Raw genomic sequence first — 142,691 nt, forward strand, 5'->3', positions numbered from 1 at the left:
ACGTAAATTGTTCATTTATATTTCGTTCGACACATTTTATCGTAAAGAACGAAATTTAAAAAAAAGAAAAAAAAGAACAAAAATGACGTATACGTCGCGTTAAACGTTACGGTTGAAATGTAACCTTCGCGAAAGAGAATAATCACGATTGAATCATCTTTAAAATCATATGCACAGACAACAACGCCTCGAGACTCGTCGAACGAGTTTGCGATCGCGTAATAATCCACGAACCTAATCTATCCTTGGTGATTCATGAGTCAATAATAATGACACACGAACGCTATATGCGATTTTTGAATCTTAATTTCTCTCTTGTGTGTTTATATAGGTTTGCCTGTCATGCAATAATATAATGCAATAATATATATGTATAGATCGTGTTGTAACATAAATATTTACATATCTACATGCATACATGTATTCATATAAGTAAGAATATAAATTATAGATACCAACGTTCTCAATTGCATGTGTCAACTAGCATGAGATGATCTAATTGTTCGATAATATATAATCACCTAGTATAATTGCAACATAATTTTTAATAATAATTAGATATATTGCAAACATAAAAAAAAGAAAAATAACTCGGAAATACGAGTCAACGAATATCAAAACTTTCTTATATAAAAAAAATAATAAAAAAATGTAAACTAGTTAACAAATTAATTGATTTATTTTTATCGAGTACTTTATATTCATTGTTTAGTTTGCTTTATACAATTTGCCATACTTTTGCATTTAAATTAACTTCAAAACAAAAAAAAAGGGAACGCAAAAAAACCGTAGACAAAGAAAGCAGAGGATGGGAGGAAGGAGAGGGGGTAGGAAATAAAACTAAAAATAAAACTTGCGTAGAAACATGTTCCTAGCCTTTGTTTTTTAAAACGGAGAAACGTTTAACGAGCATAGGGAACTAGTCGAATTCCCATAGCAAAGATTCAAAACAATGGAGAAAGGGGGTGGGTTGGTGGGGTAAGAGCGGGGAGAGTGGGGGCTAGGGTGGGGAAATGAGTATAAAACAAAATACCACCAACTTTGTAGTATTTTTAGTTATTTTCATTATTCTCCCACCCGATAAAAAACTATTTACATAATCAGTTGGTAAACCAATTAATTTCACTTTATCACGGCAAACAAAAGAGAGACGTATCAGAGAAAAGACGTTGCGATAGGGCAAAAACAACGAACGTAGAGAGAGAGGGAGAGAGAGAGAAAAAAAGAATCAAAAATATTCTTCCGATAAATATTTGAAATTCGTACGTGCTTAAGAAGTTACAAGGAGAACGGTACGAACGTTTTCCCTACTTTATCAAGGAACAAGAAGACGTGACATTGATTTGAATACGTATTTCCCCCTACTTTTCGAACGGGTTACGATTCGTTTCGCGCACACACACACATCATACCCCCCCCCCCAACCACCTTCCCGTCCCCATTTTGAAAGTGAAGAAGAACAAGAAGAAGAAGAAGGTACTTCGAAAAGTAGCCTTGTATGTACATATATAATACCTAGCAGTAGTAGTAGCAGCAGCAGCAGGAACTCGGATGGGTGCATGCGCATATCGAGCTTTAATCGTAGCTTGTTTTAACTCGGTTCTCGTCTCTCCTTCGACTACTCAGCTACTCGAGCCTACTCGTCGAGGACACATACGTGACTTTAATTTTGATACGGGGAGGAATTCCCATGCTACGAACACGCTCCTGCGGTTTAATTTCACCAACGCAGCAACAGCAGCAACAGCAGCAGCAGCAGCAGCAACCTGCCTACGTTTCCTACTAACCATATACCTCTCTCTGTCTCTCTCTCTCTTTGGTACTTGATCTATCCTAAGTCATCCCTCTTTTTATTGATACATAACCTATACGCACGTACCAACCAATTCAATCATTCGACAATAAAAAGATGATACATGGAAACGAGGATCATTCAAAAAGTATTCTTTTCATACAACATAAATATTTACTTTTTCTTCCCTTTTTAACGTGTGTATCACTCTCTAATACCGTAATCTGAAATATCAAACGTTAGAAAGAGAGAGAAGAAGAAGAAAAAAGAAAATATATCAGTTTCTCGAGTAGAAAAAAAAGAAGAAAGAAAAAAAACAAAATGACGATTCGAAGAATCGTTCTTGCGTTTATATACGCGCCTGCCTACGGCCACGCATCTTTTTGCTTTCTTTTCTTTTCCATTTTTTTTTCTTTCTTTCTTTCTTTCTTTCTTTCTTTCTTTCTTTCTTTCTTTCTTTCCTTCTCTTTCTATCCTATTCCATTCTATTCTATTCCATCTCTTTCTCTTACGTACGCACACATTTTCCCTCCAACCACCCTCCTCCCCTCACACCACCCACTTCCCATTTCCTTCTACTCTTCCACGCTTCTTCGTAGGTTCCTTTTTCCTCCTTCATAGACGAACACAATTCCCCCCTCCCCTCCCCGCCGCCGCCTCTATAGGACGGCAACCCTAGACAATAACTCTTTTGTCTATGGCCGAAGGCACGTGGCGCAGGAAAATTACTACGCTGCCAGTTTATTGTAAACATTTGTCCGCGCAAATAGACTCAGGAGGGCGAGATCATCTCTCGATTTTTACCTTTCTCTTTTACTCTCCCTCCCTCTCTCTCTCTTGTTTTTACCTTTCTTTCTTCCTCTCCTTATCCTATCTTTATCTTTATATTTATCTTTATCTTTATCTTTATCTTTACTTTTATCTTGATCTCTTCTCTTTCTCTCGACGCCTCCTTGGCGTGTAACGAAAGAAAACGAGGAGGAGGGAGGAGAAGAAGCCAAGACATCCACCACCCCCACCCCCTCTGCACCGCCTAGCCCCGTTTTGTTTTCTCGAGAAAAACCACTCGGATAATACGAGACTGTCTGAAAGAGTCTACGTAATAACGGCGAGACGTTTCTTAAATTTCTTTTCGACCAATGAAAATGGAGGAAAGAACGAGGATCGAACTAGAGTGGTTGGTTCGGGGGTGGTGGAGGGTGGGGGTGGGGAAGTTACGAACACGAGCCCGGTCTGACAAAGTACGACTGCATTTATATGTTTACACGCGAACTTCGCGTATCGTATTGCTTGGAAAAAAAAGAAGAAGAAGAAGAAAAAAGTAAAATTCGCGCGACCGTTTATAAATATAAATATAAATTCTAATTTAGATTTGTATTTTTTCTTTTCTTTTTTTACCTCAAATACAATTTTCTTTAAGAAATTTATCGAAATGGAATTTCGTGAGAAAGTTATAGGATTGTATTAGAATTAGGTAATTGGGTTGGATATGTTTTAAACCAAATATATGTTGGAACTAAAATTTCGATGGCCATTTGAATGCATTCAAATTGGAAACGAAGTTCGTAAAAATCGTATGTCCTATGCGGTCTTTGAGAAATAGCTTTAATTCGGAAACGAGATCGTATCTCGGGGGTGGGTGGGTTGGTAGGGGGTGCATATTACGATCGTACGAGCTTTTTTGTTTTCCTTCTGATTTTTGCTAATCGAAACCACCCACCCCCCATTCCCCGAAGTTACGCCGAAATGTTGTTTTTTCAATGTCTTGTATATCGTAAAAATAAAAAAAATAAAAAGCTAGAAACCAATTCTCGCATGAATAAATTTGAATTACGCGTTATCTTATTAATGTTAATTTTTCGCGAAAAATCATTCCCCCTGTTCGATTTGATCATCGGTTATAACAGAAAACCCTGTACATTGTCGTAGTGCATTTATATTATGGATTATTATACGTAAATGCATATTTACGTGTACATATCTAGTACAAAATTTCGTTACAGGGATTTAAAAGAACGGGTTAAATAGAGTGAAAATATGGAACACGACGATGAGTACGTTCGTGAAAGCTCAAATGTTGCTATGACAACGATCCATTTACGAGTAACATAACAAACTACGTACCTCGACTTAATAACTTTAATAATTCTGCTATTGTGTTAAAGTTTCATTTCTTTACACCACACCGTGTAAATATACACTTTTAGACAACAACAGATTTTTATATTATTGTATATCGTACTTTACTTTTTTAGAAAATATTGTTTCCACCCGTTCGACTCGTTATCAACTCGTAATCGATATTATAAATGTTTTTCAAACCTCCCTTCCCCATCCATAAATCAAATATGAGCACCAATCGCGTTATCTTTTTAAAATAAATTTTACAGTTATTTTCTTTCTTCCTAACAACTGGGACAGGATTTTGCGTTATTATTTCTAATTGATGATAAAGATAACATTTTTCGAGTTATATTTTTCACAAAGGTATAGATACCTTTGACACTTATTGGATGCACGAATACAATTGTTTATTTCATAAATTAATTTTTTCATTTATTCCGTTTGTAAATGATTTATAAAATAATAACTTTTGCTTTTCATAGATTATATTTTAATTACTTTAATTTGTCAAGTGTAAAACCTTTCTCGATTAATATTTGTACGAACATTTTTGTTTTTTTCTCCCCTTCCCAAAAATGAAATTTCCTATAAAATGTTCAAATCTTGTTGAAACGTTTCAAAACTCACTCCGAACGTGCGAATCTTTATACGGATGATTAAAAAAACCTGTTAAACATCAACATTAGGATGGATTAAACCGAAACAAAAGCAATAAAAAAAAAAGAAAAGAAAAATTATGAATTTAATGGGGGGGGAAAGACACTATCATATTTAACCCATCGCGTCATTTGCGCCTTTTATTTGTGCGTCGCGTTATTTCGCTATCTGTCGTAGACACATTCGTTGGATTCAATCTCGTAAGCCGGATGTTGTCGATAAGCGTGTAGTATGTTCAGAGATAAATCTAAAATACTGGAAGAATTCGAATCATATTTTGGCGATGGTCCGAAAGGAAAATATATACCATATTATAAGAATGAAATCCTCCCCCTCCTCCAAAAAAAAAAAAAAATTAAATAAACACAAACAAGGAGAAGAGATCTCAAATTTTTGTATATTAATTTTCAACAATTTTTCTTTTCATTTATCATATGGGAAAATAATTAATAATTAATATAATCATTTGATATAATGAAATTTAATATATAATTTAAATTAAATTATATTTGATAATTATATCCGATCGTTTATATTTTCGAAAAATTTGTTTATGCATAAAAATGAAAATAATTAACAAATAAACATAAATAAAACGAGAAAAGATCTCAAATTTTTGTATATTAATTTTCAACAATTTTTCTTTTCATTTATCATATGGGAAATAATTACTAATTAATATAATCATTTCATAATGAAATCTCGACAAAAAAATTTGTTTATGCAGTAAATTAACCATCTCAGACACACTCTCTCAAACACCCTCTCCCTCTTACCCCTGCCCCCTTTTTTTTTCTTCTTCTTTTACACAATGGTGATACGTGATCTATCGCAAGGAACGCGCAGGATTTGGGGTGATGGAAGAAAAACGTCAATCCAATGCGAGACATCGAGAATGAGGAGCGAAAGCAGGCAATTTTTTAAGTGTGCAAGAGAGGAGGAACCCCTTTTCGAAGAAAAAGAAGAAGGGTGAAAGAAAAGGGGTGGCTCGAGTACCCAGGCAAGATCAAGACATAGGGAATACATTCGACAATTTTTCTCAAACATCTTTCTATGTTTACGAACCTATGCATTAGATATATATACATATATATATATTTGTATATGTATATGCAAATTATTATAGTCACATACATATGTATGTACGATAAAGACATTTCCTTATCGCCATAAAAATCTTCCATTCTTTTTCTTATGTCATTTTTATTATACCATTTTTACCACTATCCTTGATGCCATTTCGATAAAAATAATCAAATGTAATATTTATGTGTCTAATTTTGTTCGAAATATTTTTGATTATTCTATCAAAGAAGAAAATAAAAATAAGGACAATCGATACTATCTTCGATCGAAAACAAAGAGATTTATACAAAATTAATTGTCACATTTGTGTTTTTAAACATTTACATAATTAAATTGAATCACCGATATATAAGAAATATACAGAATGATTTATTATTTATAATTAAACATTATTCGTATGGAAAGATTAATGCAATTTGGTAGTAAAATATTCTCGATGGAAAAGTAAAATTCGTTTAAGATGATAGACGAATGAAATTTCACGATGCTGGTAATTAACGTTAATGAATACTAAATATATTTCATAAGTCTGCTAAGCGTGAAATATTACGCGTAATCAGGTTAATATTCTTCTAGTATAAGAAAGTCGAGGTCGATACAATTTCCCCTCACCCCCTCTCTCTTTCTCACTCTCTCTCTCTTTCTCTCTCTCTCTCTCTCTCTTTCTCTCTCTCATCAAATGATTCTACGAACATTTGGAATTTCATGGTTGAAGTAGAAATCTTGTTTGGTGTGGTCGCATTTACACCGAAATTTAATTCTACCAGCTCGGAGGAGACAGACAAATCTAATGAAAATAATTTTAAACTTTGAACGAGACATCAGGGTGAAATCCAAGGGTCAGTTGCATCAAGTACGTTCATTAGTGATCCTTGATCACAAGGACTAAATTCAATGTTGATTCAGGAAGAGTTTATGGTTAAATTTTGATTCAACCGATCGGTTATTTGGTCATCGTTCTACGAACTGAATAATTTCTACATAATCTGATATTTAATAAAAAAAAAAAAAGAAAAAAGATTCAATTTGAAAACAAATAATTTCTCTTTTTCTTTTTATTTTTATTAACAATGGATTATCGCGAAATAATTTGTAACGAAAAATCGAATTATTTTATCGAATAAAATTGATGATCGAAGTTTTAAATTTAAATTTCGAATTCGAAGAACGAAAACAGAAAAAGAGTGTCGGGATTATTTAATGAATTATTTAAATGACCGTGCATAATCCCTCCCCCCCCCAAAAAAAAAGAAAAAAACGGCAACGAATCTCGTTTACAATTTCATTCTCTCGCAACTCGGATAATATTTTACGTACTTATTATGAACTCGTTTGTGATTTCTGTTTTATCGGTCGCGTTAAATGTTGATTAAATATTGAGAGAAATTATTTACTAACAACCAATCCGCGAATCTTTCTCTCTCTCGTTGGGTAATACGCACAAAGTCGTTCGAACACATCGACGATGTGAAAACAAATTGATACTTTTTATTTTCTCGAACGCTCCATCTATCGAAAATAATTTGATTACTCAACACATTTCTGTATTATCGATAAAACAGAATACATTTGAAAGCGGCGATTAAATCGGTGGAATAAACCAAACGATTTTTTCTAACGAAAATCGATCTCGACCCAATTTCTCGTACGATCGTTCGAAAACGATTAATTTATTTATTTAAAAACGTGTACGAACTGATACGAATGTATCGATTCGTTTTAAAACAAAAAGATAAGTAGGAATTCGACAGGAACTTTTTACTCGTCGCATTGATTCAACTTACAACCACACACCTGTCCGTTGCAAGCACAAACTTGCAACTCTAATTTAAGCGCATATATGCGCTCTCAAGTACACCGTGATATTTGTACCGTCAAATAATTTTTTTCTACATTTATATATAAAAGTTATTTCATTCTACTCAATGCTAAATAAACGTTTATTAATAATTTTTAAAAATAAAAAAATAAATAAATAAATGTTTCAAACACGAATGTTGAAAGATCGTAAAAATTATCCCTTTCTTTAATTACACCGATAGGCTTTGTAGCTATGAAATAATTTCTTTAATTTACTAAATAAAACTCATAATATTCTTTGATCTATAATAAAATAATAATAATCGAGGGATTGATTTTAATCGTAAAAAGAGACGTATAAATATTTGAATCGGAAACATTTCTTATCCGATTACTCGATGTGACACACCGAATGATTTCTCCCACTACTTCTTCTTCTTCTTGAACTCTGATGTGTAATGATGGTATGTAAGAAGAGGTAGGAATGACATAGCAACCGAGACAACCAAAAGAGTCCGCTGAAGTAGAATGAGTCACATTCGTTCGTGAACGAACACGCTTTTCCTAGCTATTCGTGACCGAGCTCTTGGGATTGTATCAGTCTGCTAGTTTGCTTCGTTTGTGGTAGACCCGGAACGGTACGCGTTCAATTTTTTGATAGAAAAATAGTTAAGAAACAAAACAGTGAAAAAATAACAAATGTGAAAGTACGTGTTATCGTTGAATTTTTTAATTTAAATTTAAAATTTTTAGAAAGAAATTTGTAAAAAATCAAACGTTAATCATCCAATGGCATATGACAGGATTGTTAAGTTTATCCAACTTTATCGATCATGCGAGTGCCTTTGGAATGTCTCTTCCAAAGATTATGGAAGCAAACTTTCCCGTAATGCTGCCTTCTACATGATATCCAGGAAAATGCAAATACCAGGTTTGGGCCCACGCGAAGTCGCCCGGAAAATAAAAAATCTTAAATCGGCTTACCAACAGGAGGTAAAGAAGATCGAAGAAAAATCAGTAACGGGAGTTTTTTATCGACCGAACGCCGTATGGTTCAATTTGCTCGACGAATTTCTTCGAAAATCTGAGAAATCGGTTAAACATAATCGTAGATTGAATGATCATCAATCAACCAATCGATCTGAAACGGTAATTTATTTATATTCATTCGTCTATTACTCGTTTATTCAAATGAATAATTAAGAAATCTATTTTTTATTGCACACAAATGTTGATTCGAACAAAAGAAAGTTTAGGAATATTTGTAATTTTTTACTTTACACGTAAAAATTTGCATTCCGATTTTAATCTGTTGCAACATATAAAATCTGTAAGAATACAAAAGCATTTATTTTGGAAGTTTGTTTGTTTTTTAATGTACTATAATTTAACCACACAATTCGTTTGTTATACAAATCTCGTACTCGTCATAAAACACTGTTCGGAATTTTGTTTGTTTTCAATCGAAGTACTAATTTTTTTTCTTATGCTATAAATATGAACAATAATAATTAACAATTCGTACACCCGATATTCTTAACCGATAAGAATAAGAACAGGATCGTCATAAAAATGTGAAACAATTGTTTTTCAGAGTCAGCAAATTGTGTCGAACGTTAACGATAAAAATAATGTTACGAATTTAACGAAAAATCTTTCTAAATACGAATCTAGCTCGGATAATGAAAGTAATTCTTCCTCGAGAAAAAATAAAACATCTGTAGTCGATGTTCTTTTAAACGGAAGACGAAGAAAACGAAGGAGGAGGGAAAACGGCAGGATAAAACTTAACGAATACGAAAGTTTTGGCAAATACGTTGCTACGAATTTGAACAAAATGCCATTCGAATATGCGATAACAGCAGAAACCGAAATTCATAGTATAATAATAAAATACAAGATTTATGCTATGCGAAAAATCGTTTGTCCGACGAGTAAAGAAACGAATATTTCTTCGATACTTCGTCATAGAATCGATGAAATACGACCAACATAATATAGTTTTGTTAATAGGATCAGAGATACGTTTGATATTAGAGCCAAAGTTTTTTAATCAATTATTGTATTTATATTAAACGTTTATAATGGCATCCAGATGACAATTCCAGTCGACGTATCTTTCGTAATTTTTGATATATTTTTGATAAAATATAAGCACAATATATTTATAATAGGTATTATAACTAAATTATATTTAAAAAAAATCCTTTTTAAGCATAGTCTGATTACGAATTTTTAACTGCAATTTATTTATATACAGAGTGTCCCTGTTCTAATTGGTGATAGAAACTTAGCGGAGAGTAATTTTACATGAAAAAAATAGTAAATCGAAAATTTATGATAAAATTTGTTCGGATGAGGAATTTGTAATAATTATTTTGAAAATTTGTCTAATACTTGTGCACTTGATTGAGCATGTAACTTTGAATACTAAAAATCTTGTTCGATGTGTATAAGATAACCGATACAAGAGATTTTAACAATGTTTGTGAAATATAATAACATATTACGGTTTATGCAGTTTGCATGAAAATTATATGACGGTAGAGGGATCATTTGAATATAATCATTGATAAACATAGTATTCATCTAGTCAATAAGAAATATTAATTTTAGCATATATATTGCAACAAATATTTATACGTCGTCGATATTTAATGCACAATGCATAAACCCTTATTTATGTCTCCGGTATTTCACGAACGGTCAATAAAAATGATATTTTTAAATCTCCAAACGTTAATGTCTTAAGAAAACACAAAAATGATCTCGAAAAATATTAAAGAATAAGATAATAAATCTACAAGAATCAAGAGTGCACTCTTATTTAAACAAATTTTTAAACGTATTAAACTAAATTGTATTCTACCTTTTCTACTTGCCATTAATTTATCATATAGAACAATTTCCTGTTCGTTTTTACGAACACCCTGCATAATAACGATAGAATAAGTAGTCTAATTAAATTATGTCACAACGATCATATATACACATGTTCCTAATAAATACAAATTTATAGATTAATAGATAATATGATATGAGAAAATATTAAATAATTGCATAGAGAAAATAAAACTAAACACGAAATTATTTAATTAGAAATAATTTTTTCGATTCGAGTCTTCGTTGTCGAATGTTAAATAAAAAAGAAAACAAAAAAAGAAAAGAAGGAGTAGGAATAGGAGGAGGAGGAGGAGGAGAAGGAGAAAAAAAATGAACTTAAATTTCTTGCTCAAGTGGATTTTCTTTTCTTTTTTAATCGTCAGCGAAGCGTCTCGTATCACAAAGGGTTAACGATATTCCATTTCTGAGCGATCGCGCTTCGCCGATAACAGGGCTTTCCATTCTCAACAGGCTTTCCGATTCTCGACGGCGTAAAATCAACAAGGAAGTGCTTTCTCTCTCTCTCTCTCTCTATCACACTCTCCCATTCTCTCTCTTCGTCTCCCTTTCGCGAATATATCTTCTATCAGCTCTTATTTTATCGTTTATCGATTACGGCCGCGCCGTTCTCTTCTTCGGTGTTTGTAATGAAGTTGGCATAAAATTGCAAATGCGCTTTTACAATATCGTTACCTGTAAAATTAAATGAACAAAAAGAAAATAAAATAATATATTTTATAAAATGAAAAACAAGCTAAGCTAAGCTAAGCTAAGCTAAGCTAAGCAAAGCAAAGCAAAACAAAAACAAAATATAAATAAATTACAGAACCAATATCCTGTTCATAGTCGAGCATATATATTGAATGAAAACTAATCTATGAAAGATTTAATTTTATATTCAAAATTCGAAGAAAAAAAGAGATAGAGAGAGAGAGAGAGTAGAATACAAAAAAAAATAAAATAAAATAAATCAAACAAAACAAAACAAAGCATAAATTACATGAGCAATATCCTGTTATAATCGAGCAAATATATTAAATGTAAATTCATCTATGAAAGATTTAATTTTATATTCAGAATTCGAAGAAAGAAAAAGGGAGAGATAGAGAGAGAGAGAGAGAGAAAGAAAGAGTAGAATCTGTCCCGTGGTAGAAAAGAAAAGGAACAAAAATGGACGAACGTGTGTTAGTGGTGCGTTTGATCCTTGGAATAAATCTCGACTATACGTTTACATATATGTAATATGTATCAGATCTATAGGAAAGTTCTGTCAGTTTTTAGAATCAAACAAAAATAATAAATTTTGTCATACCTCGAATAAACATTATTGAATAATAATAATTGCCTATCATTATTTACGATATTTTGTCAATTTGATAGCAATTTGTATATCTCTATTTTTAAAAAATGCTTTTTATACCTAAACGTGATACAATAATAAACGCACGAACTTTTGGTTCACCCTAATAATAAATATAATATATATATATATAAAATATAATAAAATAATACAATTATTTTGCTATTGTGTAATAATTATAACAAGTTAGAAAAAACTTGTGATTCATCCGAATAAAATAATATATATTTACTAGCAGCAGATGGACTTACTTACACCACTTTCAAAATAAACGGTCCATATATATATATATAAGAAGAAGGTGATGGGTGAAAGATCGAGTAGCGTTCATAGGGCTAGTCTTTAACGTCAGCAGGTCGCCTTGAAGACGCGTTTTCGTTGTAGCCAGGGATATCGACCGAGCCGACTCGACTCGACTCGACTCGACTCGACTCGACTCAACCTTCTCCACTCGGCTAGGTGCTAGGGAGACTCGGGGGTGGTTGGGGGTGGAAAGGCTGGAACACCCGGGGGAGGGGGGAGGGGGTTGAGTCTCGACGATCCCACGCGTACCACCACCATTACCACCATCACCAACCACCCACCCCCATCCCCTTCCAAGCCGCCTACGCGTCTCCCTCGATCTCACCCACACACACACAGACACACACGCGCGTACCTATATATACATACTTTACGTTATACCTCTTCATCCAGAGGTATATATACGATCCCAGCAGCAGTACTACTCTCTTCTAACGACCATAGGAGTGCGCGCGCCCACCCAACGAGGAGAACGACCAAAGAGAGGCCTCCTCCACCAGACAGGACGTAGGCCGTGCAAACATTCTATGCAAAATTCTCACCACTTTTATATTTCTTCTTCTTCTTCTATCCCCGGGCATGTGTCTGTCTGTCTGTCTCTGTGTGTGTGTGTATTTTTTTTTTCTTGTTTCTTTTTTTTTCCTTTAATTTTTATTCCTCGTCCTTATAATCTCTCTCTCTCTCTCTCTCTTTTTCTATTCCTTTTTTTATTTCTTTATTTCTATTTTTTCTCTATTTCACTCAGCGAACTTTTACCTCGGCAACTTCCCCTTTAGTTAGTTCATAGCGTTTGGGGGAAGGGAAGGGGGTAGGGGGACGAGGCGAATCGTCGTAAGCTTTGCGTAGAAAACATCAGAGTCGTTAGGATATCATCCCATTCGTTCGTTCGTACGTACGTACGTTCGTTTATTCGTTCATTCGGTCGGTCACGACTGCATCTATGTTCTTTTACTCGGCTTTCAATGAAAATCGATTTTCTACAGAGGCTTTTCAGTAGGATTTTAACAACAATTGTTAAAGCGTCAGACGTTATTTCACACCTGTTCTCGATACCAATATACATATATATATATATATATATATATATACAATGGTATACTTTTTGTGTATTATTTATTGTTAGTTATATAAATACAATAGGAACTCGATTTAAATGATTTATCAAATATCTTGATTGCTTGATTATTAAATAATTATATGAATCTTTTAAATGTTTACAATAGGTTCTTGGATTTATCATTATCGTTTGATTAATCAAAGATTCAAAATTGACTTAGAAAAACAATCCGTTCGTGTTTCTTTCAAAATTAATATAAGCTTTTGTTTATTTTAATATCAAACTTATCTAATCAATGATATTCGTAATCATTATCAAGAACAATTAATGGTGACAATCTAATTATAAAATTAAATAAAAAGAAAAAGTATAAACCTGATCTTGAAGGAAACTAAAATTATTCATCGCGTTAACAGTAGATTTACGAACTGAGCCAATTTGATTCATTAAAAATTTGATTACTATATATTACTATATATATATATATATATAACTTAAATATTATTTTTTAAAAACATATGTGTTGGTTTTTATAGTTAACTATTGAAATATAATTAATAATAAATATAATAAATATATAATAATATATAATAATAAATAGTAAATATTAATTTCTTCCCTGTATTAAACCCTTCCATTCAAACAATGTTTCCAAGTCATTAAAAAAACAAATAATCAATCACAAATGTCTGTAAATCTAACGTTAAAAGTTATTATTCGTTCGATAATAGTTTGCCGATGTTTGATTTATTGTTATAAGACATTTCGAATTTGCTGAAAGATATTATAGATATCAAACTAACTAGCTAGCTAGCTGTTCGTCGGGTTCGCTTCAGTCTGACAATGAGTGGAGGAGACTGTCTGCTACCTACGACTATCATCCATCCTTTCCAGCCAGCCGTTGCACGAGCCGTTTCAACCCCCCCCCTCCCCTTTCGTTCACCCTCCGCGAAACCCTCCGCGAAAGCCACCCCTTTTCTCCCTTGCATGTACGCACTCACACCTATATATGTAGATATATATATGTATAATGCGCCCAGAGTTCTCTCCCCACTCTACCTCGCATTTCCCCCACCTTACCTTGCATTCCCCCCACCAACTTACCGCTCGATGCTTTACGCTCCTTTGTCACGAGACATAATGACGCGATGCCTACATCTCTCCATCCCTAACCTTCCTCTCTTACCTCTACTACCCTCCCACCAACCCCACCAAGCCTACACTCACCCCCTCAACCAGGACAGAATTCACGCCGTCAGGAAGATCGAGAAAACTACGCGAGTTTATTTTATTTTTATTTTTATTTTATTTTAAAAACCGAACGGATTCTTTGATAAGATTTTAAAGTGTATGTGTGTGTGTTTTTTTTCTTTTTATTTAAATTTAATCGCAATAAGTTGGAGTTTTGCATAATTAAAGGAAAAATAAAATTGTCGTGAACTAAAGTAATATATTCGTTCTAGTTGAGAAGGTCATGGATACGCGCGCCTCGTTACTTTTTTTCTCTTTCGTTTTGTTTTTCTTTTCAATATTTAACGACATTATAATATTTTATGTTTTTTTTTCTTTTATATTTAAATTTCATTGTAATAAAGTTGAAGTTTTGCGTGGATTAAAACGAAACCAAACCAAAATAATTGTCCTAAATTAAATTCAAATATTCGTTTCAGTTGATAAGGTCAAGGATACGCCGTGTTACTTTTTTCCGTTTCGTTTTTATTCCTACTTTTTTTTCAATTAAATTCAATTCAAGTTTTTATATTTAAATTTCATCGTAATACGTTGGAGTATAATTGCGCGTTTAAACGAAAACAATTTATCCTCGACCGGAACGACAAATTCGCGTTCCATTTGGAAAAATTGTAGAAAACCTCGAGTTTCTCTTTATATTTTTTCTCTCATTCTTTAATTATCAACTTCACGGTTTAAAACACTTTAGTTTTATTCGTTTCGAAAACATTTTCCCCTTACCAAAGTTTGCGCCTGATTTTTACAGGTAAATTTTAAGGGCAACGCTTTAACGTATTTATAAATCGTTACTTTCCGATCTTTTCAAACAACCGATAGGTGTATGCAAAAATCCTTATGAGAAAGAAAGAGAGAGAGAAGAAACTAGAAAGATATCAACGACACTTTCAAAACTCACTGACGAAATCGATATTTAAAAGATCCTCCGAGGGGGTGGGGTGGGGGGGAGTTGGGAGGGAAAGGAGTTGAAGATAAACTCTGTAAGAAGCTTCAGAACTGAAATCTAATTAAGAGAGATCTTACTCAAAGAAAAAGAATAAAAAAAAAAGAGAAAAAAAACTCACGAATAGGTCAGACCCTTCGAAAAGAACTTATTAATTTCGATATCCTCGTTTCTTTTGGCGCCCCTTCTTTTTTTTATTTTTTTTTTTTTAACTTTATCTATTAAACGTTGCCAGTGAAGAAGAAAGTATCTTCGGGCATTGAAAAGAAGTACGAGGAAGGGAGGAGAAGGAGTAAGGAGGGAGGGGGGTGGTAATCGGAGAAAGCAAAAGAAAAAAAATACAAAACAAGAAAAAAAAAAGGAAAAATAAAATTATTCGCAGTCGTCCGCCTGTTCGTGATATGATTGCCTTCGTCGATGATGACAAACCTTTAGGGCGAGATATGGCGCGCGCGTGGCTCGTCTCGAGTGGTCGACAAAATAGCCGCAATTTAAAAGAGAGAGAGAGAAAACCGACCCTCCTGAAAAGTACTCGTACAGATCGGTGCTACTTTAAAAAAGACTTTCATCCTTCCTTCATTCTTTTTTTTCTTTCTTTCGTCCCCCTTCCCTCTTTCCTTTTTAATAACAATTTAAGAGAACTTACTCCCCCCCACCACCACCACCGCCACCACCACCAATCCCGACCAATGCCCCCACCACCACCACTTCTCGGCCACCAGCAGCCACCAATCGAGACAACTTTTCAAATCTCGTTGGTAAGATCGACACTACGATTCGCACTTGAATAAAAATAATTTTCTATATTTATAGACACGTTTTTTAGAATAAAGTAATTTATATCACATTCATCACAGTCATAATAAAATGTTACATTATTCGAGATAACACACCAATTATAGAATTATTATCATTTTTATATTATTTAACCTATAACTTTTGAATTTCGTTGTTGACATTAAATTTGCGAAAGTTTCGTTCATTATTTTTTAACGATTTACAAACATTGTTTGAATAAAAGAGCTGAATAGAAGGGACGAATTAATATTTACGTAACCAAAAACTAAAATATGTTTTTAAAAAATAATATTTAAGTTTTACATATTATAGAGTAATCAAATTTTTAATGAGTCAAATTAGGTCAGTCTGTAAATCTAGCATTTAAAAATCAACAACGTATCCTATCTAATATAAAACATTAGTTTATTTTTTTTTTACTTTTTTTTACTTACAAAATATGATGACAAAATTGATCGGAAAAAAATAAAAACAACTACGGGGGGGAAACATACTTCACATATATATCCGTGCTTATGGTTTATTGTAAATTCGAGGATAATTTAATTCCACATAGGATAATATGCAAATGAAGCTGACAGGAGGATAACGATCAAAAGGCGATAATGAATATGAACGTTTGTGGATATAGATTGGTGAGGCCTAACAGTGTGAAATCTCTAAACCGAAATCTGCAAACGGTAATCCCGTGCGGCGGTGGCGGCACTCTCAAATGGCAATCCAATGGTGACCCATTTTCACGTTCCTCTCATCTCTTCCCGCAATCCAATTTAATTCTGGAAATGACCTAAGCCATTCTCTTTGTTAATCGAAACCGTTCTGTTGTTGTACTGACGGACAGACGGACGGATAGACGGAATGATCGAAAGAGAGAGAAAGAGATACACACACACACACGCGCGCACAGACACACACATATACATACGAGATTGCGAACGTTTGTAATCCAAACTCTCTTTCTCCTCGATGAAGATTTCCTGGATAAAAGCACGCGAGAATATCCTATTGGCCACGTACACTACAATGTAGGCCCAACAATTTAATCGTTTGTTTAAACTATCCATTCTCTTGGTTTACGGTTAAATCGGTTAACCCCGATCGTAGAAGAAGAAACGGGAGAATAGTATTTTTTTTTTTTACAAGAAGCAAAGAGCTAGATTTATTGTTTTGTTAAGAACTGATAATGAAGACATCGTTTATTCGATGTTACATTTTTTTCCCAACATTTTTGATAGATTCGAATGATCGTTTAAATTGTCCATTCTATTGGTTTCCGATCGTAGAGGAAAAAACACGATTTTTTAATTTTTTTTAAACCTTTCAATGCCATGGGCGCATATATGCGTCCAACGAAAATAATCTGCGTAGACTAAGGGCGCATATATGCGCTTATCAATTTTTTCTACCTTCCTTAGCACGAGATGTTTTTTCTGTTTTTCTTTTTGTATTTTATCAAAATAGTTAAACATAAAGAAAGAGAGATATGGTATATTTAAAATACTGAAAATAAATATTAGTTGAAGAAGCATATTTGAAAATCGTTGATGCTAAATCGGTAAGTTCTTAAGAAAAAAAAGAACAAAAAGGTAAGAAAAGCTCGAGGGAAGAAGAATTTCCTATTTTTGGGAGAAATAATCAACAGCCATTAATAATTTTGTTAGATTATGAATTAACTAAGTTATGTTCCAGACTAGTCGAGTTAGGTGTTCGAAAACCGTATCTAACGTACTATCACTTTCCTTCCCCCATTTAGCGCCACCCCCATTACATTTACTTCTCTTCCTATTTTCAATAAAGATCCAAAACTAAATTATCGTTGAAAATTCTTACAACGAATTAATAATCAAATTATTAAATATTAATTAACGAATCTCTATAAAATATATGTATAAATGTTTTAGTATATATGTTTTGCATAGAGATTATTCTTAAAGAATTTTTATTAGCAATCGTACGATCCCAAAAAGTTTATGCCAATAACGTGAATAATTTTCGTTTGAGAATAATTGTTATATGAAATATTTAACAAGCCTTATTACGTTTCCAAAGAATTCTTAACATTCTTTTACGTTCACAATGAATAAACTTTCCTACTGGGAGAAAATTTTGCTAATTTCGAATAATTAATTTCCAATTAATTATGTTATAAAAAATGAAAGAAAATATACTCGTACATTGATCAAAATGTAAAACATATTGTTCGTACATTTTTTTATTAATAAATAAATAATTCTTCTGTTCCTTTCTCGCGTAAACGTATAGTTTCATCGTAATACTTCTAATAAATATTTTAACCAATTTAAAAATATTAATAGATCTAAAAATCTTTTCAAGCAACTCAATGCATACCTTAAAAGAAATGTTCGTGAACAAAACGAACGAACTACCCCCATATTTGTCCGTAAATTCGTAGTAACCAATTGATTGGAAAAAAAAGAAAAAGGAAAGAAAAAGAAAAAGGAAAAAGAAGGGAAAAAAAAACCAAAAAAGGCTGACGTTCGACAATTTAGAAATGTTGCCGTTAAAACCTAAGGTTTCCCTTATCTCAGAGAAAGGGAAAGAGATTGGAGCAATGGACGCGTAGTGCATAACTCGGCAAGAAAATACATAGGTACGTATGTTCAGGGAGACTTTGCTTGATCCGCGGATTAAACGACCTTCCTCCTTCTGCCGTTGGTCCATTGCCAACCTGATCCCAAGAACCTTCTCTTATCTGAATGCAGCTTGGCAAATGACATTGGTTTCCCCTTGAGATGGTTTGTACTTTCTCTTATCCCCTTTCCACTACATATCGATTCCCATTTTACCCCCCACTCCCCACCGTCACACGTCATCTCGAGGAGAACTATTTTCATCTTTTTATATTATCGTTCCAAGTAAACATTGATTCTTTATTTTTTATTCCTGAGATTCGTTGTTTTACATTGGAGGGCTCTTGTTTTTTTTTTTATTAATAATATATATATATGCAATATAATTTGGCTCAAATAGGTTCATGAGATTTTTATTATCCGTTTATATGTTTATTATTACTATTTTTTCTTTTTTTTTGTTTCTTAATTCAAACAATCGATCAAAAATTACACGCACGGATTTATTGACGTAACCCTAAACGAATTCGTCACCTTCTAATACGTGATAGGGTTATTCCGATGGACACAGGTAACTAATATTACGATAGCAATTCACAAAACCAAACGTCTATGTTAAGTGGAATTAATTAAAACTTTTCACTTTTTTTAGTTCTTTTTTTCTGCGACACTAGAGACACCAAGTAGAGAAAATTTAAAGGAAGGAGAGGGGCAAATTTTTAATCCTACAACAAAATGGAGACTATGAGATACGTAGGAATATCAACGTTTAAACGAACGCGCCCTTCTATCCTCACCCTTCGGAAGAAAAAAAGCTAAAAGAAGAAAAGAATAGGGGGGACAAAGAAAAAGAAAAGAAAGAGTGAAAGAAGGGGAATGCGAATTTGGCAATCGTAATAGAAGGGATGGAAAGGGGGCGGGGGTTTGAGGGATGTACGAAAATTGGATGTATACCTTGGAACGAGAAAGTGAAGACCGATAAATCGAGATATATAAAATATAAATCGATAAATATAAATTCCGAGATCGCGGATAAACGAAATGATATTTTCAATCTCGCGTTCGTTGTAGTACGGCTGATTGAAAATACGTTTTATTAAATTTATAAGCAAAATCGATAGCTATTTTACGTACTTAAACGAATACGCAGAGATACGCACACGCACGCACACACGTGCAAGAAGAAAATTTTCTTACGACGTAATATCGAACTTTACGGAATCAATCTTACCGATTTTTCAACCGATTTTTTTTCACACACACACACACACATACACATACATACACATACCACGCAAACGAGAAGGAAATTTTCTCACGACGTAATATCGAATTTGACGGAACCAACCTTAACGCAAATTTGACGCCTTACCGATTTTTCAACCGATTTTTTTTACACACACACACACACACACACATACACATACAACACAAACGAGAAGAAAATTTTCTTACGACGTAATATCGAACTTGACGGTTCAACTTTAACGCAAATTTAACACCTTACCGATTTTTCAACCGATTTATTTATTTTTTTTTTCTTTCTTAACCTAACCTTCCTTCTTTCTAACTTTTCTAATGTTTCGCTTTTTATTTTTTTCACCAAGTACGATACATCCGTACGATTTCAATCTTTCGCTGGAATTCACATTTAATCGCTTTTAAAATCTTTAAAATCGAATTCTCGGGAGAATCGTTGGTAAAGAAAAAAATAAATAAAAAGAAAAGTAAGAATATATATATATTTTCTTTTTTTAAACGCCGTTGACACGAACAACGATCCATATATATAAATATATATACATAAAACAGATAGAAAAATCCATTTCGTTGACAATTAAAATGAGTATACGGATTGATAGCAATTTAATCAAGATGTTTCGTACTTATATCGATGTTTCGTCGTCTAAAAAAAAAACCCCAAAAGAGAAAAAAGAAAAAACAAAACAGAAAGGAATATCTGAACAAACAGAAATATATATTTTACGTCGTTCACCGATATGGTGAAATGTAATCGTATCTCTGTTGAAATTAGTATCGTTTTCCTACTCTCTCTCTCTCTCTCTTTCACTTTTTATCCGTTCGTTGTTCCCACTGACCGAAATTGAGTTTCAGGATCAAATCGAAAGCGATCAAGTCGATGTCCGATCTTTCATTCAAAAGGGTCAATGGGAAAAATATTTCTATCTGACGTACGCTAACTCGCTTTTTCCATCACAACCCATCCTACAACCCTCACCACCCCATCTCACTCCACCCCACCTCTATATTGACACCTGGTCAAACTTCTTCATCAATTTCCAGTCTCGTTGCCTCGTCAAGATTTCCGATATATCCTCTTTTTTCTTTTTCTTTTTTTCTTTCTGTCTTTCTTTTTCTAACCGATCGTTTTCAATCGGATGCGGTTACTCGTACGAGATTGGAAAAAAAAAAAGATAAAGTAATTTATCGAAAATAATATTGAACAAAATAATATAATCAAATATTCGTATAATTAATTATAATATAACGTTTGAAATATTTAACAATGGTAATGTTCAATTTGTTTGAATTATTGTTATACGCGCTGTGAGATGTTTTTAATATCTCAAAAAACATAATTACTTTACGTTGAATAAAAATAATTTTATACTCGTTTACGTTGACACATTGTTTCGAGAACAAGAAAATGAAATTTTGTATTCGACGACAACCGAACGATCAAGTATCGCAAAAAAGAAAGTATACGTTACCGCAAGAACGATTTTTGAAAAATTGTACTTAATTTATTTTCAAACGATCGAATAAATATTTATAAGGATGGATTGAAAACAAGTTTTCATCTTTTATCATTTATTTTTCGCAAAATTAAAGGACTACCTACGTCGGACGAAAAATAATGAACTTTAACACAATTTTTGATTTTACTTTTAAAAAAAGTTTCTTATCGAAATTAAACGACGTTTCTGCTCAAAAAAAATTGTTCTCTGAGCGATACTTATTAAATACAAATATTGATTTTATTTTAAAAAGTTCTTATTGAAATAACATTAAACGACGTGTTTCTACTACATTTACCTAAGTATTCTTTCCGTGATAGTTATTAAATACGTGATACTTAAAAAAATATTAATCCAATAACGTAATATTAACTTGCCATTCGCTTTCTCATCTCGATTTCGGTAAAGGGTGGGGGGAGAGGGGGGCATAAATACGAATAGAATTTTCATTAGCACAAAAGCGATAGAATTCATCCCTGGAATAATCGTGGAAAGGTTGAAAGAGCACAAGAAGAATAAGAAGAAGCAAAAGAAGAAGAAGAAGAAGAAGAACCATATCGCGTTATGAAGCTCGTCAAGCTCTGTGAAGTTGGAAGAAATTTTACATTTCAAAGGAACTTTCAAGAGAAACTTGTTCTATGACGTTATAGGGCGTTAGTTCAATAAGACTTTAAAGTGCCGATCTAGTTATGAACTATACGTACGTAAGGTTTTTCTCTTGCAATCTTTTTTACCTTTTTTTCTTTTTTTTATATCCATTAATAAAGAAAAAAGTAAGAGAGAGAGAGAGAGAGAAAGATCGAATGAGCAATTAGTTGACGCTTTTTCCAATGAAATATTTTTCCAAAACGCGTCACTTTTAGATTTACTGATTAAATTCGTAAAAAACTCGAGATTATATCGTTTTTAATGAATTTAATTATTTTGGCAAAAGAAATAATCTTATAATTGCGTCAAATAAATGCAAGAAAAAAAGATTGATGATAAAAATGAGTATTAAAAAAAAAAATCAAATAGCGTAGAATTTGAAAGGAGTATTGGAATCTATGAAAATCAAAAGAGAAAGCAAAGGAAAACATTGACACCTAATCAAAAGTTAAATGGATTGATTTCTAATTTTACTGGTTTACAAATTTATATTCGAAACTCACGAAATTATTGGCTCATTCAATTTTGATATTCGAATCAATTGTTGTTGTTTTTCGTTAAAAAAAAAAAAAAAAAAAAAGAGAAAAGTAATTTCACGAATAAGAAGTAACAACAAATCGTTCGAAAAATAGATAAAGGAGAAAAAGTTTGTCTTCCCATTGGAGGATTACTATTACGTGGACTAAAACAAGTTATCAGAATCGTTGAGAAAGAAGAGAACTACTTTTGTGACCATATCCCATTGGTTCTAAGTTGTTCCAACTTGCGTGCGCCCTACATGGGTTACCATGGGAACGGAAAGGAAGCTACACGAGGACTATGCGAACCCTATGAAATTCCTTCTAAGGGCTGCAATATTTTATTTCGTACTTTTACTCTTAAAAAAACTCCAAATATTTCTCGAAACAAACAATTAATTTATTTTGTTAAACAATAGTCCGTTACTTAACATTAAAAATCAACAATTTATTACCATAATCGAACAATTTATATCTATTACAATCGAATGCAATTGATAACGGAACAATTTGACACAAATAATAATAATAATAATAACTATATTTGTAATTATGATCCTCTTTTTTGCAAAAACAAACAAATATAAAAACTTGTTTGACAAGACCACAAATTAATCACGACTTGACAATTGTTTCAAACAAATCGTATTATAATTAAAACAACAATTGTACAAGCGAAAAAAAGAAAAAATTACCAAAGCAAAACCCTAAAGAAGAAAAACAACAATATAATACACAAGTAAATATTTACGATACTAAATTATTAAATACGTTCACGTACGAAAAAACGTAGGAAATAATGATAATAATAAAAAAAGAGCAAAAATCAATGTTCCTATGAGAAAGAAAAAGATAGTGGGAAAGAAAGATGGAAGAAGATGGAAAATACAGAAAAAAGAGATATGTGTATATATACGTATATACGTTGGACGTGTTTCGGTGGCCCTTTCCGAAAGGTCCCGAAGGTCTCTCCTCCCTTTTCTCTGTTTCTTTATTCCACTGTCTTACCCCCTCGTATCTACCCTCTCGTGCATTGTCAAACTAAACGAGGGAAAGAGATAGAGGAAAAGGAAGAGGAATAGGAGAGCACCCACGGTGCTAACGATCCCTTTATGCATCACGTATTTAAGGGCCGGCACCACCGGTCGGCAAAAGTCTTTCAACTATTTTCAAGGATCATTCTCTCTCTCTCTCTCTCTTAGTCCCTTCCTCTTTCTTTCTTTTTTTTCCTTCTTTCTTTCTTTCTTTAGTTCGTATTTTTCATACATTTTTTTTAGGTTATCTAAGAGCAAAATTACTATTCAATCCTACTGGTACTTCTTCGTATTTTCATCCATAGAAACGTAAGATCGTTTTTAATGTGTTTTTCTAATCGATATTAGACGAATAAGTTTTACAATATTACGTTAGGCCTGTTTCTAAATAGTATATGTTAATAATTGATGCAATCGTATCATTGACTCGATTGAAAAGTTCGTAATGATTTGTGATAATGTTTCCTGACACACGTCAAACCTTTTTTCATTGCACCCTAAAACTTATGCTTTTCTATTCTAAATAATAATTTTCTCTCATTAACAGATATATAAAGGAGTAAATAAAAAAATACTGCCAAAAATAAGCTTTGAAAATTTCATTTAACACACACACACACAGTCGTAAATGCATAAGTGTTAACTTACAACTAAACAAACTGTACTTCAACTAGAATTTTTAGAATAGAAAATAAAACTTTTTACTATAGTTGCGTGTAATAGTTATAATAATAATAATAATAATAACATATGCAACAATGATTTATCCAAACGATCGAGTGGGAAACATGTCAAATTAAAAAAAAAATTAAATAAAATAAAAAAACAAAGGGCCATGGGAATCCGGTTAGCAGACTACGTAGTTGGATTTCTTGATATAAAGGAAATGTAAAAAAATGTTAGCAGGTAACATTACACGGGGAGGGGGGAAGGACTGGTAGAAAAAAAGGGGTGACAACCCCTCGAATTACAATACGACCATGTTCACGCTTCCTGGACAACCTTTCATGATACTCGTCGACGAGTTCTTTTGCTTAGGCCTCTGGTTACAACTACTACTCGTTGTTGCAATCAGCCTTGCACAAAGTTCCCCAACTTTATATCTCTTTTACACCTGTCCTATCTTCTTTTGCCCTTTACCTTTTTTCTCTCTCTCTTTCTCCCTTTAAGGCTTCGTTTAAGATGCGCTTACAACCACTCGTTAAAGCTAGTTTCGCATTTCCCCCAATGCGTGTGTGTGTATACGTGTGTGTATAAAACAAATGCTCGGAGGAAGAAGACGAATGGCTTCCTTTTTTTGTTATTTTTTACTCGACGATAAGTAGGAAAACGGAAAAGAAATAATACGTTGCCGAGTTAACGACCTAGTCGTCGTTAAAAACTAAAAACCTTGCAGAATTCCTAACCTAAAAAACACCACCGGCAAATCTTTAATCTGTTTTATTATATGTCACGCGAATTATTTTCTTTTCTATTGTTTAGCACGGTCTCGATTAATTTAAAATGAATGAAAATATTTGGATTTGTAAAAGTAAACGTGAAAAATTAATACAAAAAAAAAACGAAGTAGAAATGAGGTTAGAATTAATTAGATTTAACTAACATGGCTAATAATTAGATATATTTTGCAAATAAATTAACGATAATGAAAATTTGGATTGAATAGCATAGGAATAATGAAGTAATTTAGAAATTTTCGTAAGATGAGCAGACAAACAAGATAAAGAAGATAAAAAACAGACCTAGACGTTTGTATGGTTTGATAATAAATGAGAATTCTATCTCGACCGTTGGCATTCGCATTCACGCGATCTTACCGTAGCATCAAAATAAATGAAGTAATTTAGAAATTTTCGTTAGAGATACCAGACAAACGAGATAAAGAAGGTAAAGCTAAACCAGACACGTGTTTTAGTACGCATAAATGAAGCTCGATGGGATATCAAAAGATACGAAATAGGAAAATCGTTCAAAGAAAATTCATGCGAAAACATTTAGTAGAATTGGCAAAGAAAATGGTTTTGGAGATTCTAAGAGATTTTCGACGTGCCAGTTAGTTTAGAATTTGGAGAATCGTTGATGTTAGAGAATAATAAGAATATAAACGATATCGTTTCCACGTTTAAAACAGCGGAATGAGACTAACAAACAAAGTAGGAGGAATTTAAACGGGACGTTTTATGGACGGAAAATGTAGGAAAATGACGAGGTAAAAAAGAAGAAAAAAAAAAGAAAAGGGAAAAAAAAACAAAAACAAAAAAGAGAAGGAAGAAAGAAGAAGAAGAAAGTTACAAAGGATTTTCAATCGACGATTCTTGAATTGAAGGAAGAAGAAAGATGGAAGGGGTGGAGGAGGAGGAGGATGGATGGATGGATTTTTGTCGGCTCGGATGAATCGGATGCATTTTAAACGATGCCTTTTCCTGGGTAAAAAAAACAAGAAAGAAGAGAAAGAGAGAGAGAGAGAGAGAGAGAAGGATGATCCTGTTGTAGGAACGATCTAGGCGTATGCTCTATCATGTAGCTTCTTCTTTCCTCCAAAACGAGCCGAAACGCCGAAGGCTCTTTTGGCGATCTTCCAAAGGTTATTTGCGCGGAGAAGAGAGAACCCGCTTGAAGGTTGCTTGCTAGGTTGCTTGCTAGGTTGCTTGCTTGCTTGCTTGCTAGGTTGCTTGCTTGCTTCCGTGGCTCATTCCGCGACTTGTTCCACGACGTTTCATTCCTACTTGAATAAAAAAAAAAAAAAACTTCTTTACCTATACGACGTGATCATATTCTATACGTCTCGGAGGAGTACTGCTTCTTCGTGGATTCAGAAAGAAAGAAAGAAAGAAAGAAAGAAAAAGGGAAAACGTCCAAAAATTCAACCCCTTGATATTACGCAGAGAGACACAGAGGAAAAAGAAAAAAAAGGATGAAAAAAGAAACCCGCGAAACGGGGCCTTTAAACCGTGTCTTTAACGAATTCAAACCGAACGAAGGTGAAGAAAAAGAAAATTACGAAAAAAAAGGAAAGGAAAGGAAAATCAAGGAAACCTCCGTCGTACGTTGTGATCGTTATACCGATAAAATGAAGGGCGGATAAAAAAAAAGAAAAAGAAATATATGTATGAAATATCTATGGGGTTTTCTTTTTACTCAGTTTCTTTTTTATTATTTTTCTTTTTTTTTTTTAACCATTCCCCGTCAAAGGTCTCTCACTTATTCGGATTAGAGAAGCGCATGCGCTACCTTTCCACTCAGACTACGAACCCTCCTCCTCCTCCTCCTCTTCCCATACCCCCATGAATCAGTAATTAATGCACTTGCTGACGGGTAATTAGCAGCGACACTGTTAGGAGTACTTTCTGTAATATGTATCAGACAGCTTCGTGTATATATTGTTAAGCCTTCGATCTAATCCAATTCGAAATGAATGAATCAATGGTAACCATAAATTTGTGCCTACTATGAAACACGAATACAATACGAATGCAATTTATTGGATTTTTTCTTTTCTTTTTTCTTTTTCTTTTTTTTTTTTTTAATTATTTTTTATTACTTTTCTTGTTTTTTTTCATATACATGTACCTCAGAAAAACTCGATAACATCGAACACAGACCAATAAACGTACTATCTATGTACGTGAAATCGAATTTCGTTTTCATGTCGAACTAAAAATTCGCGACCCACTTATACTGGACGGTGAAAAAGGGAAGGGAAGGGAGGGTGAAACTGGATTGGACGTCGTGGAAAAAGTTTCGACTCCGCAACTATTTCGTTATTGCTTTTTATAGAAACCGAAGAGGATTTATTCGAAAGCATAGTTGAAAAATGGAACACTAACATCGGCAATCGTTTTCGTATATTCCTTTACTCGTTCTATCCTATAAACTTGTTTTCCCCTTTTATTATTGATAACGTATGTTTCACTCAACTTTGTCATAACACGCGATACGCTTATACGAGTAAAATTATTATACGATTATATCTATATATAATTTCTTATTTATTTACCCAATCTCAACGCTAATAAGATCGGGAAAAAAATTTGTCGTTGAAAGAAAAAGAAAAACAAGGGGAGAGGAGGGAGGTAAACGTTTACGCGAATTTTGTTCAAACTCGGGGCTGGATGTCCTATTGAAAAAAAGAATAAGAAAAAGAAATAAAATTTGCTTTTTTTTTTTTGTTAAACTCCGATGTTTCGAATGAATGACCAAAACAGGATTAAAAGAAAGAGACTTAAAATTATAATTGTACGAAGATATAATGAAGAGGGAAAGAGAAAGAGAGAGAGAGAGAGAGAGAGAAGAACTGCAGGTGTCTCGACGTTGGATATTTTATAATTAACGGAGGGGCCTAGTTAACGCATAAAGTAGTTTAGTGCTGCAATGTTTGCCCGGTGTCATTATTTGACAGTCGTCTCGCCGCAAGCGCAACCGCTGATCGAGTCGAGTCCCGGTGTATACGCATTGCGACGATTTGCCCGTATGCAACCTGTAAAATAAATTGGCCGCGTAATCATATCACCCAATCGAAATACCCCACCCACCCCCAACGAAACAAAAATTCGTACGATAAAAAAATAATCCTTGCTTGTTTGTTTATTGATTTTGTAGAAAATAAACTTCGAAGAAAAATGTTCTTTTTATACAAAAAAATAATCGTATTCGTAAGAAAAAGAAGATGGCCGCCGCGTGATCGTCCAATCAGAATTATCCTTTCTTAAAATTTCCTTTTTTCAACATGGCGGATTCAACATGAAGTCGAATCTTATTTCATTTTATTTTTTCAAATACCACGGACACATGACAACTGTCTACGGAATATTATTACCCTTTTATAATGATTTTTATCGATTAAATCTTATTCATCGAGTAGTTTTATTGTTTGAAGAAAATAAAAGAAAAAATTAAATATCAAATTTAATAACGAACGTTGAAAATAATGTCGAACGTATCGAAAATTTTATTTAGTTTTTCTTTTTTCTTTTTTCAATTTGATAAAATATCGAATAATCTGGTTAAGAGATTAAACAACCCTTGACAATTTTTGAACGTCGAATATGTTGTAAGAATAAGATACGACACCCTTTTATAACAACTTTAGAGTACCGTAATATAGTTCACGATAGTGTTCGTTCTATAATGGACCGTTTTAACGGTATCCCTTTATTGGAGATAAATTGGATGAGCTTTTCCACGATAAACGAACGTTTCTTCCTACTTAGGTTCGACCTACATCGACATAGTTTCAACTTTCGACGTAAGCCTTTACTTGACGAAAACTTTCCTGATGTTTCTGTTCATGCTTTTAAATTTATGATTAGTATGTCTCTGTGTTATAATCATTTAGAGTAAAATTTTTATGATTTCTTTTTTTTTTACTATACATATTTTAAATTTATTTTGTATTACAAAATATAAATCGTGAAGTGATGCAAAGTTTATCTTCAAATATTTCTTTATGCGAGGAAACAAAAAAAGTATATTTTTCGAAAGAACTTTGTCGAAAAGTTCGATAAAGGTATAAAAAAAAAAAAGAAAGAAAAAACTTAGTTGAAAAAAAGAAAAAACGTTCTCACGCGAGCGCGCGTTAAACTTTTATATATATGTATATTGAATACATCGAAGCTTCGGCGAATAATGGATCCACTGTTAGGATCGTATTCATTCTCAAAGGAAGCGTTTGCTTTTTACATTCGTGCAGAAAATAAAGTCCCGGTCCACAAAGTTCTATGAATTGTAAAAAGTTCGCTGGTAACTGAAACATTCGAGAATATATCGAAGGAACCCCGTTCTCAAACTAGAACGTTTATTTATTCTGAATATTTACGAAAGTATATTTCCTTTGATTTTAACCTATATCCCCCCCACACTCTTCTCTTTCCTATTTTTGTCTCCCACCCCCATGATAAAGTGACAGACAAGAATCGTAAATGTATAAATCATTTCAAATTCTCTCCCCACCCCACCCCGCAAAAAAATATTGTAACGTTTGATAGATCATAAAGGAACTTGATCAAAACATAAAAAAAAAAATAAATAATATATATATCCTAAGTGTGAATAAATAATTTCAAGCCGCCAGAGGAAAAGTGATTAGAACGAACGTTTACTTTTTTTTTCTTTTTTATTATTAATCGGACGAAAGCATCTCTAAATCATTATCAGCTCCCCACCCCCATCCCGGTAGAATCGTACCGAGTATCTCCTTCTTGGTAAAGTGTAACAAAAAAAAAGAAAAAAAAAAAGAGAGAAAAAAAATAGGAAAATGTTAAAAGACAAGGATCTCTCGCTTGGAAAAATAGAAGAAACCAGCAGGCGCATTAAAGGATTCCCCACGCGAGGATGCATGCTGCCTGGCTGCCGATGGTTGGTTGCACCACCACCGGTTGGTTGGTTGGTGGATATGCACCACCGGTTGGTTGATTGGTGAATGTGAATGTGGATGTGGATGTGCTGCTACTGCTACTGCTGCTTCAAGAGGGATCAATGAACAAGTTCAATAACCTTAAATCCACTTGACGTCCAACCATCCCTATCGCTAAACCAAAGTACTTCGTTTCAACAACCAAAATAGATATTCATTTTCGAATAGTGCTATTTTACTACTGATTCTGACTTCTGAGAGACTAATTCAATAACCGTCGTCGCGTCTCGATTGCCCAAACCGTATGCTAAAGTTCAAAGACCCTTTATTGTCAATTGCGTTTTATTGATAATAATCAAGAAAATGTCGATCGTTTAATGCCCGATGCTCTCTCTCTCCCTTCCTCAATGTTATCAAAGAAAAAAAAATGTCTTTCCAATCGTGACACCGCCGTTCGTGAACAACCCCCCACCCACCCATCTTCCACCTTCTACCTTACTTGCATTTCTTCTCTTTTTTTTTATTTTTTCTTCTTTCGACGAATTTTCTTTTAACTTTCCTGATCTCTTTTTGTTTTTTCTTATTTTTTTTTTTTGGTTAAGTATTTTTACGCGATTTAATTAAAACGTTTTTATATATAATATCTGCTTGTTATTTTTCATTTAATGAAGAATTTGATATCTCTGATTTTTATTTTAATGTTAAAACGTGTTCCTTTTATTTTTATATTTAGATAAAATAAATTTGTAATACTTTTATGTGTATCATTTTTTAAAGTTAACAATGAAAATAACAATAATTTGGCTCGTATATATAAGAAAAAAAAAAATTACGTGTACTATTTTTTAAAGAATATTTGTATATTAACGAATTAATAATTCACATAATTAAACGTCTGTTATTAGCTACAATTAAATGCAACAAATAATTTTAAATGATTTCACTTTATATAGCAAATAATTTCCTGACTTTGTCGAAGAAATAATTATAAGAGAGAATATTTCATTATATTAATTAAACATAATTATATATATATATATATATACAGACAATTAGGGCAAACATTATTTAAATATAAAAAAGAAATGTGTGGTAATTATTAATTAACTTGCTAGGTTTATTAGAATATTAAAAAATATATCTATATATAAAATTATTTTTAATGATAAATAATTAAAATATGTATACGCATATGCCCAGAATAAAAATAAAATCATTCAACTTAAAAAATATGTAAGAGACATATTATAAATGGAAAAAAAAAAAAAAAGATAAAACAAATACCAACAATACTACGTTGCTTTTCCAAGCTCTCCTCAAAGTTCTAAGGATCAATAATCGAAACCATAAAAGGTGAACGGATTAAAGTCGAACACCCTATAATAAAAAAAAAACAAAAAGACCATCCGCATAATGCAAGTAGGTGCAATAGGAAGAGAAAAATTAATGTGTAATAAAAAAGAGAAGAAGACAAATGTATAAAAAGAAGCGTGCTAATCTGTCAAAAAGTACCACCTGCATAACGCTGGTAGGTGCACAATAGAGAAAAGAAAAAAAAACTTAAAAATTGTCTAAATACAAAAGAACGATAAAAATTATTGCGTAGAAAATAAGAAAGAAAATATATATATATACATATAAAAAAATAAAAAGAAATAGCACACCTGCATAAAAGACATTTAAATGGAAAAAAGAAAATAATTGTACAAAAGGGTAATAAATATAGTAAAAGATGCGTACTGACCTCGTCCACGGTAAAAAACACGAGCAGAACATATCCAAGGATAATCGAACGCGTCTGAGAAAATAAAAATAAAAGAAACAAAGAAAGAGAGAAAAAAGGGGTAGTAGTAGAAGAAAGAAAAGATTAAATGTTTCACATAGGTTGGCGTATTACTTGGAAAGGGGAGAGGAAAAAAAAATGAAAAGAAAAAGTACGTAAAAGGAATGACAAAATGAGAAAAACTGTGCGTATGCTTGTGCGTGTGCGTGCTCGTCCGCTTATACGAAACGTGGATTTTGGGGAAAAAAAATCAAATTTTATTTGTTGCACTCGAAATAAAGAATTTCAGCACGATCGTGACGAGCACCGTTCGCAAACTGAATATTCCTTTCTCGCGCGAACCTAACCGCTCGGAGGGGGATGTTGGCTGGGGTAAATGATCCGCAAGAGGGCGCAAAAGTCTCTCTTAGAATCCTTAGGGGTGAGTGCTAATAGCAATCTACAGACGCCTACGAAGAAAAAGAAAAAAAGGAAGAAAAAATAAACAAGTTTACGCCGACCGAATGGATTGCCATGATGGATGATCCTCCTACTCCACCCCCACCCTCAACCCCTAGTCTCTCTACTTTTCTTTTCTTCTTTTTATTACTTTTAAAATAATTATTTTGAAAAATTATTCTTACGAACAAATATATATATATTAAATGCGAACGAGAATGTTGATCAAAAAGATATGATTGCCGATAAAAAAAAAAAAAGAAGAAGATAATCTTTTATTTTTTTTTAATAAAATAATAATCGTTAAGCTACACCGTGATACGGATTTCGTCGATAAATATCGGTACGGTCGATAAGTTAGCGAATTTTTTTTAATTACACGATCAATTACGCATATCGATTTTATCAAAAGTATAATTTATCGATATTCGATATTTTTATATCGAATTTTGAATTCTCCCGTTTTCTTACGATTAAATAAATGGCAACGGTCGAAATTTAAACTGACCGTAAAATAAGTAATCAAATATTTTGTATCTATCGAGAGAGAAGCGACACGATAGACTTGTTTGCCTATCCTTTCATTGAAATTACTACACAAATTCTATAAAGACTTCTTTCATCCCTGTCGTTAAAAAACGAGACTAACATTAAAATTGGGAATCGATTAGCTTGAAATAAAAATTCTATTGTGGTATAATCTTACTTTCCCTTTCGATAATAATACGTATATATAACCGTTGTAAAATATTATTCAATTATTTATTAAAAGTGTCCTATTTCTTTTCTAAATCCTCATATATTGATGAACAACAAATCGGTAAAATATCAAACAGGGGATGTAGCTCTGATTCGTAAAGATGAATTTAAAAGAAGTACGCAACAAAAATATACGCTCAGTAGAATCCGAGGAGAACCATCACCAGGAAAACGAATACGAGGAAGAAGAAGAAGGAGAGGAAGAAGAGGACAACAATACCTGCTGTTCTCGAGCGACATTTTGCAACCCAATTTTGCGCGAGATCATTGTAACCGATCCTATCTCAAAATGTTTTGACACGGAAATAACTTGGGCTAATTTGTTCTGGTTGACAAGCATTACAGCGATGATCCTGATGACTTGGACAACTTTATTCTTCCTTCTCGGTGAAACAATGTTACCTCAAGGCAAATGCTTCGGTCTCTTCGTTATTGTTATTTTTTCTTACTTCCTTGGATGGACTCTCGCTTATATTCCTTACGCGAACCTTCCACCCGTTTTCGGTATGCTCCTAGCCGGTATAATCGTGAGAAACACCAATTTCTACAACATTAGACAGGAATTTAGTATCAGGACGATAGCGAAAATACGAACTTTTTGTTTGACCTTCATCATGATACGTGCTGGTCTTCAATTGACCACCACGCCGATTCGTCGAAACCCCCTTTTCATCATGATCCTTGCAATCCTACCCTGTACTATCGAGATGCTCATTCTTGCTATTTGTACTAAATATATCCTTGATTATCCTTGGAACTGGGCTTTTATGACTGGGTAATTAAAACGTGCGATGTTTTATGAGGATTTCTCAAACCCGTTAATAAAATGTCATAAAAATAATCGAAATGATCATATTAAAATAAAAATATTATTATTTTGATTATCTAGTACAATCGTTGCCTGTATGTCACCTGTTGTCACTGTCAATTGTATGCTAGCACTTGCTGAACATGGCTATGGTGAAGATAAAGGATTGGCTTCTTTATTAAGTGCAGCTAGTTCAATCGACGATGTACACATCCTCTCACTGTTTTCTGTTTTCTATGCCTCCATTTTTAGTGGTAAGCGAATACTTTATAATATTACGTACTTCATTTACAAAGATCTGTTTTCTTTTTTTTATATTATATAAAGCGCAAATTCATCTGATAATTTTCTAATAATTTATCTATTATATTAGTTCATAAAATAAAACGGAATAATTTGTTGCAGAAAAACATCTAACCAAGTGGTGGTCGTATATACCAAGTGGTTTTCGAGATATTATTCTAGGTGTTTTGACAGGATTCCTTCTTGGTATTTTCTTGGCCTTTTTCCCTCATCGTAATCATGTACAATGATTATTCTTATTTTTAAAATATAATACTTAGATTCGAATTGTGTTATTAGAAATTGTTACATTTAAATCAATGTTAAGAAAATATTACGTAATTTTGTTTTATATATATATATATAAAAAAATTAAATTGATTTAAATGTAACATTTGGTACGTACAAAATTTAGAAATACGCAACATGGTATAGATTATCAAACTTGGTAATAGCTGCTTTAATGTGTACCGCATCAACATCAAAACTTCCAGTTTCTGGTGCACCATATATTGCTATAATAATAATGTCCTTTGTTGCATCCACGGGATGGAGAATATTAACAGTATCTTATAACGTAAGCTTTTTATTGTACATTTATGAATGTAAAAAGAAAATATGAGCAAAAATAAATTTAAACAGAAGGGAACAAACAAAAAAACATTACATGCAACAGACAACACCGCTTAAAAAAGCAGCATACTTCCTCTGGCACTTTATGCAGCCTGTTTTGGTTGGCATTATTGGAGCCGATATTGATTTTAAGGATTGGTCTGCATCAAGATTTGGTCTTTATTGTATTTGTATACTCATCGGTCTAATAGTAAGCTTTTCTTTGCAAATATAAATTACGACGAGATCTTTTACTAATCTTAGAAAATTAATTTATTTATAGACACGTTGCATCACCGCCATATTATCAACAAGCAAGACCCAATTTTCTTGGAAGGAAAGAACTTTCATCGCTCTTGCTTGGATCCCTAAGGGTACTCTTCAGGTTGATATTTATTTAATTTATTCTTAATGGTCTTAAATAATTGCTATTATAATTGCAAAAATTTATTTTATAATTTATTTTTGAATATCAATTGTCGATGTGATACAAAATTAATCCACTGTTATTACTGTTATACTCCGAAAATGATAAAAAAATTAATTAAAAATTCTGTAGGCTGGATTGGCACCAATGGCTTATCAACGAACAATAGAAGAAAACCCAGAACACATCGAACTGGCGCTCGACGTGGTTAGAATTTCAATCGTAGCTGTAATATTTTTAGCACCACTAGGTGCTATTATTATGATGATATCTGGCCCTCTTCTGTTAAACAAAATTACCATTGAGGAACAGGAGAGAGAACGTCGGTTGAGTTATCTTCATATACGAAGCCTACAGCCTGTTAGAACTCGTAGAAGAAGAAGATCCAACACATCTGTTTAATTAATATTATATAATAAATGAATTACTATTTTTCAATAAAATCGAAATAAATCGCATAACTTTGAGCTATCTTGTTACTAAATCAACATAAATTTAAGTTATAATAATTTAAACTTAAATTAATTTTCTATTCTTAACCTATTATCATAAAATGGGCATTTGTTAATAGTAGCTGTTACGTTAGATTATTGGTTCGTACGTCCATTTGGGAAATACCCGTTTATAAAGATTCATCAATATGGTGTCCTGAGATTTCAACTGTCCGTTAAAAACACATTTCATGTGGCCGTGCGTACCTATAAATATCCATCAAAGGAATTTAATTAATTTAATTCACTTCTGTATCTTCCTTAAATTATACAGCTATAATAATTGAGATTTGTATTATACCTAATGGCTCTTTAATGTGTCCTCTGCGTCCGTATTTTGTCCTAAGTTGCACGGGTTTAAACCAATTGATATCTTCGCGATTGAAAAACATAAATCTCACTATAGCAGAATTTTTGTGTACTTTAAAGGGATGCCCGCTGAGAACCACCCTTTTTACGACGATTCTGTCTGGATTGACAGATAGAACACTTCCACTAGCAACTAGATCCTTAAAAAAAAAAAGAAAATAATGTTTCCGTTAATATGTTAAGTACCATGTATAGCGTATTAAGTGACAATTACACTGCAAACGTACATGAATCAAATTTAGTTACTAACAAAAAAATATTTTTACTTACTCTACTACCATCTTTATGTTCAATGAAGCATAAAACCGGACACGGCGGGAAGATAATTGGTGCATACATGCTCGCAACTACAATCATTTCTGGACGGAAAAATCTCTCATACTAGAATAAGATTTAATAAATTATTGAATAACTATGAATTATTATGATTACTGGTTTTAAATGTAATTTTATTTATTAATGTACCTTGTGCTTAGATCCGTTTGTATGTTGGCTGAATATTGGACAAGCCGAAAATCTTCGGTACCCACATTGGAACACTAATCTCTCCTTAGACTTTATAGCTTGTTGATAGATATTAGCGTGTTTTAATACAATATTTAAAAGAGACATTTTCTGTTCATTTGGAAGTAATCCAAAGACGATTACTGGTCGATCGTCTGATATACTAAGTTGAACAAAAGTACTTCTAGGAACATTGGCAACATGAAGTTTAATGTACCAACCAGGCTGTAAATATTATTACATATATATATATATATATATATATATATTAATATTTTTATTTTATTTAATACACAAAAGTAATTATAAAAGAATTATTCTATTAATTCTACTTACCAAAGCTGTATTCGAGCCCTTTATTTCATTTTCTGAATTCTTTTTAAATATTCGTTTACGCGTTCGATCAAAATTTTCAAATTGAAATATTCGTGCATATTCCTGCGGTAAATTTTCTTTGGGATCCCAAGGACTCGTACGAAATGATTCAAGTCCGCGATACTTTTGGAATCTAACTTTAGCCAACATATTCTGAGGTGTATCTATTTCGTCGGGAAATTGGGCGTCCAACTTTGCTCCTGTTTATATGAAAATATTATAAGATGATTATATTGTACAATTAGTCATTCAAATATTTATATACATATTTCGAACTTACGATTTATTTTCTCCATAGCTTCTTTTTCTTCCATCATGTCAATATCCTGATCGTATTTATATTCATCAAGTGCTGCCTCTGATATCGTTATAGTTTCATATTCTTCATCATCAGATGCCATGTTAGTTTCGCTATCTGCTTGAGAATTTGCATCATCCACAGACATTTTATCGTCGGATTCGTTCTCCGAGCATTCGCTCAAATCTTCTACGGTAAAGTATTTATTTATAAATAAATTAAAAATATCTCAAGTCAGGCAATATATATTTATATTAAATTATTTAACATGTACACACCAGCGTCCTCGTCAGGAATCCAAGCTGCTTGGTACGCAGAAGTTCCTTTTGGTACCACTTTAACAATTTTTTTCTTCCGAGCAGCCTCAGCCTGTGCTAATTCTTCCTCGGTTGGCCAAGTTTGTTCTGCATCCATTAAATCTGGTATATTTTCACTTTGAAGCGATTCCTAAACACAATTATAAATCCTCTAAGTCTTGACAAAATTTAAACGAACATGCATGTATCAGACAGTAACTCACCTGTTCATTGGGATTTGCAGAAGCTAGTGTCATATAGCAAGCCACCTGTTCGACGGATTTTGCAGGCTTTGCACGACGATTTGCACAATCATTTAAATAATCTTCCATGTCAGGAAATTCAAAGTCACTATCCATTATTAGATTTAGTGAGGAAGGCTCAGATTCTTTACTCTTCTTATTATTGTTTATCACATACGGGTCATTCATGAGATCAATTTGTAACAGTTGAAAATCTTTAAAACCAGGGATATGTATTAAACCGTTCACAGATATTGGTGAACCTTGTAAATATCCTGTGATCTGTAAAGTTCCTTGATCATCCGAACTCTGAAATAAAAAAACAATTCTTTATCAAATACTATTGATTAATTAATGATCATACAATCACATTAGATAATACATTTTCTATATGTACCGTATTAGAAATATACTTTAATTGATCGGCTAATAAGTATGGTCTTTTTGTTCTGTATGTTACAGTTCTTTGTTTTTGTGTAGCTGCCCGCCGTAAAACATTTAATGAATCAATGCGGGTATCCAAGGAGAATACTTTTTCTTCTGGTAGATACTTTGAAATACTCTGTATTACACGTTGTTTATAATCTTGACGTATCTATGATATAAAACAAAATATATTTAATAATTGTGACTTTGTCATCAAAATAATATAGGAATAGCTTATAGATAAACTATTTGTATATGTACCTTGGAAGAGAGTTTGTCTACATTGGTAGCAGCAACAATAGAAGTAGGCAAACCTTGTAATAAACAAGCATATAATATTTCATTGCCAAATGTATCTATAATTTCTTCTGTTACGGTTCCGAGCTTATTAGTAGCAGAAGTAACAAATAGCACAGTGTTTGCAACCTTAGCTGCATCCAATATTCCAAAAAAGTCATTAATAGGAGGAACGATTATTGAGAAACGTTGTTTCATCATTCTAGGTATACTATAAAATATAAATAATAATTATATTAGCATTATTTAATCCCAAATATATATATATATATAAAACAAAAAACTTTTGAAAAACTATCTAATATATATTAAACGTATAATAAATTACTTCATATGAAGAGTACCACAGGGGCTTATATAAGAGTTTATAGTATCATCTGCAGTTTTCAATTTGTCAACAATATTTTGTAATTCCAAATTTTCTTGCAATGGTATTATGCATATGAGAACAGGTGCAGAGTCAGATCCTTTACCAAGCTTTCGTTTCTCTGCTAACATTTCTTCCATCTTTTTTTTTCTTAATTGCAAAGACTGATGTCTTCTAGCATCTCTGTTTAAATTCTTATGAATTTGCTTGGATATTACTTTTACGCTTTTTTTGCCTACATACAAATAATATGTCCAATTATATTTCAAATAAGTATTATTTTTCATATGTGCATTTTTTGCAAAATAAAAACTATATTAATTTTTTTAAACTATCAACATACCTTTAACCTCATTATTGATGACTCCTTTACTTCGGTGTCTCCCTGTTTTATGTACTTTATTAATTTGCTTAAAAGCCCCCGGTCTATGAGTCTCCTGATTTTTCGTTGGGGCCATTTTCTTTTAATATTGTATGCAATTTATTTATTATTCTCGATTAATTCAATTATAACAATAATTAGACATACTACGTTCGTATAATGCACGTGCACTTAAGCGCAAAAATTTGCAGCAAAGTGTGATTATATTTACAAAAAAGTAAGTAGCGTGACAGTCGTACGGCCGAATATTAAACTAGACTAGTGACACTAGTGATATATTTTAGAGCAGTAGAGGGAGTAAATATCACGTTATGTGTAGCGTGTTCAACAATATTCAAAGTAATTAATTCACTAGGGAAAAATATTATATGAATATTTTTATTTTTTAACGTATCAAAAAAGACTTGCAAAATATATGACAAACTTAACAATTATAACAAAGGAAAACGGAAGTAGGAACTAGTGTTCACGTCTTTGGTCGCTGCTAGTAAGTACACGTATGCTCGCTCGGTGGTTGGAACGGAAGAGAGCGAATAGCAGCGGTTATTCATATACGTGGAGTTTTTTTAGTTATCAGTTTCACCACCAAAGGCGTGACGGTAAGAGTGCCGGTGGCGCCAAACTTTGGCGTGACGGCCACATATGCATTTCCTCAGGTAAATTTTTTCCTGCTGCACTTATCCGGTAGCCACCCGGCAGCGTTCGAAAAGTAGTAGATACGTTGAATGCTTATTACGATATCTCTGACTCTTTTTTTGTATTTTTTTAAAATAAGTACAAATAAATAAAAATTTCGTTTTGTATATAATTACTCGTTAAATATTGAATAATTATTTTCATGTAACATAAATGTTTTAACAAAATTACATTGTACGTTCAATTTGTGTAAGGTTTCTATATGTAAGGTTAGTATTTAATTTCACTTTCTGATGAAACTTTAATATATAATTGCTTTAATAATGAATCTTATTTATTATTGTCCTATTCATTTAAAAAATACTTGTATTTCAGGAATACACATTATAAATTTAAACAGCTATGCTCCTTTTTTGTCCCTCATGCGGTAATGTACTTTATATTGAAGAGTATACAGGATTGAGATTTTCATGTAAAACATGTCCTTATGTTTTCAACATAACTCGTAAAGTTAGTTATCGCACTTATCCAAAATTGAAACAAGTGGACGACGTGTTAGGAGGAAGTGCTGCATGGGAAAACGTTGACTCTACGGATGAACGTTGTCCAAAGTGTGCAAATCCACGTGCATATTTCATGCAAATCCAAACAAGATCAGCTGATGAGCCTATGACAACCTTCTATCGGTGTTGTAATCCAAAATGTTGTCACAATTGGCGCGAGTAAAGGTATTTTATAATTGTATTTTTTATTTGTATCACCAGATTGATTGGGATTTCCCTTTTGATTTGTGATAGTTATATTTGAACATGAGTCAGAAAAGAACAATTATGAATCCAAAAAAGATGGGTCCTATGAAAATATTTTTAAATGCAGCTGTGGAACAATTAGACATGTTGGATCCAGAAGAGAAACATTGGTACGTTGGAGGTACTAGAAGCGTTGCAACAGCTGTAGAATTGTTAAAAAGAGGAGAAATTATTGCTATTCCAACTGATACAATTTATGGATTTGCTGGTATCGTAAGCAATGACACAGCTATAAAGAAATTATATGAAATTAAAAAAAGAGACGAACATAAACCATTAGCCATTTGCATTGATAACGTTAATGAAATTCACAAATGGGGAATCGTAGATGAATTACCATCCAGATTAATAGAGAATTTATTGCCAGGACCATATACTATTGTATTAAAACGAACAGAAGCATTGAATCCATCTTTGAATCCTGGAATCAATAACGTTGGCATTAGAGTACCTGATTATAAATTTATTAGATCTGTTGCTAAAATAGTTGGACCACTGGCGCTTACCAGTGCTAATGAAAGCAATAAATTAAGTAGCGTGCATCCAGATGAATTTACCGAATTATGGCCAAAATTAGGAGGAATATTTTATCACCAAGCAGATATTATGAAAAATCTTAATCCATCAAAAAGAAAAGGCTCTACGGTAGTAGATTTATCGCAAGCTCGTCATTACAAAATATTACGTAAAGGTGTCAATGCAACACATTGTGTTAATTTGTTACATAGTTATGGATTACTACCTTGTACAGATTAATAATAAACTAGGTTAAATTTCAAAACATTTACATTAATTTTTCATCATCCAACTAATAATTTTGATTTAATATTGTTTAAATTTAATCTTTCAATTTATTTAACAAATAAGAGTCATATGCGTTTCCACATGTAACACGTTGTCTATAAATTTGAAGGAATTTTGGAAAAATTGTAACCGCGTTTCGTCTATTTTCATAAAATTATATGTGCAATTATACGTACACAATAATAAATAACATTATTTACATACTTTTCTTTTTAACTACTATGATACACATAAAATCGGAGGATAAAATATTTTATGATGACATTTATAAAAATTTTCATACCCCATATTATAAAAAAATGTTACATTACTTATTATACGATAGAGACGTGGCTCCTACAAATTTACTAGATACAAATATGTTACAGCTTTTTTCTTTTTTTTTTATCAGCGTTAACTTTCTTTATATATGTATGTATGTGTATATAATTTATAATATATACCATTCATGCACACGAACGACATAATTTGCAAGAAAAATATAATAAAATATTTTCGTGTCAATAATACCAATAAAACGCTGCTTCAGTTCAGATGAAGTAATTTTTTGTTGTAAGAAAAGAAAGGGGAGGAAAAAGAAAAAAAGCAAGAATATTATGACATCACATTAGAAGAATGTATAATAACTAAAGTGTAAAAATCAGTACACTTTTTATATATCCTGAGAAACTATACCTTATATACGTAATATATAAAAAATATGAGTATGTTAGTGCCAGTGCACGTCTTAATATTGTATTGTCTTCTTGACGAGATGTATTATCACATAATATTGCTGCAAAAAATCTAAGAAACTTACCTAGCGCTAATACAGATGCTACAGTCATGGATACAGAAGATCTCTAAAGCTTTTTCATGTGTAAAAATACGTATTTACTTAAAGATTTGCCTTTCTCTTAAATATTACTTAGTTGATTCTATTTGAATATATATATATATTAATCGCTTATTACAAACAGGATAAATAATATTTATTTACCTCCTGTCCATTGACTCTAAAGCATTGCGTTGCAGTCTGTCTATACATGCATATAAAAATGCATTTTATTCATTTATTATTATTATTATATAATTATTATTATTTCATTCGAAGGACAACGAAATTAATCGTTCGAAACATATCATTTACTTTTACAATGTCCTCCTTTTCTTCCTTCTCCTCTTCCTGTTCTTCCTCCTCCTAATTTGTTGTTTTATTATTAGTTTACTCATTTCCATTGCATATTTATTTGATTCGCAACAAGGCAATTTCACGATAAACAAAAATTATCAAAATGACATTTTATCTTGTTTCTTTTCTTTTTTTTTTTTCTTATGAAATGCATATAAGAAGAAATAAATATTTATACAAAATCAATTGATACGCATGATTTATACGCATACTAATGAACTTTGAACGAGCAACATTTCCAACAAATTTTGTATTAAGCGAGAAAAGATATAAATTAAAAAATAATTTCTAAAAAAATTTCGTACTACTAACGAAAGGAAAAATTTCTATCATCAATGACCGAATTAATAAAAGAACAAAATTTTAATTCTTCTAAAAAAATCTAATGCGCGTTATTATATGTAACGTATGCAATATAAGAAATTTAAACATTAATTCGATACTTCCAAATTTTATCTTTAACGCAATACTATTAGCTCGTCGTCATCGTGACTATCTTCGATATATTTATTTTTTTTTATTCATTAAAACACTCGTAAGATAGACTTATCATTATACTTCGAGATAAATAACAATTGTGATAGTAATTATATGATAATTAAATCGCTAGCACTATACTCCGACAACATCAAAACAAATTATTTTATTTATTATTATAATAAACCTCTCACTTTTTTGCCTTTTTTGGTCTAATATAGAAATTTTGAAATAATAAATAAACAGTGCTAGGTGATACACACGCCGTTAAAAGTCTAACATTTTGGTTGAGATCGAGTGCAAATATTTTTTAAAATTCTTAAAGTTGCATGATCTTTTTATGCAATTCTTAAACAAATCAAGAAAACATTTTCCTTTATCGTTATATCATAAGGGGCATATTTCATTGCTTTTTTTTTTTTCTTCTCAGTAAGCAATAAATAAGAAATATACATTTCCGTTATTAATTCCTTACGATATATATATGTATATATATATCAGTCTATTCTTCCTTAGTAGAAAACATCGCCGACGAGTTCTTCTTTCCTTCTCCTTTAAATATGCTTACGAAACTACTTCTCAATCTTACATAAATTTCTTTTCTCACAGTTGCCGTAAATTTCGTAACTAAACAACTGATAGCCGCTGTAGCAAAAATTAAATTGTACAATAAAACGAGTTTAAAGTTGCCAAGCCATTCTATACGACCAAAGTCTCCCAATAGATCAAAGTTCGTCATTCCTGAAATAATAAGATATTTGATTTAGTGACGTAGACTATGTTATCCTTCATATATTAATCATTTACCTAATATTCGGGAGAGCAATGGTAACGCTGAACTGAGTACAAGTAATAGAACGCAATTGGCGATGAGATGGGTGAGCGGAGTGGAACAAAGCCGTGGTTGTACCTGTCTAACTCCTGGAAGCGAATAAAGTCCAATCGCACTTGTCGCAGCTAAATAAAGTATCACCGAGACTTCAACAATAGCTCCGATGGGTCCGAGTTTTGACAATGAACTAATACCCAACGTGAATTGCTATACAATTTACAATTATCATTAGTTATAACGTTTTAAATAATTTTCATTTAAAAAATATAAAAGAAAATTTCGATACAAACCCTTGTACTCAATGGTAGAGCTTTAATACCAATAAGAAGTTCCAAGGTATTTTGAACCGCTAATAAAGCCGTGGCAGTGGATAAAATAAGTAGAGCGAGCATTGCCAAAGGATAAAGTAGTGTTCTTCGTACCCACCAAGTCCGTCTCTGTTCATCTAAGATTTTTCTTTTTCTTTGAACATCTTCTAATCTCTGTGTCAGTCCACGTTGAAGAGCGCCATTTCTTAGGCACATTAAACCAGGACTCAAATTAAGAAGTTCGTCGTCTTCGACCGTTGTACTACAACTTGGTAGAGACATTGGTACTGGGGAAACATACGATTTTCCCGTTGCTTTTGCATGTTGGAGTCTACATCGAGAAAAAAGACAACATAAAAGATTAGATACATAAAGAGAATAGGGGGAAAAAAAATAAAGTAAATACATAATTCTTATTAACCTTCTTTTAATACAATCCTCCTCTAATCTATATGCAAAGAACTCTTCGTCTAGATTTTTTAGGAACTGAGGTTTTACTAGAAACGAGCCGACAACGCCGAACAGTCGCACAAATCCAATCGGGGTACATACTGGGAGGGGGAAGGGGAAACGAATGATTATTTTATTTATATTTTATTTTCTTTTTCATAAAATTGTAATTTTACTTATTTAATAATACTTACTTAACAATAACATTACACCGACGAAAGAGACGCAAGAGTAGAGGAAGGGTAAATAATAACTCCATATATCTGAAATTGTAATTATATGCATTTAAATATAAAATTAATCATCATTATATTATTTTTAATTTTCGACATTTTTAAACGAACTTACTTAACAATGTATGGAGACTAGATTTTTGATAATCAATAAGAGCAGACAAAACATAAGCCATACCAAGTACAAGTGTTCCCAATAAACACAAAACTGTTACGGTTTCATATACTCTAGCCATGACACCCTGCAATGCAAAATTTCATTAATTAAAACAACAACAAAAATATATATGTACCAAATAAATATTATATATTTTCCTTAAATCTAGCTTTACCTTTTTATAACAGACGAACCCTTCCGATTCCGTGAATAAATATGCGAATGGTAGAAACACGAAGAGAGATAGATTGGAAAATAGGAAAACATGATTCCAAAGTCCTACAAAAATAGAATGATAATATTTCAATATGTACTTTTATATATATATATATATATATTAATCAATTATATATAAGACAAAATATTTATATCAAACAAAATTGTACCTTGTATGAGAGAACTGTTGAGCCACTTAACGTAGTAGCTATTGGGATACAATATGAGAACCTCATTGCTTGCGATGGACACAGGTAATAACAAAGTCGCTCCGATAGAAACTGCCAAGGCGACTGTACACAACAAAAGGCTGATCCTATAAACGGTGGCTTCATCTTCGTCAACTGAGAAATAATCTTCTCTATCCCTTCGACGAAATTTTGCGATAAGCGCGTAACTTGAAATGCAGAGTAGAAGGAACAAAAGGAGGAATATCTGCAAAAAGAAAGGAGGAAAGAAGAAAAAACAATAAGAAAAAGTATCATAAAAAGAATCGAGAGAAAAAAAATCTTGCTTAACAATGTACATCATCAAACGCATTGTGAAATAGTTATAATCCATATATATATATACTGTACATACACACATACACATGATATTCTATTTATATCATTTTGTGCATCGTGATCTTATTTACCAGACACGTTGCATTGTTTTTTTTTTTATTTCGCTGCTCTTGCATCATGAAATTGAGCTTAATTGCATACCATTACTTTATAATCGATTCATTCATTTGATTTGGTTTGTTTATATTCATGAATAATTTGTAAAAAATTAGCAACTAATCAAATATTTATAAACACGAGAGAGTTTAATGTTCGCGTCAAGTGAGGAGAATTCTTTTATATATTTTAACTTCTATATGTATGTAAAAAAAAAAGGGTAACTTTCTATATAATATATAAATTTTAATTTCATACTTTAAATACTCGTCCTCATATAAATTCATATATTATCTAGTTATTTCAAAACAAATAATAATGCAATCTAGTTATAATCTAGTTATTTCAAAACAATAAAAATGCCAATAAAATAAGTATTAATCGTTATCAATCATACAAATTTATATCGTATAAGATAAATTCGTACTAAAATAAAAATAAAAAATCAATACACGACGTAAACGTGAAATTTTTTAAGCTTATTTTTGTTATCTTTATCGAAATGCAATTGTAAAAACTACTTATATTTAAAAGTTATTAGATAATGATATATTAATCGATTTAAAATATATAATACTTGTTATAATGATGCTTATACATATATGCATATCTACATACGTAAACGATTAACCGGTTAGTTATGACGTAAATAATAATCAGATGATTACGCAAACGAAGTTAATCGAACTCTTTGGAATGATTGTTGTTTTTACATACTAATTATGATAATTACTTAATAATAATAATAATAATATATAAATACAGTTTTATATATACAGATAGATTTAGGATTTAGAGGATAAAAACTTTGATGATTTTTTTTATTTACAACGATCGTTAATTATTATCAATCAAATTTTTATAAAAAATTAAGCAATATTACCCGAGGATTTTTGATAAAGCTTCAACGATAAGATAAGAATCCGTTCAGACTGACACAATGAGTGAAATGAAATCATGAGAATACACAAGTGCACTTTCTTTTTTTCTTTTTGCAAAATTGACTCGAGTTATATCAATCTTTTTTCTTTTTTAATTTATGTCAAAAGCATGTAATTGCAACACAAAAAAAAAGTAGAATCTACAAAACAATTGTTGAGATGTACGATCCAGATCAAAGCTATCATAACAGATATAAAGTTAACAAAAAAAAAAAAAAACAAAAAAATAAAAAAAGGAAGTTCCTAAATGTTATATTCTTCAGAACTTTTTTTCTAGTTCCTAGTAGCGATCATAAAATAATAAAAGTTCGCGTGACTCATCTGATATAGTCTATAAAATATTAAACAGTTTGTAACCAGCAAATATGTAGGTCAAGTACGCGCGTGACAATATAATAATTAAACTCTAATAGGAATTATTCCGACAAACTAAATTGGAACGCGTGAAATAAAAATGGATCGTTCAAGGAGGGTCATCGATAAAAAAAAAATTATCCGTTATCTAGAATCAATTAAACATTTTTTAATAATCATTCGATTTCTTAATTTGAAACGAGTAAACACCTCTGAAAGATTTAAACGGTTTATTGTAAATGCTAAAGAAATTCAGCTTTATAAAGGAGAAATAAATAAATAAATAAAAACAACTAAACTATAACAAGATAATTGATATAATTATTTGATTATAATATATTTACTTATTCTGTTGTCTTCTAAGGCATAGAATTTTAGTCCACTCAAATGGGTCCAATTTCTGAATTTCAGGTGAAAGCGGGGGAAATTGATCTAAGGATAAGTCGACGACGCTGAATCGAATGGTGCTAATTTTTTTGCAATAGGATCCCAAGTTTCTGAGAAAAAGGGTAAAAAAAGGAAAAATGGCCTTATCTTAGAATCTAGGCATTCAATCGAAAAAAGTTTCAAACAAAAGTTGTAGAGAATTAAAAAAATTCTTTTGGCTGTAGTAGTGTAGTGGCTACAGTAGCTACAGTGTGTGTATGTTTTTCACGTCGCCGATACCTATATTTTATCTTGACAGCGATAACAAGTATGTTTACCTTTCTTTCTTTCTTTCTCTTCGTTCTTTTTCTTTGCTTCCTTATTTTTTTTTTTCGTTATTGTGAAGTAAGCTTAATAAATTTTTTTTCTATTTTTTCAATAGTATTTTATAATAATTTTACAGAAAATATAATTTAAAAAAAATGCATTTGTATTATAGGCAGTGCGAATTTATTTTTGGCTTACGATATAAATTTTATTAAGAAAAATTTATTAAGAAAAAATTAAAAAGAAAGAAAAATTTCATATAAATTTTATTAAGAAAAATTTATTAAGAAAAAAAATTAAGAAGAAAGAAAAAATTTTAATATAAATTTTATTAAGAAAATTAGGAAGAATTATTGTTTTTTTTTTTATTCAAGGTTCATTATTTTTGACAATAAATAAAGAAACAGCGTGCCATAAGCATCAAGATTCGATTTAAAGACGCTGTGCTTATACGCCGATATATATAGATATACAGAACGCTCGACACTCGACGGCCAAAACGAAAAATGCTTGCTACCGAAAGAAAAAATCGTATACAGAACGCTCAACTATCGATGGCCAGGAAAAGAAATACTCATTATTGCCTAAACAAATAGAAAGGGGTTCGAAGATCCTTCGTTTGTGTATTAGTACACACGGGCGCTCGCACGCACACTAGCATACTAGCGCGCTCGCGTGTAAAAACGGACAGAGGGGTAAGACTTGCTTTCCCCTACTCTTACAATTACTTTTACCACTCTTTCTCGCTTATTTTTGCATAAGAAGATAAATCATTGAACATTATTTATGTATTTTTTAATTCTCTACAACTTTTGTTTGAAACTTTTTTCGATTAAATGCCTAGATTCTAAGATAACGCCATTTGTCCCTTTTTTACCCTTTTTCTCAAAAACTTGGGATCCTATTGCAAAAAAATTAGCACCATTCGATTCAGCGTCGTCGACTTACCCTTAGATCAATTTCTCCCGCTTTCACCTGAAATTCAGAAATTGGACCCATTTGAGTGGACTAATTTATGGTAAACCACATTTAGATACCTCAGCTGAAATAAGTATACTTATTTTCATCGCGAACGTTGCCCCGATTAAATGTACGCCGAAATTCAAACCATCTTTTCATCGTGTCGTGCCAAAGTCTACTTTTATGCACGAGAGTTGATATTATTTATCCAACATAAGTGAATACGAAATTATTACACGCGACGTATTTTTATTTCTTAGCTGGCATATTCTAATCTTACATTAAAACAGATTTAATCCTAACGCGCCGAACAAACATTTTTATTCAACAAAAAATGTGCTGAAAAATACAACAGGTACAGCGTTCGAAATATACAGAAATTACGTACGCATACATACATACATACATACATACACATGCACACATACATACACAAAATAAAAAACATCCAGTATTACATATGCAAATATAAATTAAGATCCGGAGAAAAGTATTTCGCGTATGTGTTCTCTCGATAAAAGAACTAAACGGATCTCGTTTCATTTCATTTCGTTTCGTCTCGTCTCGTCTCGCATAACAGTAATAGTAATAACATAATTTAAAATTAACATAGTAAATAATAATAATGATGTGTCGCATGTTCGAACAAAAACGCGAATCCGTGCCGCTTTACACGAAGCTCGATTATTTTCATCTATTTCTCTCTCTCTCTCTCTCTCTATTTCTCAACCTTGTTTCACGATTAGTTTCATTGATAGCCGATTTAAATGACGAATGCAACGTCACATTTGACTTTAAACACTTTCAAATATTCAATTTAGATTAAAAAAGATTCGACATTGGTAACGCAAATTAAATTCATTTGCACGCGTATTCAACTTTCTGCACCCCCCCCACTCATCAATGAGAATATTAACAGATAATACATAATAATAATAATAACAATTCTAACGAAATAGTAATATTTATTCGCGTAGAACACGGGCTTCCTCAAACTTTTCCACCTGGCCTACTCATTTTTACCCCCACCCTCACCCCTACCAATCTTTCCCCGAGCAAATATTTTCGCGACTACGAGATACAAATTAAAAACGCGTTCGTTGATAATAAATCGAAAATACAATATTTATTCGATAAATAATTCTTTGCTATACGTACTCTATACTTCAAATTAAAGCGACCCTCGCATTTAATTATGCAACTTTTAATACTAGTCTGACGATCCTATATATGGGGATTATGACCGATACTTAAAAAAAAAGAAAACCCTGACATAAAATATCCATGGTCATGTAATTACCCATCAATGCAAAAATATTAACAAACAGTCAAAACAAACAGTCAAAACAATCAACAATAATAACAATAATAATAATAATTATTATTATTATTTTAAGCACATACTATTAAAAATAATACTTTTGAAGGATAATTACTTCGAAACAATTTTTTGTATAAATTATTCGACGTATAATGTAATCGTTAAAAATATATATATATAAAAAAAAAGAAGAAAAAAAAACTATATCATTGCTCGTCAAGATAATCTCATGAAATATTATATACAAAAGTGTTATAACCTTGATATACTAAATAAATTAACGAGAAACGTTGATAAAAAATATTTGATTAATTTAATTAAATCATCTTATCGAATTAATAGTAAACAAATAGTTAAAACTGAAAAGAAACGTGAAACGTTAAATGTAATATATATATTTGCTGGTAGTATTCTCTTCTTCTTTTTCCTCCTCTTCCTCCTCCTTCTGTTCCTCCTCTTGTTTCGCTGCCAATGCGTATAAGACCATGAGCGTGGCACAAACAACAGACTTGATGTTTAAAAAAAAAAAAAAAAAAAAGAAAGAGAAAGAGAGATCATATTAAAAATATCTATTCTGGTAACAAGGATCGATGACAACAAACATCTTGATTTCTATAAACATAATGTTATAATATATAATTACAAATTGCTATTTTTTTTTTTTTAAATCTCACGGAAACTTGTTTTTTAAACCGCATCCCTATAAAGTTAGAGAAAGAGAGAGAAAGAGAGAGAGAGAGAGAGAGAGCTCAGGTATCGTTGGTTCCAGCGCCATTACGTCCAGTGTTAAATTTAATCGTGTTGCATAACTGAATGAAATGAAGAAAAACAAATAATAAATAAAAGAAACATGTAGACAAAGATGTTACAATTAAAAATGTTTATTATATTAATATTAATAATAAACTATTGTAAATCTCCAAATTCATTTACTGAGTCAACAGACTGTAGATTTATAAATATATCTCTATCTCATTAATAATAATAAACTAATATAATAATACAATATTTATAATATGCATATACATTATTATTATTATTATTATTTATTAATATTCTTGATCAAACATTCTTGATCAAAGACTTAAGAATTAATACAAAGGTTAACATATATAGATATGATTAGGCTTGTACTATTGATCTTATAAGAAACAAGTAATAACACTTTTGTTACTTGATTGCACGTTTATTTTATAAATAAATTGAATGTATATATATGATAATATATTCTTTTTATAATCTCGTACCTATTTTTAAAAATACAAAGTTGTATTATATTAAATATTAAATTTTAACTATAAAAAATGTAATTTAGATAGTTCGTATATCATGAACTGACGATGACCAACGTAGTAACATAAACGTATAGATATATTGTCAACGACCGATACCTGACGTGGCGTTTAAAACTATGTTGACTGACGTACACGTACACCTGGGAGGAAGTAAATAAAAAAAAAAGAAAATACGACATTAAAAATATAAAATTAAACATAAAAAAATATGTATATACTTTATAGAAAGTTACACCTCGTATACACATACAGACACAAACACACACACACACATCTATCAAAAATGAGCACGTAAGAAATTTCCGCGTTTCACGTGGCAAAAAGAAACACGAGGAGAGGTAACTAAAGAAGAGAATAACGGCGTTTCTTGTTGGCTTGGATAATCAAACGAAAAACCGATGATTACTTTTACTCGTTTACAAGACTCCACTCTTGATATTTTCGTGTCAGTCCCCTACATTCGATTAATATTTCTACGAATTTATTAAGAGAAGAGAAAACACTAATGTACACCGATAATCGATCATCTTTTCGTTCAGAACATTTAAACACACAACAGTTGAAGCGTTTGACGGGGGATTGGAGGATGTTCATGTAATTGCATTTCGTGATTTCTTTCTTTCTTTCTTTTTTTTTTTTCTTTTTTATTATCATTTCCGTAATTCGCTAACTTCAATGCAGTAAGTCGAAAGGCTTGGGGGTCTGTTAATCTGCGTTAAGAATGTGGAAAGAAAAACCGGTCGATAGTACGAAGAAAGAAATGGCTACTGGTCAACAACATTATGTATGTCTCTTGAGAAACTTATCGCGAGAAAACATTACCATAACGTTAACGGGATAATCACAATTTTGTTTTTTTTTTTATATTATATATAGTACGAGACGCGCGTAAAAGAAATTAGGTGTTTAAGATTCATTTAAAATATAATTTCATTAATATCGTCCAATTTATCTTGACCATTTAATAATATATTTTGTTTTATTTTTCGTTTACTAATGTAAGGAACACAAAAAGATTTTATTTTTTTTTTTAACAAATCAAAGAATCAATCTCGAAAATAAATTTTAAAAATTTTACCGCTAGAGGACGACTCCGGAACGGAGCCATTTTTAATTCGTCAAACTCAAACTCGAGGATTACAAATTTACAAAGAATAATAAATAAATTAAAAAGTAAATCGCAATATAATTTCTTTCGTTAATAGAAAAAAATTGCAAATTAAATTTTTATAGGAAAGTATGCCGTGTAAATTGGTCGATGATATGAGTAAACAAAAACAAAACAAAACAAAACAAAACAAAATCTTTTAGTGCACAAAATTAATTTGGAGATAATCGATACATGTGTAAACTTAAAGAATAAATTAGTTTTTTTTAATATCCCTGAGGTCTTTTATATTTTAACGGTAACGGCGTTTATTTCGTATGTAAAAAAAAAGTACCGTTAATTTTATACTTTCGAACTAATAAAATGGGCTCAGGCCTAGATTTTGTTTTCTTTATCTAATTATTGATTTATGATACGACAAAAGCAAACAATTATATTTGATGAATGATAATAAATTCACTTATTAGTCATTTCATTTTAATTAATCAATCCCGTTGTCTATCTTTCCAAATATTAGACGCTATTTTAAATCAGATTGTTCGTTAATCGATGAATAATCAAAAATTGATAATGACAAAAAGAAATGTCTGTGTTTTATATTATCATTTAGATTATTAATTTTGTATCGAATGATTAGCAGTCGGAAAAAAAACAATTATTATTTTTACATATAATAAAAAAAAAAAAGTAATACTAACGATTGAAATAGGCAGAAAAAAAATTACAAATAAAAAGAAAAAAATATGTGCAACAATTACCAAATAAAAATCGAATTACATAGTTTTATATATATATATATATAATTATTTTGTCTAGAAAATTTTTGTCTTAGAAAAATTCGTAAATGTATATCTATTATAAAATAAAAATATTAACCGGCAAAAAATTTTTCGGACAAATCTAATTGGACCAAATCCCATTGGATTTGGGGGTGGGGGTTGGAGAGCGAGTTTTGCCGAGAAAAATTCGCGCCGATATTGAGTCAAAATCTATTTACACGTTCAAAAATATTAATTGACACGAAACTTTTTTGTGTAACTCCAATGCTTAACAATTCGCAATCGTTTTATCGCGTGCAATATAATATCTTACGTTGAAACATTATCAAACGCTATATAATACATCCTCAATCATTCATACATAGAGACTACCTACATTCGAGAAACACAGGAAAAATGTATGCAATATAACAAGGATAATTGTAAGCGCAGTTCGTACAATAATTCGTGATTGATGTGAAATTATTGTGACGATAAGTTTGTCGTCACAATTAAAACAACTTACGTTATTTAATATTTTGTTTAAATAATAATCCTAATAATTCGTTTTTTAGATTCGTTCGAAAAAAAGTAGAAAGCTTTACGGTGAGAAGGAATTTTAACGTTTATCATTAATATCCGATTTTGTGACTCTAACGAAATTATTATAAATGAAGATTGGCGAGTTCCTTATTCTCCCTTCCCCCGTTCCCCGTTCCCCGTGGTTACTTCTTATAGATAATAAATATGCTATAGTTAATCTTGCTTCTTCGTCGTCGTTGAACGAAGAAAAAAAATCGTTAGTTCAGGGTATACTTTAGATAAGGAAAAAAAGAAAAGGGGGCAAAAGGAAAAGTCGTTAAAAGAAGCGGTAGAAAGAAAAAGTCTTCCCCTCTTCTTCTTTAATCACGAATCCCGTTCGGGACGGGAATGCTTACTATTTTCGTATTACAAGAAAAATAATAAAAAGCAAACGATGGAAAGAGAAGGAAAATAAAATACGAATAATATAAATAGAAAAAAAAAATTGATATAATTAAATAGACACTTATAGTGAACACAATTGTCCAAATAAAATTCAAATGATATGATGATGTTTGATATTTAAATATTTGTATGGTTTTTTGTTGTTGTACGAATTTGTGCATTAAAATGCACCCATCGGACCTTGCGTTTGGCTGTACTTTTAAGGGTAGCCCTTAGAATCAATAGAATATAGGAAGTATGTTAAACCACGATTAATGACTAATTTGTACTCACGATATTTTCTCGCACAGTATTGTGAAAGAGTTGCTCCCTGAGGTCAGCCTCATCTTCCATCTTCACCTGTTTGTCAAAAGATTTTTCGTAACCAATTGTATTTTGGTAAATTGGTACGACATTTTTCTATTATACCGTTTTATTACATCGACATACTTTTATCGTAGCATATCACAACCAGAGAGAACTACGGTCTCATCATTATTTTCCTTTATCACTATTTTTCTTCTCTTCTTGGTTTGATTTAGTTTTTATGTAATATTTGCTTCTCTCTTCTCCTTGTATCTTAACATCCGTACTTTTTCATGCACTTTGTCCCGATTTTCACGTAGTTTGTCCGTAACTTTAAACGCTCATTACGTATATAATCAAATAATCTAACCTAGCTCGTTGCCAGTCAGACACTGACAACGTCTTCTTCTATCGTTTCGTTTCTTCTACGTGCGCGCCACCTATACAGCTAACTGCATTACCAACAGACACTAGACGCGCGCTATTTGAATTGATAAATTTCTTTTCTGTTTTTATATATTAAAATTGTGAGATTGATCTCTTTATCATAAAAATCCTGATTGAAATTATTTTTTTATACATTAAGTAATTGGTTATTTTATATACTTAATTAATTTAGTAGTATGTTATAATAGCATTAATATTTTTCAAATTATACAGAAATATAACAGATCATACATTTAAGGACCCTAAAGCTATAGTTGATAGAACAAAATTGTTATCATTTTTACAATCAACACCACAAATATACTAAAAAATTTCTTTAGACATCAATATGTATTGGACAATGATTTATATAATAAAATGATCTTAACGCATTTTATTGCAATATGTATACAAATTTCCAATTTGTCGCTTGAATAGTATTCATAAAAAATTAACATTGCCTAATAAAAAATTCCAATGTCTGTTTTAGCGGCTTTTTAAAAATAATTTCCTTACTATCGCACTCAATTTAAGAGTTCGTTAATACGATGACATTGATTAAAAATTTGTCAATGTAAAGTTTTATTGGTATGATCGACAAATTTGCAAATGTTGTGATAGTCTTATAACAACTTCTAGCTTAAAAATACAGACACAATAGAATATAACTATAGAGTTTAATTATATTATCTTACAGAATTTTTTAAGACAAAAATGTAAATTACAAATATTACCGTTTATAGTTCATACAAATATTTACTTAATACACAAATACTGCTAAGAATTAACAATATATATACAATGAATCACAGGAGTATTCGTACTCTCACTGTCAATTTAAAATAATCAATTTTTTCTTGTTATAAAAATATATAAATTTATAATATATAAATATTAGATTATTCTAATATTTCGAATATTTTAAAATTATTAAACATTTTAATCGACATACATTTGATTGCAAAAAACATTTTATTATAGGAGAAATAAAATTTTACATAACTAATAAAAAAATTAATCTCACTATATATGCCTAATCAACTTAAAAGCATTATAAAATGCAAATAAGGGCCAACTAAATACTATTAATACAAATAGTACTTACAAAAATAATGGTTGCATTTTTATTATATCTTACGTAGGTACAAATTGCGAGACAACTTGCGAGACAATTTTATTTTTTTTCTTTAACAATCAAATGTTCTTCTGTAATAAAATATATATCAATTAGAAAATGTAATAATTTTAAAATAGAATTTATAGAATAGAAAATATGCATTACAAACAAATATCAATTATTTAAAATTCAATGGAAGTGGGTACGAATACTCCTGTGACTCACTGAGATATATATATTAACTATTATAGTTTATGTTTCTGTTTTATAAATTTCGAAGTATAATGAATCATTTTTCAGGAAGTAATCAATGATCATTAAATTTTGTATCCATTAAATTGTTAATTGAATATTTACAAAGAGATATAAATAGTTTCCAAGGCAACTAGGACTTATACTCGTGATTATTACGTTTTTTTCAACGCATAGTATATTTCATTTGGTATCAATAGGTCTTATGCATAAAAATATTTAATTTTCGCATTTTTTGTTCATCAATAAGAAAATGAACAGTTAAAAATCAACTTAAAGAAACAGAATATCTTTTAGGATTAAATCTTAAATTAAATAATATACAGTTTTGTACAATATCATTACTTTCTAGTAATAAGATTTGTTATATGTGCCAGTAATTAAGACAGCGGATTAAGTTAAAAATGAAAAAAATATTATTTATGATTTATTTCGAGCGAGCTTGTATATAATATTAAATAAATCATAAAATCTATATTTTTTTTATTTTTAACTTAATCCTTTGTTATAATTATCTACAGATATGTATAACAAACTTTTCTTAATTATAATCAATCTTTTAGATGTAATGAAACCAGATAAATAACGACGCAAGTTAATTGGAAATTAATGCTATTGTTAATCACGATAGTAACAAAATTAGTACACAGTCAAATGATTAATTTATTATGTTTGTACAATAGCATTTCTTTACGTTGTGTAATCGGCTATAGAGGTAGGCGAGTGGTTATCAAAGAATAACTCAAACCGTCGGCGTGTTAATGTGAGAATGCGGAAGTTGGATGGAATGATGAGAACCAGATAGAGAAAGTAAATGTCCTCGCTCCATCTCGTTCACTTCCTGTTGCTTTGTTCCTCCTATAGAAGCAGTCGAACGTGCCAAGCTATTACGTTGCCTGCACATATATGGTGTTTCCCCGGGCGAAGGGGATTCACGACCCTGTAAAAATTAAATCGTACTGCACAACAAAACGACAAAAATATATTACCCTGTATATCTATGTCAGTAAGAATTAATTTTAAATCAATGAAGAAAAAGAAGTATTTCTTTTACGATCATATTATTGAAATAAAATTTAAATGCTCATAGATCTTTTATCATTAAGACACATAAAAATAATTCTTTTGTATTAGTGTCTTTAAATAATTTTCCCATACTCTCTATAAAAACATCAGTTTACCTATGATCGTATCAGAATCAGATTTAATCGCTTCTAAGCAACGCCCAAGGCATTTAGACTTTGAATAAGGACTGTGGGGAGAGGTGCTTCTCTTCAGGTAATACTGTAGGATTTCATAATGTAGAATTCAAGGAATTCGAGTAATGAAGCACTTGGAAAATTATGAAACACATACCTGTTTCGAGGGACCACAACAAGTAGCATGATTACAAGGTTTATCAGTCTTTGGACAATCGAGTACACAATCTTCTGTTGGCGTATCTTTAATTTCACTATTTGATTGATACTAAAAAAATTACTCAATTAATATTTCATCACTCTCAACATCGTTAAAATCTCATCTATTAAAGTGAGAAGTAATAAAACCTATCGTATGTGATATCTATAAATATACAACAAACAAACTTACATCAATAAATTCTGGTTGTATTGTAGTAGAATGTATACCCTCATTATGGAAAAATTCTTTAACTTGTTCTGCAATTTTCATATATTCTGAAAGATTTCTACATCTTATGTGCGCGGAAGCTATAATACGATCACCAGCTAATTGCCATACATGAAATTCGTGGACGGCTAATACCCCATCAACGTTTTCCAGTAAGCGTTGTTGTATTGCGTCGACCTAATAAAAACAGATTTTTTAAATATACAGAAAAACATATATATAAATAAAATATATAAAAACGTATATATATAAAGTAAAACAATTAAATTCAATTTATAATGTAATAAGAGCGTCATCCAAATTGTTATATAGTTTATTATTTTTTTATTATACCTGAATATGTGTCGGTACAGTTTGTAAAAGAATTAGTGCCGACTCCCTAAACAATGGCCAAACAGAACGCAACATGAGAATAACCAATAGCAGTGATAATGCTGGATCGATGTAAAATCTGTAACAAAAAATGAGGTTTAAATAATATTTCTTTCTTATTAAAAAATAAACGTATATCATTATTAGGTAAAAAGTTAAATTAAGTTAATCTTAATGACTATAATAAAAAGATACAAGCAAAATGGAAAAAGCAACGATCATAGCAAAATAATGTGTTATAAAAAATATTACCTGTACTGCCATTTTGTAAGCCACACTATTAAAGCGGAGGCAATTACATTAACAGAACCCACTGCATCGGACAGTACATGAAGGAATACACCGCGCATGTTCATTTGACTGGCATCATGCGTATGGCCATGTGCTCTTTTTGCTTGTGCCGTTGGTGGTCTGTAAGTGTTGTCATTTTCATTGTCATCCGTGCCTACTAATGTGCTTAATCTGTTATGACTGCGTGATATGCCATGTGAATGATCATGAGAACCTCCATGTTCTGTAATAATAAAATGTCAAATGAGTATGTATGTATATTTTTCTACTAAAAACAAAGAGGCAATTAATTAAAAGTAAATTAATTGTTTCCAAATAAAAGCAAGACAATTTTCCTATTTCTGATATTCTTTCAATCATTTTTTATAAACGATATTACGACTGATAAAAATAAAGCGATTAATAAGTAATTTAACAAATCTAAAAGCCAGTATACAAATAAAGTATAATTAATTTGTGATACTGCTATGAAGCCCTTATGATTATCAACTCTAAACTTTCTATCTAAATAAAGAAATATTAATAATATCCTTCTTTTTTTTATACTTCATTAGCCTGAATATATGTTTTATTATTTACAATCTACGACTCAAAATACTATAAGTTATCTCTGACCTAAATTATAATATAATAGGAAAAATGAATGATAATTGAGGAGTATAATGTTTATAATTACTTCTATCTGAATAATTAGCAGCCTAATTTTCTTCAAAGAACTATAAATGATTTTTTTACCCTGATACAGCTATACAAATGATATATGAATATAAAATATATATATAATATCTTTGTATATATTATATTAATATTTAAACATTATTGAAATTTGTAATGAGCATAAAAAGCAAGATAATTACCACGAAATAAGCATAAACCTATTAAGTTGACAAATAGACCAAGCGCACCCACAGACACTAGAAGTTTAGCTTCGTGTATTTCTTCCACTTCGATGAACCTTTTACATGCCTCCACGGTAATGCTAAAGCATAATGCAACTAAAAAAACTGCATTAACAAGTGCACCTAAGACTTCAGCTCTAGCCCATCCAAAAGTGTTCTTGGACCATTTTTTTGGTGACATCTGAAAATAAAAAAGAAATATTAATTTATAAAAGGAATAATAAGTGAACTCCTTGCGTTCAACATATTAAATACATGACCTACTTTATGACCCAGATATGAGAAACATGGGTTTTACTTGTGGCAAATCTTACAGGCTAAGTACGTTAAATCATAATGCAAGGAGTTAATAACATAAACTTACTGAAATGTTAATAATATAATAAAATAAATGCTTACGAAATATTACCAATAATTGTAATGTATTATTGCTAATGCTTACCTTAACAGAAAGAAACGCCACAACTAATGCGGCTACATCTGATAACATATGAAAACTATCAGCTATTAAAGCCATCGAATTGGTCACATAACCAACGACTATCTCCACCAAAAATAAAAGCGCTGTAAGTCCTAACATCGTTAAAAGGCGACATTTCTTTCCCGTGTAACGTCCCATAATTTTAGTGAAAATCTAAAAAATTTTGAAATATTAAAATACGCATAATCTATAATATCAATCAAGTATCATTTATTTAAATTATTGAAATAATCATATATTCTTTTTTTGTTTACTTACTTTTTATTATAAACTTATAATTTCTTTAGATTTTTAAAAGAAGCATTACAAAACTTTTTCTTTGCTAGCAACAATACTGCAGCACAGGCACAATAGGAACAAGGATTTCTTTAATACTGAAATAAGGAAAAACGTATGAGGAAATCAAACAAATATTTTATATATGTACACATATATATATGTATATACGTGTAGATAAATTATTCATTCATGGAAAATCCCACAAAATAATGTAACATTTGTATTCTGTATAATGCAATGAAATTCTGTTGAATTAAAATTTAATATTGTTATAGAAAATAATATCTAAGCATATAAATTGTAAGCTGTTAGTATTATATAATGCACATGTTAATATCATTAATTTATACGAATAAAATATTGAAATGACAATATACTGTATTGTTGTACCAGCATTATTTTGTATCTCGTTAGTGTTTATTTAGGTTGACATCTCTTCAAGAATACACACTAATGGACTTTAAATAAATATTTATTGATGAATCATACTATTGAAAGAAAGTCATATGAATCAACCTATAGAGAATGTTCACACAATGACAAATGATTCTAAAGAAAGAGATGGAATAAAAGATCTATTCTTATCTAATTTTATATTTTTAATTTAATTTATGTATCATTTTCTCACCAACTCGAGTTTAGATTTGCTACTTAACAAAGGAAAGAGAAATTTTACTATCACTAAAAAAAATAAAAAAAAAATGTTTATAAATAAATAACTATCATAAAAGTAGAGTAAACGTTAAATATATTTACAAAAGAGTGAACTTGATTTGCTAAATATTAAACTTGATATGCGAACGAATGAATTTAATTTGCAGAAGAATAAATATGATTTACGAAAAGTTGAATTTAGAATGTAAAATCTGTAATAAATTTTCGAATATTTCCACAACCACTTCAATTTAAATACGTCTTTAAGTATGAATAAGTATAATATTTCACAAAAAAGACAAAATATACTTACTGAGTATAATAATCGTTAAACCTTTATCCTTTTTATAAAGTTAGTATCAAATGACTACAATTAAAAATTTAAAGTATGAACTGATGATAAACATGTTACGTGAAAATAGTAACAAGTTTTTAATACTTAAAACATAACACCTTTTCCTTCTTGATATTATTTATAAATTAGATAAAAAAAAATAAAAAAAAGTACGTCTTTTTAATCAGACAAACGATCTCTTAATAAATCACAATTAATTAATATGTCAAAAATATAAACATTACATTGGTTACAATTGATTACAAGAAATAGATAAACTCATGGCGTAAAGGTAAATGCTCATTTACAAATACAATCGATGTCACCAATGCAACCACGAGAGAACTGTTCAGTATCCATGCTCTCTCTCTAGTCTTCCCCTTGTTTAGTAAATCATCTATTCATCTTTAAAATTATTTCTTTAATGCAAGATATATAATCATTTGAAAATATAATAAAAGCAAAGTAACATTTAAAAAATGTTATATAAAATTTGTCAATTAATTTTCATAAATAATGCATAATTAATATAAATTCAATGTATATATGATCTAAATTTCTCATATAGTGTTTTGTCCAGATTCTTTATTTTTAAACATTTTAATTGGCTAATAAAAAGAACTAAACGTTGTTTCATTGGCTACTTATTCACATGTTCAGATTGTTGTCAAGATACGACCAATTACAATGTAATAATATAATTAATGATAGATTAAATGTGAAATGTAAGTTTAATTTTGTCTAATTTCGAAAAATTTAACAAGAGCTAAGACACTAACACTATTTTAATAGTTGGCAACAATGATAGATTGGTTACCCTGTTTTATTCACTTTTTTTGAATATTTCGCGGGAAATATTATCTTATTTAAACTTATACAAGACGAAAAAAGCTGAAGGAGGCAACTTAAATATTTTCTTTGTTTTTAATGATATGAAAACTGTTTAAGACATACTTTAATTGGTTTTAGTAGAAATATATCATAGGAAAAACATTTTTCATATCAATAAAAACAAAGAAAATATTTGGGTGGCCTCTTTCAGCTGGGACACACTGTATATTTGCATATATTATATTACATCTACTTAAAAAGATATACATATAAAACAGTTTGTTTTTATTTAATCATTAAATTAAAGAATTTGTCTATATACAATTTCTATATAAGCAATCATTATAAGCCCATATATTGTGGAGAAGAAGATAATGCATTTTTTGCTGTATTATTTTTTATTTTATTATCTGCATTGGGTCTGTCGCTAAAAATGAAAATTATACTAAATAAGTAAATATATATATAATAAAAAGACAATGATATATAATATATATATATTAATGTGATAATTTTTGTAAAATAATGTAATAGCAAGAAATAATTTAAAAACATATTTTTTATCTTATTGGTGAAAACACATGACTTACCCAAAAAATGGTAATAACGATATAAGAGTTTGCCTGCTCGGGTTAGAAGAAAACGTAGAACACCTAGCCAATCGTCCAACAACACGTCTCAGCCATTCTTGTAATTTTTGTCTTCTTTCTTCAACAAATTTAGCATCCTAACAAAAATATCTTTATTATAATATATTTACACATAGTATATTTATATTCTACTTTTAATAAATACATTACCTTATTTCCTATTGTTTTTTTAGGAGGGAATTCATAAGTAGTCACAATCGCATCATGCTTTATCAATTCTTTGTGTAATTCATAAAACTGCGCATATCGTCTGTAAATATTCCATTCGGTTTCCCGTATTCGTATATATATCTAAAATTAATAAAATTAAAAAATTAACAAAAAAAACATGATAATAAACTTTTTTTTCTTTTTTCTTTAATATGGAATTATTTTTGTTCATAACAATTACTTGATATACATGATGAATATCAGAAGGCTGTCCTGTCAGAAAAACAGACGGTATCCATATATGAATAAAACATGGAATTTCCAACGGTAATTCATCCTCGTTGAAAGGACCTCGAAGACATTCCAATTCCGTTTGCAGAATTTTTATCAATTTGTCCCTTTACAATTGAATTATTATTTATTATAAACTATTAAAAGTATTTTATATAAAAAAAAAACTGATAAATGAATAAATTAATTTAATTATCTTGCATATATGACTTATACCTGTTCGCCAGTTGTAAAATTAATCTCGAATTGAATTCCATTAATTCTGCGTGCATATCTGCGACTTGAATTAACTTTGCTTCGTACTGTTCCGCTTCATTGTTACGAGTCGGCGAAACATCTCTTTCTATCACATAAGTGGAATCAGATTCCTTTCTTAACATTTGTACAGCTGTTACATATTTACGTAATTGTTGTCTCAAGAGTTCATTCTCCCTGTTTTGAAACAAACGTGGTAAGATAAATAAAACATACAGAAGTAAAGATAAATAGAAAAAGATAAAATGCATAAACAAATTACCCGTTCAGCGTCTGCAACTGCAATTGATGTTTTTCGACAAGATTTTGATGCTGTCTTTGAAAACGATTTAACAGCAATCTGCTGGTCATAGCGTCTTCTCTAGCTTGTTCTAAGAGTTCGTCCATTGTCAAAATTTTCGACCGTAATGCTTCAGCATCTAAATTTTCCGTGTTTGTATGGTTATCTAAATTTTCAAGATGCTCTGTCGCTTCTACCGCGGGTTCAGTTATATCTGTTGTTTCCTAAACATAATTATGAAAATAATATACATACTGAATAAAATATGGAAACACATTTATAACAATTATTGTAAATACTATAATAATGAACTGATATATGATTACTTACATTTATATAATTTGGCAAGCTAACTAATATATCGTCGAATGTCTGATCTAAAGGTGACGTAAGAACGAGTCCCAAGTTATCAGAATCTGTTACAGGAGTTAAAATCTTTCCTTCATCTAGAGATTCGCTAGAGGAAATAAAATAAAATTTTATATTAATCAAAAAACTTATTCATAAAAATAAATATTAAATACAGAAAGGATTTTTAAAATAATGTTTTACCTGTGTTCACTTTCAGTAGAACTCTTATTCGCAACAGCATTAGAATCATCGAGATCCAATTGCACTTCTGATATAGATGGAGATGAAGAATGTTTTGTTAAAATAGAAGAATTATTAAAAGAACTGCGCTCATTAATACTGGTACTAACATCAGAAGACTCTCCTTGTTCTTCACTATCATTGTCAAAAGAAATAATATGAGTTGGTACTTTTTTTTGTACTTTTCCTTGTCTTACATTCAGAGTGCCTTTAAAATATATGAATTGTTAATGTCAGTTGGCTTTTAAGAAGAAGTAATATTTTTGTCCTTCTATTTTGTAATAGCCAAATCAAAAAGTATCTATCGAAACTCGTGTTATTCTTATAAGGAAAAAAAAAAGAAAAAAAAAGCATAGGTATAAAATAAAATATAAAAGTTAGAAATATAGGTGTTGAAATTAATCTTTAGTACGATAAACATTAAAAATAAATATAAAAAAGTAGAAAAACCTGGCATTATAGATATGATAAGTTCTGATTGTTCGCCATTCAAGTTTTCAGAATTTTTTACTTTTAAATTATTGTCCAATTCTTCGTTTTCTATTCTTATAGCAAATAAAATTGCGCTGAGTCCTAAAATAGAAAAATAATTATATATTATCGATTGTAATATTTTCCAACCTTTCATGTATCCTTTTTCGTGTGCTTAAAAATTACCTGCCGCTACGTTTGGCAATGCCGCGCATTTCTCTTGATCCAATAAAAAAGCCCATTCTTCATAGAATGAAGATAACTTATCTGGATTTATAACGGTATGTAAGTTCCGTTCCAAAGAACGCTCATTTAAAATGGCTCTTAGCCATGCTCTGCCACGGCCATAATCGGTGCGTACCTTTCTTAAAATGCTAAAACGTTCTTGTTCATGCCACGTTAATTGATCTTTTATACATGGCCAGAATGCTGCATCATTCGTATTCAAAGATCTAGCATTGCTACCAGATACCAAAGCAGAAACATGTCTATGGAAAAGAGATATTTTTTTAATTGCAACACACTATAAAAGATTTTTATAAATAATAATATTTTCATAAATAAATAAAATAATTACTTTAAAGCAAAATTAACTTTTTCTATACAATTAGTGCGCAATCCATGACTAAATATTGCTTCGAGTATGGAACAGAGTTGAGCAACGCATGCATCTGATTCTGTTGCTAATTCTGCACGACCTCCGAACCTAATATAACATTTTTTTGCAGCATCCAACAAATCATCGAGTAATTTCTGTCTTTCTATAGTATGATGACTGCTTTGATCATTATTCATAATATTATTTGTACCTGGTACCATAGCTGACATCATTTGCAAAGCCTAAAATGTAATTAATAAGAGTGATTATATGATTATTAATTAAATAGAAATTCTATAAGAGATATTAATTCTGAAGATGTTTGTCATCCAAAATTCTTACACTAACAAGAACAGTTAGGATTTTGGTTTGTTATAATTTAATAAATGAATTCGATTAATGTTAGATTTATAAAAAAGAAAAACATCTGTTTTGACTCACAATGAGTGAATCAAATTGCTGTGATTTAACATGATCTCACTATTTTTGATTACTTAAATGATAGGATATATATATGTATATACTAGAAATTACAGATAATAATAAAAAATTGTAAAGTTCGAATAAAATCACTATCTATAGTAACTATCACAAAATGACGTAAAATGAATTGTCATTTTCACATGTTTGACCATGAAATGTGATAAAATGTAATCTAGGAAATAATGTAGAAAGTAATGATTCTATTAAACTTACCATAAAACCAGTAGAAATAATTGTCATAATTTGTTAAAAATAAATAATCGTCGAATTATTTACACAGATATTTTTTCAAACACTATCTAATGATATTCAAGATTGACAAACATATACAAGTCATTTTAACATTTACCATTATATTTAAATTGCGTTATGACAATTAATGTATCATTAATTTGTAATTTAATACATTTTAATATTATTCCTTTTTATCTGTAATATTAAAATTAAAAAAGAAAACTATATAATATCGTGTCACGATTACTAAGAACTGCATAAATTAAACGCACATATGCACTAACAAACTGTGTAAAGAAACAGCTGATCTAATTCTTTCTTTTCTTTTTTATGGCATATGATTGCATGTACAATGCACGCGTGCGCGCATGCGTACAAACTCAGCAAGATGAATAACGACATCTGGAGGTAAAATTAAAAAATAAAAGTGCTGTAGACGACCAATAGGAAAGTTATTACAATAACGCGCGTATATTTTTAGTTTAAAAATATAATTTTTTTAATTGATAAAGTATAATTATTCCAAAAGTACAAGAGAATCATTAAACATTAATTTATTATAATTAAAACATATATAACCAATTAGCAAACTTAAAACGGACATTTAAAAATTCGCTTTAAATAATACTTTACACAGAAATTAATTAATATTTAGAAAAACTTTATAAAACGAGTGAAATAAAGTCTTCAAATGTGTAGTCCAACATACATAGTAGTCAAGAATTTTAAATATACATATTTAACATAACAACAATTAACAACAATTACAACAATAATTATGTACAAATGGAAAATGAAGACGCGCCATTTTTTGTAAGTACCGCCATTAGCAGAGCGCGAAGGATTATCGAAAGGGCGCAAGTTGATTGGTCAGTTGCTCAGCCAATAACACATGAAAGATGTAGCAGACGAAAAGGAGACAATCCTGTTTATAGAAAATATTAAAGATATTACAAATAAATTTAATAAAGTATATTAATTATATATATTTATAAATATATATTGTAAATAAAATTAATAAATATATAGTTTATTTTAATAAAAATGGCTTATTCTTGAACATTTTTGGTGTGGAGCATTAGTTTCCATAAATATAACGATTAACTGCGACCTCTTTCAGAATGAATAATTATCAATAAATGTTTTCATGTACAATAATAATTTCTATCGATGTAACGTGGCCAATGAGAAGAAAGATTTTTATAAGACGTAATACTACATATATACTAGCACGTATTCGTGATTATCCTAATCTCGATTCATGTTTTAAACGCTTAAATGAATTACATATAGATACAGTAAAATCAACAAAACACGACAAACACAATGAAAATTTAACATTGTAAATAAGCGTATTTATCAATACACATTTTATTTACTACACTTTTCATTTTTTTTCTTAATTTTTTCTTTTTTTTGTTACATCAATGGATGATAATTGCTGAACGTTGCATTTAATTTTTATTAATCTTGGTAGTGATATATAATCAAATGCCTCATGCGACGATGCAATCATTCGTTATTTAGAAATGCTTAGTTCTTCTTATAAAATTGATAGTGATAATAAAATGTTTAGATCTCGTGCGTGCTTATAAATTGACTACGAAAAAAAGAGAATTTATTGCAGTGAATTAGATAAAATGGAATCGTTTGAGACAGATAAAAGGTTATTAGAAGTTTTGAAAATTTTTCTCTCACCAAACTATAACATTACTTCTGTAACTTATCTTGATCTGCTATTGACTCACATAGAAGAATTACTAAATAAACAATGTAAGATAATAAATAAATATTGTTATAGAATTTAATTAATTGATGTATATATTATAAAATAATTAAATTAAATTGATGCTTTTAGCTTCATCAAATCAACGACATTACGAAGATCTTCATGAATGGGTTATACAAGCACTAAACACATGGGATTCTAATAGCAAGCCATCTAGACCTATAATGATATTTACGTTAAAACTCGTTGGAATAGTTGCTTCCAACGAAATAAATTTTCATCGATGGCAACATCATAATGTCTATAACAAACTTTGCGCTATCGTTCAACCTTCCAATGAACATTTATCTGCATCTGTTATAATTGCTTATACCCAAATGTTATCGAATTTAATTAAACATAAAAGTGGTAGAGAATGGGTACTTCGGTTAGGTAGGTTGTTATTATTATTTGATAATTATTTGTATATTTTATAATATTTCTTTTATATTTAGGTGTCTGGAAAGATATCGTAAAGTGTGCTCATAAAAATTATACGATGTACATTACTCACGAGAGTCAAAAATTTGTGTGGACTCTTCTCTTACATGAACAAGAGAATGTTCATATTTGTATGGAAATTATATCAGCTATAGCTGATCCATTAGTAAAAAATAATTATGATTCTCAAACACAACAAAGTTTAGAAGATAGTTACTTAGGTGAAAACGAATTTCTATGTAATACTTTAGGTTTAATCACCAGTATTTTTGAAAACACGCTGTTCGTAAGTATGGATAGTAAGATACCAGAATTATTCGAAGGACTGTACGAATTAGAAATGCGAGTTAAAGCACTTTTTGAAGCATGCATTGGTACTAGATTTCTTCAGCATGTACATAAACTATTGTTGTTATTACTTTTCTTAAAATTGAAACGTGGAATCATAAGCAGCACTAAGGCCATAGACAATGATGTATGGCAAAAATTTAACTATGGCATATGCTATATATCGATGATGCTACTATCCAAAAAATATATTGTTGAACTTATTAAAACTAATAAGTTTTTAATGATATATTGGAAAAAATTGCGTACGCTATGTGAGTTTACTTTGCCAGAACAACACAAATTTGAGCATCAAGCAATAGTGCTAATGGTAAAATAATATTAAACATTGAAATACTCTTTAGAAAAATATAATACGCATTCTTATGCAATGTTTTTTTTTTCAGATTCTACCACTGTGTATATGTGTAAGAAAAGATCACATACAGAATGAATTATTTGATATGTTTATTAATAAAATTTTTGATGTAACGTGTATGCCTGTGCAAAGACTATTGTATAACATTAGAGATGTAATTTGGAAAAGTGATTTACCTTTAGAAAATATTTGTAAAGTATCGATTGATTTACTTTTAGAAATAACAAACATTATGGACAGGGTAAGATTCTAAGTATTTTATAGATTAATATTTTTCATAACATTAAACACAATCAAAATGTAATTAAACTGAAATCTTATTTTATATACAGGATGTAGCAGTTATTACATTTCAAACGTTGTGTCATATTTTAAAAAATTATCTACCAAATGTACGAGATGGAATGAAAATCTGTTCATCTTCGGAATCTAGTAAAACAAATCTCCCAGATAATTCAAGAAAAATAATTTATAAGTCAATATTAGAAGGTGATCCAATAGTTGATAATCCTATTTTATTAGCATCACTTCTTAATGGTCTTGCTGTTATAACGGAAAAGTTTAAATTAAAATGGCAAGAATGCGTGGAAACAATATGTCTATTGTCTCTTGCGCAAGGTATTTTAAATCATCCAGGTATTTTACCTATGGTAAGAAAATTTATTGAATTATAATATCTTTTTTTATTCTATTCTTAATAAATTTTAAATCTATAATATTAAATATATTTTATTTTTCTTATAGCTTTGTGTGAAAGCATTAAAAGTATGTAAACTGGCTATTCAAAACTTTATGCCACCAAATTTGGCATTGCTCATAGATTCGGATAGTCACATGAATGAAATTGGTCCGACATTTTATAAAAGATTACACGACCCTAATTGGGAAGTCAGAGATAGTGTATTAGAAGTATTAAACACTATTGCAATTATTTCAGAAGATAGTAAGCATTGTGAATATATCAAAATATTATTGAATATAATTATTAATTATTAATTTCGACAATTATTTACAGAATATCCAGCATTCCAAGATTTTTTACTTTCTAATCAATTTGTAGAATTGGCAATTGATATTGCATTGACAGATGGAGAAAGCTACGTACGAGCGTCCGCTCTAATTTTTATTTCGTCTACTATTCGTATAAAAAAATTATGGGATGAAAAATTATCTCACTTTGATTTTCCCGTATGTTTATATTATTAATAAATTAGTTCAATAGAAATAGTTTAATAATAGTTTTGATAATAACTATAAAAGAGTATATATAAAATTGTGTTTTTTTTTTCATTTACAGAATATAATTATAAAATTGTATAACAATGAAACTGAAGGTATAGTTCGAAGAGAGGCTGTGGTTTTAATGAAAGAACTATACATTTATAGAAAATGGTTGTAAGTCTATTAAATTCGTCAATATCTTCTTAAATATTTGTTATATTTAGTATTATTTATAATAATTATATTTTCTCTATATATTATATATTTTCAGAAAAAATACTATCAGTTGTATATCAGAAGTCATGTCCGTAGCAGCTATTTTTGATTTACATTGGGAAGTTAAAATAAGTGCGTTAGAATTTTGGAAACATTTCATTAAATCTCATTTGAGCGATCAAGGAATGTTAGATGGGTCGTTTCCGAATGTAACATTTTCTAAAGAACAGAGAAAAATAGTCGCGTTGGATGAAAACGAAATAAAACGTAGATTAAACAAAGCACTGGATGAACTTGCGAGACAAAATTGTTTGGGTGTAAGTAGCTGTAGAATAAATATTTGTGTGCTTTATTATTTATTAATCTATATTAATTTGTATATTCTCCGCGTTTTAGGTTTTGTTAGTCACTTTAAAAGACGATAGCGATTTTGAAGTTTGCAAAGCTTCAGCAATGATCATAAACAAGTTAAAAACATTTTTATTAAAATATAAACTCAATGATTCATTACTCGAAGTATCTTCACCAAAAGATAGTGCTGTTATAGATAATTCATATGTCAAACGTGTCCAACAAGATGCGCCATCAGTTCAATCAGAAAAGCAACCGAGCAATTCTCATAACATTATCGATGAAATTGTAAATACGAATGATGCGAAGCTCTTAGCTAACGTATATAGTAATAATTCTCAAGAAAATGATCACGAAAATGATCACGAAAATACAGAAAAGAAGATGTTAAAGTATATCTCCCGTGTAACTAAGCAAGACTTTTTAGATGTTGTATTTAATTCCGATATTGATACTTATATAGAAGAGAAAAGTCAATGGTTAAAAGGATATACTAATAGTTTTGAATCTATCTTGGATGACATCTTGACGATGCATAAACAAGGAGACGTAAACTCAATGGACTGTTACTAAACGCATAAAACCTTATCACGAGTGCCTTTATAAATTGTACAAAAGGAAACATTAATTTCTTTTTTTGAGATCAATAATTCTCTTTAGTATATAATTTGTATGATAAAAATACCAAATGCTGTATAGTCCGTCTATAAAAAAATTAAAATTCCGTTATATATCCATTTAACAAATAGTAGAATATAAACTTTTTTTAGAAACTTAAAGATTTTTTGTAACATTGATTATATTGTAAAAGTATCATCAATAGCCATAATTTTTATTCTCGAGAATAAAGTACTTGAACAATGACATCTCTGATTATTATTACAATTATAATAATGTAATTTGCAACTTCATAAATTATACGAATATCGTTTATTTGTTAACTTGGATTTGTCTACTTCTTTTTTTATTTATCTATCAATCCCACTAATATATTTAATTTATATTAAGAATATATATAGACATTTTGCGTTGACGTATTTATTAAAAGTTAATACCATCTAATTCTCGTACGAGTCGCAAAGTGATTTCTAACGTATCGACATTATTATGCCACTTCGCATGTGATGCGTTAGGATCCACCTCGTGTGGCGTTGGAAGATGCAACTTGTATCTGTAAAAACGTTGCTTAATGATTTAATAATGATTTAAACATTTGAATCGTTTTTTTAAATTATAATGCGTACAATAATAATTATTAAATCCAATAAGAATAAATATATATTGTTTGAATCAGGGCTTCTTAAAATGTCGGTCTCGACCTTATACGGAGTCATCAAGTGAAAAACCTTGAGAAGCTCTGATTTAAATTAAAAAAAAATATCATTTACTTACTTAGGACTACGCACGTCAATTGCATTTGGTTCAACGGATAATTCAATTTTTTCTTGAACTTCTTGAGGAAGTTTTATTAAAACGGTAATCCACTCGCAAGATGCGGTGCCTGTTGTTTTAAAACCCATCTAAATAAAAAACGCAACATTTAATATTATCAATGTTTTCAAAAATATTTTGTTTTACAAGATAAAATAGCGTATTAATAAACGAACATTTAAAAAAATATCTTCGGTCTTCACCGATTGCTTAAATTTGATTTCATACTCCGGTACTTTCCTTGGATCGTTTATTTCTAAATTAGAATGAGTTGATACTTCTGAAGAATGCCAAATATCGTCATCTTCTTTTTTAAGAGGAGCGTGCGGCTTTACACAATCCAAAGGAACTTCTTTTTGAACTTTAATATCACCTGGACCTGAAAATACAAACAATTAATGTAATGAAATCTTTTTAATTATAAATAAAATATCAGTATCTTATTGTATAAGAGGATATGATGAATTTGAATTATTCAAAACTACCGCCATTGCAAAATAAATTGGTACGATTTATTTCTTTATCTGATATTGGTAACTTTGCTTGCGAAACATTTTTTAATTTATTTATAACTCGGTAATTAAATTAATATTCTTTTTGAAATTGATTTTATGATTTATTTTATATTAAAATTATTTCTATTATAAAATAAATAATAAAATCAATTTAAAAAATTCTTTTAATTAATCCCTTGTCATAGTTACCAGCACATATAGAATATAATGAATTAAAAATTCGGATCTTAAAAAGACAAAAATAATTATTTAATATAAATTGATTGTTAGAGAAAAATGTATTTTATATAAAAAAAAAAAAAAACACTAAGTAAAATTTTTCTTTTATATTTATACGTGTTCATATAATGAATTCATTGTTGTAACAATAATAATTCACCTTTTCTTTTAACATCATTTTGATACAATTCTTCAGAATCTGAATCTTCTTTCGGAGGATTTAATAAATTTTGCAATGCTTGTAATTCTTTATACCCAAAATAACTATCCATTATTCTTAATAATTAATTCCTTTTCAGGTCAATTATCAACAAAATTGACTGTCATGACAACAAATTCTGCGGTGTTCCCAAATCAAATAAACGGCGCGTAAATTTAAATTCTTTTAACAATAATCGATTTGACTAATTGAATACAAAATGTAATATTTATGTATTTTGTATAAAAATATGAAATATAGCTGTGTCGTTTGATTTATTATATTCATTTAACGAATATTTAAAAATCTTGTTTAATTATATTTTAAATAGATGTTGTAAAAAGACAAGAGTGATGTACGAATATTCTCAGTTTCGCCAACATCTATTTGGAAATATTGTAGGAAAGACTTTTTACGATGGCTGATGTAACGGAAGAAAAGTTATCCAAGAAGTAAGTAAATTAATTAATAGTCGTTTTAATATTCTTTTGCATATTTGTTAATAAAGATTTCATTAAAATATAAAATTTTACTTGGTCTTGTTTATTAATGTTGTTTGATTTTAATGTGTTAGTAATCGGTCCTAGACCGGCCACGTTGCTTTATGAACGGTTGGCTAGTTTGATATGCTATTTTTCCTCATAAAAAATAGTCGTAACTTAATGAAAAATTTTAAATCCAATGTTTTTATTGTAGGTGTATGTATATGTATCTCGTAAGATAAGAAGACGTATAGTGATAATTTAGTAAATATGTTAACTAATCTAACCAAAGTTTTAACTTGCATTGATCAATCTGTTAAAATATTCACTAAATTGCATATCAATCAAATAGAACAAAAATTTTATCGAACTATTTCAAGACAATTTTTTACAACGTGTGTAATTTTTATTAATAATTTTTCCTTGTAATAATACAAAGGAACAATTCATTTTATATACATCGCTTTATGTATTACTTTCAGGGAATTAAAGATGCGTCTTAAGGCAGAACAAAAATTGAATGTAAAGGCAGTTAAGGAAGTACAAAGGACAGCCAAAGAAGTACAAAATGCGCAAACTAAGAAGAACTCTGTTAAAACTCCAGAGAAAAGGGCTCCTAAGGAAGAAGAAATCAGTCCAAATGTAAACAATATTTCCTATTGCGCTGATATATTAAATATAACTCTATTTTTGCATTTATTTCATATTTGGTTTTAACTCGTAGGAATATTTCAAGCTAAGAACTCAAGCGGTAGAACAACTCAAAGTTGCTAATGAAAATCCTTATCCGCATAAATTTAATGTATCCATTTCATTAGAAAATTTTATCGATAAGTATAGTTCGGTTATTAAGGAAGGAGAAATCCTTGAGAATAAAATTTATAGCGTAGCTGGTCGTGTGCACGCGATACGAGAATCTGGTGCAAAACTTATTTTCTATGATTTGAGAGGAGAGGGTGTTAAAATACAAGTAATGGCAAATGCTAGACATTACGAAGGGGAAGATAAATTTATCAAGGACACGTCCAAGATTAGGAGAGGTGATATTATCGGTGTTACTGGAAATCCTGGTAAAACCAAAAAAGGAGAATTTTCTATCATGCCTAAAAGTATTACTCTGCTTACTCCTTGTTTGCATATGTTACCGCATCTTCACTTTGGATTAAAGGATAAGGTAAATATTTTTAAATACCAGTAAATATGTAAATTACATACTTTTAATAAACTTTAATGTTATTAGGAAACAAGGTTCCGTCAACGTTACTTAGATCTTATATTAAACGACAAAGTACGGCAAATATTTTACACTCGATCAAAAATAATTGCATATGTGCGTGAATTTTTGAACGAATTAGGCTTCTTAGAAGTTGAAACTCCTATGATGAATATGATAGCTGGTGGTGCTACAGCCAAACCTTTTGTTACTCATCATAACGAATTAAACATGGATTTGTACATGCGAATTGCCCCAGAACTTTATCTCAAGGTATGATACTAATATACATTTAGGTATAATTTTTACATTGTTATAAATAAATAAACTTCTATATTATTATTATTATTATTATTATTATTATTATTATTATAATATAGACTCTGGTTGTTGGCGGTATAGATAGAGTTTATGAAATTGGTAAACAGTTTCGAAATGAAGGCATTGACCTGACCCATAATCCTGAATTTACAACATGTGAATTTTATATGGCTTATGCTGACTATCACGATCTTATGCATATTACGGAAGATATGGTTTCTGGAATGGTAAAAACTATTCACGGTAGTTATAAAATACCATATTGTCCGAATGGACCTGATGGTGAAGTCGTAGAAATAGATTTTACACCACCATTCAAACGGATACCTATGATGAAAACTTTAGAGGAAACTTTAAATGTGAAATTACCGGATGCTGACAAACTTGATACACAGGAAGCTAATGAAATGCTTAAGGATCTTTGTGTTAAACACGAGATCGAGTGTCCTCCGCCAAAAACAACTGCCAGGTTATTAGATAAAGTATGTATTTGTATCGATATAAAAGAATATCAATATACATACAGTGAATATTTTATTTAATTGTAATATTTCTAATATTGACAGCTCGTCAGTGAATTTATAGAAGAAAAATGCATAAATCCTACGTATATAATAGATCATCCGCAAATAATGTCTCCGTTAGCTAAATGGCACCGTTCTGATGCTGGTCTTACAGAACGATTTGAATTATTTATTATGAAGAAGGAAGTCTGTAATGCATATACAGAATTAAATGATCCTGTAGTGCAGAAAGAAAGGTATTTCTTTTTTTTCTTTCCTTTCTTTTTAATTAAAGTACTTGTATTGAATTTTCTGGTTGTTTAATTTTGTCCAGATTCGAACAGCAAGCGAAAGATAAAGCGGCTGGAGACGATGAAGCACAAATGGTAGACGAGAATTTCTGCACTGCTTTAGAATATGGATTACCTCCAACTGCTGGGTGGGGATTGGGTTTAGATCGACTTTGCATGTTTTTGACAAATACGAATAATATTAAAGTAAGTTTTTGTATGATATAATCTCAGTAAAAAGAATATAAGTCGCTACATTATTAATATTAATATTAATATTAAATTAATATTTTTTAGGAGGTATTACTGTTTCCAGCCATGAAACCGGATGAACCAAATAAAAATAAATCTGCTGAAAATACATCCGATGATAATGTTAAAGAACAGTGTGAAAAATAATGGTAAAGCTTTTATATTTTATACTAACATACGGAAGATCTAATAAAATATTAAAGTTATTCTTATTCTAATTAAATAAATTAATGTCGTCATAAGGACCGATAATCATTCACATCTTGTATATTATTTATTTCACATGAAAACACACGCTGATACATACATCAATATTTACAAGATTTCAATAATATACTAAGTATAATCATAACATTATATATTATTTATTTAATATATGCATTTTATGGCAGAGAGATAGAAATAGAGGAAGTGAGAGAAAAAGAGACAATATACATTTGACTTTGACTTAAATCCTAAGACTTCCAAAAGAGAACGATTCACCAAATCGTAAATATAAAATCATTATCGTAAAAGTCAAGTACTAGACTGCAAGACATATTCAATAATTGGCAGTACATTCGTATTGTTATTAATCAATACGTAATTTACACAATAAAAAATTGTGTAAAAGTAAATTGAATATAAAATATGAAAGTAAAAATTGGCAAAGATTTTGCCGATTTACTGTATTTTATAAAAAATATTATTAATTATACATTCAACGAAATACGTCCTCCTCGTTGGCATTGTTGTCTTTTTGTTATCCTATCGATGATATATCACTTTTATATTTTTATATGTATTATTGCCGATTTTATATAAATTTATTCTCTTTCTAAAATGTTCTGAATACGAATAATTTGGTCAAAGAGTTAATTCTTTTTCTTAGTACATGAACTCTTATGCGAAATATTAGAATATTTCTAACACATACGGAGAATAACAAATCCCTAGTTTAGAACACCTTTGATATGTATACTGCATTTAAGTAATAATATTCCTACAACACCGCAATTGTTCTTTTGTAAACTGCAATAATTCTTTGATTTATTTTTTTTGTAATATTCTTAATATCTAAATTTTATCAAATCAGTAAATCCTACCATTTTATTTAACGTAAAAGAAGTTTAAAAATAAATAAAAAACTAGTTGATTAATTCATTCTTATTAATTAATTTTGTTTGTTTTGTATAATTTTCAAATAATAATAATAATGAAATAATGAAAAATTGACAACCCAAATTATTTTGATTACCACATTAAATCTATTATATAAAATACCAGTCTAACGATAGTATATTCACACGATTTGAAAAAATCAGATACCAGATGCTATTATCTCAATGTATGTACTTATTGATTAAAACGTATTTAATAAATCTGATGTACATAAAATTAAATCAGAATTATTTATTACGTTATATAATAAGTTCACGGCTGCATTTTAAAATGAACGTTTTTTCAGTATAATAAAATGTACGATCAGCTTTCATCTGCTTTGAGAAATTTAGTAACTGAATTATAATGAGCACCTAATTCATACATGTAACGATGATAAGTTAATATTATTCTTTTTCTCTTATTGAATTCATCTCCGACGATATATGGAGTACCTGTCGCTTGTATGACCTCAATTTGACGTTCCAAAATACGTGATAATACTTGCAACTGCATTAGACACATTTAAAATATTTACAAATGTCATATTTATGTATATACACGATATTTTTTACAAAAAACTTATTACAAGATTTACCTCAATTGCACCACCCCAAGCGCAAGTTTCAGCAATGTCGTTACAATATTTTTCGTATTGCTCAGGTGATAATAACTGGTCAGAATCTGGATTAGAAATAAACGGTAGGAAATCGTCTTTATTTTGTCTTAAATATATGGCAGTTTTCATTCTTAAATCGTTTAAACTCAATGGAATTTCTCCAATCATTTTAAGTTGATGTGCAACTGCATTGTATAAACTAAAACAAAAAACATAAATAAATAGTTTTCGTTACATAAACGTACAAATTATTGTTCAACGTACCAATGACCATCACTTGGAATTTCGTATAACATTAAATCACGTTCGTAAAGGATTTTTTTAATTGATTGTATCTCAATATTTCTCTTTCCATAGATGTTGAATGCTTCCTGTTCTATGATTCTTTGATTACGTTCTCTCTCTGCGTTCTCTTTTTTACATCTTCTTCGTTGAGCTTTAGAAACTCTCTGTTGTACTTTTTCTGATTCTTTAGATTCTATGTCGTCATTTTTATCAGACGATTCTTCTACATTTTCTGCATCAGTATCATTCAAAGTTACCTGGGATATTTTCCACCTGGCTAATTCCTCGTCTTGTTTCTTTTCTAAATCTTCTTCCTTGCGTGCTATTTCATCCGCAACTTCTTTTTTCTTTTTTTTATCACCCTTACAAATTGATTTTTTCAGTACTTGTATTTGTGCTGCAATGAATATAATAAACATAATGTTTATGCGTTACAGTTTTTGTTTAATTAATTCTAAGGGAAATATAGTCATGTAAAATATTTTCTAACTGCAAAATATTGATATTTTTCTCGTAACGTTAAGGCAATAGTAAATTAATGTTAACGAAAGAGTATTAAATTAATAAAAGTTACCTTGTAATTCTTTACGTTCTCGTTTATGTTTCTGTAACAATTCATCTTCGGTAACTGATAACTCATCCATTTCTTTTATATATAGATATAAATATATTCAATTAATATTTAATTTCGTTATTCTTCTATTTTCCGACGTTTGATATTAATCTTGTTAAAGATCCAAATTATATTTAAATTATTATTAAAAACTAGTGACATAACCTATTTAGTGAGTCCAAGTAAAAATGTAGTATTCGTTTTTGCACGTCGTATACTGTTTATATTTATTCTTCAATATAAAAAGAGATAATTCAAAATTATTATCTTTCATTGAAATTTGATTTTAAGAGAAGATAAATAAAATTAAATATTTTTTTAATTCGAAATAGAAAACGTATAACATGACATGAAACACATGAAAAAAGCACGTTTAGTTAAACGTGCCATGCAGCGCCATCTTTTCCTACTTTTAAAAATGTAATAAATGCATCAATAATTGCATCAATAATTGCATTAATATATATATATAAAATATGTAATGTAAAGTATAAGTAATTTCACGAAATCAGAAGTATATAGTTTACTATTTTTTTTCATTTTAAAATTCATTTTCAATGTACAGTAAGAACGTACATACAAATACATATTTATAGAAGATAAGAAAAGTACTTTTTCTTATAGAATAAAAGTATGTTTTATAAATAAAAAATAAATGAAAAATGTAAAAAAATAAATTTTAATACGAGGTTTCTTAAATATATGATTATTTAAGTACATGCGCACGTGCGTACAAATAAACACTCACAAAGAGTATATTATAAATTAGCATTTCTAAACCCAAAACGTTAAATTTTTAAGAACTACTATCTTGACCGAAAATTAATTAAATGTAAGATATCTGTTCGAGTATAGGTGATTTAAGTGATTTAAACAACAGAGTTGAGAAATGCTATTATAAACATTCGCAATGTTCACGTGTACTTTATCGTCAAGATTAAATTGATCGATGTAATATAAGAATTACTGACGGTCCTTCGATAGATTAAGCGATGTATCATTTATATCACCGATTTGAGATTGCTGTTTCTTGTGCAAATTGGTCATGTCAAGCATACCACCAAAATCAGATTTAATACTGGAAGAGTTGGATAGATCTTCAGTCCCTTGATATTCGTTGGATCGAACAAGTTTAGTATCATTTTGAATGTCTAATTTCTTCCCACTGGAATAATCCTCCGCACTGATAGAAACATTTTTTCCAAGATCTACGTTTCCTGACGTAGGTTTAAATGGCGACTGAGTAACTTCGCCGATTGAAAATTCACTTATTTTACGTTCCGTACCATCTGTCTCTCTCGCGGGTGAAACTTTACCAAAAGGGCCGAATAAATTAGCTATGTTTCTCATATAAGTCGATGGCGAGGGCGAAGATGTTCTTGAAAAATCTGGCATCGGAAAACCGGACAACTTTGCTAAATCGGCAGCAGAAAAATTCGCTAATTTCGTAAAGTCTTGAAACTTAGTTATCTGGTGTGTAATATCCGTTAAAGGAAAATCAGGGGTAGTTGAGGCCCGAGTTTTATTACCCGTAATATCAGTTCCCACAGGATTGGGTAATTTGGAAAAATCTGTTGGTGGAAAATCGTAATCGCATTTTGTGTTCTTCACTGATACCGTTAGCTCACCCGATTGAAAACTTCGAATCATTTCTGGTGGTGACATATGTTTAGACACACCAGTATTCGCATCTTTTATTTGTGTTATGGATGCTGTGTCTGTTCCTGTAGCACTATCTTTTCTGACATTGTCTCTAGAAGTAGACGGTTGCATGACAAATGGTTTAGATGTAGGTGTAATTATCGCACTGTCCGGTTTAAAGTTTACAGGTGCTAGAAAAACTGCTGCGTTGTAAGTTGGAAGACTAACACCAGGTGGGACCGGAGGAACAAGAGATTCGGATACTGGTACAAGTGGAAATTTAACGGTAAGAAATTCTGGTGTATTCCCATCTTTTGAACCAGGACAAATCATTTCTCTGATTACATCCCAGTAAGATCCGTTAGCACGATTACGTCCAGGTAATTTGGATGCTAAAGAACACTGCATAATAAAAATATAAATATCATTCTCTATATTTCTAAGGTTTCATATTAACTGTAAAACACTATCTTATTAAAAGAAATACTTACTCTTAAACGTTCAAGATAGGTAGTATTGTTATTAAAATTAGCAGTAAAATCAATACCTCCTTCGCTCCTATAATATTCTATGCATCGTCTCTGAAAATAAATAGTATGGGATTATAATATATTGTTGATTGTAATATATTCTATTAATCACAAATATATAGCTTACTATTTCTTCTAATGTATCCTGAGCAAGAAAATGTTCTTGAGATAAAGTATAGCTAAGAAGCATAGGACGTGGATATTCATGAGGTCGATTTTCAGGAGGTGGCAGTGACCAAAAGACGTTAAAATTTGATTCATAGCAATTACCATCCATGTTGTAAGGAGCTATAATTATATTAAGAATTGGCGTTTAAATTTTTTAAAATACATTTGATATTGGCTTAGAAAGTGAAAAAAAAATGAAACTCACAGCATATTAAACCAACGCAAGGCATGTAACTGTTATCACTAGGTCCTTTCATTTTAATTTGATAATCTAATTGAGCGTCGACATCTCTGAGAGATGGCGAAGCATGCGATCTGGGATGAGAATGATACCAACCAACAAGAGTTACATGCTTCCATTCCATGGCTTTTGCAATTTCTGCTTCTACAGCAGCCGCAGCCGATTTATCTTTGCCAGAATATCGACATGGAAATGCGCATGTTATGGATAGATCTGCATCAATAAATAATATTATTTTTTATGTATTACCATTTAGTATGAAATAAAATTTATTTATCAACATACAAAATATACCTACTATGAGAATTAATATCCCAATGTCCACCCAAATATCCACATATTTCTTTGTCAGTTAAATGACAATGTAAATCAACTAATAATGCAGCAGTGGTTGTGATTGTAACTAAAAAGGGTTGTATTTTTCCAAGTGTACTGAATGATGTCAGTTCGACCATTGTACTCATGTCCCTAAAAGAAATATTAAACATTAAAAGCATTATATTAAACGTGCAACTTATAATTAATAATTAAAAGAAATAATTGTTGTATATGTACATCGCATGACTACGTATTCCAAGATTGGCATGTTTCACGGGTACTCTGACTACTTGTAAAGGAGCATTGACTTGAGCTTTTTCGTGTCCCTCTTCTGTGATTTCTCCAGATGTTTGTATTATTTCTGTTGTTTGCGACATTTTTTATTATCCAAAATGTATTAAAATCAATAGAAAAAGTGATGTCAATGAAACGTTCACAAGATTCGTGTCTTTGTCATTTTGTTAATCTATTTCTTGGAAACGTTCATACTATCCCAGACTCCTTTACAAACATAGTAAACAAAATTATAATTAATAACATTATCATAATTTTGAACAAAATGATAAGAATCGAAATACACTATACTAACATAATAATCCAAGATATAAGTGACAGTTTGCGAGAATAATACTTCATGATTATCGACTTGATTTGGCGTAATTTTTTCATTTCTTACAAAATATTCAAATCTTGTAAACTGATAGTGCTTTAATTTATATATAATAAAAACAAATGTAAGCGTAAGGCTGAATAAAAATTTTGCTACTGTTGGTAGAACATAGGTTCCTGTATATTTCCATAATAAATTAAATATAATGGTGTTTTAAATATTTTCTACTACGATGCTACCTAGTAAATGAAACAAGAATAAATAATGCAATAAACATTAGCTGCATTTTTAACAGAAAAAGCAGCTTAAATGAATCCTGCCAATAACGTACGACTTCTACTGAGAGTATTTATTTTATTTGCAAAGTTGTTTTGTTGACAACACAATTATTATTTATTCATGTATTGTTTTTTTTTAGGGGTTAGATGTGCATAACGTGTAATTTATAGTTTAAAAAGCTTGATACCTTGCAATTGCATAAGTGCTTACACTACAGCACACTGTATAATAAGAATAAACTCTATTAAAATAAACAAACATACAACACATACAGTTGCACATATATAACCACATATAAGTATATATAAATATCAGGAGTGACAACTTGTGACAGCTAGAGATGCTCTACGCTAGTAGACGCTTCGAGTTATTCTTCTCTAGGATATCGACCGAAATATCGATAAGATTGCAAGATATCGATATTGCTTTGAGACACAGTCATTGCAGTGCGTGTCGCTGCTTGCAATGAGATGCACCTGATTATTCGTTGATTGTTGATCATTACAAGTAAGATTGGTTCGTTTTAATTCAGAGAAGTTAACATAACCAATTAATTTAATATTAAGCTATAAACACATTGTTAAGGTATTGACATTCTTCTGACTGATTGTTTAACGTATTTTATATCTGTTTGGCTCAAATATTCACATTCATTCATATGTTTCATATTTAAATTTAATATTTTATTTACTTTTCTTAATTTTTATAGGTTTTCCTCTTCATCTCTTATCAGGCTCATTGGTCTTTAGTAAAAATTAACAAATATGAACACGACGGATTTAAACGCGTATGTTTTAATATTTTATCGATATATATATACTCCTTGAAAAATAATTTTTACATACATACGTATATATAAAATTAATTTATGTTTAATGGAATGTTATATATGCAGCCTTGCAATTGAAGCTCTACTCAATGAAGCAAAACTTGGTGCGCAAAGGGCTGAAATAATGGGACCATCAGGATGGGTAAAACCTAGAGAGACAATTAATAAAAGATTTCTTCATTCTACGATACGTAATGTAGTTATTTCTAATGAACACAAAACCGCGAAGAAAAATAAAGTATTACAAAGTCAAATAACTAAAGAAGATAAAAATCAGAAGAAATAGTAATTGTGTGTTATTATATTTATACATATCTGATGTATTCTCATATCTGACATATTTTTTTTTATAATTCATTAGTTATATGATTATATAATAAGAAAATTGAATTCATATAATATATTATTTATCTTATTTATTATGCGCTGTATATATCTATTTATATATAAATATTACAAATGTTTGCTATTTTACATATTTTTGTGCAAATATCAATGAAGAATAATATATGACTACGCATAAACGAATATGATAAAAAGAAAAACGTTAAATTATATTGCATTAATAAATTTATATAGAATAAAGTTTTTTATTATTTAAAATAAAGCGTAGATGTCATTTATTCGTATTATATAATAAGTAATACTTTTGTTTAAAGTTTAAAGATTGCAAACACGATATGTAATTATTTTTCAAAATTTATACAGTTTACGAAGATATTAAATATTTAGTAACGTATAATCGTAAAGATTTATATTTAATTAGATGCATATAGACGATTACAGAAACATTTGTTAACTAAAACTATAATAAAAAGTGAATAATAATTGCATTGACAAACGTTGAAATATTTTTAATTAAGAGCACCAGTACCTCTAACAATACCTTTAACAAACATGTATTAAAGAAAATATATATAATAACATTACTTTTCTAGTATAAAATAAAATGAAATATTATAAAATTTTGCATTGATAGGTTGCAGATATTAGTTTATGGCATTCTTAAATATATTTAATTATACTAAAAGTTGATATGATCACATAATATTTCAGGCATTTGTATTGTTTCTTTTATGCGAGCAATAAATGTTATAGAGTTCTCGATTAAAATACAATTTAGTCCAAAGTTAAGTTCGAATAGTATTTGATGTATTAAAGACAGTCATGTATTGATAAATTATGATAATCACTATAAGAATAGCATATTAAAACTGTAACTGTTGTAATCAACGAAGCGAATATTTAATGTGAATAAATGTGAAAATAAAAGATTAAATATTTTGTGGTTTCAATATAAATGCGATTGCATTATTTATCATTTTGTTGTTTAAATGTATTATAAAAATTTTAATGCTTAGCACATTTATTTAAGCATTTTGATGATGTCCTGTTTTAAAATTCTATATAAAAGAATTGTGTATAGAAAAGTTAAAATATATATATATATATATTGTAGTTTTGTATCATTGATGTGAACAACATTAAAGATATATAAAAAAAACTATTCCATAGCAAAATATAATAAATCATTGATCGAAAAAGAGCAAATTCTTTCTTTTTTCTTTTTATACAAATGCCCTATTATATAGTTACCTTGTAACAATTACTCGTATAAAAATAATAAAGAGTACAAATTTGCATGTATTCAATGTAAACTCTTTAAAATATTAGGAATTAAATTTTGATATACTTTGTAACAGTTTTTGATGTGTGCTTCATAGCCTTTTGACGCACCAATAAATAAATTCCTTATGTAGAACCATTCTTGTGCTGTTGAGCTTTCTTCCTTTCTAAAAGCAATGTCTTCATATCGGCAAATGCCTTTTCTATTTCTTGTGCAAATCTAACTGCATCCTATTCAAAATGTATAACCAGTATAATGATTAATTTAGAAAATAACTTTTTTATCAGTTCATTCATGTCTGATTAGTAATTTAATATTTGATTATTATACATTACCGTTACTAATGAGCTGCGTTTACTAGAAATATGAAAGAATATAACGTCTTCTCCAGCAATAATGTAAGAAACCCCATAACCATCATCGGCAACAGGTCCAAATCCACCGCCGGCAGAAATACAATTGGGAAATTTTTTCAAATCTAATTTGGAAGTTTGACCGTGCGGAGTTTGAGACGTAGATAATCGCCAAGGTTCACTTAAGACTTCCTAAATAATTTTTTGTTCACTTTATCACTACATTTTTTATATATAATTTCATATTGTTATTGAAATATTCTTATATCAAATACCTTCAAAAATGGAGAATCTACTTCAAGATATTTAGACACTACGTATAAACAGAAAAGATGTCTGTCTATACCCTTGCCACACATAGCATCCTGACAATTTTTTTGATGCCGTTGTCCTGCTGCTTGTAATAATTTATACTTTTCGTCTAGCTGTAATATAAATACAATTGTTGTTCATGTTTCTTTTATTTTTGTTTTCAAGTAGAAACCGATAAGACTTAATTATATTTATCTTACAGTTGAATTTTTATCTTCCATAGATTTGACCCATGCAGCAGATTCAATGGTGCACGGTCTAACGGTTTCTGTTCTACCTTCGCGAAATAGTCTTGTCATGGAAGCCTCGTAAGTGAGATTAAATTTTCCAGCATCGCGATAATACGCTAATTGTAATGCCATTTGTATATATGCATCTGGCGACATTGAACTGGCTTTCATAAAACCTTTACCATAATTGTCGTGAACATAAATACGCAATTCAATATCATTTATTAATTTCTGTACAATCTATGAATAAAAATGAGTAATCAATAATTTCTCATATGTATGATTATAAGCGTTTGTACGTGTTTATTATTGATTGAATACCTCGTTAGAATGATTTATAGATTCTATACATTTGGAAGACAAATCCCATTGGAGTCGGGTAGGTATCGGTGGTACAAATTCTGGAGTACCTGCGTTGGTTCCATCTGGTTTGTATCTGATAGATAAATAACAGTTTCAACTAAGGAGTATTATTTAAATATAATTATTTTACAACCTACAAATTAAAGCAATTCTTTTAGAACAGTAATAATAAAAATTACATATTTAACGGAGATAAAAAATAGATAATTATTAGGTTGTTTGTTAGTCATACACATTTACCAAACAATTAAAAAACATGAAAAAGCACAATTAACAAACGTGGGTCGTTAGTGGAGTTATTTTTAATATAGCATAAATAAAATCCAAACATAAAAAAAGAATTACCCTGTCTCCAAAGTACTAGCAATAACATATTCCCAGAGAGATCCCATAACGGGTGCATCAGCCCTAAGAAGCAGAAGATAAAAATATGAATAAATAAATTAACATATATTTTTTGGATCACTCCTTTACCGTCAAGTACTCATCGGTGATTCTTTAGAGATCGAAACAAAGAAATAATAAGACATCCATAGTTCCTCCAATCTTTCATGTTAACAAATTATATAGAATTTTTTACCAAATTCAATCATTTGAATATTTATTTTAGTCTTTCGTTAGTATTAACGAATGCTAAGTATAAAATTATTTTATTCCAAGGAGAGAATATTCTGTTACCTTAATTTTTATTATATATTCTTTTAATACTTTGTAATATTATATTAAAAGTAATAAAGATATTTCAAGTATACAAGTTAGGTGAAATATTTTTGATAATATTTGTACCAAACAAGATCCGTTCCATGATATTTTTTTAAAAACAAAGATAAACACTTAAATATAACAAATAAGTTTTTTTGGTTTATACAAAGCAAAAAGTATCACCAATACCTAATAAAATATTACCAACACCAAGCCAAGCATTGAAAGAAAAAATAATACAGATATAAAACATTTATAAACCATTCAGTTCGAATTAAAGTTCTTACTCTCGTTGGACTTCTTCGTATATTAACAATTCCCAGAAATGGGCCATCACCGCAGCATCTGCCCTGCAGTACTTATTGTTTACATATCTCAGAATAAAATTTACTAAAGTAAATATAATTTGATAAATATTCATGCAATTGCATGATAATATTATTTCTGCACATTGCAAAGATTCTTATATTAAATTAAATTATTATCAATTTGATCTGTGAAACTCATTAGACAAAATAATTTTTTTGCATGAAATTATAATAATCAAAAAAAGAAATGAAATCAAAGACTGAAGAAACGTTATACGAGGAATAAATAATAACAAACAAAGTACAAATGTAAAAAATGAGTAAAGACTATCATTTAAGTTTCAATCTCCTTATCATCATTGAGGCACGGACAGTTTGTCACGTAATTATTATTCGTGCCTGATGTATTTTTCTACATAAAAAACAACTTACCAAGAATGTTCTGCGTTAAAGCCGATCTGTAAAATATATAATCAAACAGTTAAAGTAGATACACTTACGATTTTACGACTTTATAAGTTTTGTTAGCAAAATCGTATCTCTTACCCTTCCATTACTTCCAATGCATAAAGTAAAAGACTTGTCGAACCACCTATCGTAGCCTTTACCGTGTAACAAAATTTGACCATAATTATCTAATTTTTCAGGATGTTGCTAGAAATAGAAAATCATTGTATTAACATTTAATTAAAGAGATATTTGTGAAATGTTTATATTTAATGAAATTATTGTTACTCACAGTGTCGTATTCGTATGGAATATCATCTAAGGTAACAAAGAATGCTGCTTTCTCAATTGTATCTAAAGAAATTTTATTTACTCCTTTCGAGAAATATTCATTTCTGGCTTCTGCCCAAGGTTTTCTTTCTCCAGCTGTTAATGCAGCTAGTTTTTCTTCGCTTTCCGCTGGTTCAGATTTGTCGTTCAAAATTTGTTGAATTTGTCTAAAGACAATGAACATTTATCAATTATAATGAATTTCGATTAGAACAAAATATAAATAATATAATCTAATTATTTTTGAATATATATATATATATATATATACATATATAAAAGGCCCTTACAATTCTATTTCGCAAGGTAAAAGGATTCTATTTTTGTAATAAATAAGGACTTTGAAATATTTTCCTTTGTGATATACAACTATGTGCTTGGAGTCTTGATAATGAATTATTTTATCTGTTTCAATACCAGGAATTCTTGTAGTATTAAATAATCTTTCATATTGCCAGGAACATAAAGGAATAATACCTTGCAATAAAATCTAAAAAACAAAACAAAACAACAAAACAAAGCAAAATATAATAATCTCGAATGAAACGTAATATCTTAAATATGAAACATAAGAATTTTTTTTCTTTTTTCAAATTATAATATAGTATTTACCGGTTCGAGTTGTTGACGTTCGATGAGCCGCCTATATTGCAAGCAAAAATGAATAGTGCTAGCAGCGCGTGCAGCTTGATTTGTAGTTGGATGCATGAGAATAGCATCTATTCCATAAAAATTAGAATTTATAACGAGCGGAGATCTACCTCGAAGGTAAACATATTCTTCCCACCAATCGGATACGTAATTGGTAGACCACCAAGACTTAAGTATTAAGTATCGTTGAAGTTTCACGCCTATACCATTTTGAAATTCTTTAGCTAATCTTTCCATACGAGTATAATTTTCATCGTCCAATAGTGGTTTGACACTACGAAGGTACTGTTAGGAAAAATAAATAATACATTAATTTTACCGTATACAATGATAATTGTAAATTATTATTCATATGCAATTGATTAAGAAGCTTTCTCGAATTCGCCTCGATAAGAATTTTTTCTTTTATTTTGATTTTACTTTTTTCCTAAAAATTTCCTCGTTCGAATTGTCGATTCGAGGTATAATCTTTTTCCCATGTCATTCATTATTTAACATTATTTAATGGATAGTATAAGGAAAAAAGCATAACATTATCTAACCCGTCTCATAGTATCCTCTACCGAAGGAAGAGGCAGTCGAGGCAGCGAACCTTGAAAGCTATAAAGCATGGGCTTGTGCCAACCAGAAAGAAGTTTTACGAGTATGAGCCATATCTTAGTCATTTTGGAAAGTTTTTTATTTTTCCCTCTTAACTCGTACATCCAGCCCTTATAAATCAGAAGCAATTTCAATATGTATCGTAAGGTGTATATGACGATCAACCACAAAAGTAAGCTGATTACAAATGAACCAGCGATGTGTGCGGGTATAGAAGAACTAAAATACGAAAGATCAAAAGTAAAAAAACAAGTCAATGAAATAGGACATTATTATTTCTTGTAACATTAATAATTAAATGAAAATAATAAAACTTACCCGGAAAGATATGGTGCAACTTTACCAACGAGATCGTAAGGAACTTTGTATCCAGCGAAATGAATCGCGGTGACAATAATAACGGTAAGCCATAAGCTTCCCAACGGCGCAGGATATACACCACTCTTCAAGTTATTCTAAAATGTAAAAAATAAATCAAATTAATTTCTATCCAACATTATAGATCATTTTCTCTTCGACTTACCATAAATCTAAAGAATCTCTTTTTCCAAGACCGTACACCGGACAACCAAACGAGATTTAGTACCTCACGGTCAAAGTTCACGTCAAAACCTTCGTGGGTGATGGAAAAACTGAATGCGACGGCTGAATGAGCTTCCGCCATTTTGGTATCACCTTTCTACGCTTCTGAAAAGGCATAAAATCTTCTTAAATGAATGGACGGAAAAACAAAAATGACGCGTTTCCGTCGACGAAAGCTAATACCGAGGTAAATTATCGGTCACATCCTTGCACGGTAAAAGCTCATTGCGACGAAATTGCACCATCGAGAGGATGAAGATGCAACAGGGTGAATGGAGACGAAGCAGTTGACCTTAGTTAAAGTCACAATTATAGTGGATCTGACACGATCGCACGTATAATATATATATATATATATATATACGTGTTATACGTGTATGCGTGTGTACGTGTGCGAATAATGTGCGCGCGTGCATCCGCGAGGAGGATTGCACAACAAAAGTTAGAACTAGTGAAGAACAATGTCAGGCAAAAATAAAGTTTGCTATATCGTAACGCGTCTTAGATTGTATCGATTAATTGTATTTATCTACGATTTGATAGATATAACAATGCGTAGCTTGATAATCGAATAAGGAATAGGTTTAGAATGAATAGTACAAATATGACACATACTCTCTCTCTCTCTCTTAATGGTTCTTTACTTTGGAATGAGAGTTTGCTTCGTAAAAAAAAAAAGAAAAAAAAGATAAAAAAGAAATAAAAAAACAAAAAAATAAAAACGTTTAAAATTAATTTTTAATACCAGCCACATATACACATATATATATATATATATATATATGATACTTGCCGCCAATGTTTAAAGCTAAGAACGGAAGTAAGTTTTTCTTGAGGAAAAAAAAAGATACCTGCGTTATCAAGGCCGCGTATTCGATGATTAAAGGAATTAAGTTTTGTGATCGAGACAACGCAGCTTGAACTTTGATCGAGACTTTAGTTGTCGTCATCGTCGTCTAACCAACGGCCGTCGTCTTTCTTCTTTCCCCTCTAACACTCTTCGTTATAAATTGAAATACACACGCGCGTAGACGGCGCATGCGCATTTCGAGATAAAAGAGGCGCGTCGGCGGCGAGAAGGACCCCGTGATCAAAATAAAAACTAAAAAAGTGTCTTATTCCCTATATTATGTTGTTATTAAATGTCTCTTCGCACGGCACCTGTATATTTAGATTTCGCAATAATAAACGATAAGAAATAAACCAAGGATTGGAGAGTACAATATTGGTATAAATAATAAACAAATAAACAATCGTATAGTTATTATACGGTGCTTTACAAAATAGCATCAAAACAAGTTGGGTTGTTTCAACGCGAAAGGATACTTTAAGAAATTTAAAACTTTTTCAAGAGAGAGAAAGAGAGAAAGAGATGAGAACACGGTCGAATGAATGATACGCGATGCACGTTGAACCGATCGTATTAAATTGTTACGTAATAATGGGTGTACACTAAATACAACGAATCACGTCTCACGAACACAACTACAATACGAACATTATTATATTTATCATATATACTCGTTACGATGATGACGTTTTTTCAACTGTCTGCTACCACTTGCAGCATTTTGTTATTTGCTCGTTGGTACCTGTGTCGTATAAATTAAGACAATGAATTTATTTGCTTGTTTTCTTTACCCTCCCTTTTACCCCTCTCCCCCTCTCCAATTCCAATCTCTTTCATTGTTTGTATTTTTATTTACTTTCGAGTAGTTTGTTTTTTTCTTTTCTTTTATGTTTCAACGATATGAACGTTTGGACAGATAACAAAAAAAGATGATAAATAAATGTTTTGCATTGTTTAACGAAAGAAAAAATAAAAATAAGACAAAACGAAACAAAACGAGCTTGGATTTTTAACGACTGCGTGGAATTTAAATTCGTGTCTCTCAACCTAGTCTGAAAGTATCCAACACATGTAGGATAACGTTACGACTTTCCACAAGTTACGAGTGAAAGTTCGTATGAAATTAATCCCCATACCTCGAACGATTTTATACTACTGTAACAACGTTCTCCAACACTGCTCAAGTAGACTGTTACTTTTCTTATTTTATACTTTTTTAATAATGACGACTTACAGTAATATGGTTACGATTCAAAGTCCGTAGAACATTTATCAACGTATAACAAGCGTATAATTTTTTATATCTACTAATGTATAGTAGGAAAAAATTTTATCTGTAAAATGGTATCAGGTATAATTACAAAATAATCTAAAAATATATTTTATATTATTTACCCCTTTATTATTTATTTTGTTTTCTCGAGTATATTTTTGTAATTATTTTATTTTAAAATAATCAAATCGAATAATTGTGTGCATTACTTATTCTACACATTTGAATTATCTATGTACGTCATAACGTTATAGACTATCTTTTTAGCAATAAGGAAAATATATTTCATATTTTAATAATTTTGCAATTCATTTTATGCTTTTTACATACGTCATAGCGTGTCATTATCAACGCATAATATATGCGTATTACTGCAGCGTTATTTACATTGTAAAAAAGTTAAACTTTAGACGATAAAAATACAAATGACGAAGAATAATTGAACTTTATTTTATTTTATTCTTTTGATATCTAGCAAAAATATAATTGATTATAAGAGTAATAACATGTATATCTTTCATTAGGATAAGCGATTGAAACTATATCATAAAATATTTCACAACGGGCAATGTTCAACCCATACGCATAATACGTAACGTTAAAACGAGTAGGTCAAGCACGTGTTTAATATTTTTTGTTTGTACGTATGATGATGTGTCTATATGTTCTTATCGATTCAATATCGCATAAGTAACGCTTACGCGATAATTATTTATCTTTCCGACAAATTCTTTCGTTTTTTTCGAACTAATTTCGAATCATGTTGTCGTTTCCTTCCTTTTGAAAATAGAATCCCCAAGAGATTTGAACAAATCGACAAAAATCGTTGCCAACGAATCGTCGATCGTGTCTAATAAAATGATAAAGAAAAAGAAAAAGAAAAAAAATAATCGAGCTTTGAAATACCGAAAAAGAAAGTTCCAGGAACAGCAAAGCAGGGATTCGCTTATCTGACATTTATAATATCTTGTTTATACGATCAATCATCGATCGATGATATTGCGAAGTGTTAACGTCCACTAATGTAAGGACAAAATATTTATGAGAGAAACTCGTGTTAATTTTATTCCCAATATGGAATTAATTAACACGCATGTATTTTTAGGCATAATAAATATTTATAACATGTGGCTGATGCGCAATAGTACTTTTCCACGTGGATTACATTTTGTTCAAAGGTTTGATTATCTAACAGTTTAAAAGAAAACATTATAGATGCATTTCATTTAATCGTGGAAACAAATTCAAAGTGATTCAGAATAAAAAATAATGATTTTGTTATTATTTTTTTCTTCCCTCGTTTATTTTTTTCAACTTTCTAACTTTGCGAAACGAATTAGTTAGTTAATCGTTTTATTTTATTCATTTGATATTAATGTATCGGATTTGTTGATCGAACTACTGACTAACACATATTGTCTAACATATTGACGATATACGCGCATAATAAATTTATTTTATACGAGTGTACGAATTTGGTTGATTATTTTTTTTATTCTTTTGTTAAACGAACATTCGATTAATTGTTGAAAATTATTTTATAATAAAATTTCGATTATATATATATATAAATTATATTAACATTTTTTCTAATGCATATCAACATTCTTATGCGATGAACGTTTCTAATCATGACAAGAGAAACTCGACTAGGATTTAACTTTCACGTTATTTTTAATCTTATAATAATAATTTTAATGCTTCCAGACGATTTATATAAATGGTATAATTTTTATTATTATCAATGAATTATAATGAAATGCTATATAATTTTGTGTGAATGATTAAATAAGACTATATGCTCGAAGAAATATTTTTGTATGTTTATTTTATTGTTTACAGAACGTACTCGTTTTTGCGTTTTTCGATTACTGTATAAATCGGTTTGATTTTGAAAGATAAAAATATGGAGAATTTTTGAGTGTACTTAAAATTAAACTTCTACAAAGATTAAAGAAACACGTCAATTTGAAATGAAAATAATCACGAGTCTCGAATGAATGTAATAGAAAAAATGCGTTGTGTATTATGTACGATAAATAAATGACTTTGGAAAATATACGTCATGATTGTTAGATTACTGTTAAAGGTACAGACCTAAACGAGCAGCATTTGATCAGCTGATAGTTCCATATAAATCCTAAGATTATTCATTCAAATATTAACAGACTGTTAGTTGAGTGACAATGAAAAGAGAATTAATGAGAAAACAAAAAAAAATGTTCAATTTACGATAAAGTAACAGGAATAAAATAATGAAACATTGTAAGGATTGTAATGGTCAGAATTAATTTGGTTCTTATCATTCGAATAGATTTCATCTCAGAATTTGATATATGTAAAATTAAAATATTTGTTTACTTAAAATTAAAAATAAATTGACATTTATATTACCAACGATCAATATTAATAATTTATTCATTTATAATTTAATTATTTAGTTAACGTTAAAAAGCAAATTATTATAATTAAATGTTAACTTTTTTTTTGTATGTTTTTCTTTCAACTCTTGCTCGTAAACAGTTTATTTTAAATTTTATTAAATTTTTATGATAAATTATTTGCATTATTGATAATGTTGTAAATATACAAATTAGATGCACAAGGTTACGACTTTTACGACCCGGAAAAAAAACAATCGCAATATTTTATTATAATGATATGCTATTAATATTCAGCATGAAGATAATATAATTTATGACAAATAAGAACTTTCAGAATACGAATTTCACATAATTTAACATTGACAATCAATCACTCAATTTCTTTTACTGAATTACTAATTATCAAAAAAATTTTAATACACAGAAATCAGATTGTTATACTATTCAATATGGTAATCATGTTGTTTAAAACGAGACAATATGACATAGTATCGAATATCGTTTGCTCATTTGGGTAATAATTTATGCTAATAAGATAAATATTATATTTAAAAAAAAAAAAGATAAAACGTTTAGTTTAAAATTAGACGTTACGTACAAAAATATATTTGAGATGTTCTTTCTATTTTCTTTTTTAAATAAAATATTATTAATAAAATACGAGGTTCGATTAAACGAAAATTGTTTCTTCTATGCTCAAAATTGATAAACTCATTCACGTATTTACGTAAAGTCGTTCGCAAATTCAAATATTTGCAAAGAATGTTATTATCCGTAGAATTAAATAGATTGTAGAGATGTTTTTGATCTTTTTTTATCGGGATCGTAGACAAATATTGAATATACTTGATAAAGCGAAATTGAATCTTTTATCTTTTGCTTCCGAAATGTCGAAGAAACTCGATCGATCCTTCGATCGATTAGAAGAAATATAATCTAATAATAAGTTGAATCATTCCGACACTAACAAGATGATTATTTATCTTTCCTGCGTTGGATTATTTTCATCGATTCAATAACCTTATCGATTATTATAAAGAATATTATCTTTCTACATTATCTTATTTTTTAAATTCAGTTCCTAATTCGATTGCGCGATTATTTTTCTCGTTTTATTATTTTTATTTCTTTTTGTATGAATAATATGTTCTCAATAAATTGAAAAATATATTACAGACGATTATCTCAAAAATTGATGTTGGATCTTTCGTTTAAAAAAATATACGAGCTGAATATAGAAATCATTTCATAATTTTTATCAGATTATAATTACTGTTCGTTCAGAATTCCGGTTTCAGCGGGACTAGCGGTACTTTTTCAAGAAATAAAAATAATCATATGTGAGTTTGTGTGCGACGAAACTATGAATTATTTATGTAAAAAAGCGTATTCGATCCAATTAATTAAAAAAAAACAGAAGAAAGAAATAATGTCTTGATTTCTAAGTTGTAAAAATTGGTCACCTTATTAATATAAAAATATTCAAATAGTTTGCATGTGTGGCTTCGAAAGGAAATGTTTTTTGTTTTTTTTTTTCAAACTTATTGCATACGTTAACATTTTAATAATTTAATCGGGTTAAAAATTGATTAATGTTAAATATTAATAAATACAGCTGAACACATATTTTCAACTCTTTAACAAATTTCTAACGTCATTGTAACGACTTAAGCAGGTAGTCGAATTTCCGTACACATATTCACTTAGAATATTGTTTGTCATCGTTAAATATCAGCGATAAATAAAAAAGAAAAATGAAACACCTTATATTTCTGTAATTTAACTCTTTCAACCGTGGCTGACAATGAGTGGAAAAAATAAAAAAGTAAAATTGTTCAAAAGTTTCTCAACATTTTTACTTGGGAGAAATACAAAATTATGAACAAACAAATAATCGATTAATTGATCTACCAGTTCTCTATTTTTTATTTTCCCCTAGAATTCGTTAAAAAAAAGTAATTGATCGTTAATGGAAAAACACGAATGATTTAGTAACGATAATAAGCAAAAAAGTTAACAACAAGTAATAAATTTGTATTTAATTTACATGCAATAATATTATATTCAATTGTTACTGTAATAAAAAGAGTTACTGTAATAAAGAAAATCAAGATGTTACTGTAATAAAAAAAAAGAGAGAAAAAAAAAAAACCAGGAATATAGATATTTTAGTTTTGCGTGAAATTCGTCATCGTGCAAATACTTGCAGTAAGTAAGTATTCAGGTAGAATTTGTCCGACCTTTCTTTTTTTTTTATTCTTTATTTGTTTTATTATCCAACTTAAAAAGATGAGTGAGAGAGAGAGAGAGAGAGAGGGGGGGCGGAAAGAGGAAAAGGAATAAGTATACGATGTAGATAAAGATGGAGAAGTGAAACGCGAAGGGAAAAGTAACGGCGCGAAGGAAGACGGGCTTTCTATTGGTTGCCACTTTGGTCAGGTCGAGAGAAAAGACGACACGAAGCAGCAGCTTGCAACAAGCAAGTTATGTAGTCGTATATACAACACACATCCTCCTCTCATCCTCGTTCCTCGTTCAGATGAGAGCAAGCGTTTCAAAAAAATTATCACGCTTTTTCTAATATTAGATACGCTCTTCCATGTTCGTTCTCGTTCGTTGTTCTCTCTTTCTCTCTCTCTCTATCTCTATCTCTGTCTCTGTCTCTCTCTCTCTCTCTTTCTCTCTCTTTATTTTCTCCTCTTGTTTTATGACGACGGAATAAATTCGCATAATTTTTATACATACCGAACTGAAAAACGATGTAACGATGACCCCTTTCTCTTTCTTTCTCTCTCTCTCTCTTTCTCTCTTTCTTTTTCTTCCACGTACCAAAAAGCGATGAACGAGAATGGTTCCCCTTGATATTTACGAATAACGACAGAAATTAACACAACTTTGAACAAATACGAAATAGTACAGTTATATCGAAATACGTTATCGGATTTATTTTCTTTTGTTTGTTTTTTTTTTATTGTAATCAAAAACGCGAATTTTTGTTAAAAACTTTGTTTTCTTTTTACGGAAGAGACACGTTGGATATAATACGACTAATGCGATATATCGAACAAACCACAGCAATGCCAGGCACAACCGTAGATCGCGTAGTACCGAACGCCACTGACTCCGATGTAGCGAGTGTCGAAAGAACGCTCTCCGCGAATAGCCGAACGTTTACGGAAATGTACGATTTACACCTGAAGACTGTACGACTACAATTTCGCATATATGAGAATGTTTTAGTATTTTTACACTATCAATGACACCTATTACGTACGTACGTAGTGTAGTAATAGTAGTAGTAGTAGTAGTATAACTACATGCACATCTAAATATGTTTACTTTAGTGGTTTTCCATTCTCACTAATGATCTGTCTACTTATGTTTTGCGAAATACATAAATATGCTCTATATGATCCTAAACGCAGGATCGTATTTTATAGGTTTTTTCATGTCCCTATATTGTTCGGATAATTATCTTGTTTTTATTAAACATTGCTCGCGCGCATGCGCGAATGTTATCGTAGATAAAAAATATTTTAATATCTTTGTAATTAACATCTTGTTTACGTATAAATTATTTACATAGAATTCAAAATTCTAATACAATATTAATGTAAGAATTCGTATTTAAGAGATTTTTGTATTATTATTAATATTAATATCGCAAACAAAATCAAATTTGATAAAGATTTGTTGCACATTTTTGTCGTACATTTGTTATAAAGTTTTCAAAAGTAAATTCGTGATATTTGGTTTATCATTATTTGACATAAATTAAGTAGTAATTAGCTTTATTTCTTTAAGCAACTTTTCAGATTTTTATTACAGTCTTAGGAAAGTTACGTGCGCTTTTTTATTCTTTTCCGGAGTGGATCTTGCTACTATGTTTCTTGCGGCTTCTTTTATAAGATCAGTGTCTATATGTACATATACATATATATGTTATTACACAATATCTATCTGTTGTATACATTATAGATAATATCTAGTAACAGATAATTAAAAACTGTAAAATTAAGTTCGTCCTACATTATCATACTTCTTTCATATAAGCATCTTATTACGCAATTATAGCATAGATATGCTATAATTAAATACGATACGCAACGGTAGAAGTAACTTGCCTGTTAAAAAGATAACCAAAATACGAAGATTAATATTATAGCATTTTTTAATATAATTATAATCATAGATAATTATAATAGATAATATTGAATGATAATTTCATAGTTTCAAAATGACCTTAGCTATTAGCTTTTGTTGTTTTTTTAAAATATCCAATCAGCTGTTAGACACAAATTACATAGTTTTCGTTACCAATAGAGAGTTTCGAAATGTGTCAAATGCAATGTTGAAATATATATTTAGGAGTACTAAAAAATCTAATTTTGGATGAATTCCAAGAATATCGTCGCGTTTTAAGCAGGATCTTTCTGGCTTTAATAATGAGTTTTCTAGTAGTCTAATGTAAGACCAAATGACTCTAGTAGTATTTCGAAGACAATATTATAAATTTTTGTACAGTACTGTCATCTCGACGTTTTCTGAACAGTTTTGATGTATTTGCAATAGTCGATAATTATCGACTTAGATAGATAATTATTATCTATTCCTGACTGTCGATAATGTTGTCATTTACCTTTAACATTTTCACAACGTCCAAATTTTTGCTAATAATAAGTGACAAATAGTGAGCACAAAAAATTGGCATAAAACTGCAACAACTAAAAAAAATGAATAAGTGTAATTAATTGCTCAATAATTGCTCACATTATTAATTAATTATTTAATTAGTTATTGATAATTGAAAAATCAAAACCGTTTTTTCTCTTTTCTAACCAAAGTAATGATATAGAATATTGGCATGATATAATAATAATAAAATATAATAGAAGTAATGTGTGAAGTCGGTAACCTTATCGTCGGTAACCTTAATATAAAGTATTACCGACGTAGAGTAAAATAAATTAGAAATCTACTATTACCGACGGTCGATATCTTAAAAGTAGAAAACTACAATTACCGACAGTGGATAAGATAAAGGTAGAGCACTACTATTACCGGTATGGTGCTTAGCCGGAATGAGAGAGAATGAGCACTATAGTGGCTCATTCGAGTAGCTTACTTGCTCACCGTTTGAATTAAATAATCGTCTTCATAGTCATTCATATTTAAGTGAAATGTTAAAGTTTATAAGTCTGTAGGATATATTGTTAAGAAAAATTATAATTTTATCATTAAGGAATCTTTACGTAAAATATATGAACTTTCTTTATATACGGCTGATAATTTAAAAAGTATGTGTGTCAACTCAGATGCACGACTGGAGTTTTCTCCTTAAGAACGATTGCCAACCCCCCACCCCCCCGGAAATGATAACAATTCCTTGCTATCAGGCAATGTGAACAATGCCTGACTCGCCAACTTAAAAAATATATTACGAATTCGTAAGTAACATTATCAATGATGTACAAAGTAATATCTTATAAACGATTCTTTAGAAAAAAAGAGCCTACTATCTATCCATTGCAGCTAAGATTTGAAAAAACAAATGTTATTCTAGGACTTTAAAGATGCAATGAATGAATCGAATGTAATCTCTCTTATAGATTGTAATTAAAATTTCAATAATTTTGGACTACTCCCTGGTATCTGCAAATACATAAAAGTTATTAAAAACATTATAAAGTAATTAGTTTCTGTATATGAAATGAATAAAATGGAACCAAGGAAAGGAATGATATTAATTAGGGATTCAAAAGAAACTAATTACAATTATAATGTTTATGGTAAGCGGTCTTTGGCTAGATTTTACTTGCAATGGAATGTATAACATATAAAATATGTTAAACATTATATTGAAAGTAAAATACCATTGCCCAGGTCTAACCACGAGGAGGTAACCGCTTCTGAAGACCCGGGATGTGCATCCTGAAGATGTTCCCATCCGAATTAAATTGAAACCATAGAAAATGAATGCCCTGAGAACGTTTTTTAATAAGCCCCACCCTTAGGCCCCACCCTAAGAGTTTTATTCGGAAAATCCTTGCAATTATTATCTAGAATTATGAGAAAAGTGGAATACCAAATATCAAAATGATAACGGAGGAGTGAAACATAAATAGAATCATGGAACCTGTGAACGAATAAAATACATAAAAAAAAATATGACATGCGTGCGATCCTAAGGGGAGAAGAATAAATAGATTAAAATTATACATTTCATTATACATTTAATTATAAAAATAATAACCTTATACTATACTTTATTATAACTAAGTCCTCGTGTGGTCCTCGGCTGGTCCTCGGCTGGTCCTCGGCGAGTCCTCGTGTGGCCCTCCTCCTATGTAACCTGCAACAAAAAAAACAAAGGCGTATGGAAGAAAAAGAAAATCGGGCCTGGAAACGAACCTGAAAAAGAAAAAGAAAAGATTATTTTAGATTTGCAAAAATGCAATGAATGATCCATGGTATCTATAAAAATTCGACTTCTGGTCCCTCTTTCACATAATTCATCCTGTCAATAAAATATTAAGAAAAGGATCGTTTGGTGTGGGTGGAATTTTAGGTAAGGACATGATTCTATCCTTGGGAGTAAGATAGAATCAAGGCTCGCGATGGCAGGGTCGCATCCCTGAAGTAGACCTTTCTTCGGAAAGAAAGAATCTACCCGCTACCCATTGAAAAAAAAATACTGGAAACGAACCTGAAACAGAAAACAGAAAGATTAGTTTAGATTTGCGAAGAACCAATGAATGCATAGAAAGCATATTCCTTTTCTAGATCAAAATCCAATACTTACAAATGCATTGGAATTAATCACATCCTGAAACAAAATATAAACGAAAATTAATTAAATATATAATATAATAATTGAATAAATCTTAATACCTAAAACAATAAAAGAAACATTAAAAAACATTATAAGATAATTAGTTTCTACGAATGAAATAAAGAATGAAAAGTGGAGAAATTGTGTGTAATAGAAAATTAGAAAATATGATATTGGAGCGGGAATTCGGGAATGGTATTGTACTCTATCATGATTTTAAAGTATTTTCTATCTTTTAAATGAAATATCATTTATAAAATTAAATTTTCTTAATACTCGATTTATTTTAAGGAAAAATTATGTTTGGTATTTGGTGGGTGGCATGGCAAATCCAACGATGGTCACCTGTAACAAAAAGAAAACTATTTTAATTATTACCATTCTTAATAACCATTATAAATTATTGACGAGCAAAACAAAAAAATAAAACAATAAAAATATCAAATGACCAACGAGCTATTTTCAAAAGATTCAACCATGCTGTTGAATTTGAAAATAACTCATTAAGTCTGTAGTTGCCCTCTTGAGCCACAATTAAGTGGGGGCCTCTTCGGCTTTTAGCCTCTTCTTTCTTCAAGCCTACTGTCGGACATTCCCTACGTGCGAGCACGAAAAGAATCTTTGACCAAAAACGTCAATCGTTCCAAAAGTATTCGCATAATTTGGCATATTACAACGATTAATGATATAGAATTAGAATCGTCCCTGATTCTATATAATAAAAAAAACCTAACCGACCCTAACAAACCCTGAAAAAGAAAAATGTGATTAGTAAAACATCCTGAGCTTTTTACATTGAAAATAATTATTACCTTTTGGTCGAGAGATATCTCATCGCCGAAAGGAATATTATTAACTATGTAAAGTATCGATTCTATTCTAATACCAAACCGTTATAATATGCCAAATTATGGTCGTACAATTTAAAACGACTTCAAGACATTTTCACCCAATTACTCTCAACTGCTTATTACACTAATATAAATGAAATACATTTCACATTACAATATATATGAAATAATTCCATTTATTTTCTTTCATCATACATCTTATGCAAATAATTCCGATGTTCGTTAAGGGGGTGACTCTATTTATTAATTATTACAAAATGCATTCGCGTTTCCCGTTAGCTATCCTAGCTCGTGGACAATCAACGAACTTAAAAGTTCATCGACTGTGCACATATTACACGAGCACATTTAATCGAATGTCCGAGCAGTTAATTATGCTAATCGATGACCTAATAACACTTCGCACTTTTACTATCGAGTAATATAATCGAATTGAAATAAAAATAATACTAAAAATGCAATGCATTTCTTTGCAATATTTTTATTTAATTTATTCTTTATATTAAATTATATGAAACATTTCAAAGACTAAATCGCGATAGTGCGAAGTGCTAGTTAAATACTTAAAACTAAGTATCAATTCATCAAAGGTTTTGCGGATTTGATTTCGACTCTATCTCGTTCGAGATACAATCGAAATAGAAATGAATTCTTAAATGGTTGCAAATCCCTTTGAATCATGATACATAATGCATATTACAGAATTGTCACAAAAAAGATTTACAAGTCAAAAGATAGAATAAAAAAATATAATTTTGTGACAATTCCGTATAAAACCCGGAGGTGGGGACTCGCACTGAAAAGTGCAAGTATGCCACGTGCCATTCCGGGGTCCTACCTACTTATAATTAAAGTTTCACATTCGCTCAAAAAAATACACATGCATACCCACCCACACACTCCACGGTTCTCACACATACCACCAGGGTGCAAAAGCCTAAACTAGAGAGCATGCCCCGGGGCACCTCCGACACCCTAGTTCAAACGCGTTTTCTAAATTTATGGGAGTACGTACCAATTGCTGTAATCGTCTGTCAAGGCTAGTGATTATTGCATAAATGACTAATGCAAAAATACAAGTATAAACTAGTATATATTGCATACTAGTTTTATACGAGTATATCTAGTTTCCGCAAATAAATGCGGTAACTCTACTATGCAAAACGATTGTTAAAAAAAGAATTTCGTATCGTACGCGTGACTCTACAAGTTATTTTTATTCAATAACTTTAAAAAATAATAAGCGCGGTATTACGTATCGCGAAACGATGTACAATGCACATTCCTAACCGCACACACATGTGCAATGTACACCGTGCAATCACTAGCACAATGACAGACGCCAAATGGGGGAAGAAAAACTTAAAACTAAACCCATACTAACCGTTTCTCACCCATACGTGTAACACCTGGGCACACGCATAAATGAGAACGCAGAAAGTATAGGGGGGAGAAACGGGGATTAGTAAATTAATTGCTAAAATCCTAATCTAAGATTTGATTATTATATAAAAATGTTCTTCATTAATCTAAGCGGGCTATGACTCTACAAGTCATTTATAATGACTTTTAAAAAGATTTTAAGAATTTAAAAAAATAATAAAAATCTCGGACGACTCTTTCATTAAATGGCTGTTCTAATGAAAGAACTGGGCTTTAAGCCACCATATAACAGCCAGAGTCTATCCGTCGCGAATGGGTTTGTCTTCTTGCTCATTTTTTGATTATATCGAAAAATAAAATCGCGATTAAATAAACTAAGTACGAAGCAATGCATGTAAGACATTTATTACATGCTTTGATGGACGAAATCGAGTAAATTAATACTCGATTTCACCACTACTAAACGCGAACGAAACACGTAATAAAAAAGAAAAGTGCATTAATTAATTGCACTGTTAATTAAATGAATTTAACCGATGAGACAAGAAGACCTATCCTGAACTAATAATATAACATACAATAAAATATACAATTTTCATGAGCAATTTCAAAAAAGGACTAATCCTTTTTTGAAATCACTCATGTGCTCGTCAATAATTTTTTGGAATAATTACAACCAGTAACTCGTGCCGATTGGGACCTTTCATCCTCGGCATGATTGAGCACCGGAGGGACTTTAAATTTTAACTCACGACTTGCTAACTGTTATATTACATATATGTGGCATTTTAAAATAAAATACGCATGTATGCAATATGAACAATTAGCATTAGAAGTTCTGCGGTGGCTCCAAAACACTCCTACTTCGTAGCAAATGGTCCAGCTGCATCCTCGTCCATCAGACCCATGGGAGAATTCCTCGATGCACTTTTCCTCGCACTCCCGTGACTCTAATATCGCGGTAAACGTATAAGAAACTATAAAAAGTTTCTTATCGCGAAACCGAAATTTTTCTTAAACGGCGAACAACACTGAATCTACATACGCGTACGATTTGAATTTAATTTACGCCCGGTCACTGACTCTACTTCGCGATTAAAATGTTACTTTAATTATTCGTACAAACACTGATTCTACAATCTAATTCAAAGACTGCATTGCACGCAGTCAATGCAAACACAAAAATTTCACTCCCGATAGGCGGTCACTACACTGATGCACTTCACTGACTCTACTTCGCGAACAGTCTGTACGACTGTTTTAAAATTAAAAAACTATAATTTTATACGAACAAACTCTAATGTCTCTAACTCTCTATGCAATTAACTGCATTGCTCGCAGTTAATTGAATATATAAATCTCAAAAATAACGCGAACGCGAACGCGAACACGAACGCGAAACGCGACCGAATTTTAATTAACGAGCGAACGTGCTTCTAATCCGTGATTTTAATTATATTAAAACGATCAAACACTCCCGGTACATTGCTTCGCGCACGAATTGCAATGATGTTCTGAAACAGAAAATGAAAAAGAACGATTAATATCGTCGTCGTAATCAAAAACTATTGAAAATTTATCATAGAAAATGTTTCATAGAAAAATATACTTACTTCTAATCTTCATTGATGAATGCACAATGGGTCTTCTACCCTTAGGGTGACGATGACCGAATGCACTGACTCTACTCCGCGATCAAAATTTTATTTTAATTATTCGAACAAAAATGACTCTATTTCGCGATCAAAATTTTATTTTAATTATCGTACGAAAATGACTCTACTTCGCGATAAAAATTGTATTTTAATTATCGTACGAAAATGACTCTACTTCGCGATAAAAATTGTATTTTAATTATTCGAACAAACATGACTCTACTTCGCGATAAAAATTGTATTTTAATTATTCGTACAAACAATGATTCTACTCCGCGATCAATACTTTATTTTAATTATTCGATCAAATATGACTCTACTTCGCGATAAAAATCGTATTTTTTAATTATTCGCACAAACACTGACTCTAATTTTTACAACTGCATCGCGTGCAGTTAAAATATCAAACACTGTAACACTGCTTACCTTCCTGAAAAGAGAGAAAAGAACAAAACGATTAGAATCTTTGTTATAGTTTAAAAATTGCAAGTAATTATTAATGAAATTTTTAATATAAAAATTAATTTACCTTTTATCTTCAGTGATGAATGCCTGATGGGTCTCCTACCCTTAGGATGACGATGGCACACGTATAAACCGAATAAAAGAAACTTTCGGAGTTTCTTTACCCGAAAAATTTCCGATTTTTGTTTAACGATGCAAACACTCGAGTACCTCATTGCCTACGCGCTCGATTGCAATGATGTTCTGAAACAGAAAATGAAAAAGAACGATTAATATCTTCGTCAAAATCGAAAACTATTGAAAATTTATCATAGAAAATGTTTCATAGAAAAATTATACTTACTTTTAATCTTCAGTGATGAATGCCCGATGGGTCTCCTACCCTTAGGATGACGATGGGTGGACGGTAACGAAAATAAAAAACTATAAAAAAGTTTTTTATCGCGAACGCGACCGAGACGTGCTTTACCGACCACACTGCACGTCAAAAACGTCTGAAAGAATGCACAAGATTAGTGTTCCTATAAAATAAATCGAGTATTTTAATGTGGGATATAATATGAAGGTAGTATTAAAGGGAAAACAATGTAATGATAATTATTAGGAAAATGAAAGAAACTAATTATCATTATAATGTTAATAGTAAGCGGTCTTTAGCTGGGTTTTACTTGCAATGGAATGTATAACATATAAAATATGTTAAACATTATACTGAAAGTAAAACACCATTGCCCGGCTCTAACCACGAGGAGGTAACCGCTTCCGAAGACCCAAATTTCAATAAATATTCAATAAATTTAATTTGCCAGTAATATGAATCGATTTTAACTCGTCGAAGTCTAACAGAAAACTAATTAGAAAACAATAAAAGTAAAGGGAAAAAATTATGTTTACGAAAGAAAGTAAGTAAAGACAGTGATGGAGAAAAATCATAAATTTATAACGTATCAAAATTGTTTTCTATTCGAAGTACTTTAATAGGTATGGAATGTTTAAAACAATGTATATGCGTTGAAACTAATCTTAAATATAAGTAGAGTGTATTAGAATATTAAAATAATTGTTAATTAATCGATAGAAATGTATATTGTAATCTAAAAATGGGGATGTATCTTCTTCCGTACCTTCCTTTTCGAAATCTGCTGTAAGACTGACACGTTATTATATAAAAAAGTTTTTTTTCATTGAATGTTGTTTACATGGCTTTGAGAAAGTTTCTTATATATGTAACGAGAAAATTAATTATAATAAATAGAAATTAAAATTATAACGTTCTCATTTTAATATTCTTTTAATTTATATGTAATTGTTTAAATAAATGTACATTTTTTTTAAACGTTTCCGTGCTGTGGTGACTTTGGAGGGGGAAATTTTTATCTAAAAGAATATTAAATTAAAATTGATTAATATTCAAAAATATGTTAATAAGTATGTAATGCTTATACTAGTACATATATGTGACTAAATAATATGAAATATAAAGAGAGTGTATTAAAGTATTAAAATAATTGTTAATTAATCGATAAAAATGTCTATTGTTGCTTAAAAACTCGGGGTATATGTTCTATGATCCCTCCTCCTCGGAGTCCACCGTTGATCTGAGTAATTATCCTCTGTTAAAGTTTTTTTGGTGAAAGTTGTTTATGTGACTTTCCGAAAATTGCGCATGTGTATAAAAGAAAATCAATAAAATTAATCAATAAAATTTAACATTATAACGTTCTTATTTTAATATTCTTTTAATTTTTATGTAATTGTTTAAATAAATGTACATTTTTTTTAAACGTTTCCGTGCTGTGGTGACTTTGGAGGGGGAAATTTTTATCTAAAAGAATATTAAATTAAAATTGATTAATATTCAAAAATATGTTAATAAGTATGTAATGCCTATACTAGTACATATATGTGTCTAAATAATATGAAATATAAAGAGAGTGTATTAAAGTATTAAAATAATTGTTAATTAATCGATAAAAATGTCTATTGTTGCTTAAAAACTCGGGGTATATGTTCTGTGATCCCTCCTCCTCGAAATCCACCGTTAATCTGAGTAATTATCCTCTGTTAAAGTTCTTTTGGTGAAAGTTGTTTACAGGATCTTCCGAATGTTGAACATGTGTATAAAAAGATTTATGAACCTATATAATAAAATTTAAGATTAAAACGTTATGATTTTCGTATTTTTATCTATTTCATGTAATTATTTTAGTGCTCCTGCGCAGTGAGGACTTCGAGGGTAAAATTCTGCTGTAACATAAAGAGAGTGCATTAGTGCATTATAATAATTGTTAATTAATCGATGCAAGCGTCTATTGTTGTGTAAAAGATCGGAATATATGATCTATGTACCGTCCCTTTCGAAATCCACCGTTGAAATGAGACGTTGTCCTCTATGAAAGTACTTTTATTAAATGTTGTTTATAAGACCTTCCAAACGATGAGCATGTGTATAAAGGGTGTCATACTTCTAATACATAATCTTTAAGATTAAAACGTTATGATTTTCGTATTTTTATCTATTTTGTGTAATTATTTTAATGCTCCTGCGCAGTGAGGACTTCGAGGGTAAAATTTAGCTGCAATATAAGAAAAGTGCATTAGTGCATTAAAATAATTGTTAATTAATACGTAATGTACACGTATATGTAAATGAAAAAAGAAAGTACATTTCTCTAAACAATTCTACAACCAATCTATTCAAACAATTAATAAACAATATACTAATGGAAAATGTGAATTATTAAAGTTTACCATTATGATAGAAGAAAGCTGAGGTGTTTGCTCGTTTAAATATCAAAAAATATTTCCTGGATTCATTTTAAAATATTGTAAGTTCTTCTCTTATGTATGTACTTGATACATAAAACAATGAGAAATCCTAACTGATGCTGTGGAATTCCAAATCTTCAAATACTTGCAAATCTGCAAATCGTAAGATTATATTAGTAAAGTATCAAGCAAACTGAAGGAATCTATATATGTATATTTATGATATTTGTATAAGACGTCATTCTCTCTCTCTTTCCCCTTCTCATACTTTTTATATTACTCTTCTTTATGTTATAAAAAAAAGACATAAACTTACCACAAGGAATATGAAGAAGATATGTAATAAAAAATGTAAATTTAATTATAAAATTAGGTATATGTAATTATGCTGGATTCTTCCAATGTTTGGAAACTTAAAAAAAAGTAAAAAGTAACATTGCATTGGTATAATATAAACAAATATAATATTAGTATGTTAACAAATAACGAAGAGAATAAAGACAACATACACTAAAACTATAACACATCGCACAAAAAGACACAACCATATAGAAAAGAAACCTCGTTGCAGATACTTTTAAAACAATTGACATACGGCAATGTAGCCATCCTTAAAGAATTAAAATAAATTGAAAGAAAACAATTGACATCTCTTATACCAACTATGAAAGTATAAATTCCCACACTCTGTATCGATATGGAAAGATTCTTGTTAATTTAATTCTTTAAGGATGGTTACAGTGCCTTATGTCAATTGTTTTAAAAATATCTACAATGAGGTTTCTTTTCTATACGATTGTGTTTTTCTGTGCGGTGTGACAAAGTTTTTGGTATATATTGTCTTTATTCTTTTCGTTATTTTTTAAATATTAACAAGATACGTGTACCTTAAATAGAAAAATAGAATAAATTTTTGATTTATTTAATAAATAAATTATCATATCAAGCTTGACTAGCGTGGTCATAAAGAAAGCCGAACTACAGCAAGTACGTGTGACGAGGCAACCTTGTGTGCGTGAAATCATTTCTATATGGTTATTGGGAATTTCTAATTGGTCACTTTACGTGTGAATAATTATTTGCCAATCAGCCAATTTGCCGAAATAATTACCAGCCAATTAGGGCTCTTTGCTGAGTTTCCTTCTTTCTTTTCACGGCGTCGGTGCTGGAGATCGCACGGATACTATCTTGTCCCGTTAATCTCAGGTAATTAAAAAATATTTTCTAACATACAGCCTTCTATTATATATCAAACGATAGCTACAAGTAAGATTTTCATACGTGAGTGTTTTCAAAACGAAATATTAAAAAGTTTGAAAGATATATGTGAAAATGTAATTATCGATATTTCTTGGCGTCGCGTCAAATCTCACCAATGTTACTAAATAATATATTTTTCTAATTTCCACCTATTTTTCACGGTATCGATACTTACTATCATCTCTAATGATGCTCTAATTAATTATTTTTCATAATTATATATTCAAAGATCGTATTTCGTATTAAATTCGATTCCTGTCACATACACACACATACAGGCATATATGCATAAGTTAGGTAGCTCGTACACACACACTCATATATTTGATTTTCTTTATGTTATACTAATGTGTAATCTTTTTGTTTCTTTTTTTAGGTACCGAGCATTAGGAGAGTCCAGCAGGAATACATATACTCAATCTAACAATTATGTTTACTCTTTTTTATCTTCATATTCATCGAGGTAAGCGTTATTCTTTTTTTTAAACCATACAGAAATGTATACAAAGAGTGAGAACGAAGTGAGAGAGAGAGAGAGAGAGAGAGAATAAGAAAACAAAATATTCTATCTACAGGCAATAACGAATGTTTATGTATATTCCAGGAATTTCTCGAGGTGAAAAGAGAAGAAAGACAATCGAAACATAACGATAACAATCGAAAACAATCGAAAACGGTCGAACGACAGACGCAAGGACAAAGAGTAACGTGCTCATTCCTGATCGGTCCTTCAACATATTAAGATCTAACGAACGTGACGTATTAAACTATTAGATATATATAACGTTATCGATTTTTATTAACAATTTTTACTGATATTACATACTTTATTTGTAATTTTATACAAGTAGTGAGATAAAGGCAATTAATATTGCTTGAATTTGTATATAAAAATACAAAGCAAGCATTATCAAAAGAATTAAAGCGTACTTTGGTACATTTCTCAAATCTTTGTTAACTTTTACTTTTAATTATGTCAATTCTAATAGATTATTACATTTTCTTTTTATATTTAACATTGATTGTTTATGATAAAATATCTTTTAATGTGTATGGCCTTCAGAAATGATTTCAGGAAATATTGTAATATTTTATTGTATGTAATATAATTTTTAGTATGTTTCAGCTTTTCAGAGTTTTTCTTTTATTTTATTTTATTCATCGTCATCCTAAGGGTAGGATACCCATCCTGCAGTCATCAATGAAGACTAAAAGTAAGTATATTTTTCTATCAAAAATTTCTATAATAACTTCAATGGTTTTTTATTACGACGATGACATTAATTGTTCTTTTTCTTTTTCTGTTTCAGAACATCATTGCAATCGAGCGCGTAGGCAATGAGGTATTCGAGTGTTTGCATCGTTAAACAAAAATTGGAAATTTTTCGGGTAAAGAAACTCCGAAAGTTTCTTTTATTCGGTTTATACGTGTGCCATCGTCATCTTAAGGGTAGGAGACCCATCGGGCATTCATCAATCAAGATAGAAGGTAAATTAATTTTTCTATTAAACATTTCTTTAATAATTACTTGTAATTTTTAAATGGTAACAATGATACTTATAATTTTGTTTTTATTTCTGTTTCAGATCATTATGGGAATATTACAGTGTTGGAAGTGTTAGTGAATAGTGTTTGTGAAGTGTTGCAAGTGTTCGTGCATTGCAATCGTGCGCGAGGCAATATACGGGAGTGTTGCATCGTCTAAATATAATTAAAATCACGGATTAGAATCACGTTCGTTCGTTAATTTCAATTCCGTCGCGTTCGCGAACAATTTTTGAAATTTATATATTAAATTAACTGCGACCAATGCAGTAATTGCATTAGAGTTTGTTCGAGTAAAGTTGTATTTTTATCTTTAAACAGTCACACAGACTGTTCGCGTATTAGAGTTAGTGCATCACTGAAGATTTTTTTACTTGCATTGACTGTGTGCAAAGCAGTCTTTGGAAGCAGTTGTAGAATCAGTGACCGGGCGCATAATAAATTAAAATCAAACGCGAATTAGAATCAGTGTTGTTCGCCGTATAATAAAATTTCGGTTTCGCGATAAGAAACTCATCTATAGTTTCTTATTTTCGTTAATAACGTGTTATTAGATTCACGCGAGGTGCATCGCCATGGTGCAATTGAGTTTCATCCCATTGGAATGCATTGTAAGTATCTATTTTTATTTATATTTTATACGATTTCTTTTTTATACGATTTTGGATTGTATTGCAGATAATTTATCGTTTTGTTCTATTTTATTTTACAGATATGAGCATGGATTCTCTTCTTCAAAGATGTGGAATGAATTCTTCGATGGATCTTCGATGGATCTTCGATGGATCTTCGATGGGTTTTTGGTGGATCTTTGATACTTGCATTCTACAATACTTGCTGCAAAGTAGGAGTGTTTTGGAGCCATCGTAGAACTTCTTACGCAGTGAGTCAAAAAATTTAAAGTCCCTCCGGTGCTCAATCATGTCGAGGATGAAAGGTCCTAATCGGCACAAGTTACTGGTTGTAATTATTTAAATAAATTATTGACGAGCACATGAGTAATTCCTTTCTAGGAGTTACTCATGAAAATTGTATATTGTATTGTATATTGTATTGTATATTTTATATTAGTTCAGGATAGGTTTTCTTGTCTCACCGGTTAAATTCATTTAATTAATCATGCAAATAATTAATGCACTTTCTTTTTTATTACGTGTTTTGTTCGTGGTTAGTAGTGGCGAAACCGAGCATTAATTTACTCGTTTTCGTCCAGAAAAGCATGTAATAAATGTCTTACATGCATTGCTTCGTTCTTAGTTTATCTAATCGCGATTAATTTCGATATATCGATACTTCGATAGTATAAATAAATGAGCAAGAAGACAAACTCATTCGCGACGGATAGATTCTAGCAGTTAAGTGGTGGCTCAAAGTCCAGTTCTTTTATTAGAACAGCCAACTTAATGAAAGGAGTCGTCCGAGGTTGTTTATATATATTTATTTTTCTCTTTTAAGATTCTTAAATATTAAAAAATTAAATTTAATAATTTTTGCATAATCCAAAAATCAAATCTAAATGACTTGTAGAGTCTTAGCCCGCTTAAATGAAATAAAATGTTTTGATATATGTTATAAAATAAAATGTTTTTATGTGTTCATATATATATGTTAATTATGTTTTTTTAGATCAGGATTTTCAGCTTCTAATATACTAATCTCCCGTTTCTCCCCCCTGTACTTTCTGCGTTCTCATCTATGCGTGTGCCCAGGTGCTACTCGTATGGGTGAGAAATGGTTAGTATAGGTTTAGTTTTAAGTTTTTCCCCTATTGGCGGCTGTCATTGTGCTAGTGATTGCACGGTGTACATTGCACATGTGTGTGCGGTTAGGAATGTGCATTGTACATCGTTTCGCGATAGTTTTTAATTAATCCATTATTCAATACTCGAAGTACTACTTGTAGAGTCACTTATGATATGAAAAATAGGAATATATTTGTATTTTTATATTTATATTAAATTTTTCTACTTTTTTTTGTAATAAAATCGTTTTGAATAGTAGAGTTACCGCATTTATTTGTGGATACTATGATATACTCGTATATAACTAGTATGCAATATATACTAGTGTATACTTGTATTTTTGCATTAGTCATTTTTGCAATAATCACTAGCCTTGATAGACGATTACAGCATTGGTACGTACTCCCATAAGTCTAAAAAACACGCGTTTGAACTAGGGTGTCGGAGGTGCCCCGGGGCATGCTCTCTAGTTTAGGCTTTTGCACCCTGGTGGTATGTGAGAGAATCGTGGAGTGAGTGGGTGGGTATGTACGTATGTTTGATCTTTTTAGATATTGCCAACATACTGGCAGGTAGCATACTTAGGTGTGAATGTTTATTTAATTTGTAAGTAGGTAGAGACCGGAGAAGTCGCGCGATTGTAATTTTCACTCAGGAGTGGAAAACAAATTTCTTCTCCGGATATTATACAAAGTTTCAGCAACCTTTAGATGCATTTATCATTTATATATTTCTTTTATTTTTTTTTTTATTCCTTTTATTTTTATTGCTGATACTCTGTTCCACGAGATATAAATCAGTATCGAACGATTCAAAAGTCTTTGTGTTTTCTTAAAAATTAATTTTTCTTCGAAAAAGTGAAGATAATTGAATACGTTGGATACTTACTTAATATTAAGTATATTAACGCTTTGCTCTTTAGTAATTTCTACTGAGTACTTCATTTGTTATATATGTATAATAAATACAAAGTAGAGTAAAAATAAAAGATAAAAGTGGTCGAGTAAAAAAGTAAGATCATAAGATGTATGACAAAGTTTCCGCTTTTGCTTGATATTATTAAATCTTTTAAATGCAAAGTGTTAATAATAGGTTCATCGATTAGATCAAATATCTGTTGAGGCATTCGAATAAATATAACTATACGACTTGTATTGTAAAATACGTTTAGAAAAAGCCTCACAGCAGAATTTAGGGCATGAAGAAAGAAGAGGCTAAATGCCGAAGAGGCCCCCACTTAAATGTGGCTGAAGAGGGCAACTACATTGACTATTGAGCTATTTTCAAAGGTTCAACAGCAAGTTCGAACTTTTCGAGAATAGTTCTCTAGTCATATTTTATATTTTATTATGTTACTTGCTTGCTCGTCATTAATTTGTAGTTGTAATTGGAGATGATGGACCATTCCATCTCCTAGGCACATCAAATCTGTGTCTAAATTGTCCAAAAGGTGCATAAGTTTTTAGTTAGTTAGAGTCAAAAATATTAAAATTCTCGTATTATTAAATTTAGAAGTTTGAATATCGTTCAGTAAATATTACAGTCATTTCTTTTTTCTTGTTTCGTCTTTAAGATTTTTTACTGTTATTGTATTTTATTAAATTTGCAATTTTTCTTTTGTACATAACGTAGTTTAAAAGTATTTTATAATCATTATTAGACTTTTTTTTTAATAGCTTAATATTTTTACTTTTCCTGTTCCTTAATTAATTATATTTTTTAATGTAAAATCACGCGTTTTCATTTAATTTTATTTTACAAACGGTAAATAGAGATTTGATGAAAGTAAATAAGGAATTTAAATGAGAAAAGTGCATCTGTAAATTGGACTACTTATATGTTAAGCTATTCTATCACTTGATTGTATGATTAATATAGTTTTCTTTTTGTTACAGGTGATCATCGTTGGATATATCATCTACTCGTGTAAACGTCTCATGCAGGTTCGTGCACGTTGGCGCCTGCACTAGTGTGAGTGCGTGCGGATGTTTGTTTAGTATATCGATATTCTTAAGATTAAGTGTGAGGAACAGAGGCTGTATGCGTCACCCGTGGAGGGAGGCCGATGCTTCGTTGTTCGACGGAAAGGTATAAAGGGCAGTCGGACAATACGGGTAGTAGGAAGTAGCAGTTAGTTAATCTTATGTTCTTATGTGCTGAGGAGTTTACAAATTTCAGAAGTGGGATTCAAACTCGCTAAATTAGAAATTCGCGATTCGCGCGTGTGTTATGAAAAGTGGGATTGAATCTATTACGTTATTAGTGAAGTTATTAGTGAACTTACGTGTTTGAGTGACTTAACATTCGAAATCTAAAAATTTAGAAAACGTTTGCATTGAAAGTGTCTACGAAAATTAAGAAACATGGCAACAACCCGCAAACTTACAGCAACCGAGCTAGGAGAAATGTTACGCGCTCGAGGCTTGGCGACGTACGGCACGAAAGCCGAGCTTATGGCAAGATTAGATTTAGCTGAACCTCATTGGAGGGATGAAGCTATCTTAGATGCAACTTACGACGACGGAGCGACCGCCTTAGAAACACCGGCCACCGAAAACGGCGAGGTAGAAAGTCTCCGTCGGCAGGTAGAAGACCTTATGCGTGAGGTCGGGCAACTCAAGGGAACAACGGAACAACGACCAGGAGTGAATGATCGACACCGCGAGGTCAGCTTAAGTGTAATCTCTGATATGATCGACGTTTTTGATGGAAGCGTTGGTACCTTTACCGTCTGGGAAAGACGAGTGCGCTATATACAACGAATGCACCAGCTTCGGGATACCGAAATTGTTATGATAATTAGTCTAAAATTGAGGGGAAAAGCATTGCGATGGTTTCACTCAAAACCCGAATTCGTGACTTATGGAATGGAGGAATTATTAGCAGCAATAGGGAAGATGTTTAGCTCGCGACAAAGTGTTATCACGTTGAGAAGACAGTTTGAGGAACGTAGGTGGAACGGCAACGAGTCGTTTAGAGATTACCTACATGACAAAATGATTCTGGGTTACCGAATTCCCCTCCCAGAACAAGAAATTTTGGAGTATGCGATAGACGGCATTCCAGACATTGCATTAAGAAACCAGGCTCGGATGATTGGTTTCCGAGACCAGGAGTCGTTGCTGACGGCTTTCGAAAGTATTACGCTATACGCCGGGTTAAGGGTGCGAGCGACGGGCCCTCGAAGTCCTACAAAATACGAAGGAAGGCGGCCGACGGGAGAAGGAAGAAGAAAACCGATCGACCATAAGAGGCCGTCGGAGGAAAATTATGCCAGATGCTTCAACTGTGGAGAGACAGGACATTTTGCGGGGAACTGCCCCCGTCCGAAGAGGGAAAGAGGCAGCTTACATAACATACCAAAGGGGAACGTTCCTTTTCACACGATACACATCGACCATTTTGGCCCTATAGACAAGCAAAGGTCGACGAAAGCGTATATATTTTTGGTTATAGACGCATTTACGAAGTTCTTGAAATTGTACGCCACTAAAACCACTACTAGCAAAGAAGCGATTAAACACCTGACAGATTATTTCCACAACTACAGTAAACCCGTGAATATTATATCGGACAGGGGAGCATCCTCGAAAGAATTTTCGGATTTTATGTTAAGTTCAAATGTGAATCACATAAAGATCGCCACAGGTTCACCTCAGGCAAACGGGCAAGTCGAAAGGTATAACAGGACTATAGCGCCAATGTTAGCCAAATTAAATGACAAATCATCGGGAAAAAATTGGCATCAATTTTTAACGGATATTGAGTACGCTTTGAATAACAGTCCGAATGCATCAACCGGGGAACCTCCTAGTAAATTATTATTCGGTGTAATCCAAAGAGGTGACATTGTCGATAATGTCCGTAGTTATTTAGAAAACACCATCGCGAATAGCGAACGCGATTTAAAAGCAATTAGGAATAAGGCCGAAGATAGAATGGCTGAGAAGCAAAATTATAACAAGAGGTATTATGATAAACGCCATCATAAGATACGGTCAGAATTTAATGTCGGTGATTATGTGGTGGTAAGGAATTTTGATAGCACTGTAGGGATTGGAAAAAAACTGATACCAAAATTTAGGGGTCCGTACGAAGTTATAAAAAAATTACGAAACGATAGATATGTAGTTGCCGATATAAGAGGCTTCCAAATATCTCAAAGACCGTATCAGGGAACATGGGAATATTGTAACATGCGTCCCTGGCGAGGAACGGAACAGGCCAAAGAATAAATATTTTAGTTATTGATTAGATCGAAAAAAAAAAAGGAAAAAGAAATATTGTATCCGAGTGATTTTATTTCTTATGTATGCGTTTATTTAATCTTTAGACCCTTTTATATCAGCATTTTTAGGACGTTCTGTACTAGCCTTGCGATTGTGTTTATTTTGTAATTGAATTTCTTATGTATGGATTATCTTATATTTTTATTCTTTCAGATTATTATTTTTATTTATGTATTAATTTTTGATTGTATTCTTATGTATGTATTAACCTTATGTTCATGTTCATTTTACGTTGCGTCTTTATGTATGTGTGATGGTCTAGTGACCGAGGGCGGTCACCGTCAGGACTGGCCGATTGTAAACGTCTCATGCAGGTTCGTGCACGTTGGCGCCTGCACTAGTGTGAGTGCGTGCGGATGTTTGTTTAGTATATCGATATTCTTAAGATTAAGTGTGAGGAACAGAGGCTGTATGCGTCACCCGTGGAGGGAGGCCGATGCTTCGTTGTTCGACGGAAAGGTATAAAGGGCAGTCGGACAATACGGGTAGTAGGAAGTAGCAGTTAGTTAATCTTATGTTCTTATGTGCTGAGGAGTTTACACTCGTTTTTATTTCCATCTACTATAGCTCCAAATAATGACTACTTTTTAAAATATATGTTTAATTGCATTTCTGAAGGCACACATATGTTTATACACTAAAAATTAATTATAATTATTTAAAATATTATTGCAATATAACTATACTATATATACTATCAAATAATATATCATATACTATCAAAGAATTCTGTATTCTTTGATAGTATTATACCGTCATCGCTTTAAATATCTACTCTTGCCCACTGGTAGTCAGGGTACTATCTAAAATGATTTTGGTTACGCGAAAAGTGGACTTGTGAGCTTCTATGTACTTCTGTATTCTTTGCCGTTAACATTCAGAACGTTTAAATTTTTACTAGATGGTAAATAGTGACTAGTTTCTTCAAGCATACGTAAGTATAGTTCGTTTGAGATTAGTAGTCATAATACGATAACTATAAATGATACTTGCGCCTATATATTTTTGTTTTTTTTTCTTTTTATAAAAATTCCAATTTTATTGAAAAAAAAAGGTAAGAAAGAATTTATATTATAATTATGGAAATTCATTAGGTTTGCATAATTAAATGATTGCATAATTAAATAATAACCACCGGCCGTTAAATTAAAATCTCACGTTATTTAATCAGTGTATTACAGTAATATATATCTCAAACAATTACTTAAGCCGGAATAACAAATTGATCGTTCGATGACAAAAATCCTATATTATTTATATAAGAAATTTACACACAAACACACACATCGTTGTGTAGCAAAGGTTAAAATTGAAATAGATAATTGACACTTAGGGAATATTTATTTTTATTTATTTCGAACCATATGAGCCTCTGGGAGCATAAAAATTCAAAAATACCCAAAATAAGGACCACCCTAATATAAATGCATTAATTTCTCTTTCATTTTTTTTTTTTAAACCGATATCAGACAATCACGATATAAGAGGATTGACGTAAATATGTAAAAAGAGAAAAGGATAGGAAAATATACTACAATGTTACGTACTGTATATATATATGTACTTGTACACATATATATACTCGATTAAATAAAAGTGGCTAGAGAAAAAGAGAAAAAGGTATATAGTTTTAAATGATAAAAATAATAATAACAATTAGATAAAAGAGAGATGAAAGTTCTTACATATTCGAGTACATGAGACCAATATATGTATATATATATATATAGCGTTAAAAATACTTAAAGTATATAGACTTAAAATTTAAACGAATACTCTCGATACTGGCAGTAATAGTTGGCGTGGTGTTATCTAATAAACAGAAAAAAAAACACAAAAAAAAACATAAAATATATTATAAAAGATAAAATTCGTTAATAACATACAAAAATGATATATTTTGCTTGATAATGTTTTAGCCTTGGTCAATATGATGAAATATTTATATATATATATATATATGTATATATAAATATATAAATTATGCAAAAAAATTGTGATTGGCAATGCTTATTGTTAATAAATTGTTATTACATGGCGGTGTCACGTTGTTTCTTTTGCTCTATATATAATATACAATATATATGTATATATATATTATTACAGTAGAAATAAACATACATATTTTTATCGCACATTAAGTTTGTATATGTATAGTATATACGTATATATTTATATATTTAATTAATCATCTATCGCAGAGAGAAATAATTAACTATGGCAGTCTATTGAAACAATCGTAAAAATCTTATTTACTCTTAACGATTTGTACTCCACGATTGTTTTGGTACCGGGTGCTAAAAAGTGTTAGACTTTTTTTTTTTGTTAAATTCTACTGTTATATTCTTCTTCTCATTTGCATTTTTTTGTTTCATTAACTAAGTAAGATCGAATAAGTAAAAAAAGAGAAAGAAAGAGAGAGAGAGAGAGAGAGAGAGAGAGAGAATGAGAAAAAAGAAAAACAATAATAATAAAGAATTACGTCAGGCTATGTTTTGTTCTGTTTCTTTTTTTTTTCTATATCAAAACACAAATTCATCTAATTATTATTAATTTTTTAGCCTTCGTAGTTTTCGAAATACTATTACCATTACTATTATTACTATTATTATTACTACTGTTATTTTTTTTTTAATATTAATTATTATTATTATTATTATTTATTATTATTATTATTATTATTATTATTATTATAATTATTTTATTATTATTATTATTATTAATATTATTACATACTGTTCGGTTGTGTTTCGAGAATTGTTAATTTGTTAACGCTGCGAAACTTAACATATTAACGTAATTATTATATAGTCAATAATAAAAATTAAAAGAAAAAATACTATGGCGTTAAAAAATTTGCATTTTTAAACAATAACATGACTAACGACTGTTTCTTGAACACGTCGTTCTCTACTATTATGTAATTTATTTTTATACGGTTTATTAATATTATGAATTTCCTTTACGATCAAATATGTTTTTTGTTTTCTTTTTTTTAGAAAATTCTTTTCGCGTAAGTTAATTCGTTTATGTTATAATTACGTATGTTTCTATGTTCATTTGTGTATCCGTCGTGGAAGATATAAGTATGGCAGTGCATAAAAATAATTAAGTCAGTTATATAGTGCGTTGGTACCTTAAATTATTAGATGATTTTTCGTTTTTTCTTTTTAAATCAATTACCACTTTTCTATACATATTTTATACTTTTCGTTAGATTTGCGTTTTAAAAGATCTAACGGAAAAAAAGTAATTAGTTTAAATTGCCTTAAGTAATTAATTTTAATAATTACTTAAAAAACTTTTGGCCCGCCTTGTATCTTTTCTTTTCTTTTTTTTTTCTCTGTTTTCTTTTTCTTTTCTTTGCGCACGAGATAGAGAGAGAGAGAGCATACGAACAATATTTATTTTGTTTCGTAAGGAACGATTCAGAATAAGTGAGGCAGTGATGATTTTGATTAATCCCTCGATCTATGTATACTGATGAACATGATAAGGACCGCATTTAATACTTAACAAATGTATTAGGTGCTAATCGAGCAATATTAATTTTTATGGAGCCCATATTTTTTATATTCATTTCTAAAAAATAAACAACATCTTAAGATATTGACTAATGTAAAAATCAATCCAGAAAAAAAATGTTCTTTTAGTTATCATTATTATTTTTCTTTTTGAATTTAAATTTTAACCCATTTATTCTTATGCATTTTTTAAAAATGCAAATATCTGCAGGTATATGCAGTATGTTTGCTGTAATCAAAGTAAAAATCAAACGCATATACTATTTAATTTAATAATATTTTTATTTTATTTTTGAAATGTCGAATTTATTTAATGTTTTTAATTTCTCATATTGCAAACATATGCGTATACCTGTGTGTATTTTATTAAAATAAGGCTTCATGGAAATATCAATCATTTATTTTCAATAAATAAACGAGTAAAAAAAAATATATATATGTTTAAAGGCTGATATCGATGTAACAGCGCACCTAAGGGTTTCAAAAAGTATAAATGCGACCTTAGATATAATTCTAATGATTCCTAGTCACGACGATGTATACTTATACAGTACGTAATGTCGTTATTCATTTTTGTTCTCTCGCATTCTTTGGCAAAACAATAGATATAACTCTAAAAATGATTCGTTCTATCCTTCTTCTTCTTCTTCTTCTTTTTTGTTATATATAAGCATATATATATATGTGTGTATTTTGTTTTACGCGATATAAAAAAAAAAAGTCTCTTCGTTATTGTTCTTCTTTCACCATTTTTTTTCTTGCTGAATTTTCATTAAAGCGTATTTGCAAAGAAAAAAAGATAAATATGGCGATAAGAAGTAATTTCAGGCAATCATTTTAGGCAACTCTTGCTGTCCAATAACAATGCCCTAATTAATTTTCTTTTAGAGACATTTCTCTGTATGGAAGACTTTTTCAAATCCCTCCAGTATTTCCTGGAAACTGTAAAAACATTTGTAAAATTCATATGTCAATTATTTATATTAATAACAAATGTAATAGATATTAAAAAAAAATTATTACTTTTTAATTATTATTAATAAAATAAATGTGAAAATAAATAATTAGAATACAGACCTGAATCAAACGAAGTGTTATTTTACCGATTAAGGTGGTAAAACATCCAGTTTCAAACCTGTCTTCGGTATACAAAATCCGCAATCACCGCCACATTTACCAATAACTTGTTGATCATTCTAAAAAGATTAATTTTTTGTTTGTTTGTTAATTTTATTTTCATTCTAACTTTATTCTAAAAAAGAATAAGGCAATTTAATAGAAAATAAATAAAATCATCTTGAAATGCTCACTATTTTATTGATCGAGAGAACAGTACTAGACGTTGTATTAGTCCAAGAAACTTCTCGTGACAAGCTTAAATATGTACCACCCAAATTAATGCTGAAACGACCTTGAGGACAATAACGAGTACTATAACAATCTCCTGCTTTACCAAATTCGACTCGATTTAATCCTTTAGTTCGAGAAAATGTATAATCGTCAGCTGTTAATTAATAACAAAGAAAAATAAATGATCAACATTTTTTTTTAGCATGCAAAAATAAATGAAAAGTACGTTTATATGTATTAATTGAAGAAAAAAAAAGAGAATAAATATCTTTTGTTTACCTATAATATATAATTTGATAGGATCCAAACGAACTCTCTTGAACATTGTTACACCTGATATTGTCCTTCCATGAGTGAAACAATTACAACTATCGTTCCTTTCTCCATCGTAAGGACATGTTTCTGGATATCGTAGCCTATTTTTAAAACAATTAGAAAGATCATCATTTACATACATATACATATGCAATATAAAAATAAACGTGAAATTTTTTTTTACTTTTATTTTTTGGAGAACGGTTAAATATTGAATCTTACTGCTTTCACAGTCTATTTTATCAGTAATTTTACTATCTAAGATTATTATTTAAAATATATATTAATTATTATTATTATTATTATTATATATAATAAATGAAATATTAATATATTTATTTATAGTACCTCTTATCATATATTTCAGCATAATTATCTCGATCACCAGCCGGTAATGTTAAATATTCTCGTGGTTTGAAAGTCGACATTTCATGACAATAAATAGACATTAGTTTTCCACCAATAAATAGAGAATATTCTCCATCCTTGGTAGTCGAGAAACGTTTCTTTGCTTCAATACAGGTGAGAGGAAGACATCTTCGTTGATTACAATTGCGTTTATATTTAGGTTTTAAGCTTAATGGGCATTTTGATGCTGGTTTACCATTTCTGTCGACACAAAATACTTTACGTATTTGTTTACCTTTAAAACCACACGGTTGACTGCACTGCAATTAATTATATCAAATAATTGTTATTTTAATTAGTTATTAATTAACGATATACTACAAGATATTATTATTTCGTTTATACTTAAATAAAAATATTATATATTTTTGACTTGTATGTTTGTGTAACATATTTATGATATTTAAATATTTCATTGTAAGAATAATTCATTACGTACTTTCTTCCAATCGCTAGTTTTCCAAATATATGTATCATTACATTCACGCAATTTACATGTTTCTTCTGTATGAAGTCTCTTATTCATTGAACAACCTTTAGTTGTTTCTGGATCAGTCCAACCGTAACGGTTAACTTTATGGCATGTTACATTACGTCGTTTAACACCATCCCCACATTCTGCCGAACACTTGAAAAATATAATATTATTATGTTTTATTGTCGAGTTGAATGTAATACTTTATATATATAAGTCGTATATTTTTCTATTTGAAACATTTGAGTGCGTTTGAATTATTCAATAACAATTCATTGGTAAATGAACATTTTATACAGGTTGAACTTAAAAGATGAATGATAGTTATGGTTGTATCTTTTGTCGAGATAGGAGTATTTTATACCTCCGACCAGGGTCCCTCTTGCCACATATAACCATAATTGCATGGTTTACGTTGACATTGTCTCTCAGTTTTTGGTTTTTTTAGGCCAGCTATTTTAGTGCACTGTTCATCGCTCACTGGCCTTTCCAATCCATCCTTTCCTATGCTCATCATGCATTCTATTCTTCGTGTTCTTATTCCACCTCCGCACGTTTTTGAACACTGGAAAATATTTAGACAATTTGTAACCATCCTAAAGAACCCCAATTGATCAGTGATCTTTCATCACAATATCATTTCTTTTTCTTTTTTCTCATTTTACTTTATAATATTTGAGTTACGTTTTTTTTTGGTTGGTTTATATACTTACAGCAGACCAACTGGACTTTTTCCATCTACGAATGATGCTAACTTTTGGATGATGATTATTCTGATTGCCTTGATTGTTAGTCGTTCGACAAGATTGATGACATTGTTTGGTATCTTTAGGTTTTGGTCTCCTATTACTTGAACATTCTTTATCGTTTAAAACCCCTCCTCGTGGACTTTGACATCGTACTTGTCGACGTTGGATTCCATTACCACATTTAACGCTACACTGTGTAAACGAATTGGTATAGGATGAATTTCTCATCAGAAAGCAAAAAAATCTCTCTCTCTCTCTCTCAATTTTCTATTTATCTGTATTTAGTTGAAGAATAATTATCAAAACGAGTTCGATTGAATTCGTTCAACATACCTCACTCCAATCTCCAGTGTTCCAAATCGGACATAGATGACGATTACAGGTAATCGTATTATCTGGTTTTTCATCAGGATTGCAAAGATTTTCATTAATGTACATGTTTGTTTCCATTGAAATACATTTTACTGTTCTTGTCTTGAATCCACCGTTGCATGGTTGTGAACACTTTATTTTATAAAACATACGGTATATCATTTTTCATACTTTTTATTTTTCATTATAATTTTCTATATTATTATAGTATAATTAAATTCATTGTGAAGAAAAAAAAAAATATATATATGAATATAAAAAAATTCATTATACTAACATTATAATTTTACATGTACAATATATATATACATATTTTTTTTTCTTGATTTATTATAATCATTAAAAGTAGAACAAACCTTTCCAAATGACCCAGTGACCCATTTATTAACTGGATGAAAACTAATACCATTGCTATCTATCTCGTTATCTTGAGGATAGAATTCTTCGTGTGGTATATTAGAATATATTATTTGATTTGTCTGTATAAACACGTAAACAATTATTGATTTAAATTTGCAAAATATTTGAAACATAATATATACATATGTATACAAGAAAATTCATTGATTTTACCCCTGTAATACATGGTTTTAATATGCAGGAAGTCCAATTTTCCGGTTTATTCGATGGTAAACATTTGTCACCGATTGAACCATCCGTACCTTTACAAATAACTTTTCTCGTTTTAATTCCTTCTCCACAGGTTACTGAACACTGAATAAAAATGATAAAAAATACAATTCGTTAATAATTTATTTGTACAATTAATAATGTTATTAATACGTCTATTAAGTTATTTTTGTAAAAATAAGAATACCACAAAATTATATAGAATCATGTACTGTGTTTGTATTTTTTTAATTAACGATTGACTAGGTTTATAATATATGGTATAATAATTATAATATAAAATTTACCGGATTCCAATCGGCAACTTGCCAAGAGTAACAAGGCCCAGCATCGCAAATTTCTTTAATTGAAAATTGTTGTAAAGTGCCGTTGCAATTGCTATGAGGAACAATACGATTTTCCACGTGACACCAATAAGATCTATGACGTTCTCCAATGCCACAGCTGACCGAGCACTATCATAAATAATATATCCCTTTTATATATTATATTTCATCGAATACATATAAATTAAAATTAAATACAATAACAAAATATATTAACATATAATAATATTATATATTTTTACGTATATAAAAATCGATAGAAAAATTGCAATGTTTTAAATCTTACTTTGCTCCATTCACCGAATGTCCATTTGGGACAAGCTTCTTGACCGCAGATATTTTTCAATCTCTTTTTTTGACCGGCACAAGTTTCGTTTAATACTTGTCTATCATTCGAATCAACACACGTTGCCATTCTATATTGAATACCACCTCCACACGTTACACTGCATGCTCCCCATTCGCTATATTTCCAATGAACATCATTACATGGACCTTCACATGGTTCCAATTCGTTAGGTCTTTTCAAATGAGAACATAAATGGTCAGGTAATGAACGTACTGGATGATTGGAATACAAGAAAATTTGTTCGCATCTAGTTGTAACTATGCGAGTTCCGTTACCGCAATGACTTGAACATTCTGATTCCGATGTTATTTGCCATCTAAAAGTAACAATTTTGTTTATTTATTTTTTTATTGTTTTTTATTTGAGAATAGAAAGTTTTTTAATTTAGAATTTTGGTTTAAAAATAATCTCTCTCATTTTTCTACGACACGATGATAACTTACTGTAACATACAATGGCTATTACACATTTGACTTTCTTCTCTTGGTTTTATTCTATTATCAACAGCACGACAATAATCGTCAGTTACGACGTCCTCGTTTTCGGTACTTCTACATTCAGCTTTACGATATTTCGTACCTTGGCACATACGACTACATTGTGACCATTCGCGCAATACCCATTTGTAACTGTTTAATATTTTTTTTGGTACGGTATATTCATATGTTATCTGCGGTGGATGCAACATTTCAACTGATAATACCTAAAAATTATACACACAAATATTGTATAATTAAAAATTTTGTATTATTTTATATGATATTTTTGGTGGACGAGTAAAATAAGAAAAATTATGTTAAAATAATTTAATTTAAGTTCTATAAATTAAATTGTCTCTAAACGAAGACATTTAAACGTTTTGTATCAAATATTTCATCCTGTATACTAAATTGATATTTTTTTGCTTATGGTATATACGTATACATATATGTTTATAACTTTTACATGCACTATATATAATAAGAAAATTTATATATGCAATATTTAATAATTATTATTTATATTTTTTTATTCGTTCACCAAGAATATATTTTTTGGGGGGATTAAAAAAATAAGATTCATTGAAATATTATTTTAATTATTTTGAAGTAATACTACCTACTTCTAAAATCAAATCCGTGCTAATAGGTCGTGAACTATTTAATCTTTCGATGATGGATTTAGGTCCACTGTATTCAATCGTAACACCAGGAAATACTACAACCTTTTTATGCATTATAACGAAATTTCCATTTAGTATATACTCCCCATGTTCACCGAGACGTAAAGCTACAAATATAATTCAATCATTTATATTGTTTATTGCTAAGTGAGATAAAATTATAATATAGATCAGAGGTCAGCAAATATTTTTATTAAAAAAACTGATGTTCATTGATTTACGACGAATGATACTATCTTTGATTAATTGAAGGACAAATCGCTAGCTTTGATTTTTACTAAATATTTGTATAAATAAATTTGTTCGCTCAAATTTAAATTAAAAAAAGAAAAGAGAAAGAAATAATAATAACAATTAAAAGAATTATCTTTATATTAACTTTATGGCATTGAGATAAAAATACTTGATCGTTTTTTCATGTATATATTATTATTATTATTATTATTATTATTTGATAAATTTAAAAAAAAATAACTCCAGGCTTGCAATCAATGATGCACTTTATGATAAATATGATTTTGGATGCACTTTTTGTTGTATACATATGTACGCAGATTTAGGGCTTGAAACGGTTTCAAAAATAATGATACTGTAAATTGTTAAATATTTAAAGAATCTAAATAAATATTATCAATATATTGTGTGTGTGTGTGTGTGATAAACCCTAATTATATAATACCATACACATCTTACCAAGGTAATTATCATCATAATGGGATTTAAACCAGCCATGTTGTCTGATATCGATGTTGCTACTTCCAGCAGGTATCTTGGTAACTCTGTTATATCCGTAAGCGGTTACATTGTAAGAACCATTTATTCTCTGGCATGTTGAATTGTCACCACGGCATACCCCACATGTGTCGAGTTCTGCTGTCGAATCTAAAATGTTATCGCATCCTGCGGGTTTGCAACGACCGTTCACGCAGAGATGAAACGTGTCCGGTCCGCAGGGCGTACCGTCGATCACTTTATCGCGAAGCATGTAATACTGATTGCCCTCTACTTGACAATACAATTTGCAACGATCTTCCGGTTGTACTGGAACGTAATTATAACGATTTTATACTATTATAAGTAAAATTCAACGATATATGTATGACCAACCAGAATTCATGCCATGCAGAAGCGATCGAGTAGGAAATGTTGTTGATCATTATATTATCTATTACCAATCAAAAATCATTACACACAATACTATATTTTGATCTATTTATTTTCATCGAGAAAAATTACTTTTATTAAATTTATCAATCGTCAAGTATATATAAAAGTATCGATAGTAATGTTTTAACGAGCATTAAGAAAAATAAGCATACTTTTTATCAAACCTAATTTTTATAATTAACTTCATTTAACTCGGATTATAACGCAAATGTTAAGTTTATGATTTTTGATTGAACACAGACGATATAATTACGTAGCACCACTCTTGCGTATCTTAAGATATTATTTAATGAATTTTCGAAATTTATTTAGACTTCGAATATTAAAATAAGGTATCTTTTATTTTCTTTTTTTTTTTTTGATCGAGCAATCCAAATGTGATTAATAATAATAATAATATCACCCAATTCACATTATTAAAGTTGTTTGAAAAGTTTCTTTTACCATATGCACGCAGTTACTTTATCTGACGGTTTATAATATATAAACATGAAAGCTTATCTGCCAAATGTTAAGTTTTTCAGTTATCGTTTAGTTTCATTCATAGTCATGTCCTATACGTCCTTCTTCATGCGTTTTTAAATATAAAAAATTAAAGCAAGAACAGCATTTGCGATAATGTAATGTTGCATTTAAAAAAAAAAAAAATAAGTATATAAAAATAATGTTAAAAATATTGCAAATGTGTGTGAATGAATGCAGTTATCTCAAAATAATTCGTTAATGTTGTATTATTTTATATTGTAAATTTTTATATTATGATATAGATTAAAAATGAAACTCACTCCGAGCGTATTTCGCGTGCCAAATTACATCCCTCGCTAGATTAGGGATGTTAAGATTGTTATTGTTGAATTCCTGACACTGTTGTTCCCTAATAACGAACAACTCCGATAAAACATTTGATTCCTTAGGCGTGGATAATTTTGAACAGATTAAAATGAAAATGATCATTTGATTTGTGTTCATACCTAAAATCTGGACTACCAGGTGGACATTCCTTAGTTCCACAACTTTCGTAATTGACTTGTTCACCCACGCAATAATTTCCACCATTTTGTGGCGGTGGATTATCACATTCCCGATATCTTTTCTTAATTCCGCCGCTACAGGTGCGTGAACATTCCCCGTAAGGACCCCATGGACCCCATTCTCCGTCAATAGGATTTAAATCAATTTGTGATACGCATTCACCACGTTGACACCATTTTCCTCTACCACAGCTCGTACCATCTGCCCAGGGTGTGTGTTCTGTGTGACACAGGTTGTCCCACATTGGAACGGTACACCATAGTGTCCTGCACACTGACTGGCCGATAATCGACCAATTGTTTCATTTACTTTTTTTTTACGTACGCGTACATCGATCAATCAATATTAGAATTTGTTAATTTATTGACTTTTTTTTTTAATTTCTTGATAGAAAAGTGTTAATTATAGTTAATAGTTTACTCCTTATTCTGTAATCGTTCGAAGGAACGTTTTTGACTTACCATTACTCACCATGTCATGGCAAATCTTCGATCCTAGACCGAATACCAATTCGCATTGTTTGTTTTGTGGATAATCAATTCCCGGTAGTCGTGCTGCGTCTGGCTTTTGTATACTTTTGCTGGGTTCATCCAATAGACAGTTGGCACGATCTGTTCTGTAATCAAATTCAATACAAAAGTCAATTTTATTTTAGATTAGTGTTTTAAGTATGTACTATATTATATATCATGAAATTTCTATCGAGAAAATGAATTTCTATATTATTATCGTGTTGGATCGATCTTAATTAAATTAAAGTTTAACTTTTGGAAATGAACGAAACAACACCCTGTGCTCGGTAAAAGAACTCTTCAGTTAGAATCTCGCGAAACCGGATTCCTAAGCGGGGAGAAGCAAAGGAAGCTCTTCTCTTCTGCTTTGAGAGAGAAAAACTTGTAACACTGGCTCACTTTATACAGTGCTCACGGGACCGAACTGAATTCATTCAACCTTTCTACGAATGTGTGTTTTCTATTATAAGATGAAATTTGTATCTTTTAATAAATACGATTTTAATCCTTGTATATTATTTGACACTTTAATCGAATAACGTTAATGTTTTTTTTTTCTTTTTTTCATTTTATATTCCTACTGTATCGGACAACAATTTGAAAATATATATTTCTATTAAAAGAAAATCTTATTCTACGTGAAACAATGCAAACATGAGTTAACGGCAAATTTTCTACGTCCGATAATTTTATATCAGAAAAAACGAAACTCGGAAGTTGAAATTATTTTTTTTCTATGATACCCACATAATACAGAAGTTAAGTATGTTTTGTTGAGAAGAAAAAAGAAAAACAACTATAGAAATATATTCCAATAAGATTCGACTCGTGAAACATTCTTTACATTGAACGAAAGTGTAATAACTCGTTGGGTCAATTCAAATAGACGATGACAGTAACTACTGCAACATTTTTGAAATTGAGTCGATTCGTTATTCTCTTCTTCATCATCTTCTTCTTTTTTTCCTTTTCCTATTATTATTATTATTATCTTTGGCAGAGACAAATCATTCTCTTAGCTTTTATTTAATCCTCGTATATAAGAGAACAAGAAAGTGTCTCCTTATTGAGTTAAGCGATAAATGAGTCATCATCGTCACACTGTATACGACTGTCCAAGAAAGAAGTTGAACTTTCCAAAGAGGGTGAACGTTTCGCGTTGATTATTATACAGGGTGACCCTCAAATAGAACCGATCTCTTTGACCATTTTGATAATCTATGTTCTACTTACTCGAGAAATTCTGTAACGTAATGACGTGAACATCTAGACCATTCCCAAGGAAAGGTTTCATCGTCCAGCATCCTGAACATGACTTTGTGTATTCTCGAATGATTACGAAATTCGTCGCATTTGGAATCGTCGTCGTGCGGCATGTTTAAACTAAACGATAAATTAAAATAAAATAAAATATATATATATATATATATATCGTTTTTTTTTTAATTTAAATAAAAATATTTTATCTCGTTGAAAAGTAATAAATGAAATGTATTATTTGTTTTCACTTACACATGACCGATTTCGTGAGCTATAGTGAACGCTGCAGCTAAACCATTGTCTTGTACGATTGCACAGGACGCATCTGGGGAACACATTTTGCCTAATTCGGCAAGACCAAGTGTATCGCAACGTATTCCTCCAGGATTAAGGCACAGGTTATGTCTAAAAATATATATAACTTAATATTCTTATCATTAATTATTATAAGTTCGTAGTAATAAAAAATTGGGTCTAAAGTTTCTATCGGTATTGGGATATAAGCTTTATCTAAATATACTCATTTAAATAATTGTTCATTATATATTAGGTTTGATTTGAAAATAAAATAAAAATTATCTAAAAAGGAGTAGGGGTGGGTTGATTTGAAAAAAGAAATCATTTAGGAATACTTTTGAATCTTTGTGTGAATTTGTATTTTAACAAACCTGGTGAGAAGTAATGCCACATCGTGATGTTCTGGTGATGGTTCATCGGGATTGTTAATTTTTTGCCAACGACAAAATTGATTCAACATGTCTATAGCAGTTACCTCGTAATTATCGTCATAACTTTTTCCAAATACTTTGTCAGCGTGTACAATTTTTGTTACGAATATGCTAACAGGATTTCCAATTGATCGGTCCTTGTAAATTCGGGAAACCTGTCATGTGAACGAAACAAAAATTAATGAAAAATAAAATTAAAATAATATATGTATATATATATATAATTATAATAAGTAGGTAAAAGTGGTTTTAACTTTGTTAATATATTAACAGTTTTATAACACATTAACAGCCTTGATATATATATATGTTAACACATTATTTTTTTTTTTTATGAAGAATTATTGTATCAATACTTTCAAATATTTCTATACTCTTTTCTAATATCATCCGGTTAATTATTTTATTTATTTTGTCACAATTTTAAAGGTATATTGACCTATATCAATAATTCATTTACAAACTATCGTCATTTACAAGAAGAAAAAAAAAAGTAACTGACAATCAATCTTAAATAGGATAAGTATGAATAAGTATTGACATAAAAATACGCTTATCGTAAAATATTATTTCTATGCAAAGTGCAGATGGTAAATACAATGTATAAATAGATTCATTTGCATTTATTAACCTAGGGGAAAAAAATATGTACTTTATCATCTTCTACAACCGTGTAAATTCATACCTAATCGTTCCTATAAAAGAAGAATAACCCTTTCATTACACACATTTACTCGTTATATACATTATACACGTACACATACAGTCATACCAATAGATTGCATCACAAGGACAGTTATTATCATTTACCTGCTTGGTTTTCGAAAAAAAAGTGGGAAAGGTATAAAATCAGAAAAAAAGAACTGATCGATCGGTTGATCGATTGATCCATATTTTGTCATTTTTTTTTATCTTTCCCTGCCAACCCCCTCCTCTCCCCCTTATGAGAAATCTCGTTCGACAACTTGGTCACGTTCGGACGACTCTGACGAAACACTGACATGAGAGAAACTGCTAATAAGTAACTACTAACTATCCAACTAACTGTTGTAACAATCATTATTAATCGTTTCTGCCATTTCTATTAATACTAATACCACTATCACGATTCTCTGTTCTTCAAAACAAGGATAGATCAACTTTGAATTGTCGTCATCGATCTTCATACATATACATGGATTCGTATACCATATTTAATCTAGGATAAATGACCCCACCCCTTGCCCCTAGCCCCCTGTCCACCGCATTAACAGGTGAATTATTAGACGTCTATTCGTTCGCAAGATTCTTTTCTTTTTTTCTTGTCTATTAATCTTTTTTTATTTTCTTTCTCTTTTTTTTTTCTTGTTTTCGCTGAAGAATTTTTTTTTATTTAGGTCGTATCTAGAAATAAAAACGATTATTATTATTATTATTAATATTTTATTATTTTAATGTATATTTTAAAGGAATGAATATAAATTATTCGTAGATATGACGGATATTGTCGTTGCAATTATTATCATTGTTTGTAGTGTCTTTGAATATGTATGTGTACATATTTGTGTACAAATAATAATAATAATTATTATTATTATTTTATTATTTTAATGTATATTTTAAAAGAATGAATAATTATTCGTAGATATTACGGATGTTGTCGTTGCAATTATTATCATTGTTTGTAATGTCTTTAAATATATATGTGTGCATGTGTATGTACAAATAATTATTAATATTATTTTAATGTATATTTTAAAGGAATGAATAATTATTCGTAGATATGACGGATATTGTCGTTGCAATTATTATCATCGTTTGTAACGTCCTTAAATATATATATATATATATGTGTGTGTGTGTGTACAAATAATAATATCCCACGCGAGACCACGCGAAACCGCACCTCTTTAGAGAGATCAGGATGCAACGAAATACAACATCCCACGAATTCAAGTCAAGCTTCGCTTTCACGACGACGACGACGACAACGACGACGACTAATAAGCATCTGCAAGCCCACGCCCCGTCTTGGATGATTCAATCTTCTTTCTTAACCGTTTATATTAACATCGATACACACTCGACTTCTTCTTCTTCTTCATCTTCAATCAAATCCAAATCCAAATCCAATCAATGTGTTCCCACCTTTCCCCTCCCCTAGTCCCCCTCCCTCTCCCCTACTCCATCGTTTCGTTCGTTTTCATTCGTTTTTAATATATATCAACGAAAAGTTTTTCTTTTATATCACATCACGTTGTTGTTAGAACGTTTTAAAAACACGAATTTTATTATTTGTTGTTATTCGTACTTTAAGAAAAAAAAAAGAACAATTGTATTTGTATAAATATATTTAAACGCAAGTAATTAAAAAAAATAAGAGCGAGAGGGAGGAGATTTAAGGGAGAAAAAGAAATAGGGAAATATTTTTTGTTAGATAATATTGCCCTTTTTTCTTTGTTTTTTTTTTTCTAATTAGATTAAATAAGTTTAATAGTCGTATACATTTTTTCCTAATGATAAAAAAGAAATAATAAAGAAAGAAAGAAAGAAAAAGAAAAAAACGAAGAAACACTAAAAAATTGTTTAACGAACAAAGGGTGGAGGTGATTATACTACGATTAGTAAATATTTTTATGTTGAGATAATAAATTTTGATTTTTTATTCTCACGAGGATGTTTTCTAGGATAAAAAAGAAAAATAAAAAGGAAAAAGAAACAAAAAGGAAGAGGCATATAATAATAATTTTCCTTCGTCCTATAACTTTTCCTATCGAGATAAAAATGAAAGTGCGATAAAAAAAAAAGGGAAGAGTGAGAAAAAAGAACTATACTACATTATGATGATGGGGTTACTACTGTTTTTACGTAAGAGGTGTATTTACTCGCGACTCGTGTGGGATGGTATTGTTATCGGTGTTCTTACACCTGTGTAATATTATCTGCCGGTAACTACTTTGATGTACCATCGCAAATAAAACACGATAGCATAGAAAGAGAAACAGAGATAGAAAAGAAAAAAGACAGAGAGAGAGAGAAAGAGAAAGATAACACAACGTATGCATGTGTGTATATGTGTCCCCTTGTTACAGCAGTTGGAAAGTATAAATTTGTATCGAAAGACTATAAATCATCGTCGTTGAAACTTTCACCAATTCAGTTTATAGTTATTTTAATTTTATATATAGTTGATAATTTTTATTAGATAGGAAACGTCGTTATATTTTATCTTTTTTTTTTATTTCTTTTTTGAAATAAAATGTAATTGCCACTATTACATGACAGAAATTATAATTAACGGATACGTATTGGCCTAATCGTTCGTACTCTATTATCGATTGATTTTATAATTATTATATATGATAATATATTATTTTTGTTATTATAATACAATTTTGATGAGACAATAAGTAGTTTCGCGTTGTTTGGTTTGGTTTGTTTGTTTGTTTTTTGTTTCTCTTTCTTTTCTTTTTTTTTTTTTTTATCATATAATTATTAGACGATAGAAAATACACATACAATGATCGAGGTTTAACCTAATCGTTTTGTACAAACTAGATCACGCGTAGGATGTATCGAAAGCCAAGTAAGTAGTAAGTAGGTTTATCTTATACGACCGATCCAACGTACACGTAATTTTTCCATAGTCGACACAAGTCACGCCTGTTACTCTACTTTTGAAAGCGGCGCCTAGGATACGATAGTTAATGTAGTATACGATAATGATAATAATAATAATAAGTAAAAAAAAAATTTAAAACAAAATTGAAAAGAAAAAGAAAAAGAAAAAGAAAAAAACAAACAACGCGTTATTCGTTTTACCTATGACAAGATAAAAAATGCGATAAGAATATTTTCCGATTAGTTTTTTCTATCTTTATTTATTTATTTATTTATTTATTTATTTGACAATAAATCTTCTTAATTGGTCCGTCATTTGTTTTATTATTTTGTATTTTTCATTCTAATCGCTGATAAAATCTCCTCAATATTGGTCTGTCATTTTTGATTTTCAATATTATTTATTTTTGTTCATCCTAATTGCTGATAATATACAGAAAAGAGAGTAGAAGAGAGAAGAGTTGAATGCATTTGCATCGTCCTATCCGTGTCATTTACCATCATTAAATTCAACGCAAACGAGATTTATCTATCAATTATTTCGGTTAATAGAATATTCGTATATATACACATTACAAATAATTATACCAAGATAATTTTTTCTTTTCTCAAAACGTGCATTAAGATCTTTCTTTTACATATATATTATTAATTTATTTTTCTTCCTTTTCTTTTCTTTTTTTTTTCTTCTTCTCGATCTCTACTCTTTTTATTCTTCTCTTTCAAACGATATAAGACATGAGAAAGATCTTGATGAAATATGGCACGCGACGTTCAAAAGAATTTTTTAATCGTCACGTGCGTATATATGTACATACATACATACATACATATATATATACATATGTCTTCATCTTTGCGTGCTTCTAACGAGAAAACAAGAAGAATGAAAAAATTAAAAAAAAAAAAAAAAAAAAAACAGAATTGCAAAAACATCGTAAGAAGCTATTATAAATTCCCTTGTAGTAGAAATTAAAAAGTGATTGAAAGAAAAACGAAAAGAAATAACAAGAAAAACATATTACAAGTCGTGTATTATATAAGAAGAAGAAGAAGAAGAAGAAAAAAACAATGAAAAATTCAAATCGTCATTTACAGGATGACCCATACTATTGAGTATCATTACAATCTTTTTGAAATCTTGTAGAAATTTTTTTAGTATATATATTTCGATTCTTTTTTAATTTAAATATTTTTAACTCCTCTGTCTTTATCTCTCTGTCTCTCTCAATATGATTCAATATTCGATTTATATTTTATTATATGTGAATACATTTCCATTCGTTCGAATGAGAAAAGATACAAAAAAAAAATATCATTACAATCTTTTTGAAATCTTGTAGAAATTTTTCTAGTATATATATATTTCGATTCTTTTTTAATTTAAATATTTTTAACTCCTCTCTCTCTCTCTATCTCTCTGTCTCTCTCAATATGATTCAATATTCGATTTATATTTTATTATACATGAATACATTTCCATTCGTTCGAATGAGAAAAGATACAAAAAAAAAGAAAAAAAGAAGAGAAGAAGTGTTAATAATTTATAAAACACTGAGGTAGGTAAGTATTTATATATGTATATATATATATATATATATAAGTATATATATATTATTATTGTATACTTATAAATAAGTACTTATATTATACTTTTATACAAGTTAATAACGCAAAAGTTTTTTGTCACTAGCAACAGATCATATCGAAATTCATTTTTATATTTGATTTGTAGTTGTCGATGCATCTCCAGTGCATTCCTTTTCTCTCTCTCTCTCTCTTTTTATTTATTAATAATTTTTTCTTCGATAAAACCTTTCGATATGGTAGTCCCTTTAAATTCATAAGTCCCTTTTATCGATTTCCATTAATCTTTCTTACCAACGAATAAGAAAAAAAAAAGAGAGAGTCAGAGAAAGAATGAGAAAGGAAGAGAAAGAAAGAAAGAGAGAGAGAGAGAGAGAAAGAGAGAGAGAGAGAGAAAGGAAGCTTATTATACGGACGACTAGATTCGTTAATGGCTTTCTCCATTGATATTATTCTTTTTTATTGGTTCCCACGAGAAAGATTAATATAAGTGTGTGTATACGTCTGTGTATGTGAAAGACAAGAAATACAAGAAAGAGAGAAAGATAGATATAGAAGTCGAGAAAAAATAAAAATAAGAAGCACCTGTTAATCTGAAGATAAAGTAATATGAATTATAGTAGTTGAATCAACGACAAACTCCCATTACATATTCCTGCATATAAATCAAAGTTTCTTTTCTCTTATATTTCTCTCTCTTATCTCTCTCTTTCTTTCTCTAACTAACTAACTATCTCTCTATCTATCTATCTATCTATCTATCTATTTATTTACCTATCTATCTATCTTTCTGTTGACTCTCTGTAGAGTGACTAGTTGAGTAAAGTAGCTACTTACTTTTACAAATAATCAAATTTCACTGACGGAAGTTGGTACACGGTTAGGAGGTTTACACGTTTATATACGGTTGTCTTGATACAAGATGACTAATGGTCGAAAGTTCTTCACTGGGTTCTTACCTTAACCACGACTGAGAATGTGAGATTATTTAGGAACAAATATATATATATATGCTAGACTTTGGGTGGGGGGGGAGGGACAGTGGGTGTCGAGAGACTACAGGTCTACATATTTGCATAATATTTAACGAATGCGAGATAACGTCTACAGATTTACAAGATCGATGGTCCTTCTTTATGCTTGACGTTTTGTTTTTCAAGGATTTCATCTTCTTCTTCTTCTTCTTCTTCTTCTTTTTTTTTTCTTCTTACTTACTTTTATATTTGAGCAATCTATATGTATATATTTAGGTGAGAAGAGACCACAACGTCAAATATTTATTTCTATCTATTTTCTTGTTCTTCTTTTTTTTTTTTTTTATCTATTGTATATATCAAACATATAAGATAGATGAGTCAAAATATTGAGAGTTTATCTTTCTTTCTCACACGTATATAAAAGTAATAGTACTGATATATATGTGTCTCTTTTTATCTTTTTTCTGTTCATCTATTGAATTTATATAACTATTTATCGTATAAGATAGGGAAGTCAGAATATTGTGAATATTTATTTTTCACTTTTATACGTAAGATAGAGATTACGCATTAAATATTGATTTTTGTATCTTTCTCTCTCTCTCTCTCACACACACACACACACACATATACACTCTCATGAGATATATACAAATGGTAAATATGAGTTTTTGATCTTATTCTTTTGTTCTCTTTTTGTAAAAAAAAAGAAAAAGAAAGAGGAAAAAAAAGGGTAGGAAAATAATAAGATAAGAAAGTAACTTTGTAAGATAATCTTACCGTGCTCATCAATACTAAAATGTAACTATCCAGATTCTCGCCGTGATACTCGGCCATCTTCTCATCCGCTACTACCATAATCTCGATAAAATATTCTCGCGGTAATGCACGTTGCGGTCTCCAAGCCACGAAAGGATCAGATTCCATTTCCGAGTCCTGGAGATATCCCTCCTTAGGATAATTTCGTCTGCGCTCGACGGAGTAATACCTAAGGCACGATATCACAATTTCCAGAGAGAGAGATAGATAAATAGATAGATAGATAGATAGATAGATAAAAAGATAGAAAGAGAGAGAGAGAGAGAGAGAAAAAGAGAGGGAAAAGGTGAATAGGTTGTTTTTAGAAAAGAAAAAAGAAAAGAAAAAAAAAGCGCAAGAAAATGAAATAAATTTATATTAAAAGGAAAAAAGGAAAAAAAAAAGAAACAAAATTCTATCCTAGGAATGCTAACCCTCCAAATGTATGCATGCTTTATGATGCAAGATAGCGTGTTGCGTTTTGCTGGTATCTTGTATCGGCTTCATGCTATACGCATACTTATACGTTACACAATTCTCCAGACCGTGAATGAAACGTAACGAACTGTATATGTATTGATCTATCTACCTATCTGTATATATATATATATATATCTTTGTATACATTTATCTAAACCCATAAAGGATTGATTTTTTTCTTATAACCTATTTTCTAATCTTACGGATATAGAAACGTATTCATACAATACAATTTATTTAAAAGAAAGTACGTATATATATAGATGTATTAATATGTCAAGATTTTTAATAAAATTGATATATTTTATTGAAATTATACCTGTATTATATAAATTATATTATACATGTATAATTTTATATATATATATATAAATATAAGTTGGTGTTAAATTGTATAATTTAGGTAAGCCTTAAGACGAAAAAAAGAACCACATATTTTACAGTATTATAAGAAGGTATTAAAATGAAATTTAATAAAGAAAAAAATCTTTTTTTTTTTTTCTTATATTACTTTGATATCAAATCTCAATTTTCATACTTCAAACTATCTCCCTAGAATATAAATTTATAGATGGATATCTGGAATATTATGTAACGATTAAGTAAGAAATTATGAAAATAAAATTTAAATAATAATAATAAGAAGAAGAAGAAGAAAAATAAAAAGAAAAATAATAAAAATATGATACATACCGGCTGTCCCGAAGAGAATTACGATGTTCCCTGTGACCGACGAATTGCGTGAATTCCTCTTCCGCGTAATTTTCCTCTCTCCTGATCTTCCTACTCCTACTAACACCACCACCACCACCACCACCACCACCATCATCACCACCACGATCACCATCGTAATCCTCTTTAAAATAATCCATCGACGTTTTCACCGTTAACGATCTACGTTCTCTTGGACGATCACCAACGTAAATCTTTTCACCTGAATTGTCGTCCCTTAATAAAATTGGTGCCGCCTCGTCTGTATTGTAATCTGTAAATTATTAATATAACAAATCATATTATTATAAGAAAAAGAAGACAAATTATATGTGTGTTAGTATACAGGTAACCCTTTTACAACACGGTATCTTATAACACCAACAACCGACAAATTTTTATACAACACTTTTTTACAGTACTGATTTAACATGATTTTTGTTTAACACACGTTTACAAATTAAATTATATTAAAATAATTAATTGTGGGCCTCGTATAATAATAAGAACCTATCTACCGTGTTATAAGAAGGTTACCTGTACATCTGTATATTATCGTGAAAGATCGAAATTGAACAATGTCAAGATTCACATGGTCGTTTGTCAACACATACCAAATATCTGTTCGGTGAAAGACCGAATATTATGGTTCATTCTATTTATGATCATGGCAATTTAATTAACAATAAGAAGGAAAAGAAATTTGCGATAAAAATACGTGAAACTTTAAAATGGAATAATTCTAGCTAAATAAAGAAAAAAACAATTTTTTCGAAATCTCTTGAAAAGAAATAATACACGCAAACGTAAATTTATTTATTTAATTGTTTAATTACACTCGCATACATCATACGCGTATGAAAGTGTTTAAAAACACACGAAACGAAATTTCAACAAACTTTAATCAAATCGATAGATCGATCAATGATTAACTACGCGTTGACATAATTGCAAAGTTTAAATACGGTTGTCGATCAACGTATTTAACTGGTATAATATGAAGAATTAAAAAAAAAAAATAATAATAATAACAAAAAAGAAACAAAAGAAACAAAAAAAATAACCCCCGGAAAAAAAAGAAGAAAAAAAAAATCATAAGATACGTGTTCGTTGTAGACGCGTGATTTTGCACCGATCGATTGATCGAGTTGTCCGATCGATTAATATGCATCGTTTCTATTTCGATATTATTTATTATTAGAAGAGAAAACTGTTAAAGGACTTGTATAGATAATATATCATTGCGTCAGAGTGCTTTTCGTTTCGAATTTTCTGATATGCGAGCACGCAGTAAAACAGGGCCGTAAGAACAAACTATAAGACGCATGACTCTTCGTGGGGGAGGGGGCGGAGGGGGAATACCACATTTTCGAGTATACAGTCCTCTTAAGTCTTAATATATATATATATATTTTTTTTTTCGTTAATAGAAGAAAATACAATGAATTTTCTGCGAGAATTATAAGTAATTTTTTGCTTAGGTATGACACATTAACGTTAACATGATGCATTACATTGATAAGTGTAAGTATCAGTATAAAAAATATAGAGGAGTTGAAAATAAATTTTGTAATAAGTAATATTTTGTATAAAAATTCAATTTCTTTTCTTTTTATCATTTTATTTAACACGTACGTATTATATATATATATATCTGTACATTTTTTGAAAGCAAATCGTAAAAATAAAAAATAACAATCTTCCAATAATTTTCATTACTTAAATTTCAATTTAAAAAAAAAAAAAAACAATTTTATATAATTTTTTTTTATTTAATCCGTATAATACGTGTATACATATAACAGAAACACACGTGTTATGTGTAGTAATTTTATTTTACTTATGTAAAATTAACGATCAAATGTTTTTCGATATCAACGTTTGTTTTCGACAAATTTAAAAAAAGAAGAAAAAAAGAAATTCGGATAAAAATAAATATAATAATGTTGTTATAATGATGTTGCATAGGATTAAGGCCTTGAAAAATACTAATACGACCCTGACTGCACGCGAGATCGATCTTCCGCTCTCCTTCGATAACTTGTCCGGCGATTCGCAACGATTGCGCAAATTCTTTCATGAAATCGATTAACCTACATCATATCGATTGATTCAACGTACATAAGTACACACAAACACACACACACACACACACATATATATATACGTGCGTATAGATAAGTTTGTTACATTACAAGTGACAGAAGTGTCGATGCATCTTCGAGATAGAAAATTAACCATCTGAGGAAATAATTGATCTATTGATCGATTGATCGAACGATTTTCTAACGAAATAATAACAATAATAAGAAAAAAGAAATTAAAATATCATTATTATTATTATTATTATTATTATTATTATTATTATTATTATTATTATTATTATTTATTTTTTTTTTTCGCATTGGAATTTCAGGTTTCATAGAGTTCTTATTAGAGTTACAAGTAAAGAAAATGTTTCAAAGGAATTGCGACGAAGATTTATAGCTTATGGAAAAGTAAGATATATTTCATTGAATTTTATTGGTAATCTGAATGGTGGTGGTGGGGGTGGGGGTAAAATAATTATACAATATATATATATTACTCGATACACGAGAAATCAATTATATTAAACGGAATCATCGATGACGACGATTGGTAATAGTATAATTTGTTTGTTAACGAGGATAAAATAATTTTCCCATTGATCATTTCGTCCGAAGATAGGAAAAAAAAAATTAAATACCAATGATTCGTAATGCAATTCGTTCGTTGGTTGGTTGGGGTGGGGGTGGGAGTGGGGGGAGTAAAATAACTTTCGCGTTTGATCATTTAATCGGAGAAAAAAAAAAACAATT

At 30.1% G+C, this 142,691-nt stretch overlaps 15 protein-coding genes and 1 long non-coding RNA gene across 34 annotated transcripts in view; 6 read left to right on the top strand and 10 right to left on the bottom strand.

The window, feature by feature from the left end:
- Positions 1–8,009: 8,009 nt before the first annotated feature.
- LOC122520571 lies at positions 8,010–9,770 on the top strand. Of its 4 annotated transcripts, none has more exons than XM_043640668.1 (3): positions 8,010–8,097; positions 8,213–8,608; positions 9,054–9,770. In XM_043640668.1, exons 2-3 carry the CDS (start codon positions 8,249–8,251, stop codon positions 9,453–9,455), a joined length of 762 nt encoding a protein of 253 aa, XP_043496603.1. In that variant the 5' UTR covers positions 8,010–8,097; positions 8,213–8,248; the 3' UTR covers positions 9,456–9,770. The 4 variants fall into 4 exon arrangements, with proteins under 4 accessions (XP_043496603.1, XP_043496604.1, XP_043496602.1 ...); XM_043640669.1 differs by having other exon boundaries at positions 8,012–8,166; positions 8,263–8,608; XM_043640671.1 differs by having other exon boundaries at positions 8,045–8,097; positions 8,263–8,608.
- A 913-nt stretch (positions 9,771–10,683) lies between these two features.
- On the bottom strand, positions 10,684–31,780 carry LOC122520573. The gene is made up of 2 exons (XR_006304563.1): positions 31,698–31,780; positions 10,684–11,035 (listed from the first exon to the last, which is right to left on the bottom strand). It is a non-coding gene; the product is annotated as an uncharacterized LOC122520573 (long non-coding RNA).
- Positions 31,781–33,034: 1,254 nt separating this feature from the next.
- LOC122520860 (sodium/hydrogen exchanger 9B1-like) lies at positions 33,035–35,464 on the top strand. The gene is made up of 7 exons (XM_043641173.1): positions 33,035–33,708; positions 33,823–33,995; positions 34,147–34,271; positions 34,439–34,600; positions 34,700–34,846; positions 34,919–35,032; positions 35,195–35,464. Exons 1-7 carry the CDS (start codon positions 33,035–33,037, stop codon positions 35,462–35,464), a joined length of 1,665 nt encoding a protein of 554 aa, XP_043497108.1.
- On the bottom strand, positions 35,073–39,635 carry LOC122520824 (pre-rRNA-processing protein TSR1 homolog). Of its 3 annotated transcripts, XM_043641109.1 has the most exons (13): positions 39,071–39,634; positions 38,689–38,962; positions 38,325–38,571; positions 38,035–38,232; positions 37,620–37,946; positions 37,378–37,546; positions 37,082–37,288; positions 36,763–37,001; positions 36,388–36,651; positions 36,193–36,303; positions 35,855–36,062; positions 35,603–35,760; positions 35,073–35,456 (listed from the first exon to the last, which is right to left on the bottom strand). In XM_043641109.1, the coding sequence occupies exons 1-12, from the start codon at positions 39,183–39,185 to the stop codon at positions 35,645–35,647; spliced, it is 2,475 nt and encodes an 824-aa protein (XP_043497044.1). In that variant the 5' UTR covers positions 39,186–39,634; the 3' UTR covers positions 35,073–35,456; positions 35,603–35,644. The 3 variants fall into 3 exon arrangements, with proteins under 3 accessions (XP_043497044.1, XP_043497045.1, XP_043497043.1); XM_043641110.1 differs by lacking the exon at positions 35,073–35,456 and having other exon boundaries at positions 35,464–35,760; positions 37,082–37,285; positions 39,071–39,635; XM_043641108.1 differs by lacking the exon at positions 35,073–35,456 and having other exon boundaries at positions 35,464–35,760.
- Positions 39,636–39,756: 121 nt separating this feature from the next.
- On the top strand, positions 39,757–40,794 carry LOC122520826 (DNA-directed RNA polymerase III subunit RPC10). Of its 2 annotated transcripts, none has more exons than XM_043641113.1 (3): positions 39,757–40,014; positions 40,121–40,473; positions 40,622–40,794. In XM_043641113.1, the coding sequence occupies exon 2, from the start codon at positions 40,148–40,150 to the stop codon at positions 40,469–40,471; it is 324 nt and encodes a 107-aa protein (XP_043497048.1). In that variant the 5' UTR covers positions 39,757–40,014; positions 40,121–40,147; the 3' UTR covers positions 40,472–40,473; positions 40,622–40,794. The 2 variants fall into 2 exon arrangements, with proteins under 2 accessions (XP_043497048.1, XP_043497047.1); XM_043641112.1 differs by lacking the exon at positions 40,622–40,794 and adding an exon at positions 40,543–40,573.
- On the top strand, positions 40,388–41,335 carry LOC122520825 (yrdC domain-containing protein, mitochondrial). Its single transcript, XM_043641111.1, has 2 exons — positions 40,388–40,473; positions 40,543–41,335. The coding sequence occupies exons 1-2, from the start codon at positions 40,447–40,449 to the stop codon at positions 41,308–41,310; spliced, it is 795 nt and encodes a 264-aa protein (XP_043497046.1). The 5' UTR covers positions 40,388–40,446; the 3' UTR covers positions 41,311–41,335.
- Positions 41,336–43,319: 1,984 nt separating this feature from the next.
- Positions 43,320–54,997, bottom strand: LOC122520764 (protein Lilipod). 2 transcript variants are annotated; one of them, XM_043641014.1, is made up of 10 exons: positions 54,711–54,997; positions 54,555–54,620; positions 45,373–45,637; positions 45,162–45,265; positions 44,945–45,071; positions 44,791–44,859; positions 44,568–44,697; positions 44,129–44,477; positions 43,814–44,045; positions 43,320–43,747 (listed from the first exon to the last, which is right to left on the bottom strand). In XM_043641014.1, exons 2-10 carry the CDS (start codon positions 54,612–54,614, stop codon positions 43,509–43,511), a joined length of 1,575 nt encoding a protein of 524 aa, XP_043496949.1. In that variant the 5' UTR covers positions 54,615–54,620; positions 54,711–54,997; the 3' UTR covers positions 43,320–43,508. The 2 variants fall into 2 exon arrangements, with proteins under 2 accessions (XP_043496949.1, XP_043496948.1); XM_043641013.1 differs by having other exon boundaries at positions 54,555–54,997.
- Positions 54,998–57,004: 2,007 nt separating this feature from the next.
- Positions 57,005–61,752, bottom strand: LOC122520766 (zinc transporter 1). Of its 2 annotated transcripts, none has more exons than XM_043641015.1 (9): positions 61,280–61,752; positions 60,292–60,407; positions 59,995–60,186; positions 59,511–59,733; positions 58,615–58,876; positions 58,324–58,441; positions 57,952–58,167; positions 57,718–57,828; positions 57,005–57,301 (listed from the first exon to the last, which is right to left on the bottom strand). In XM_043641015.1, the coding sequence occupies exons 3-9, from the start codon at positions 60,169–60,171 to the stop codon at positions 57,104–57,106; spliced, it is 1,305 nt and encodes a 434-aa protein (XP_043496950.1). In that variant the 5' UTR covers positions 60,172–60,186; positions 60,292–60,407; positions 61,280–61,752; the 3' UTR covers positions 57,005–57,103. The 2 variants fall into 2 exon arrangements, with proteins under 2 accessions (XP_043496950.1, XP_043496951.1); XM_043641016.1 differs by lacking the exon at positions 61,280–61,752 and adding an exon at positions 60,703–60,923.
- Positions 61,753–62,395: 643 nt separating this feature from the next.
- On the bottom strand, positions 62,396–66,497 carry LOC122520767 (sorting nexin-29). The gene is made up of 12 exons (XM_043641017.1): positions 66,114–66,497; positions 65,397–65,659; positions 65,006–65,307; positions 64,799–64,921; positions 64,310–64,556; positions 64,088–64,214; positions 63,740–63,981; positions 63,439–63,654; positions 63,173–63,329; positions 62,932–63,072; positions 62,722–62,858; positions 62,396–62,558 (listed from the first exon to the last, which is right to left on the bottom strand). Exons 1-12 carry the CDS (start codon positions 66,138–66,140, stop codon positions 62,474–62,476), a joined length of 2,067 nt encoding a protein of 688 aa, XP_043496952.1. The 5' UTR covers positions 66,141–66,497; the 3' UTR covers positions 62,396–62,473.
- An 827-nt stretch (positions 66,498–67,324) lies between these two features.
- LOC122520519 lies at positions 67,325–71,701 on the top strand. 3 transcript variants are annotated; one of them, XM_043640573.1, is made up of 11 exons: positions 67,325–67,343; positions 67,711–67,907; positions 67,993–68,295; positions 68,358–69,001; positions 69,078–69,290; positions 69,382–69,699; positions 69,794–69,992; positions 70,065–70,237; positions 70,347–70,444; positions 70,542–70,803; positions 70,883–71,701. In XM_043640573.1, the coding sequence occupies exons 2-11, from the start codon at positions 67,775–67,777 to the stop codon at positions 71,408–71,410; spliced, it is 2,871 nt and encodes a 956-aa protein (XP_043496508.1). In that variant the 5' UTR covers positions 67,325–67,343; positions 67,711–67,774; the 3' UTR covers positions 71,411–71,701. The 3 variants fall into 3 exon arrangements, with proteins under 3 accessions (XP_043496508.1, XP_043496507.1, XP_043496506.1); XM_043640572.1 differs by lacking the exon at positions 67,325–67,343 and adding an exon at positions 67,350–67,476; XM_043640571.1 differs by lacking the exon at positions 67,325–67,343 and having other exon boundaries at positions 67,569–67,907.
- LOC122520521 (dynein axonemal assembly factor 6) lies at positions 71,640–73,309 on the bottom strand. Its single transcript, XM_043640577.1, has 4 exons — positions 73,163–73,309; positions 72,445–72,647; positions 72,230–72,357; positions 71,640–72,008 (listed from the first exon to the last, which is right to left on the bottom strand). Exons 1-4 carry the CDS (start codon positions 73,272–73,274, stop codon positions 71,879–71,881), a joined length of 573 nt encoding a protein of 190 aa, XP_043496512.1. The 5' UTR covers positions 73,275–73,309; the 3' UTR covers positions 71,640–71,878.
- A 260-nt stretch (positions 73,310–73,569) lies between these two features.
- On the top strand, positions 73,570–76,468 carry LOC122520520 (lysine--tRNA ligase). Of its 3 annotated transcripts, XM_043640575.1 has the most exons (9): positions 73,731–73,812; positions 73,898–74,078; positions 74,166–74,325; positions 74,408–74,857; positions 74,924–75,169; positions 75,277–75,699; positions 75,784–75,977; positions 76,055–76,217; positions 76,308–76,468. In XM_043640575.1, the coding sequence occupies exons 2-9, from the start codon at positions 73,954–73,956 to the stop codon at positions 76,407–76,409; spliced, it is 1,863 nt and encodes a 620-aa protein (XP_043496510.1). In that variant the 5' UTR covers positions 73,731–73,812; positions 73,898–73,953; the 3' UTR covers positions 76,410–76,468. The 3 variants fall into 3 exon arrangements, with proteins under 3 accessions (XP_043496511.1, XP_043496510.1, XP_043496509.1); XM_043640576.1 differs by lacking the exons at positions 73,731–73,812; positions 73,898–74,078 and adding an exon at positions 73,570–73,653; XM_043640574.1 differs by having other exon boundaries at positions 73,773–74,078.
- Positions 76,469–77,639: 1,171 nt separating this feature from the next.
- On the bottom strand, positions 77,640–79,321 carry LOC122520525 (deubiquitinase OTUD6B). The gene is made up of 4 exons (XM_043640585.1): positions 78,881–79,321; positions 78,286–78,703; positions 78,001–78,220; positions 77,640–77,912 (listed from the first exon to the last, which is right to left on the bottom strand). Exons 1-4 carry the CDS (start codon positions 78,948–78,950, stop codon positions 77,727–77,729), a joined length of 894 nt encoding a protein of 297 aa, XP_043496520.1. The 5' UTR covers positions 78,951–79,321; the 3' UTR covers positions 77,640–77,726.
- A 261-nt stretch (positions 79,322–79,582) lies between these two features.
- LOC122520524 lies at positions 79,583–83,205 on the bottom strand. 2 transcript variants are annotated; one of them, XM_043640583.1, is made up of 7 exons: positions 82,894–83,205; positions 82,055–82,318; positions 81,798–81,967; positions 81,464–81,712; positions 81,218–81,378; positions 81,052–81,141; positions 79,583–80,962 (listed from the first exon to the last, which is right to left on the bottom strand). In XM_043640583.1, the coding sequence occupies exons 2-7, from the start codon at positions 82,192–82,194 to the stop codon at positions 79,883–79,885; spliced, it is 1,890 nt and encodes a 629-aa protein (XP_043496518.1). In that variant the 5' UTR covers positions 82,195–82,318; positions 82,894–83,205; the 3' UTR covers positions 79,583–79,882. The 2 variants fall into 2 exon arrangements, with proteins under 2 accessions (XP_043496518.1, XP_043496519.1); XM_043640584.1 differs by lacking the exon at positions 82,894–83,205 and adding an exon at positions 82,407–82,488.
- Positions 83,206–85,238: 2,033 nt separating this feature from the next.
- LOC122520522 (carnitine O-palmitoyltransferase 1, liver isoform) lies at positions 85,239–97,706 on the bottom strand. 5 transcript variants are annotated; one of them, XM_043640582.1, is made up of 16 exons: positions 97,293–97,706; positions 89,982–90,145; positions 89,777–89,913; positions 89,401–89,677; positions 88,820–89,143; positions 88,498–88,697; positions 88,170–88,374; positions 87,977–88,084; positions 87,863–87,888; positions 87,410–87,472; positions 86,766–86,828; positions 86,379–86,493; positions 86,028–86,297; positions 85,791–85,940; positions 85,498–85,707; positions 85,239–85,392 (listed from the first exon to the last, which is right to left on the bottom strand). In XM_043640582.1, the coding sequence occupies exons 2-16, from the start codon at positions 90,120–90,122 to the stop codon at positions 85,288–85,290; spliced, it is 2,394 nt and encodes a 797-aa protein (XP_043496517.1). In that variant the 5' UTR covers positions 90,123–90,145; positions 97,293–97,706; the 3' UTR covers positions 85,239–85,287. The 5 variants fall into 5 exon arrangements, with proteins under 5 accessions (XP_043496517.1, XP_043496513.1, XP_043496514.1 ...); XM_043640578.1 differs by lacking the exon at positions 87,410–87,472; XM_043640579.1 differs by lacking the exon at positions 86,766–86,828.
- Positions 97,707–120,706: 23,000 nt separating this feature from the next.
- Positions 120,707–142,691, bottom strand: part of LOC122520864 (A disintegrin and metalloproteinase with thrombospondin motifs 9) — an 81,649-nt gene continuing 59,664 nt past the window's right edge. The window contains exons 6-29 of one of the 2 annotated variants that reach the window (XM_043641182.1): positions 139,834–140,125; positions 138,643–138,850; positions 131,639–131,853; positions 131,223–131,375; positions 130,944–131,093; positions 129,670–129,814; positions 129,138–129,475; positions 128,952–129,040; positions 127,693–128,040; positions 126,940–127,106; positions 126,281–126,540; positions 125,775–126,153; positions 125,450–125,617; positions 125,106–125,246; positions 124,889–125,011; positions 124,494–124,664; positions 124,125–124,352; positions 123,776–123,976; positions 123,376–123,564; positions 122,877–123,196; positions 122,493–122,629; positions 122,174–122,367; positions 121,941–122,059; positions 120,707–121,805 (exon numbers count right to left, since the gene is read on the bottom strand). In XM_043641182.1, the coding sequence (XP_043497117.1) occupies positions 121,970–122,059; positions 122,174–122,367; positions 122,493–122,629; positions 122,877–123,196; positions 123,376–123,564; positions 123,776–123,976; positions 124,125–124,352; positions 124,494–124,664; positions 124,889–125,011; positions 125,106–125,246; positions 125,450–125,617; positions 125,775–126,153; positions 126,281–126,540; positions 126,940–127,106; positions 127,693–128,040; positions 128,952–129,040; positions 129,138–129,475; positions 129,670–129,814; positions 130,944–131,093; positions 131,223–131,375; positions 131,639–131,853; positions 138,643–138,850; positions 139,834–140,125 (4,706 nt within the window). In that variant the 3' untranslated portion in view covers positions 120,707–121,805; positions 121,941–121,969. Of the gene's footprint in view, positions 121,806–121,940; positions 122,060–122,173; positions 122,368–122,492; positions 122,630–122,876; positions 123,197–123,375; positions 123,565–123,775; positions 123,977–124,124; positions 124,353–124,493; positions 124,665–124,888; positions 125,012–125,105; positions 125,247–125,449; positions 125,618–125,774; positions 126,154–126,280; positions 126,541–126,939; positions 127,107–127,692; positions 128,041–128,951; positions 129,041–129,137; positions 129,476–129,659; positions 129,815–130,943; positions 131,094–131,222; positions 131,376–131,638; positions 131,854–138,642; positions 138,851–139,833; positions 140,126–142,691 lie in introns of both variants that reach the window. The other variant, XM_043641181.1, reaches the window with a different exon arrangement.

This window comes from Polistes fuscatus, unplaced genomic scaffold (genome assembly GCF_010416935.1).
Source record: "Polistes fuscatus isolate 324 unplaced genomic scaffold, CU_Pfus_HIC Scaffold4, whole genome shotgun sequence".
Taxonomy (NCBI): Eukaryota; Metazoa; Arthropoda; class Insecta; order Hymenoptera; family Vespidae; genus Polistes; species Polistes fuscatus.

Excerpts from the sequence above, each read along its gene's own strand:
- LOC122520571 (XM_043640668.1), top strand. The coding sequence starts at position 8,249 with ATGGCATATGACAGGATTGTTAAGTTTATCCAACTTTATCGATCATGC. Across the intron at positions 8,609-9,053 it reads CAACCAATCGATCTGAAACG|AGTCAGCAAATTGTGTCGAA; the intron begins GTAATTTATTTA and ends ATTGTTTTTCAG.
- LOC122520860 (XM_043641173.1), top strand. The coding sequence starts at position 33,035 with ATGAATTTAAAAGAAGTACGCAACAAAAATATACGCTCAGTAGAATCC. Across the intron at positions 33,996-34,146 it reads CTATGCCTCCATTTTTAGTG|AAAAACATCTAACCAAGTGG; the intron begins GTAAGCGAATAC and ends AATTTGTTGCAG. Across the intron at positions 34,272-34,438 it reads CTCATCGTAATCATGTACAA|AAATACGCAACATGGTATAG; the intron begins TGATTATTCTTA and ends TACAAAATTTAG.
- LOC122520824 (XM_043641109.1), bottom strand. The coding sequence starts at position 39,185 with ATGGCCCCAACGAAAAATCAGGAGACTCATAGACCGGGGGCTTTTAAG. Across the intron at positions 37,547-37,619 it reads CTGCAAATCCCAATGAACAG|GAATCGCTTCAAAGTGAAAA; the intron begins GTGAGTTACTGT and ends AATTGTGTTTAG. Across the intron at positions 35,761-35,854 it reads ACACATTAAAGAGCCATTAG|GTACGCACGGCCACATGAAA; the intron begins GTATAATACAAA and ends GGATATTTATAG.
- LOC122520826 (XM_043641113.1), top strand. The coding sequence starts at position 40,148 with ATGCTCCTTTTTTGTCCCTCATGCGGTAATGTACTTTATATTGAAGAG.
- LOC122520825 (XM_043641111.1), top strand. The coding sequence starts at position 40,447 with ATGTTGTCACAATTGGCGCGAGTAAAG. Across the intron at positions 40,474-40,542 it reads CACAATTGGCGCGAGTAAAG|TTATATTTGAACATGAGTCA; the intron begins GTATTTTATAAT and ends GATTTGTGATAG.
- LOC122520764 (XM_043641014.1), bottom strand. The coding sequence starts at position 54,614 with ATGGAAGATGAGGCTGACCTCAGGGAGCAACTCTTTCACAATACTGTG. Across the intron at positions 45,638-54,554 it reads ATACTGTGCGAGAAAATATC|ATATTCCTCCTTTTGTTCCT; the intron begins GTGAGTACAAAT and ends TTCTTTTTGCAG. Across the intron at positions 45,266-45,372 it reads CAACAGTTCTCTCATACAAG|GACTTTGGAATCATGTTTTC; the intron begins GTACAATTTTGT and ends CTATTTTTGTAG.
- LOC122520766 (XM_043641015.1), bottom strand. The coding sequence starts at position 60,171 with ATGGGACGTTACACGGGAAAGAAATGTCGCCTTTTAACGATGTTAGGA. Across the intron at positions 58,877-59,510 it reads AGGTTTATGCTTATTTCGTG|AACATGGAGGTTCTCATGAT; the intron begins GTAATTATCTTG and ends TTATTATTACAG. Across the intron at positions 57,302-57,717 it reads GTTGTGGTCCCTCGAAACAG|GGTCGTGAATCCCCTTCGCC; the intron begins GTATGTGTTTCA and ends TAATTTTTACAG.
- LOC122520767 (XM_043641017.1), bottom strand. The coding sequence starts at position 66,140 with ATGACAATTATTTCTACTGGTTTTATG. Across the intron at positions 63,982-64,087 it reads GCTTGCCAAATTATATAAAT|GAAACAACAGATATAACTGA; the intron begins GTAAGTAATCAT and ends AATTATGTTTAG. Across the intron at positions 63,655-63,739 it reads CAGTTGCAGACGCTGAACGG|GGAGAATGAACTCTTGAGAC; the intron begins GTAATTTGTTTA and ends GTTTCAAAACAG.
- LOC122520519 (XM_043640573.1), top strand. The coding sequence starts at position 67,775 with ATGGAATCGTTTGAGACAGATAAAAGGTTATTAGAAGTTTTGAAAATT. Across the intron at positions 69,700-69,793 it reads ATCCAGGTATTTTACCTATG|CTTTGTGTGAAAGCATTAAA; the intron begins GTAAGAAAATTT and ends TTTTTCTTATAG. Across the intron at positions 70,238-70,346 it reads TATCTCACTTTGATTTTCCC|AATATAATTATAAAATTGTA; the intron begins GTATGTTTATAT and ends TTTCATTTACAG.
- LOC122520521 (XM_043640577.1), bottom strand. The coding sequence starts at position 73,274 with ATGGATAGTTATTTTGGGTATAAAGAATTACAAGCATTGCAAAATTTA. Across the intron at positions 72,358-72,444 it reads CCGAAGATATTTTTTTAAAT|ATGGGTTTTAAAACAACAGG; the intron begins GTTCGTTTATTA and ends TTTTTTATTTAG. Across the intron at positions 72,009-72,229 it reads ATTGACGTGCGTAGTCCTAA|ATACAAGTTGCATCTTCCAA; the intron begins GTAAGTAAATGA and ends ACGTTTTTACAG.
- LOC122520520 (XM_043640575.1), top strand. The coding sequence starts at position 73,954 with ATGTTAACTAATCTAACCAAAGTTTTAACTTGCATTGATCAATCTGTT. Across the intron at positions 74,079-74,165 it reads TCAAGACAATTTTTTACAAC|GGAATTAAAGATGCGTCTTA; the intron begins GTGTGTAATTTT and ends TATTACTTTCAG. Across the intron at positions 74,326-74,407 it reads AAGAAGAAATCAGTCCAAAT|GAATATTTCAAGCTAAGAAC; the intron begins GTAAACAATATT and ends TTTAACTCGTAG.
- LOC122520525 (XM_043640585.1), bottom strand. The coding sequence starts at position 78,950 with ATGGATGAGTTATCAGTTACCGAAGATGAATTGTTACAGAAACATAAA. Across the intron at positions 78,221-78,285 it reads ATTCCAAGTGATGGTCATTG|TTTATACAATGCAGTTGCAC; the intron begins GTACGTTGAACA and ends TTTTTGTTTTAG. Across the intron at positions 77,913-78,000 it reads CTTGGGGTGGTGCAATTGAG|TTGCAAGTATTATCACGTAT; the intron begins GTAAATCTTGTA and ends TGTCTAATGCAG.
- LOC122520524 (XM_043640583.1), bottom strand. The coding sequence starts at position 82,194 with ATGTCGCAAACAACAGAAATAATACAAACATCTGGAGAAATCACAGAA. Across the intron at positions 81,968-82,054 it reads GGAATACGTAGTCATGCGAT|GGACATGAGTACAATGGTCG; the intron begins GTACATATACAA and ends TATTTCTTTTAG. Across the intron at positions 81,379-81,463 it reads TTGCGTTGGTTTAATATGCT|CTCCTTACAACATGGATGGT; the intron begins GTGAGTTTCATT and ends ATATAATTATAG.
- LOC122520522 (XM_043640582.1), bottom strand. The coding sequence starts at position 90,122 with ATGGCGGAAGCTCATTCAGCCGTCGCATTCAGTTTTTCCATCACCCAC. Across the intron at positions 88,085-88,169 it reads TTCCATACGAATACGACACT|CAACATCCTGAAAAATTAGA; the intron begins GTGAGTAACAAT and ends TTCTATTTCTAG. Across the intron at positions 86,298-86,378 it reads CTATAAATCATTCTAACGAG|ATTGTACAGAAATTAATAAA; the intron begins GTATTCAATCAA and ends TTTTATTCATAG.